Below are 121,896 nucleotides of genomic sequence, written 5' to 3'. Positions count from 1 at the left end.
TAAGGTACATATTCCGTCTCCAATCTGTTTATGCTGAAACAGTTTACGAATAAATAAAACAAACGCTTATAACCATGAGAAATAAATTACGTCACACATCTAGAAACGAGAAAGGAGTGGCGGCTTAGAGAGGAGAAACGGTGGACCGCACAAACAAGTGGTCTTCACCGGTGTTTGACAAGACGGTTCAGGATCGGAAATTGGTAAGCACCAGAATGTGATTAAAACGAAATAGGTTTCGTAAGAGCTGGTCGCACACCTATTTATTCTCAGCAAAAGGCATCTCTTTTGGAACAAGAGGGAAATGCCTTAGAACAGCCTTAACATTCTTGCTTAACATTCCTACGCTGCATACTAGGAAGGATGGGTTGTCTATGTTTTTCCAAGTTCTCCATAGAGCATCCCATGAGTGCAAATCCCTTGGGGTGGCCCCTTCCATTCTGGACCCACGGAAATCGGAGAACGCACTCGGTAACGCACTCTTTCTCAACCAGAACTGGGAAAAGGCATCTCTTTTTGGATTACATCTCCTGGAAAACCCTCCTTTGGGGAGTTGTTTTCCCAAAAAAGGGTGCCTTCTCCAAGCTTGCAGCGAAATATTGTATCAGTTTGGTCTTAGGCATTAACAACACATCGGGGGGGGGGGGGTGGGTGGGGGGGTAACACTTTTAGAAGGGTTGACATACAAAGGAGACTGACAGGCAAACAGTTACGGCTTATCCATTCCCATGTCTCTACACTGGGAACGTAGAATGGTTTTATAACAATCTAAGTTTGTGATGGAGTTATGCCCATATTGAACAGTTATTAAGGAACATGCTCCCGACCAAGGATAACCCTCTCTGCAACCCTCGGATGCTCGCATGGATAGAGAAATAAGGAAACTGTTTGTCTGTCTACAAACACTGGAAACAGAAGAGGCGGAAAAAAGGGACGAGAGAATACTGCGGACAACCATGGAGTTTTTCTTGGTGTCGTGGTCTGTTATTGTTTGCTCTGCTCTTTAGTGTTCCCACTCAGAATCGGCATGGCATCAAGCTCACACAAGGGCCTTTGCCGAGGCGATGAGGAGATCTTTAGTTTCTCAGCCGCTCTAGTCTTCTGTCGACTCGGTCTGGTGTTGAAACCAGTCGGCACGCTCTCGGGTGGCACGATGACAACATGGCCGACCCCCAAAATATATGAGGAAGGATTGAAGGAAGGAAGGGAAGGGGAATTGGAAGGATAAGCACCAGGCAGTTCTCGTGGTGGGTAAGGGAGAGGGGACGCCACCCACACCTACCACTTGAGGAACTCCCGCACTCGGCTCCAGAGCTTCGTGATCCACAGGTTAACTCCTAAGTCTGTCAGGTACTGGATCTCGGGGGTCAGCATCTTGCGGCACAGCTTCCGGTGCTTCTTGTGGATGCGCTTCTTGAGGTTGTAACCCAGGATGGACTTCTCACCCAGGGGCTGCCAGGGCTGCATGGCGGACTCCTGGATGGCGTTGGCGTCCACGGGGCGGCCCCCATCAATGCAGATGCGGGTCATCTTCTCGTTCTCCTCCTGCAGGCGAGCCACATCCTCGGCCATGCGTTCCCTTCCGTAGGCATCCACCTTGCGCCAGAATGTGGCGTTAAAGTGCCGGTAGAGCTTGGCGTCGATGAGGTTCCAGGCGGTGGCCTTCTGGTAGAGCTCGTCCGTCAAACGTGATACCGTGGAGTCCTTCCGGGCATTGAGTTTGAAGTAGAGGACATCTTCCAGATCCCAGCAAAGCAAGTCCTTGAGAAGCACCAGGGACTCGTCAAAGTACTCCAGCAGCATGACCAAGTGGAAGCGCTGGTCGATCTCTTGGATGGACTGCTCCACCCGAGGGCTGTTGGGGTTCAGGGTGTTATCGTAGCCCAGGTCAAAGAAGAGGAGGTTCTGCAGGTAGTGAGCGTTGAAGCCGTTGGGGTCATAGTAGCGCCAGGGGTCCCGCAGGAACTCGGCCAGCTTGTCCTCCCCAGAGAGTTTCCAGGTCAAGGGAATGACGCGCCCGAAGTAGTGGAAGGAGGACTCAAAGAGGTATGCTGGGTCCCGCAGTACTGTTACGAAGGTGGCGCCGGCTGGCAGCAGCTTGCGCACCTCATCATACTGGAAGCGCATGTGGTTGCAGATGATGTTGAAGCACATGCCCGGGCGGTAGTCCCGCACCTGGCTGCGCTCAAAGAAGGATGGGTAGTAGAAGTCGTTGCGGCCGTTTGGGAAAGCAAACTTGAGACGGTGCTTCTCCCCAAAGCGGAAGAGGATGTTGAGGATGGTGCTGCTGGCTGTCTTGTGCGTCTTCATGAACATGATGTCCCGCTTGGGGAGGCACCTGCGACCTGGCAGGCTGCGGCTCACATTGGATGAGGACAGCAGGCGGGCTGGGGCACGGAAGGAAGAGCAAGCGGAGGGGATGGGGGTCCTGGAAAAGAAAGGCCAAGGGTCAAGACTCCTCGCATCAGAACAAAAGAATGCTCCCGGTCCTTTCCCAAACTTTGCCTTCCAAGCATTGAATCATTGAGTGTTCACATGTGGGACTCTAAGACTATACTTTGGTCAAATTAGACAATTGTCGAGGTGAAATGGGCTCCTGCCTCCAGAGCAGAAGCAGCTCCATCCTAGACAAGTTGAAATTCAGTGACATCCATCTCCTAGGACGCAGGTTTAGGTGTTTCCTAGAATTCTCCAACCCAGTGCTCTCAGAAAGGGAATTGCAGGGTTAAAAGGGACTGCAAGGGGCATCTAGTCTAACCCTCCCTACTGTTTGAGGAATGCATTGAAGATGCCCTATTTTATATAATAAAATATTTCAACACATTTATACTACAGCAGACATCTAATATCCAAAGTGCATAATCTCATTATATCTACAGTAAATTCCATTCTTACATGTACATTTCTATCCTTCACTTTAGTGCCCTGCTCTCTCCCCTGAGCCACTTTTTATATTTTCTATCCAAAATTTCATTTCCTCTTGTGGAGGTAACTTTCCACCCTTCTTTTTGAATCCTCATTCAATAAATTTTCTCCAGATTTCATGAAAATCATTTTTCCATATTCCTCTTTTAACTTTTATTATTATTTTAACTTGCATGTCAACTTATCATTTATTGCCAGTTTCCATAATTCCTCGTATCACTCTTCAATTTTCCAGTTCTTTGCTATAAGCACCTTGCCACTGTTGATAGGTTGGATATTATGTCTTTTTCTTGTTTTTTCCACTGTTTATTTTTATACAATGATAACAAAGCAACACAAAGACCTCTTTCCATTTTCATATTTATGATACCTTCTATTTCTCTAAATACTTTCCCCCCCAAATTGCTTACATATTTACATTGTTACCACATATTATATATGTTCCCACTTCTTGACATCCTCTCTAGCAGGTTTTTGAGTATTTTTGTTAATATTAGATATTTTTACTGGTGTTAGATACCATTTCCATTTCAATTTTTAATACCGTATTTTCTGGCATATAAAACTACTTTTTAACCCAAGAAAATCTTCTCAAATGTCAGGCATTGTCTTATACGCTGGAGTCGTCTTATACGCTGGAGTAGCCTTATGCATGGGAGTCGTCTTATATGTGGGAATGGTCTTATACTCCAGGAGTCGTCTTATAGAGCGGGTGCTGAAACTTCCAATCGGATTGGAGAATCTGTGGTTGCTGCATATTGTGGGGGAGCTCAAAAATGGCAGTGGCCGCATCCCTGCCGTATGCAGCGACTGTATGAAAGCATTAAGGGCGACGCTGTACAAGTACGGTAGAAGAAAATCCATTCATCAGGATTTGTGGACTTAATGCGGTCCCAATGGTGAGGTGAAGGGGCACTTCACCGGGAAGGTGTAAGTGAAGGGTGGAAAGAGTTGCAGGTGTCCGGGGCGCCCGAGGTATGGAAAAAAGAGATAGAGTGGCTCTGTGCCCAGACAAACACACTTCTTTTACCTGTCTGGCCCACCCTTGTATCCTATTACCGTGCCTCCTCCTCTGCCTCTCAGATCTCACTCTTGAAGACTGCAGTGAAGTGGTGCAGGTGCGCATGTGCAAGATCTGAGAGGCAGAGAAGGAGGTACAGTAATAGGAAAATTACCATATTGAAATCAAATCGGATGCTTTTTAAATTTTTATTTGGTGTGTGTTGGAAGAGGGGTAGTCTTATACAGTGAGTATATTCCAAACTCTATATTTTAGCTGGAAAAGTTGGGGTTGTCTTATACGCCCAATCGTCTTATATGCCAGAAAATATGGTAGTTTACTTTAACCTGTATTAATAAGTTTTTAAAATGTCTTTGTTCCCATAATTGTTCCCGTAATTGAGGAGGCCCTTACTGTCTGAAGAACCATGTCTCCCATTACAAGCTGCCCAAGTTGCAATGGGGTTGCAATGAGGCAGTTCATGGGGCTCACGAATACCTTGAAGCAGGACACCAGCCCCTCAGGGAGACCCTTCCCCTCTCCTGTCCTGCGGCACTGCTGTTCTACTTGCGGGGAGTTTTCAGGCAAGGGTACATTAACCTCCCTCCCAAAGGGAGAGGTCGCCACTTCTTCCATCCCAAGTTTTAGTTCATGCCCAGCTCACTCACTCTGTCATGCTGACTTGCAAGGGCGAGATGGCGTAGGAGTAGAGCAGCAGCATGAAGCTGGTCAAGAGGGTGCCCAGCACCAGGCCCTTGCCCATGGAGCGCCAGTTCTTCCCCTGGGGCAGCATGGCCATCACCTGCAAGCAGAGTCGGAGGAAAAAGACAGTAAAAAATGCCTAGCCATAAGAGAAGCAATAAGGGACAGCAGCAGGAAGGGTGGAGAGTTGAGGGTGGGTCTTTAGGTATTAGGTGGGGATGCTTTTAATATATAATCATAAACTTCATTTGTACTCCACCCTGTCTCCCTAATCTCCCCAAGGAGACAGAGTGTTTTCTAGCAGAATGCGCAATTAGGAATGGCAGCAGGAAGGGTAGAGAGCTGAGACAGCTAATCACCTCTCAACAAAGGATTCCCCCAGGCAGTAAGAAACAACACCTTGAAACTGCTAGGCCATTAAATGCTATTCAAGGTGGCCAGTTGTAACAATCACACCAACCTCCAACAGACAAGAGTTCTTTCTCCCACCCTGGTCATTCCAGATATATAAACACCGTTTTGTAGTTTCCAACAGACCTCACAACCTCTGAGGTTGCCTGCCATAGTTGCAGGTGAAACATCAGGAGAAAATGCTTCTGGAACATGGCCATACAACCTGAAAAACTTATAATAACCCAGTGATTTTGGCCATGAAAGCCTTCGACAATACAATATAATAATACTTTGTTTATAACCTGCCCTATCTCCTCAAGGGGACTCAATGACCTCGGGGGTCATGGGGGAAGCATCCGAGAGGGTGTGGAGTAAGCATGGGAAAATTTGGGCCCTCCTTCCAGGTGTTTTGGACTTCAACTCCCACCATATCTAACAGCCTCGGGCCTTTACTTTCTCCTCTCTGCCGCTTAAGCAAAAAAGGAAAGGAAAAGGAAGGGGCTTGAGGCTGTTAGGAATTGTGGGAGTTGAAGTCCAAAACACTTGGAGGGAGGGCCCAAGTTGGCCCAAGCCTGGTGTGGAGGAACATGCAATTCCAAATAGTAGGGAAAACCCCACGGTAGGGATACTTTTGATAAATAGTAATACATAATAAATAATAAATAGTAATATTTTAATAAATAGTAATAATAGCAGTCACCAGCCAATCCCTCTCCAATGCCAGAAATACAGCTTAATGGTGTAACACTAGAAAATGCTGACCATTTCTGCTTCCTTGGAAGCCATCTCTCCACAAAAGTCAACATTGACACTGAAATACAACACTGCCTGAGCTCTGCGGGTGAAGCATTTTCCCCAAATGAAGCAGAGAGTGTTTGATGATCGGGACATCCATAGGGAGACCAAGGTGCTTGTTTATAAAGCGATTGTCCTCCCAATCCTGCTATACACCTGCGAGACGTGGACTATCTACAGATGTAACATGCAACTCCTAGAACGATTCCATCAGTGTTGCCTCTGAAAAATCCTGCAAATATATTGGGAAGACAAGCGGACAAGTGTCAGCGTGCTGGAAGAAACAAAGACCACCAGCATTGAAGCGATGGTCCTCCGCCATCAACGTTGTCCGGATGCCCGACCACTGTCTCCCATTGCAGTTGCTCTACTCCGAACTCAAGAATGGAAAACGGAATGTGGGTGGCCAGGAAAAGAGATTTAAAGATGGTCTCAAAGCCAACATTAAAAACTCTTGCATAGACACTGAGAACTGGGAAGCCCTGACCCTTGAGCGCTCCAGCTGGAGGTCAGCTGTGACTAACAGTGCTGTAGAATTTGAAGAGGCACGAATGGAGGGTGAAAGAGAGAAACGTGCCAAGAGGAAGGTGCCTCAAGCCAACCCTGACTGGGACCGCCTTCCACCTGGAAACCAATGCCCTCACTGCGGGAGAACATGTAAATCAAGAATAGGGCTATGGACCCACCGCCAGTACACTGACCTTGGGGGACAATCCTACTCGGACAACGAGGAATCGCCTCAGTAAGTAAGTAAATGCATTTTATATTTATTCCACCCTATCTCCCCAAGGGGACTCAGGGTGGATTCCAACAAAACACTCAATACCAGAATACATTCAGCAAAACAAACACAAATAACCAAACAATTGGTTCCCAAAATAAGCCAACATAAACAAACATCTAAGGCAAACTTAATTAAAAATGAAACAATAACAGAATGTAATAACCACAATTTAAAAAAGTTATTAAAATTGTTATGCAAGCAAAATGTCTTTGTTCCCAGCAGAGCCAACAAAGCCGACCAAACCAGAACCAACAGAGCCAGAGTATAATACGATTTCCAGTCGCTGGTATATTAACAATATGTAAATTTTGAATCTTCCTTCTATCAATATGCAAGCGTACAAAGGTAGTTTTTTCATTGTTTTTTAAAGGAGAGAAAAGAGGGGGTCGTTTTGATTTTTTTCAGGAAGGAGTTCCAGAGATAATGGGCTTGCATTCCCATCCATCTCGGAGAGGATGCCTCCTTGGAGTCCAGCGCACTTCTAACCTTCCCATGCATTCCAGGTCTGACTAAGCGGAGAGGTCATGCTGCATCTCTTGGTCTACCTAGAAGCAATGAGGACAGCCTTCCTGGGACCAGCCGTAGCCAGGAGTGCATGCAGAAAGCAAAGCCAGCTTTCCGGAGCACATGCAACCCTCCCCTGGAGCCAGGATGACTCTGACGGGCATACAATCTAGCATCTCTCCCCGCCAGCCGTCTTCCCCAATCAGCAACCAAAAAAGAGTCCGCCGAAGTCAAGTGCACCTGCCGGGAGCCTGCACTGCCGGAGCAGAAGCAGCGGAGCGCATGCTGGAGACTGCACTGCAGCGGTGGCACCGTCCTCTGCGGCTCAGGCCAAGGAGACAGGCTTCCCCAGGCCTGGCGGGAGAAGAGCAGATAGGCAAGCAAAGGTCCAGAGGAGCGCATGAAGCACTGGAGGCTTGGGCCAGGGCAAGTGCAAGGGAGCATCCCTTGGAAGCTGAAAAGCATGGATGCTCAAGAGCCCCCGTCTTTCACTCAGTTATCCCACCATTCAACAACAACAACACTAATAATAATAATAATAGGTAAATGTAAAGGTTTCCCCCTGACATTAAGTCCAGTCGTGTCCAACTCTGGAGGCTGGTGCTCATCTCCATTTCTAAGCCGAAGAGCCAGCGTTGTCCATAGACACCTCCAAGGTCGTGTTGCCGGCATGACTGCATGGAGTGCCATTACCTTACCGCTGGAGATTTACTCACATGATTTACTCACATTTGCATGTTTTCGAACTGCTAGGTTGGCGTCCTTTCAGTCAACAAGTTTAGCAGCTCAGCGGTTTAACCCACTGAATAAGCTTTATTTATATCCCTCCCCCTCCCAGAGGGACTCGGGGCGGCTTACAACAAAACAACAAATAGGTAAGGTTAGGTAAAGGCTTTCCCCTGACATTAAGTCCAGTCATGTCCAACTCTGCAGGTTGATGCTCATCTCCATTTCTAAGCCGAAGAACCAGCATTGTCCGTAGACACCTCCAAGGTCATGTGGCCGGCATGACTGCATGGAGTGCTGTTACCTTCCCGCTGGTGCTGTACCTATAGATCTACTCACATTTGCATGTTTTCGAACTGCTTGTTTGGCAGAAGCTGGGGCTGACAGCGGGAGCTCGCCCCACTCCCCGGATTCGAACTGGCGACGACCTTTCAGTCAGCAAGTTCAGCGCAGTTTAACCCACTGCACCACTGGGGGCAAATGAATACAGTCAATAATATAACGTATATAGCTCTGATAACCATTTACAATCCTGTCCAATACAGTGGCCAATACTTTTATCCATTATTAAAAGCCAGGTTTTCAACTACTTCCTGAATGTTATAAGAGTGGGTGCTTGTCTAATTTCCCTGAGGAAGGCGTTCCATAATCAGGAGGAGGGCCTCCCCGGCAGATCTTAGGGCTCGCACTGGTTCATAAGGAGAGATGTGGTCACGTAAATAGGCAGGACGTGAACCATATAGGGCTTTGTAGAGGATAACCTTTGCTTTGAATTGGGCCTGGAAGCAGATCAGCAACCAATGGGGTTCCTTTAAAAGGGGGATCGTATGTTCCCCACAATCTTGTCCGGTCAGCAGTCTGGCTGCGGATCTTTGTACTAATTGTAGCTTTCGTGCTGTCTTCAAAGGCAACCCTATGTAATAATAATAATAATAATAATAATAATAATAATAATAATAATCTTTATTTATATTGCACCCTATCTCCCCAGGGGGGCTCAGGGCAGATTCCAACAAACAAAAAGGCAAACATTCAATGCCTCAATAACAGTAAATACAAATATAATAACCCAAAATAACCCCACATAAAGATCAACATAAGTGTAGCAACTATAGTTTAAATACAACACAATCAATTGAAAAGTCTAACTAACATAGAACATGAATATACAACATCCAAATTAATATATCAAAACAACACGAAGGTTCAGAGATGTGTGCATAGATTATATGGCCAAAGTTGTTAAATGGGCGAATGTGATCTAACAAGGCCTGAGTGCATTTATACTATCTAATCAGCAGTCTGGTAGTAATTTCTCTTCATCTAATCTAACTGCAGTAATCCACACAAGATGTAATTTAAGGTATGGACCACCATGGCCAAGTCAGGCTTTTCGAGGTACGGTTGCAGCTGGCGCACACGTTTTAACTGTGTTAAAACCTCCCACCCACTGCTGACACCTGAGCTTCAAGTGTCGGCGCTGAGTCCAGGAGGACCCCCAGACTGCAGACCTGTGTTCTCAGGTGGAGTGTAACCCCATCGAGCACAGATTGCTACCCTATACACCGATCTGCCCCACAACTGACCAGGAGGACCTCTGTCTTGTCTGTCTTGTCAAACAGATATATCACAAAGACCCAGTATGCTCCCCCCCCCCCCCGAACATTTGAAAAACAATGTGAAAAGGAAGCATGGAGATGTCCTCCCAGTACTGCATGTGGAGTTCAAGAGGTCATAGGACAGCGTTTCTCAACCTGGGGGTCGGGACCCCAGGGGGAGGTCACAAAGGGATGCCTAAGGATGATGGTCCTCCAAGTGTATTATCTTGGCGGTGGGTCCATAGGTGGCTGCGGAGACCTATTCTTGATCCACATGTTTTCCTGCAGTGAGGACATCGGTTTCGAGGTGGAAGACGGTCCCGGTCAGGATTGGCTTGAGCCGTCTTTCTCTTGGAACATTTCTCCCTTTCACCCCTCTCCCCCCTCTCCCCCCAATTCGTGTCTCTTTGAATTCTGCAGCACTGCTGGTCACAGCTGACCTCTAGTGAGAGTGCTCAAGGGCTTCCCAGTTCTCGAAGTCTATGCCACAGTTTTTAAGGTTGGCTTTAAGCCCATCTTTAAATCTCTTTTCCTGTCCACCAACATTACGTTTCCCATTCTTGAGTTGGGAGTAGAGCAGCGTTTCTCAACCTGGGGGTTGGGACCCCTGGGGGGGTCACAAAGGGGTGACAGAGGGGTCACCAAAGACCATCAGAAAACACAGTATTTTCTGTTGGTCATGGGGGTTCTGTGTGGGAAGTTTGGTCCAGTTCTATCATTAGCAGGGTTCAGAATGCTCTTTGATTGTAGGTGAACTATAAATCCCAGCAACTACAACTCCCAAATGTCAAGGTCTATTTTCCCCCAACTCCACCAGTCTTTACATTTGGGCCAAGTTTGGCCCAGATCCATCATTGTTTGAGTCCACAGTGCTCTCTGGAGGTAGGTGAACTACAACTCCAAAATTCAAGTTCAATGCTCACCAAACCTTTCCAGTATTTTCTGTTGGTCATGGGAGTTCTGTGTGCCAACATTGTTTCATCATTGCTGGGAGTTCAGAATGCTCTTTGATTGTAGGTGAACTATAAATCCCAGCAACTAAAATTCCCAAATGACAAAACCAGTACAACCCACCAGTATTGAAATTTGGGCATATCGGGTTTTTATGCCAAATTTGGTCCAGTGAATGAAAATGCATCCTGCATATCAGATATTTACATTGTGATTCATATCATTAGCAAAATTATAGTTATGAAGTAGCAATGAGAATAATGTTATGGTTGGGGGTCACCACAACATGAGGTAGTGTATTAAGGGCTCGCGGCATTAGGAAGGTTGAGAAACACTGGTATAGAGGTTTGTCCTCAGGAAAGGAAGGGGGCTCTTCCCAGCAGGATCAAGCCAAAGCAAACCACTGTTACAAACCTCTGGTTTGGAACATGGTTCTTTGGCACCTGGGCCAGCAAAACCCAAGGCAATTCAGAACCAACACACAGCAAGAAATGCTTGGGGAAGGGTCTTCAAGGCTCCATGGGTGGCCAATGAGGGCCTGGCGCTTGCAGGCCACCTTCCCGCTGGCAAGGTTTGGATTTGCCTTTGCTCTCCTTCTGAGGCTGAGAGAGTGGGACTCGCCTACAGTCACCCAGAAGTTTTCCAGTCAGGATTCAAACCTGAGGCAAACCCTTTGTCAAGCTGGCACATCCCAGGGCATCTTGCAGCTCTGCTGAAGGAACGGAAAGTCCCCCCAAAGGCCTGATGTGGCCAACCAGGGCCGAGAGTGTCTACCTGGATACCTGCATCCTCTGGGGTACCGAGTGAGAGCAAGCCTCCCTTCCGCTGGGCCCCTCCCCATCACAGCTGACTGCGTCCTGCAGCTGAGATTACCATCGTCATGAATAATGAATGGAAAGGGTCAAGCAATCTCCGGCTGGGTAACAAGACGCCCTTCTCTCTGGCATTCAACGTGCCTGCCTCCAAAGGCCTCCTGAGCAGCAGAGAAAGCCAAGGAGAAGCTGGGGAGAAGTACTTGCCTCAGCCCACAGATGTCATCGATTATACTACGCTTTTAATGTCTGATGTTTTAATTGGTCTGATTCCTTGTGCTTATTATGTGTATTTAGTCTAACCCTTGCTTTCAGTTGTTTTATAAGTTATGGTGAGTTTATTTTATTCCTTGTTTTACTTTAATTGTTGTTTGATTGTTCTTGGGCATTGAATGTTCGACATTTCTGTTATCTTTTGGAAACCGCCCTTCAGGAAGAGAGGGCGGGTTATAAATAAAGTATTATTATTGCCGGTATATAGGCAATAATGCCTGGCACTGGGCATTTGGGGGCATCTCTTGCTCTGCCTGGTACCTGGGTAGGCACTGGCACAGGGGATGAAGAGAAGTCCAAGGGCATTCAGCGTGGGCCTTCAGCCCTGCTTCAAACGCTCCTCTCCTAGTCAATGTCCATATACTGTTCTTTGCCAACTCCAGGGCCCATCTAAGACCTTTGGCCATTTTGCCTGGTTTGTCTGAGAAGGAGAAACTGGACGTAAGGCCCTTGGCTTGGCATCAGAAGGGAAATGCCTCCTGGACCTCTGGCTGAAAGAGCTCCCCTAAAAAGGCTCTGCTCCCAGCCTTGGCACCCGTTGGGCCACAAAAACATTGCCCTAGCATCTGCTTGAAAACCTTCCTTGTCGGGATGGATGGAAGGATGGCACTGTTCCCCATTCTGGTGGAGATGTATGAGGACAGGAGGGTGAGGCCCCACTTGCCAATGAAATGAGCGAGGCCCACTGATGACAAACAGCCTGAGTTCCTGTTCATGCTCAATTAACTTGGAGAAGGCTTGGGCACTCCCAAGCAGGGTGTTTTGGCCTAGGAAATCTATAAATCTAACAATGCTAGGGCTGGGCTTTCCCTTTACTTTTGGCATGGCCCTCCTGAATATTGACTTTGCATTCAGCCTGTGGTTAATAATTACTGCACCTGGGGAGTAAGCAAGAAATGCTCCCACAGCACCAGGGGTCTCCAGGTTGTGACTTGCAAATGGAATGGTAGAGAAGCTGCCTTTGCCCAAGATGGCACAGAAAAAAACCAATGGGTACTTTTGGCCTACTTTTTTTTCGTGCCTCAAAAAGATCTGATCTCAGTTACGCTTAACAGACGGCAACCAATACTGTACAACGCTGAGACTATTCAGGCTGATACTTGGTACCTGGGCATTTTAACCAGGTGAAGAGCAGTTTCGCGCTTGCACAGTCTCCCTTGGAGGTTGGCACACTTTGCAAGAGAGAAAAGCAACTTGTCCAAAACTTTCTTCCATACCCGCTAGGCAAAATGTGTGGAGTTTTGCCTTTCAAGCCGTGCATGCATCGAATGTAATACAAGGGCATCCACGATGGCAGCACCGACCCAGAAACATGACAAATAATTGTAGTGGATTGGGTGCATCCCCCTGACTGTCATGCAGATTGGCATGCCTTCTGTTCCCACGTCGAATACAGTTCTGGCAACAGCGGCAGTACAGAGGGACCCCTTGGCATCGTACGTTACCTTTCCCGTGGTTCAAGTGCCGTCCTGCCCACCTCCTCTTGCCCTGCTGGTACCCAAGCCACGTTTGCCAGGAAACCTTGAGGATGCTCCTCCGACATGGAACAGACTCTTTCCGAGCAGTTTGACCCCTGCAGCCCCAAAAGCCTCAGCCACCTTGGAGGCCCCTTGCCACCCAGGTGCCCTCACCAGCTCTCTCCCCCCGGTGGAGAATACCCAGGGACTGGATTTCGGCCACTGCCAAGCGAGCCTCCAACTCGATTTCTCCTCCCACTTTCTACGACACAAAGCCTTCATTGACCAGGCTCCCAACTCAGCAGGAGAACAACGCCACTGTTTGTACCGATAGGGCAGCGCTGGCATCAACAAAAGACATTGTCCCAGGGGCAGAATCAAGTTTCCTGGCCTTGCTGCTCCTACTAGGAGCAGCAGAATCCAGCCAGACCTCAAAGAAAAGCTGCACCTTGGAAAAAAACCCTGGGAGCCAGCAAAGGCTTTGCAGGAGAAAGGCACCAGCTTCAGCCTTCCTCCTGCCAGGCAGGAGCAGTGGCACGGTGCGGGTGGCATGGGACCGGGCTTGGCATCCAAGGCGGCCTCTGCATAGGGGGAGCAGCCCTCACCTTGGGAGCCTTGGAGAATCATAGTCATAATAATAACAACTTGATTTGTATCCTGCCACCATCTCCCAGAAGGGACTCAGGGCGGGTTACAGAAGAGCACATAATCGTGTCATCAAAACACACAAAATACAAGTAAAATAACATCAACATTTAAACAGTAACAATATCAATTGACATAAAACAACACGTACAAAAGATAAAAAGCCCAACTCAATTTAAATAAAATACTCAATAAAATACAGCAATAGCTACTATTAAAATGGGCAATACAACCACGTTAAACATCCCAGTCACAGCCAAATTACAAGTAACATTAAGAGACCTCTCTACACATCTCTGCTCTCGGCGCCAAAAAAACCCACTTGCCTCCCAAGAAAATGGGGATGGAATGATCGATAGATAGGTAAGGAGGCAGGCTGGATCGACACTGGCCTCCATCCCAGAATATGATCCCAATTTATCTGGCAGTGCAGACTCATCCAATCCAGTTCAAAGCAGATAACCTGGTACTGGATCCTGGGATGGAGGCAAGTGCAGATCCAGCCCTAGATAGGAAAATAGATAGATCTCTAGGCAGAGAGGTGTGTGGACAGATAGATAGGTCTATAGATAGATAAAAAGATAGAAAGATCGGTCCGTAGATAGATAGGCCTTAGACAGAAAGACAGGAATCCAGATAGATAGACAGACAGATAGATCGACAGACAGACAGACAGACAGACAGATTGATCTCTAGATATAAAGATAGATATGACTCAGATAGATAGATAGGGCTCAGATAGACAAGAATCCAAATAGATGGATGGATGGATGGATGGATGGATAGAGCAGTCACTAGATATATAGATAGATATGACTCTAGATAGATAGATAGATAGATAGATAGATAGATAGATAGATAGATAGATAGATAGATAGGCAGGCAGGCAGGCAGGCAGGCAGGCAGGCAGGCAGGCAGGCAGGCAGGCAGGCAGGCAGGCAGGCAGGCAGGCAGGCAGGCCTCTAGATAGGTAGAAAAATAGGTAGGCCGGTCAATAGATAGAAAGATTGCTAGGTTTCAGATTAATAGACAGATAGACAGGCCTCTGGATATGTTGCAAGAGAGATGGCTAGATGGCTGGCAGGTTGGATCTGGGCCTGCCCTCCCCGCTTGGTTCAGCTGGGCACATGCTTCCTAATCAGATCGGCTGGTGCCCAGTGCCAACCCTCTGCCAGCCCAGGCTCTGTGGGACTGAAAGGAGCGGTTTGTGGCCAGCCAAGAATCCGGCCTGAGCCTGATGCGGTGGGTGCTGCCGGAGAGCAGAGCCCACCTCAGGGCAAGCGGGCACAGAACATGAACCCTGCTGCCGCCTAGCAATCTTTCACCAGCACCGGATCCCACCCAAGTCCAACTTTGGTCCCATTGAAACTCATTGGGAGGTTGATGGATCGAGCCAAAGCCTCACCACCTGTGCCAAAATGGGCGCTGAAATTCCAGCATTTCCTCCCAAATGTGCCATTACCTTGGATGTGGTCAGGGAACCATTGGCACAGGCCGGTCTGCCTTGCTGGAGGAAGTGTGTTGGGAGCTAGGAAGTAAAAAAGAACACAGATTGAACAAATGCAAGGTTGCCAATCCAATGGTAAACCCTTTCCATGCAGGCGTCTCAAAGCAGGCGCCATGTTTTCCTCTCAGGGCCGACCGGTAGTGCTGCTTCTGCCAGGGGAAGGAAGGAAAGACACTCTATAAAAATGGAGGGGGAAAGGACATTGAAGTGATCATAATTGGCACGCTGGCAGCACCTTTGGGAGCTTCACCTTGTGCCCTTGCCAACCCATCCTGGGGCCTTTGGTGCCCGATCCTCACGTGAAATCCAGGAACGGGATGCCAAAGATGGTGCCCTCGCCGTGGCAACGCTGGAAGTTACCTCAGAGTGGGCGTGCAGGGGCCTGCGGCCTAGCGGCACCAGCAGCAACAACGCCATCTCCCTGGCCGTGCCAGCTGGCGCCCAGTGGGCCCCAAGGAGTATGGCAGGGCTCACACCACCTTGACGGGTCACAGAGGGAAAGGGGGGCACCATTGTGAGGCACAAGGAGGCCCAATCAGGGTGCCATCGCTGAAAGCGCTTACACTCTGGATGGGTTCAGAGCCATTTGGAATACAAGATGAGCATTTCAGTGGTGGGGTCGAGACATTCATTGGAGCATGGCAGCAGATCTTGTAGTAATAATAATAATCTTGTTTATTCGTTCAGTTGCTTCCGACTCTTCATGACCTCATGGACCAGCCCATGTCAGAGCTCCCTGTCAGCAATCACCACCCCCAGCTCCTTCAGTCAAGCCAGTCACTTCAAGGATACATCCATCTTGCCCTTAGTTGGCCCCTCATCCTTTTTCCTTCCATTTCCCCCCGTATCGTCTAATAATAATAATAACAACAACAACAACTGCTGTCGTTCTCAAATGAATGGCAATCCCCCCTGCTTGGCCCAGCTATTACTATTATTAGTTAATAATTAATGAAAAAAACATAACAGATTCCATTCTACAATACATGTCTTATTATTATTTTAAATGATACCTGCTCCCATTCTCAAATGAATGGCAATCCCCCCGGCTCGGCCCAGCTATTATTATTAGTTAATAATGAATGAAAATCTATAATATTAGTAATAATAATAACGGATTCCATTCTCGACTGAGAGTACTGGTAGACAAGAAAGGATTTGGGGGGCTGCCCTTTTCAGCTTCATTTGGAGTCATTCTTATCACAATGCATGAGAGAGAGACCAAGACTAGAACAGTCATCATTCTAGGCCATTACCCTGAAAAGTCGTCTTCTGCCTTTCCTCCCCCAGAAACAAGGACTCCAAATCACTGCCAGAGGAGTTCAGATGTAGAAACCATCATCCTTGAAACAGTTCTGGTTTGAATGCTTGGCTCAGTGCAGCCCGCATAACGGATCCAACGGACCACAGAACTCTCGACAGTTCCGGAGCCTATTTGAATCGATGGGGTTTTCTTACTAGAGCTGTCCAGAGGCAGGTTCCGCTTCCCCAAGAGTGCAGATCAATCTTCAATAGGCTCCCCTTTCCCTTTCCTCCCAACTTTACCATTGCATGGCCTGATGTTACGTTTCACGACCATTGAGAGGATTTAAAGTTTGTTTCCCAAAATCCAAGCATGTGCTTCACTCACTTGGAAGCAACCAATACACTGGATTTTAAAAAAAATCCCATGGCTAATTCATTAACTTGCTTATTCATTAACTCGCCGTTATGCTCCCTGGAGTCCCATTAAGCCCAATGTTAAGGGGAAGATCGACCTTGAATGGACTTGCATGGCTTTGCAGCGGAGGGCAACCCAAAGATTGATGTTGGGCTTCTCCAGACATCTTCAAGCTGTTTTCTAGCCATTCTTATACAATATTGTACTCATCAGCTAACCCCATTAACACAGATATGAAAAAAAGAAAGCTTTTTGGTTTATATGGTAGGTTTTTTTGTGTGTCAGGAGCGACCTGAGAAATTGCAAGTTGCTTCTGGTGTGAGAGAATTGGCCATCTGCAAGGACGCTGCCCAGGGGATGTCCGGATGTTTTACCATCCTTGTGGGAGGCTTCTCTCATGTCCCTGCATGGGGAGCTGGAGCTGACAGAGGGAGCTCATCCACACTCTCCCCGGATTTGAACCTCTGACCTGTTGGGTCTTCAGTCCTGCACCACCAGAGGCTACCATATAGGAGTGAGATGTATATATGTATAATCTAGGTTGAGAAGAAAAAAATGAAACCATCTGATTTTCAAACTAATATCGGGTGGTATTGAGAATGTGGATTCTCGGTGAAAATATATATAAACATGTTATATAGTTAATTCTTGATTGAAATGTTATATATATTTACACACACACACACACATTTTCAATATTTCCATTAAGAATTAACTATGTAATATATATTTTATAATTCATCCTTGATGGAAATATTATTGGAAATGTGTATGTGTGTGCATATATACACACATTATTTCATAGTTCATTTTCAAATATTGCTGGAAATGTGTGTGTGCATGTATGTGTGTGTGTATATATATATATTTCATCCTTGATGGAAATATTGTGTGTGTGAGTGTATGAATGTATGTATGTGTGAGTATACACACACACACACACATACATATATTCATTCATTCTCAATGGAAATATTGTTGGAAATGTGCGTGTGTATATATATTTCATCCATGATGGAAATATTATTGTGTGTGTGTGTGTATACACACACACACACACACACATTCTCAGTGGAAATATTGTTGGAAATGTGTATGTATATCGTGAAAATATTGTTGGAAATGTATATACACAGCAAGTTGTAAAGGCCATAATCCATGAAAATATGAATTGTAAACACATTGCTGGAAGCCCTAAGTTTTGAGTTTAATAAAAGAGTAAACAATAATTGGAAGATGTATCGTCGAAGGCTTTCATGGCTGGAAACACTAGGTTCTTGTGGGTTTTTTCGGGCTATATGGCCATGTTCTAGAGGCATTTTTCCTGATGTTTCGCCTGCATCTATGGCAAGCATCCTCAGAGGTAGTGAGGTCTGTTGGAAATAGGAAAATGGGTTTATATATCTGTGGAATGACTGGGGTGGGGCAAAGAGCTCTTCTCTGCTGAAGCTAGGTGTGAATGTTTCAACTGACCACCTTCATTAGCATTTGAAGTCCTGGCTGAGCCTGGGAAAATGTTTTGTTGAGAGGTGTTAAGATGTGCCTGGTTGTTTCCTCTCTGCTGTTTTGCTGTTGTAATTTTAGAGTTTTTTTAATACTGGTAGCCAGATTTTGTTCATTTTCATGGTCTCCTCCTTTCTGTTGAAATTGTCCACATGCTTGTGGATTTCAATGGCTTCTCTGTGTAGTCTGGCATGGTGGTTGTTGGAGTGGTCCAGCATTTCTGTGTTCTCAAATAATATGCTGTGTCCAGGCCGGTTCATCAGGTGCTCGGCTATGGCTGACTTCTCTGGTTGAAGTAGTTTGCAGTGCCTTTCATGTTCCTTGATTCGTGTTTGGGCGCTGCGTTTGGTGGTCCCTATGTAGACTTGTCCACAGCTGCATGGTATATATGGACATGAAAGGCACTGCAGACTACTTCAACCAGAGAAGTCAGCCATAGCAGAGCACCTGATGAACCAGCCTGGACACAGCATATTATTTGAGAACACAGAAATGCTGGACCACTCCAACAACCACCATGTCAGACTACACAGAGAAGCCATTGAAATCCACAAGCATGTGGACAATTTCAACAGAAAGGAGGAGACCATGAAAATGAACAAAATCTGGCTACCATTATTAAAAAAAACTCTAAAATTACAACAGCAAAACAGCAGAGAGGAAACAACCAGGCACATCTTAACACCTCTCAACAAAACATTTTCCCAGGCTCAGCCAGGACTTCAAATGCTAATGAAGGTGGTCAGTTGAAACATTCACACCTAGCTTCAGCAGAGAAGAGCTCTGTGCCCCACCCCAGCCATTCCACAGATATATAAACCCATTTTCCTATTTCCAACAGACCTCACTACCTCTGAGGATGCTTGCCATAGATGCAGGCGAAACGTCAGGAAAAATGCCTCTAGAACATGGCCATATAGCCTGAAAAAACCCACAAGAACCTAATAATTGGAAGATTTACAGCTGCAATTCAAAGGCAACAATGGCTCAACGTCAAGGTGCTGTTCAGGGGGGAGGAATCAAAATGCAGGGAAGGAGGGGTGCAAACCAACGTAAACACCTTTCGTCTTCTCAAAATGACTGTTCTGTGGATCGGCTTGTCCAAGCAGAGGCCTTTGAACTAGAAGTATTTCCAAAGCAGGGCTCCCGTTTGGAGGCCGCGGAAGGGGTGGAAGATGAGGAGAGACCCACAGGTGCCAATGGGCCCTGCTCTAAGTCGCAAAGGTCCATCTGGCAGGGACAATCAGGGATGGACTCCTAGGGGAGGCCTGTGTTACTCCCGCCGCGCCTTCTTGCCCTTCTTCTTCTCCGATTTGATGGCCGCGTCGTGCGCTTTCCGCTTCTCAGACAGTTTTTTGACCTGATGGCAAGAGAGAGAGACATGAACTGATGCCATAAACCCCACCACAACCACCAAAAGAAAACTCTTTGGCACATATATGCTTTTCAGCTTGTGACTGGTCAAGTGGGTTCTGTGCTTCCCCTGGCTGTGGCCCTCCTACCTCTCGGATCTTGCGCTTCTTTCCAAACATGATCTTCTGGTAGAGGTACTTTTCCCGCTTCTTCATCATCATGATGGCCAAGCGCTTCTCTTCGCTCTGCTCCTCCTGGGCCAGGCGCTCCTTGTCCTCCTTCAACACCTTCCCGGCCGTCACCTTCACTGGGAGGCTCTGGGGAAGGAAAAAAGAGGGATCCCAGAATCCAAAGGCTTGGAAGGGACCCTCAGAGGCCATCCACTCTAACCCCCTTTCTGCTAGGCTGTTGAACTGCTTTTTTGCAGTCAGGAAGTTTTTCTAACGTTCAGGTGGAACCCATCAGCTCAAAAGGAAAAATGAAACCCCATTTGAAAAAATCTCTTGACGATGAACAGAAGAGGGCTGGGTTTCAATGCATGGAGGTCTCCGACACCATCTCACTGAGATGACACATTTTCCAACTTTCCCCCCATTACCTTGCTCTGGGACCTCTGTGCTTCCATCTTTTTCAGCCGGCCTTCATCTTCTTTCTCAGAATCATCCTCCTCCTCGCTCTCGGTGGCACCTTCTCCTTCCTCCTCTTCCTCTCCTGACTCGCTCTCTTCTCCTGCAAAGAGAAAAAAGCAGAACTGCCATCCCAGAGCAGCACAGCACTCTTGTAGAACTTGCCAGAGAAAAGCCCTCTCAGCTTAAGGATGGAAAAGGAGCAAATTACCTGGACCATTGCCCTGCTGCAAGGCCAAGAGCTTCAGCTTCTCAGGTGGGATGTAGTCACCCTCTTTCTCGGAGACGAACGGGGAGAGGTGAGGCGGCAGGGCCACGCCGGGGAAGTAGTTGCCCACTGGAAGACACAGTTTGGCGTTGACCGAGTCGAAGACCCATTGGGGCTGGAGGTAGCACCTGGAGGAGGGGGTGGGAGAGAAAGGCAGCCAATGGCAGCAAGGAAAACACCCTCGTCGCGCAAATGGACTCTTCTTCACTCAAAGCTTTTCACTGGATGCTGGAGGAAGGAGTTGGGAGGGATTCTAGCTGGCAAAGAATGGTCCCTACCTGCCAATCACTTGCTGCTCCAAACCAGGCCGGTCAACAATTTGGTGGGTGATCTTGGGATCAGTCACATCATAGGTGGCTCCAATGCAGACGGATCGATCCCAGGACACTTCTCCCCCAAAGCACCTGCCGAAGGAGACCATAAGGGACCCAAAAACACATTTCGGGGGGAAGGGGGGATTCAGAGAGGAGTAACACCAACGGAAGAAGGGAGCATTGACTTGAACAGAGACGCAAAAAGCAACAGAGCAGTCAACACTCCACCCCACCCCTTTGTCTCATAAGCGGAGCTTGGAAGGAGGAGTCTATCAGGATCCCACAAAGGAAGTCTTCCCATCTCAACGTACCGGATGATGAACGCCAGTGGCTCCCGGGGCACCTCCCGATTGAGGAAGAAGCGAAGCCCCTCAAAGAGTTTTCTCTGCTTCTCCAGGGCCTCCTGCTCCTTCTTCCGGGCATCTTCTTCTTCAGCGCTTTCCTGCAGTACGAGAAACGGATAGGAAGCAGGGGAAGGTGGCAGCGAGGGTCAGGAGCCCATCTCCCCCCTTGCAAGCCCTCAAGGAATTGCTTTCCTCTCAAAATGGCAACACATGGAGGTGACACTCACTCCTTCCACGGGGAATTCGTCCACTTCGGCCTCCTCCTCCTCTGGGCTAGGGGCGACCGTTCGAGCCAAGCTAGCACTCAAGGCAGACAGTTTCTGGAAAGGGAGAAAACAGGTCGGCAATGAACACAGATGTGAGGAGACTGGGCCTGGGAAGTCAAATAAAGATAGGCAGGCCTGTGAATTCCAAGATCCAACTGGGGATCCTGGGACTTGGCGGTCCCAGGTTTTGAGAGAGCACTGGTTTGAGAAAAGCTGGACTCCAGGGAAACAGAAGAAGGAGACCATTTGGGGCAGACTCAGGGGGGATCATTTTATGGAATTTATTTTATTTCATGTTTCATCTTGATTGTTGTTTGTTTGTTTTTGGCATTGAATGTTTGCCATTTTTGTTATTCTTTGGAAACCACCCTGAGTCACTTTGGAGAGAGAGGGCGGGTTTTTGTTGTTATTATTATCAATCTTGATCTGGGAAAAGGTCTTTTTTTGGGGGGGGGGGGGTTCTGCCCAGAATGCTATAGTCTAAGAAAGGTAACTCTCCCTAGCAGAATCCTGGCACACACACCTCCAAATAGCTCTCTGAGACCAAAGCATACAACTCCTCTTGCTCCGGCTTCTGTTCAACTAAAGGTGAGCCTTCAATCTGAAAGACAGATGATTATAAATTATTATTATTATTATTATTATTATTATTATTATTATTATTTCCCAACCCAGAAAAAGTTGGACTCCCCTAAAGCCCCCCTTCCTTCACTGACTTTTGGGGGGTAATGCAGGTTGAGGGACTGGTAGAGGCGGAAGTTGACAAAGCCCAGGAGGGTGGTGTAGAACTCTGTGAAGGTGGCCATCACTCGGTAATCCACGTCGGTTGGATGCTGCAACGAGGCAGGGAAAGCACAACTGTTTCATGAGCATTCAACACATTTGTATGATGGAACCCATCAATGCTGCCAACAATTCAAGAAGAGACACGTTCCCCATACTAAGGTAATGGTTTTCCCCTGACATTAAGTCCAGTCGTGTCCAACTCTGGGGGTTGGTGCTCATCTCCATTTCTAAGCCGAAGAGCTGGCGTTGTCAGTAGACACCTCCAATGTCACGTGGCCGGCATGACTGCATGGAGCGTCATTACTTTCCTGCTGGAGTGGTACCGATTGATCTACTCACATTTGCATGTTTTTAAACTGCTAGGTTGGCAGAAGCTGGGGCTAACAGCAGGAGCTTATGACACTTCCCGGATTTGAACCTATGAGCTTTTGGTTAACAAGTTCAGTAGCTCAGCAGTTTAACCCACTGAGCCAACGGGGGCTCCTTTCCCCATACTTGGGGCATAAGTCAGCCTCCTTTGTAAGTTGTTGCCGCAAAGCTCTGGACTTTTTTCAAACAAGCCACTCACCCATCTAGGTTTGGCGATTGAAGCCCACAAAGAATTGGGACAGTGGAGCTCAATCAAAGAAACCAATAACATTCTACATCCTGACACTTTTATGATTCTAGAATTAAGAGCAGAGTTGATAGGAACACTCTGGCCCTGGAGTCTCCATGACTATAATCAAAGCTCAGCAATGAGGGCCTTCCATGACTTCTTCAATGTGGATTTCTCCCCTGAAAGTGCATTATTACCACTCGTGTTCTGTGTTGAATCTTTTTGTACTGTGCATTGTAATACATATATTTCACAGAAGTACATTTTAATCTGTGCATTTTTGCACAATGTTTTAAGACGATGTATTGTGCCCAACATCGAGCCTTGAGGAGAGGCAAATAAGAAATAAAATGATTATTCTGATTATTTTCATGGCTCTGAATTGGAAGAGGGAGCAGGCACCAATTGCAGAGAGAAGGGCAGATGCTGCCCAATCCAAAGTGCAATATGAGGGCAGGAAACAGAGTTTGAAAAAAGTACATGAAACCCAAAGAGACTCACGTTGTGGGAAAAGGCATACGGAGTGATCCAGGTGACCAGCTGCCCCATTACCTCTGCCTGGTAGTAGATGCCCTTAATGGACAGGAAGACCTGGAAAAGAGCACACACAGTAAGGGAGACCCCCTCTGCGCCCGTTGGCCAGCGAGGCATGGCTCTCATGCCATCCAATCGGCAGGTCTCCTAAGAGCACGGATCAAGCTGTTGCTCACTTTGCGCAGGGCGCGGGAAGCGACCACGTAGTTGAGGAATTCCACGGTCAACCGGCGGCAGAGCTGGATGGTCTGGACATGACACTTGCCGGTGCGGGGAAAGGTGGCAAAGAGGAAGCACATGGAAAGGGCATCATCCAGGTCGCGCAGGGCGTCAATGAAGGTCGGGTACCTGATGCCACAAAGAGGAAAGGAAGCATGACAAAATCATAACAACAGCAGCAATAATATTTGATACCTGCCTCTCAAGATCTATACATCTAACTATCTATCTAAAGTGAAAATATGTTTGTATCTGTCGGCTTGTATGCATTTTCCAAGATGGCTTCCACATTCAGAGACCAACTTTAAGTAATGGCAGGGTTGTTTTGTTTTTTTTTGGGGGGGGGGGGGGTTGACCCAGGATGATGGGAGTGGTCGTTTCCCCCTGCATCTGAAGGCTACTCTGAACCCCACCAACAATGGATTTGGACCAAACCTGGCACACACATCTGTAAGGACCAACTGAAAATGCTGGCGAAGTTTGGGGGAAATGGACCAGATTTGACGGGAGATGTAGTCCATCCACCTCCACATCCACAGTCCCATGTGTCCAGAGAGCCATGTGCATTTCTAATGGGATCATTCATAAAATCCCAAACCAGACAGTGACTATTTATTTATTTGCGACATTTCTACCCTGCCTTTCTTACCCTGGAGGGGACTCAAGGCAGCTTTACATATAGGCAACAATTCGATGCCATAAAACACCATGTACGCTTAAATAAATGTTAAAATAGAATTTAAAAGTACATTAAAACAATTAGAACATTTAAAAACAATACATAAATTACTACTGCTAATTTTTGAAATGATGACCTTCTTCAAGCCTTCTCTAGTAATATGTTCAGCAGTTCAGCTGTTTAGCAGTTCAATGACTGAAAAGTTTTGTACCTGTATATGCTCAACACATGAAGGTTGTGAGTAAATCAAATATGTTATTTTTATCAAAGTCTGCTTCATTTTGTCTCTTGAGTGCATGATATAAACAAGTTGTTTTATGGGAGAATCCATATATATTTGGGCACCGAAAAACACTTCTAAAGCTCTGCTGTTTTTATGCACTGGCAAATCTCTGTTTTCCTAACAGATCAGAGATAACAGGTTATTCAGTCTGACAACTGAAACCATTGCTGTGCATAATTATATCTGCATACCGCAAGAGAAGATTCTACTCTAAAGGGTGTTTGGCTCTTCTCTGAAAGGTCATGCTTTTGCTAAAAAGTTATTATAGTCAAATGATGTTTTCCAAAAGGTTATGAATGCCATTTTCTAATAAATAGTGTTACAAAAGACCTAACCCAGGCATCGCCGGGTGGCTAAGCTAGCATATAGAAGACATAAGTTTCAACGACTCTTCTTGCCCTATTGCTACACTAAGAAAAGATCTACACATGAGTTCAGATCACACATGCCAACCATGACACCATGCTAGAGCTTCTAAACTCCAGGCCCTTGCTCTTTGGACCCTAACTGGCTCTGATGCGACATTTACCTCTCCTTGACAATGTGGTCCAACTTATAGCCAGGCTTGTTGTCTCTCAGCCGCTGAACGGCATTCCACTCGCTCTTCCCATAGGCTTTGCGCAGCTTCCGAACAAACACCTGCAGGAGGGAGAGGCATTGGAGACTCATCCTGCTTTCAGCAACTGCCTAACACCCATGTAGTATCCCCCAAAAGCAAGCATAGGACAAGGTCCCAAGAGCAAGGGTGTCTAAGAGAGGAGCGGGGGCACAGAGCAGACCTTATACTCCCGGAACTTGTGGACGATGGGCTCGTGGAGAAGGAACTTGATGTCCTTGATGAGGTAGAAGGTCCGGGGTGCCGTGGAGCCTTTGTTGACTTTCTTCTTGTGCTTGGGCTCGTGTGGGTAGATGCCCTTCAGGATGCAGAGGCGCCTGGGAAAGGAAAGGGCCACTATTCAAGAGGGCATCTCCACTGCTGAACAAATGCAGTTTGACACCACTTTAGCAGCTGCGGAACCCTAGGAGTTGTAGTCAGACAAGGCCTCGCACCTTCTCTCCCCAAAGGGGCCAAACGACAACAACTAGGATCCCATAACAGGAAGCCAGGGCAGTTCATGCACAGCTGTCCCTCCACATCAGTGCTTTGGACTTTGGTGGGTTTGATTACCAGTGTTCACTCGAGGTCCTCCAAAGAGCCCCTCTCTAGGGATCCCTGGGTACTCTAGAGTGACTCTATGGCCAGCTTCCTCCAGTCATGTGAGAGATTTCTAGTGATAACCCCCCCCTCCCCGGCTTTCTAGGTTCTTTAGTGAGATTCTATAGTTAGCTTCCTCCAATAATTGCTGGATAACCCATCTCTAGGAATCTATGGCTCCTCTAGTGTGATTCTATGGTCATCATTCTCATTTATTATTAATATATTAAAATAATAATAATAATGAATATTATTATCTGGCATGAACCCGAGGAAGATGGGTATAGAGTCATACTAGAGGACCAAGAAATTCCTAGGGAGGCATCCTCTATAGCAATCTAGATCCTCCTGCAATAATAATACATAAAACCCCTCTCTAGGAATCTCTAGGTCCTTTACTGTGACTCTATGTCCATCTTCCTCCAATAATTGCTGGAGGCCATAGATATCTACAGGGAACGCCTCTCGGGGGATCTCTGGGTCCTCTAGGGTCCTTGTATTATTTTATTACTTATTTATTTTTATCCTGCTTTTCTCCCATGGGTGGGATTCAAAGTGGCATACAATGGTTAAAATCAACAAAAAAGAACAGCATCATAAACTAAATTAAACAGAAACCAACTGCACATTACATAAACCATATAAAACAAGCTTAATAAATACGACATGTACCATTAAAACTTTCCTGGGCCTCAGGCCACTGAGGTTATCTATCAAAACATTATACTAAAGATCCTAAAAGCTCCGCTTCTTTAGACCATGTAAACATTGCTAAGTCAGAAATAGCATTCAGTGATATGTCTTACCTACAGCTGTCTGGTCATTTCCTGTTATAGGGTATTGGGAAAGGCCTGATTCCACAAAAAGGTTTTAACTTGTGAGTGAAAGGCCAGCAAGGAGGGGGCCAATTACACTTTTCTGGGAAGGGTCATCCAGAGCTGCGGGGCCACCACCAAAAAGGCCCTCTCTCTTGTTCCCACAAATCACACTTGTGACGGTGGTGGGACTGAGAGAAGAGCCTCTCCTGATGATGTCTGGGCTTGTGTGGGGTGGTAGGAGGAGATAAAGTCCCTCAAGTAGGCTGGGCCCAAACCGTTTAAGGCAGTGGTTCTCAACCTTCCTAATGTGGCGCCCCCCTTAATACAGTTCCTCATGTTGTGGTGACCCCTAACCATAACATTATTTTCATTGCCACTTCATAACTGTAATTTTGCTACAGTTATGAATCGCAACGTAAATATCTGATATGAGGGATGTATTTTCATTCACTGGACCAAATTGGGCACAAATACCCCATACGCCCAAATTTGAATACTGGTGGCATTGGAGAGGGGGATTGATTTTGTCATTTGGGAGTTGTAGTTGCTGGGATTTATAGTTCACAATATGATCAAAGAGCATTCTGGATCCCACCAACGATGGAATTGGGCCAAACTTGGCACACAGAACACCCACGACCAACAGAAAATACTGGAAGGGTTTGGTGGGCATTGACCTTGAGTTTCGGAGCTGTCGTTCACCTACATCCAGAGAGCACCGTCGACTCGGCAAAAGTATGATAGCTGGGACCCAATGCTGGTTGCACAACACAGGTCAGAATTAGAGAAGGGAAGATGTGGGCAATATGGCGGATTCATTCTCAGCTATTGGTAGCTGCCATTTTTAAAGCATTCTTCACTTTCACTCAAACTTAACTGAATTACATGCCCAAATGTAAATACCGGTGGAGTTTGGAGGGAAATAGACCTTGACATTTGGGAGTTGTGGTTTCTGGGATTTATAGTTCACCTACAATCAATGGGCATTCTGAACCTCACCGATGGTAGAATTGGGCCAAACTTTCCACACAGAACCCCCATGACCAACAGAAAATACTGTGTTTTATGATGGTCTTTGGTGACCCGTTTGACACCCCCTCCCGACCCCCCCAGGGGTCCCAACCCCCAGGTTGAGAAACACTGCTCTGCTCCCAACTTAAGAATGGGAAAAGTAATGTTGGTGGACAGGAAATGAGAACCATCAAAGTTATTAAGATCTTCCGGAGGGGCCCTGCTCTCGGTCCCACCTCCTTCGCAATCGCGTCTGGTGGGAACGAGAGACAGGGCCTTCTCGGTGGTGGTTCCCTGGCTTTGGAACTCCCTCCCACTAGAGATTAGATCTGCTCCCTCCCTCCTGACTTTCAGGAAACTAATAAAGACCTGGCTGTGGAACATGGCTTTCGAGGACTGATACCATAACCTTCATCCACATGGAAGGAGGAGGATGAACATACAATCACTATGACTGTGATTGTATGACGATTTGGCTTGGGTAGTGAGATGATGATGTTTTACTGTACTGTAATGTTGATGTACCTTGTTTTTGTATATTATTGTAATTTGCATATATGCTGCAAACCGGCCTGAGTCCCTCGTAGAGGTGAGAAGACCGATATAGAAAACTTCTAAATAAATAAATAATAATAATAATTTAAAGATGGGCTTAAAGCCAACCTTAAAACTGTGGCATAGACATCGAGAACTGAGAAGCCCTTGAGCACTCTCACTAGAGGTCAGCTGTGACCAGCAGTGCTGCTGGTGTAGGTCTTTATAGGCTAAAGCCCAGCACCTTGAGTTGCGCCCAGAAACAACCTGGAAGCCAGGGAGCCCCTCTTTGGCCTTTCTCGGTCCTCTTGTGCGCTTCTACGAGCACCGAGTGATGCCGGAGGTCCTCAAGATTGCCTAGAAAGGGCCTCCCCTTACCTGAAGTCCGGAAGACTGAGTTGGAGTTTCTTCCGGGCCTTGTTCCGCGTGATGTAGTTGGTGGCCGAGCCCCGCTCATACTTCCGAAGGGGGAGAAAAGAGGAAAGAGCAGGCATGACTCTGGTTGAGGAGAGCACCCACCTGAGGAAGCCAGAGCCGCCCCCAGTCTAGACATGCCCTCCCCCCCCCCCCCCGGAGTTAGGAACTGAGGGAATTAAAGTCCAAAACACCCCGAGGGCCCAAGCTGGCCCATGCCTGCCCCAGTCCCTCCGCGGCCCAGCCTTTTACCTTCTTCTTCTCTAGGCCGCCCATCTTGCCTCTGATTCCCACGTGCCACTCAGCCCAGCAAGCCCCGCCCACTCACCTCAGGCTCTCAGGACCCCTGGGTGTCTTCTGTGATGCCTGAATCAAACCCACTCCGACCCCTTCCCCAGAGACCTCGGAAGAAGGGAGAAGAGGCCTCTTAGCCCCCCCCCCCCTCCGCGATTGGAATTGGCCCGAAGAAATAAACAAAACAAAAATAGACGTTCGGAGCAGGCACCAGAATGGACGGCTTGAGATGGGCCTCAGAGGCAAGTGGGGGGGAGGGGGGGAGGGAGAGAGAAAGAGAGAGAGATTGGTTCTTGTGGGGTTTTTCGGGCTATATGGCCATGTTCTAGAGGCATTCTCTCCTGACGTTTCGCCTGCATCTATGGGAAGCATCCTCAGAGGTAGTGAGGTCTGTTGGAAATAGGACAGTGGGTTTATATATCTGTGGAATGACTGGGGTGGGGCAAAGAGCTCTTCTCTGCTGGAGCTAGGTGTGAATGTTTAAGCTGACCACCTTCATTAGCATTTGAAGGCCTGGCTGAGCCTCTCAACAAAACATTTTCCCAGGCTCAGCCAGGCCTTCAAATGCTAATGAAGGTGGTCAGCTGAAACATTCACACCTAGCTTCAGCAGAGAAGAGCTCTTTGCCCCACCCCAGCCATTCCACAAATATATAAACCCATTTTCCTATTTCCAACAGACCTCACTACCTCTGAGGATGCTTGCCATAGATGCAGGCGAAACGTCAGGAGAAAATGCCTCATGGCCATATAGCCCGAAAAAACCCACAAGAACTTAGTGATTCCAGCCATGAAAGCCTTCGACAATACAGAGAGAGATTGGCTTCTAGCTTCTACATTTTTATTTATATTGGCTTCTACATTTTTATTTATATTTTTATAAATATATTATTATTATTATTATTATTATTATTATAGAACAGCACAACAACAGAGAGGAAACAAACAAGGACATCTAATCACCTCTCAACAAAGGATTGCTCCAGGCACTGCCAGGCAATCAAATGTTAATCAAGGTGATCAGTTGAAACATTCACACCTGGCTCTAACAGACAAGAGTCCTTTGTCCCACTCTGGTCATTCCACAGATATACAAACCCTTTTTCCTAGTTCCAACAGACCTCACTACCTCTGAGGATGCTTGCCATTATTATTATTATTATTATTATTATTATTATGGATTCTATAGGATTGTAATCCCACGGCAGATGCACACCACTGAGGATGCTTGCCATTATTATTATTATTATTATTATTATTATTGATTCTATAGGATTGTAATCCCACAGCGGAAGCGTACCTCTGAGGATCCTTGCCATTATTATTATTATTATTATTATTATTATTACTATTATTATTATTATGGATTCTATAGGATTGTAATCCCACGGCGGAAGCACACCGCTTCTGCCGTGGGATTACAATCCTATAGAATCCATAATAATAATAATAATGTACTGTCGAAGGCTTTCATGGCCGGAATCACCGGGTTGTTGTAGGTTTTTTCGAGCTATATGGCCATGTTCTAGAGGCATTTTCTCTTGACGTTTCGCCTGCATCTATGGCAAGCATCCTCAGAGGTAGTGAGGTCTGTTGGAACTAGGAAAAGGTTCCTGGAATGACCAGAGTGGGACAAAGGACTCTTGTCTGTTAGAGCTAGGTGTGAATGTTTCAACTGACCACCTTGATTAGCATTTGATTGCCTGGCAGTGCCTGGAGCAATCCTTTGTTGAGAGGTGATTAGATGTCCTTGTTTGTTTCCTCTCTGTTGTTGTGCTGTTCTATAATAATAATAATAATAATAATAATAATAATAATAATAATAAATATATAATATAAAGAGAATATCTATATAAATAAAAATGTAATGTTCGTTTGTGGGATTAACAGAACTCAAAAACCACTGGACGAATTGACACCAAATTTGGACACAAGACACCTAACAACCCAATGTATGTCCTTCACTCAAAAAAATTGATTTTGTCATTTGGGAGTTGTAGTTGCTGGGATTTATAGTTCACCTACAATCAAAAAGCATTCTGAACCCCACCAACGATGGAATTGAACCAAACTTGGCACACAGTCCTCCCATGACCAACAGAAAATACTGGAAGGGTTTGGTGGGCAGTGTCCTTTGGTTTTGGAGTTGTAGTTCACCTACATCCAGAGATCACTGTGGACTCAAACAATGATGGATCTGGACCAAACTCAGTGAGTTAAAGCACTGAGCTGCTGAGCTTGTTGACCAAAAGGTCGCAGGTTCGATTCCAGGGAGCGGCGTGAGCTTCCACTGTTAGCCCTAGCTTCTGCCAACCTAGCAGTTCAAAAACATGCAAATGTGAGTAGATCAATAGGTACCGCTCCGGCGGGAAGGTAACGGCGCTCCATGCGGTCATGCTGGCCACATGACCTTGGAGGTGTCTATGGACAATGCCGGCTCTTCGGCTTGGAAATGGAGATGAGCACCACACCCCAGAGTCAGACATGACTGGACTTAATGTCAGGGGACAACCTTTACCTTGTTGCTGGGATATATAGTTCACCTACAATCACAGAGCATTCTAAACACCACCAACAATAGAATTGGGCCAAACGTCCCACACAGAACCCCCATGTGGGCCACAGCAACATGTGGCAAGGGACAGCTAGTATAATATAAATAAATATAAAAATATAAATATAAAAATAATAAATAAATAACAATATAGAAAAAGAAACAACTGGAAAATCTGACACAATATGAGGATTTAAAGATCGAACTGCAAAGACTCTGGCACACACCAGTCAAGGTGGTCCCAGTGGTGATCGGCACACAAGGTGCAGTGCCTAAAGACTGCGTATGTTTTTTGTATGTATTCTTAATTTTAATTTTTATATGCTTAAGTGAATTGTATTTTTTAACATTGTATATTTTAACATGTTGTAAACCGCAATGAGTCGCCGCACAGGCTGAGATATTAGCGGTATACAAGCATACCAAATAAATAAATAAATAAATAAATAAAGACCTTGGCCTGCACTTAAACACAATCGGCGCTGACAAAATTACCATCTGCCAGCTGCAGAAAGCCACCTTACTAGGATCTGCATGCTTTATTCACCGATACATCACACAGTCCTAGACACCTGGGAAGTGTCCGACGTGTGATCCAATACAACAGCCAGCAGAGTGTCTGCTGTGGACTCATCTTGTTGTGTTTCTAATAATAATAATAATAATAAGAAGAAGAACAAGAAGAAGTTGTCGAAGGCTTTTATGGCCGGAATCACCGGGTTGTAAGTTTTTCGGGCTGTGTGGCCATGTTCCAGAAGCATTCTCTCCTGACGTTTTGCCTGCATCTATGGCAGGCATCCTCAGAGGTTGTGAAGTCTACACAGAAAAACCATTGAAATCCATAAGCAGGTGGACAATTTTAAGAGAAAAGAGGAAACCATTAAAATGAACAAGATCTGGCTACTAGTATTAAAAAACTCTAAAATCATCATAACAGTAAATAAGACTCAAACACAGGGGAACTCCAGACAAGAAACAAGCAGGGACAGCTAATCACCTCTCAACAAAGGACTTCCCCAGGCAGTAAGAAGCAACACCTTGAAACTGCCATGCCATTAAATGCTAATCGAGGTGGCCAATTGAAACATTCACACCTAGCTCCAACAGACAAGAGTTCTCCCCCCCCCCCCCCGGACATTCCACAGATATATAAATCCCATTTTCCTAGTTTCCAACAGACACCACAACCACTGAGGATGCCTGCCATAGATGCAGACGAAATGTCAGGAGAGAATGCTTCTGGAACATGGCCATACAGCCTCAAAAACTTATAACAACCCAGTAATGGGTGAGTTTTCTGGCCTGCGTGGCCATTTTCCAGAAACATTCTCTCCTGACGTTTTGCTCACATCTATGGCAGGCGTCCTCAGAGGTTGTGAGATTTGTTGGAATCTAGACAAGTGGGGTTTATATATATGTGGAATAATGTTCAGGGTGGGAGAAAGGACTTGACAGTTGGAGGCAAGTGGGAATGTTGCCATTGGCCTACTTGATTAACACTGAGTAGCCTTGCAGCTTCAAAGCCTGGCGGCTTCCTGCCTGGGGGAATCCTTTGGGAGATGTTAGCTGGCCCTGGTTGTTTCCTGTCTGGAATTCAAGTGCTCTGCAATGGCTGACATCTCTGGTTGAATCAGCCTGCAGCGCCTTTCATGTTCCTTGATTCATCCCTAATGAAGAAACACAACCTCCAAACTATCTACAGACCCAGTCAGAAAATCCACCGAATGCTGCGTTCAGCAAAGGATAAGAGGGATCCTTTCACCTCTGCAGGAGTCTACTGTATACCAGGCAGCTGTGGACAAGACGTCTACATAGGGACCCCCAAACGCAGCAGTGCCCAGACACAAATCAAAGAACACGAAAGGCACTGCATCATTCTTTTTATCATTATCATTACTATCACATTATCCTGCCTTTGCCAACTACTGCCTGGCGAAGGCCATTCCCTGGCGTTGTCTGTCACTTGTGTATTCTGCCTCTCTGCCAGTTTCGCAACTTCCTTCCTTCTCTTTTGGCAGGAAAAAAAAACCCAAACAGCTGACTTCAGCAGCTGGAAGAGGCCTCCCACGTGACTCAAGTCAACAAGGGCCGGGAAGCAGACACTGGAAGGGGAATAGGCTCCTGATCCTGAGAGAGAGAGAAAGGAAGAAGCTGGGATTGTGAGTGAGTAGCTAAGGCTCTGGTGGGCTTGCTTGGAACCCCTTGATCTGCCCTGGCTCCATCCTCTACAATCCTAGGCATCTGGTCAGTCCCCTTCTCAGTCTCGCCAAGTGTCAACTCCCGGCCTTGAGCCAGGGCAGTTCCAGTGGGGTCAAACTGCACTCCTTTGACCCATCATGCCAGCCCCCAAAGTCTCTTCATTTGACCTTTCCAACCCGAGCTTTGAAGCCCAGGTGGGCAAAGGGCAGCTCCTTGGCTCAAAGTTGGATCTCAGGCTGTTCTTGGGAAGACAATAGGTCCTTTTTGACCCTCGGGACTGAGAAACAGTCAAAAAACCCCATTTGGACAAAGAATGGGACAATGATATGATCCCCAGACAAAGGCTGTATCTAAGGGTGCATCTACAGTGGTGAATGATTGCCATTTGACCCCACTTGGACTGCCCTGGTTCATAGAATCATAAAGTTGGAAGAGACCCCTTGGGCCATCTAGTCCAACCCCCTGCCATGCAGAAAAAGCATAATCAAGGTATCCTTGACAGATGGCCATTCGACCTCTTTTTAAAAGCTTCAAAGAAAGGAGCTTCCACTGAACTTTGAAGCAGAGAGTTCCACTGTTGAACAGCTCTTCGTACAGTCAGGAAGTTCTTCCTAATGTTCAAGTGGAAACTCCTTTCCTACTCCTAGTTTCAAGGGCAGCAGAAAACAAGCCAGTTTTCTCTTCCTAATGACACCTTTTCCCATATTATACATGGCTCTCATGCCTCCTCTCCACCTTTTCTTCTACTGGCTAAACGGAACCAGTTTTTTAAGACACTCTCAAAGGGATTATTCATGGTCTCCAGACCTTTGATCATTTTAGTCAACCTCTTCCTCTGGACACCTTCCAGCTTATCATACCTCTTTTGAACTGTGGGGCCCAGAATTGGATACAGTGTGATTCCAGGTAAAGAGGTCTGACCAAAGCTGAATAGAGAGGCACCACGACTTCCCTCGATCTCGAAACTAGACTCCTTTGGATGCACCCCAACATCCTATTGGGTTTTTGAGCTGCTGCATCACACTCTTGGTTCATGTTCAGTCTCTTGTCCACAAAGACTCCAAGATGTTTCTCACCTGGGCTGTTGTCAAGCCGGCGTCTCCCATTCTGTATCTTTGCATTTCATTTTTTTCTGCCTAAGTGTTGTATCTTACATTTGTCCTTGTTGAAATGCATTTTGTTAGTTTTGGCCATTTGTCTCTCTCATCTGTGAAGGTCATTTTGAAATTTGATCTTAATGTTCAATGCTAGAGAGTCCCAGGATCTGTTGCTTGGCAAATCCATTGTCTTCCCTGGGTACATCTACACAGTGGGCTTAATGCAGGCTCTGGTCTGCTTTGCCCTTAGGAAATGACCACTCCCAGGCTCCCAGAGTCTTGAGCCAAGGCGGTCCCAAAGTGGGGCTCGAAACAGCATTTGTCCCACAGTGCGGATGCAAGAATGAGAGGGACGTTTCCCTCAAGGTGCCAGCCAAGTTACTCATGCCCCCTCCTTGCTGATGTCACCAGGACTTTGACTCTCTCCTTCTTATCCCTCCTCGGCTTCTTTGTGAACCAAAGTCCTTCTTGTTTTGCCAGCTCAGCTCTGGCTTCCCGGGAAGCTTCCAATGCACTGAGATTTCTCCGCTTTGCCAGGCAACTGCACCCGGACGGGACAAAGAGCCCTGATCCTCACTGGGTTCACTTCCTCCACTATTCGATGGCAGGGATGGGGTCCAGGTGGCTGTGGTTCTTCCCCATCCTCCAGATCCTCATCTCCTCAGTGCAGCTTTGCGGTGAGTCCATGCCCTTTCTGGGTTCTGAGGTAAGCTTGATCTTGAGGCCAGGGGTGGCCTGTAGCATTCCGGCTTTTGGGCTGCCAGCATTACGGTCCCGTCGACCCGACAGAGCAGATCATGGCCCATGACCCTCTTTGGGGTTTCCCTTGCCATCACTGGGCACTGATAATGAAAACGAGGCAGTCCCCAGTTTTGCTCCTGAAGAATACGCTATTTATTCAAATCTAATGCTCACCTTTTTGGGCTAAAATACCTCACCAAAATCAGGGTGCGCATTAGATCCGCATCATACAGTCACCTTAGTTCTGAGCCAAAGCCAAAGGGGAAGCTGCTTCAGGACTTGTGTCTGGAGCTCCTGTTTGGGGGATGTCATCTCTAATTCAATGGCCAGGGCTCAATACTCTGCAGTCTTGGGCTTTATAGTTTGGTGAGGCATCTGCTTTTTTTTGGCAGATGGGCTCCTGTGATTCCATAGCATAGTGGATTCATATTGCAGCATAGACACACCCCAATGTTTTCTTTTCCGTCACTGGAAGCTTTGGTGTTCAAACATTTATTTTTAAAAAGGGAATTATAAGCCGGCAACAACTGTAACGTGTGCCTTTTTTGGCCCATCACAAAGAGTGTACTTTTTGCCATCCGCATGGCATTTGGCAGCAAATACTTTTTTGGGGTTTCAGGGTTTTGAAAATGGAGGTGTGCCTCAGATTCCATGGCACACAAGAGTTGAGTTAGTATAGCCTTTTCTGCCAGCTCCTGGTGAATTTGGGGCTTCTTGTCCTGCCTCTTGGTTTGTTTGAAAGGGACAGGAATGAGAATGGGGGGAAGCGGTGTTGGCGTTCAAGTGCCAGGAAGAGGGACGTGACATGACCCAATAGGGCCATGTCATTATTATCCTGGGCTGTGTCTTCTCTTCTTCCTCCTTGAAGAAATCCCATCAGGAAACGGGCACCGCGTGGCTTCCTTGAGCGCAGAGCTCTTGGCGCTGGCTCACGATGCCACCCGGGAGCCTGACCCCAACATCTACCTGGGACTCCGTCTTACCAAGCACCACAGCCTGGAGAAGGAGCGCCTCTACCTGGAGCGGCTCAAGGGGGTCTATCAGCCCAACAACAGCAGGTAGGAGCCCTGGGTCTCCTGCCTTGGTGGGGAAATCCACCTGAGCAAGGCCTAACCCTGATTTGGTTCGATTCTCTCTGGCTCAGTGATCAGGTGGCTGTCAAGTATCAGGAGCAGCCTGGCACGGGCCGCTTGGCACTTTACCTGTTGGCATTACGCGCAGCCTGCCACAACATGGAGACGCCTGAGGCCCACCGGCTGGTCACTCAGCTGAAGCTTCACCTGCACAAGGAGAAGGAGGAGATAGGTACAATGCTCCTCCCGCTGCCACCTTCCTCCTGAAAGGAAGGCACTATCAGGGTTGGGCTAGGGGCCAGGGCCAAAGTGGCATTTGGACCTTACTAAGGCATGGCCACATGGCCTTTTTTGGATTGGATTGTGTCCGCTCTGCATTGCCTCCCATGGCAAGGAGGGGCACCGCTGCGGAGGGCAAATGGGATCGGCCTTTTCTTCACCCAACCCAAGTCCCACGCCTGGCCTTCAAGCAGCACCACTCCCCAGGTGGGGTGGTTTTCCTTTTCCTTTTGGGCTGTGAGGCTGCCAAAATGGCCATATATGGCGCATGACCACTCTTCCCATTCTGGGTCTGGGATTCATGAGGGAATGGCTAACAGGGATTTGCTTCTGCCCCAGGTTCTGAGAACCTCGGCCAGCCCCTCACCAACTACTACCAGTATGGCTTGGGGCTGTTGGCCCTGTGCATCCACGGGAAGATGGCCGATGTGCACGTGATCCACAGGCTCTTGCACGCTGAGGAGCACAGCCGGCTTGGGATCCATGGCAAGCTTTCTGTGGGTAAGGGTTCTTCTGTGGGTAAGGGTTCCAGTTGTGTGCAGTTCTGCTGTTGCTGCTGGACCTCAGTCCGTGCCACACAATTGGCAGCACCCCCACTTCACTCTCCTTTTGGGCCTTTCTTCCTGCAGACACGGAGGCCATGGCAGGGCTGGCCTTTGCCTGCTTGCAGCGGGCCACCTTCTACCCACCAGAGCTGGGGGTCAAACTGCACCAGTCTGTGGAGCGAGTGAAGGCGAAAGTCTTGCAGGCCCAGACTCCCGAGGGGGCCTTTGGGAACATCTACAGCAGCCCTCTTGCAGCTCAGGTGAGCCAGGCACTGCCTCAGGTGCTGAAAAGTGTGGATTCTTCCTGGGTAGTGCCATAGCTTTTGCATGCCCTACAGACAGGGTGCTTCCCACTCCAGCCCTTCAGGCAGACCTGCACAACCCCAGAAGGAGTTGGTGTGGCCCGCAGAGATATGAAGCCCATCCTAATAGATCATTGATTACTTGACTTGGAAAGTGAGTTTTGAAAACCCTATCTTCGGCCCCAAGAGAGTTCACCCATTTAATTTGGCCCCCTTCTCCTGCCAAGTTGAGTAGGCCTGCCTTTCTCTGATGCTTGCCCTCCTTTTCCTGGCACAATGCAGTTCCTCCTTGCCGTGGGGCAGAGCCAGAAGGAGCCCAAGTGCCCCAAGGGCATGACCTCCCTCCTCCAGCACCTGGAGCAGGGAGACTCCCAGGACGTCCTTTTCAAGTCCCAACTCTTGCCTGTCCTGAATGGCAAGAGCTACCTGGACATTGCCAGCATGGAGTGCCACACAGAGAGAGGTAAGAAGGGAAGGCAGACGGGGGGATGGTGCCCAAAACTTCTGCCACCAACTCATTCAGTAATGACAGTTGGCTCCATTGGTGTTCAGTTTCATCCCTAATGGATCCTTTTCCCTCCTAATTGACCTGCTTCTTTGCAGATGGTTTGGCCCTTGGCACTCCCTCACCCACAGCACCACATGCCACCCGGCCAAGCAAACAAATAGCCGTCCAGCTGATTGTGAAGCAACCGCCTCGCAAGCTGCCCCTCTTCCGGCGGGTGCTGACGGTGGCCCAGGGCTCCTCTCTGCTGGATGTGCTGAATGTGGCCTCGAGGGAAGACAGGGCACCGCTCACGTGAGTCTCCCCTGAGACTCCCCTGGGTCCTGCCAGTCCCAGGATCTCCTCGGGGGCTCAGCCCCAGGGCTTAAATTCTTTGCTTTCAACCTCCCAAAGCTGACTCTGCAACCCCACGCTTCCGCTTTGCCCTGCTTTGCCCAGGTTTGAGACCAAGGAGACCTTTTCAGGCCCATTTCTGATGGCGCTGATGGGGGTGAAGGCCCAGGAAGGGGAGCGCAAGTACTGGAAGATCCTCCGGGCCCCCAGCAGCCTCCTGGAGCAAGGTCAGTATGGGAAACAACAAGAGTCGTAGTTCAAAAGAAATGCAAAGCACCCAAATCCTAGCATGGGTGCGCTTAGCTTTGGCTGGACTGACAACATTGAATTATATGACACAGAACCCCGTCCCCTCTCCAGAAAAAAACCAACCCTCCTTGGCTCTCTTCGTATGGCATCTCTCCCCCCAGCACCAATTTGGGAAGGGAAGCAGCCATTCTCGCCTATTTATTTGTTTGTTTGTTTATTTATCATGTCCAAAGTGAATTGAGGATAAAGTTATAATGTATAAAAAACCACAGAGTTTTTTTTTAAAAAGCAACACTTGGCATTATGTTAAATGTCCTTTGATAGAAGCTGGCCACTTGGAGTGCCTCTTGAGTAGCTATGAGAAGGTCCGCCATTGTGCATGTGGCAGAGCTCAGGTTGCATTGTAGTACGTAGTCTGTGGTTTGCTCTTCTCCACACTCTCATGTCGCGGACTCCAATTTGTAGCCCCATTTCTTAAGATCTCGTGGTAACAGAGCACAGTCTGTTCAGCTCCTTCCAAGTTGCCCAGTCTTCTGTGTGCCCAGGAGGGAGTCTCTCATTTGGTCTCAGCCACAGATTGAAGTGCTGGATTTTAGCCTGCCACTTTTGGAGTCTTGCTTGCTGAGGTGTTCCTGCAAGTACCTCTGTAGATCTTAGAAAGCAATTTCTTGATTTAAGGCGCTGGCATGCTGGCTGATATTCGAACAGAGGATGGGCTGGAGATGTCCATACCTTGGTCCTTTCATTGCTGGCTGCTACTTCCCAATGGATGTCAGGTGGTGCAATACCGGCTAAGCAGTGTAATTTCTCAGGCAGCGTAGGATGTAGACATCCTGTGATGATGGGCCAGGCCTCATTAAGAGCCACGTCCATTGTTTTAACATGGTGAGATGTATTCCATACAGGGCATGCATATTCAGCAGCAGAGTGGCAAAGTGCAAGGGCAGATGTCTTCACACTGTCTGGTTGTGATCCCCAGGTTGTGCCGGTCAGCTTTTGTATTATTATATTATTTCTAGCACCCACTTTTTGCTTGAAATTCAAACAGTGCTTCTTGTAAGTCAGAGCACAGTCCAGAGTAACTCCCAGGTATTTGGGAGGGCTGCAGTGCTCATCTTCAGAGCTTGAGATGCTTGTCTGTTCTTAAGCCGTTCCAAGTCCCCATTGGGGAGATAGTGGCGGGGTACAAAAAAAGTTTATTATTATTATTATGATTAAGGTGAAAAGCACATGCCTGCATTTTAGATGGATTAGGGATCAGTTGGTTTTCCCTGTAGTAAGCAGTAAGAGCAACTAAATCTTCGGAGAGCTTCTGTTCAACCATTTCAAAGTTCCCTGTTTGAGCGGTGATTGCACGATCATCAGCATAGATGAAATTCTCCACTGACTGCCTTTCATTTTGCTTTGCAGGCCTCGCCGACTACATCCCCCAGGATAAGGAAACCATCATCTTAAGGTTTAGCCCTTGGTAGGGGTTGGGTTGGCAGTGCCCTGTCTTTGTCAGCTCTCCTCCCCCACCACCCAAAAATGGACAATTTGGAGATGTGGTGCCGCCTTGGCAAATGCCAGGCATAGGATTTGGGTGGCGGAACTGACTTGCCTGCCTGGCAGGGCTCCCTCTTGCAGTGGGAAGTGTCCCAGGCCTGCCTTCCATGCATATGCCAGGTTTTGCACTTGGGATGACCCCACAGCTCTTGTGCCAAGCCTTTGAACCCATACTCACCAATGCAGTCTGGATCGTAAGGCTGACAAAATGTTTGAGATTTGGAAACTGATCAATAAAACGTCCTTTCTTTTCCCTTCTGTTTCTCCATTTGTTTTTTCAAGGTAGGGCCCTCAACCATTCACAGGAGTATATTAATAATATAGTATGACTATACGCATACAATAATAATAATAATAATAATAATAATAATAATAATAATAATGTAGTATTATGTAGCACTTGTTCTGAAGGGGAATTTCTGGCTTTCCTGCCACCAGGTTCCTTTCTGCCGACGGTTCCAGCTAGAGGTCCATTATATCCGTTGTGGGTTTGAGTCCCAACTTAGAGGCTTTGTTCCCTTCCTAGTGTGCATCTACATGAAGGAATGGATGCAGTTTGAAACCCCACTCGAACTGCCATGGCTCAGTGCTATGCAGGCCTGGGAGGTGTTTATTTTAGCCAGGTCTTTTTCATGGCCAAAGAGGGCAAGCTACAACTCAGAGGTCTCCATAGCATTAGTACAAAGCATTCATTTGTCACTGACGTAGGTTTGGCACAGAGTGGGTGGGGTGATTGGAGCTGAGTGCTGTTCCCCCAATGTTGACTGCGCCAGAGCTGCCACCTTCCCTCTGCAGCAACAGCTGGGAAAAGCTGCCCTCCGGAAAGACAAAGGTAAGCCTCACCCGAGGAGATCTGGCTCAGCAGAGATCAGCGTGTTCAGACATGATGCCATGGGCAACATGTATCTGCTAGGGATGGAGCCCAGTGGCAGGAGGGAATAGACCTCTTGGAGCCAATGGGTGGGGAAGGACCCTTTCAATGGGTCTCCCAGTTAGATCACCTTCTGAGGAGTTTTGCCAGAGGCATTCAGCACCTTGGAGAGGCCCAGAGAGTTTGGGCACCTTGCTCAAGCTCCCTGGTCTTTCCAAGGGTGCTTGGGTGGGCATGGGCCCCTTTGGGTTGTGTATCATTTCAGAACAGACTAGATGGCCTTTGAGAGCCCCTTCCGAATACAGGCGTCTTTGAAGGGTGGTCGTCCCAGCATCTTCGTAAGCTGATCAACACAGGCTGGAATGGCCTTCTTTTCAGGAGTGCTTTCGTCTTCTAGTCTAGACTAGATGGCCTCTGGGGGTCCCTTTCCAACTCTAGAGGGCTACCAACTGCCTTGGAAAGCGGCCAACTCTCCTCCTTCGAAGGCTTTCAAACAGGTTTGATGGGCTGCTTTCAGGAGTGCTGTTTTGGCTTCTTCCATGCGACAGAGATTGGGCTGGACTAGATGACCTTTGGGGTGCCCACTGATAATGCATGGACGGCTGCTGGGTGCCCACCTCTGCCTTGTGAGAAGCACCAGGCCCTTTGCATGGGCTCAAAAGCCCTCCTGCCCATCTCAAGGCCTTCCCACACAGCCATATCTATAACTCAGAATATCAAGGTAGAAAATACCACAATATCTGATTTGAACTGGGATATCTGAGTCCACACTGCCATATATTCCAGTTCAAATGTGGGATTTTATTCAGCTGTGTGGAAGTGGTCTCAGCTCCTCCTGGTCCAGGAAGGATGCTGTGCCTGTTGCTCGGCAGCTGATTCCCTGACGCTTCCCTCTTTTCCTCTTCTGCCAACAGCAGCAGCAGCAGCTCATGATAATCTCCTGGCAGGAAGCCTGGTCCAGGGCGGCCTCTCGCGGGCGGTCAGAGGATGCCGCTTGAAGGATGCTGACGCAGGACTCTGTTGTTGTTGTTGCTGCCCTGGCCGTTGCCATTGGGGAAGGAGGAGTCTCCTGCATCCCACTTTGGGCCGCCTCCCTTCCGCCCGGCATCAATTTGCACATGGCACTGGGCTCAAGCTGGCATCCTGTCCCAAAGAGCAGTCGGATTGGGAAGCCTGGGCCGGGATGGGTCACTTCTCTGTCGGAGCCGATGCCAAGGTGCCCTTTGGCCCCTTTGAAGAAAGGGAGGCCTTTTGCACTGGCAGAGTGAAAGCCACGAAAACAACCCTGGACCAGCTGGAAATTCTATACCGGTGAGTCACAAGCAGCAAAGGCAGGAGAAGGAGGAGCAGGAGCCAGGGCCGGCAGTCGCCACCCTCCCTGCTGTGAGCATCTTCATCCTTCAGGAGCTCTAGCCTCTGCCCAAGGACTTTGCCAGGCTGCCCTCCCCGATGTGCCTGCCCTCAGGGAGGAGAGATGCTGCCGGGATGAGCCCGCTGGCCCAGAGAGCAGGGCCACCGCCTCCCTGGAAGCCAGATCCAGGCCAGGATGGGAAGCTGAGAGCCTTGGACCGTGGGGCCGCGCCCGCCTTGCCCCTGGTGCCCACTGTCCTGGTCTGGCTGGCCACCGGCACCACCATGGCCAGCCTCAACAAGTGGATCTTTGCTGTCCACAACTTCCGCTTCCCGGTGCTGCTCTCCTCCCTGCACATGCTGACGGCTGTCCTGGTGGGCAAGCTGCGGGCAAGTGGGCCCCGGCCTCTGCTGGGCCCCGGCGCCCAGGCCCGGGTCCTGCTGCTGAGCATCACCTTCTGCGCCAGCGTGGCCTTTGGCAACCTGGGTCTCAACTATGTGCAGCTGGACTTTGCTCAGATGGTCTACACTACCACGCCGCTCTTCACCCTGGCGCTGTCCGAGGCTCTGCTCCGCAAGCGCCATCACCCGCTCCAGTACGCCGCCATGGGGCCCATCTGCCTGGGCGCTGCTCTCAGCATCGTGGGACAGGTTCACTTCGACCAGGCCGGCTGCTGCTGCCTGGTGGCCGCCACCTTCCTCCGGGGGCTCAAGTCCATCCAGCAAAGTAAGCGGGGTCCAGGGCTGGCAGGGATGCTAGGGGTGCCAGCGCAAGGGCAAGGGGCCTTTCACTTCCCCTCCAGTTGGTGCCCACTTGGTTTCAATAATAATAATAATAATAATAATAATAATAATAATAAATACATCACACAGTCCTAAACACTTGGGAAGTGTTTGACTTGGGATTTTGTGATATGAAATCCAGCTGTGTCATACTGTGTTTTGTGTCAGTAAAATAACAATAACAATAATTATTATACTTTATTTGTATCCCGCCCCCCCCCCCCCCCATCTGCGGGTGGGACTTGGAGCTGCTTACGGCAATGGAACAATATAAACAAGGTAAATTATAAACAAGGTAAATGAGAATAAACCTATAGACCATTTAAATTAAGTGAACGAATGATAACAAGAAAAGTACATACAAATTAAAAGAATAATAAGGTGCCCCCGGTGGCTCAGTGGGTTAAACCGCTGAGCTGCTGAATTTGCTGACTGAAAGGTCGCCGGTTCGAATCCGGGGAGTGGGGTGAGCTCCCGCTGTCAGCCCCAGCTTCTGCCAAACTAGCAGTTTGAAAACATGCAAATGTGAATAGATCAATAGGTACTGCTCCAGTGGGAAGGTAATGGCGCTCCATGCAGTCATGCCGGCCACATGACCTTGGAGGTGTCTATGGACAACGCCAGCTCTTCGGGTTAGAAATGGAGATGAGCACCAACCCTCAGACTTGGACACGACTGGACTTAATGTCAGGGGAAAACCTTTACTATTAAGTAGAACACAAGAGTTGATTTGGCAAGAAAGTCCTATTCTGAGCAAAATCAACATCATGCTAATGTTATGGTATGGTACAGAAAATGCTGAGACGCAGGAAGTTTCCTTGAGCAAGTATGACTGCAAGCCTTTCTGAATATGTTAGTCGTGTCCTGAGAGCAATATGACTCACAACCTTAGCATTCTTTTAAAAGCACAATCATGAAATGCACAGGAAAATCAATGTTTTTGTTTCTCCTTACAGTTCTTCGGGGTTAAGCAACCAGGAGCGTGGTGAATGCACAAACATTTCTATTTAGTGGAAATGGTGAATTTGGTATATTTTGTTATCTGATTTCACAGAGTCATATATCAAAGTTGATTTTTTCAAACTTGCTATCACAAGTTCTTCTGTGCATACATATTCACTGTATACATCTATCCGGGTGGGCAGGTGCCACTGGGAATGGACCTGATGCCACTTGAACTGCCATGGCTCCATATTAGGGAATCATGGGAATGTTGTCTTTTGCCTTCTCTGCCAAAGAGTGCTGGTTCCTCACTTCACTACAGATCCCATGATTCCATTGAGCCATGGAAGTCCAAGTTCTCTCAACCTGCATTCCTTCTACTGTAGATGCCCCCATCGCTGTGCCTAACACCATCCCCAGAGGGGAGGATGCCACCCATCTGCCACTTCTCTAGCATGTCTCTTATTTTGGGAAAAGATGACTATGTGGGTTCTTTTTGAAAGCCCCCCCCCCTTTGTGTTTCCATTTGTGGAATTTATGGATGCCGCTTTTGGAAACCTTGAGCGGAACAAAAGAGGCCCTCGCCTTCGGAAACCTACATCTCTGCGGGGAGATTGTCTGCAGGGCATGATTCATGTTTTGCCTGCCCCGTTGCCTTGGAAACATACCACCAAGGCAAGAGGAAAAAATGATTTTCCCAATTTGAAATGCAGACAGATTCAAACATGGAAACGCCTTTGTTTGGCATGACTACGGCAGTGGGTGGTTAGGAGCCCAAAGGCGGTGGGTGATATTTGGGTCCCCCCACCCCACCCCTTGGCATTGCGTCCCTGTTCTGGGTAGTTGCTTTGAGGTTTCCTATAACAACATCTGTCTGTCATTGACTCCATCTCAAGCTGGAACCAGAAATATATGGAACACCGATGTTTAACATTCTCTTGCAGAGGACATTACATGCCCAGCCTCAAACTACACATCCCAGGACTCCATGACAGTTAAGACAGAAACAAAGTTTTTTGGCTTTTTTTTGTCGTGTCAGGAGCGACTTGAGAAACTGCAAGTCGCTTCTGTTGTGAGAAAATTGACCGTCTGCAAGGACGTTGCTCAGGGGACGCCCGGATGTTTTGATGTTTTAACATCCTTGTAGGAGGCTTCTCTCATCTCCCTGCCTGAGGAGCTGGAGCTGATAGAGGGTCCTCATCCGCACTCTCCGCAGATTCGAACCTGTGACCTGTCAATCTTCAGTCCTTTCGGCACAGGGATTTAACCCACTGCACCACCAGGGGCTCCGATGATCAAAGTTCAATTGAGTCTTGGAAGCTAGAAGGCCATATAGTGGACTCATGGAAGCCATTGTAGTTTGGTTTCAGGACCCTCGTTGATACCCAAATCCAGTAATGCTCAAGCCCCATGACATACAATAGCATCGTAAAACAGTGCCACTACTAGAAAAAGGCCCAATGGGAGGGTTGAATCTGTGGATGTGGAAGGCCAGCTACAATACAATACAAAATTTTATTACGGTCACTGGAGGGCTGGCTGTATATAAATCAATCAATATGATATTGACAGAGACCCTAGTACAGTGTTTCCCCACCTAGGGGTAGGAACCCCTGAGGGGGTGTCAGAGGGGTCACCAAAAACCACCAGAAAACACAGTATTTTCTCTTGGTCGTGGGAGTTCTGTGTGCTAAGTTTGGTTCAATTCCATTTTTGGAGGAGTTCAGAATGCTTTTTGATTGTAGGTGAACTATAAATCCCAGCAACCACAACTCCCAAATGACAAAATCAATTCCACCAATATTCAAATTTGGGCATATCGGGTATTAGTGCCAAATTTGGTCCAGTGAGCAAAAATACATCCTGCATATGATTCATAACAGTAGCAACATTACAATTATGAAGTAGCAATAAAAATAACTTTATGGTTGGGGGTCACCTCAACATGAGGAACTGTATTAAGGGGGCTGCGACATTAGGAAGGTTGAGAAACCTGAATAGTAAAGGTAAAGGTTTCCCCTGACATTATGTCCAGTCATGTCCGACTCTGGGGGTTGGTGCTCATCTCTATTGTTAAACCTAAGAGTTGAAGTTGTCCGTAGACTCCTCCAAGGTCACGTGGCCGGCATGACTGCATGGAGCACCATTACCTTCCCACTGGAGCGGTACCTATTGATTTACTCACATTTGCATGTTTTTGAAACTGCTAGGTTGGCAGAAGCTGGGGCTAACAGCCGGAGCTCACGCCGCTCCCCAATTTGAACTGGCGACCTTTCAGTCACCAAGTCAGCAGCTCAGTGCTTTAACCCACTGCGCCACCAGGGGCCCTGAATACAGGGGGACAATGGCCCAGTTTGGATGTGGGATGGGCTTTTGGAATGCTAAACCGTACTCCATTTTGATCCATAAAGATTGGGGTGCGGAAGGGCTTGGTGGTAATTTCTTTGCCATCTGTTCAGATGATAGTTTAGGAGCCCCCTCCTGCCTCCAAGCTGGATGCCCACCTGGGGATTGGCGCCTGGGGAAATGGGCCTGGGTCTCCTTCTGCCGACGACTCACGCTGCATCTTTTGGTCTTCCCACAGGCACCCTGCTGCAGGAGGAGCGGCTGGACTCACTGAACCTGCTCTGCCTGACCTCACTGCCCAGCTTCTACATCCTCTTTGGGGCGGCCCTGCTGCTGGAGGTGGGCCCAGCCTGGGATGGCACCTTGACATATGGGGCCGGGCTCTGGGCCTGCCTGCTGGCCAGCTGCCTGGGCTCTGTGCTCTACAACCTGGCCAGTTTTGCCGTCCTCTCCCTCACCTCGGCTCTCACCATCCACGTCCTGGGCAACTTCAATGTGGTGGGCAATCTGCTCCTCTCCCGCTTGCTCTTTGGCAGCCGCCTGACGCTGCTGGGCTACGCAGGCATTGGGCTCACCCTCTCCGGGGTCTTCATGTACCACCACTGCCAGGGCATCGCCGACTGCTGGCGGGCCCGAACCCAGCGAGCCAAAGAGGAATGAGCCAGAGAGGGATTGCTGTCTCGCGCCAACTGGACTTTGGCATTAGTGGACGGAAGGCCTGGGCAAGGTTGCCTTCCCCAAACAATGCCAACTGCTCCCAAACCATTGCTCGTGGGTGGAAATGCTTTTGAGAAATGCTTTCCAGCATCCTGTTACAGGTGCCACTTCTGACCTGGGCACAAAAATACCCACCCATTGAAATCCAAGAGCTACTCCCTCCCTACAGTCATTGTGCCAGCTTTCAAGGCAGAGGGAGGCTCCCCCTGGCATCAGGACCATAGTATTTTCTTAAACAGGTCTTATTCATCCTGAATAGTATCGCCAATGTCTGCCAATTGCTTTCACATAGATGCCAACTCTTGTGTCAGCTCCAAGGGCGTCTTGTAGATCTGAGGCTTGTCAATAGATGTGGCAAAGTGTCCCTTTTTTCCTTTCTTGGGCTTCCCATGCAAAGCAGAGAACCAGTGTTACCGAGCAGCTCCAAAAACAGAGGCAGAGAAGAGATGGCACAATTGGGATAGCAATGCCCATTCATGACTGGGGTAGAGTCTTGGCAATTGTACAGTAAGGTCCCCTTATTCACAGGGGCATCTTCAAAGCCTGAAGCCTGTGCCAGTAACACTTCTGGAACTTGGTTGCCCACAGAGAACGGAAATCACTGGAAGCATAAGGGCATAAGGTGGACTGGGGCATATTTCCGAACTGAAACTGGACAATGCCCAGGGGGTCTTCCTGTATGTATTATTTTCCTTTTCTGACAGCCGTCCGCTGGGTGGATTAAAAGTGTGTGTGTGTGTGTATGAGAGAGAGAGAGAGAGATGGAGGGCACACGAGAACAGATTGGTACCCGGACCTGGCTGGATCATGGAGGAACTCACTAGGATGTTCTTCACTCTGCTGGACAGAGGAGAGCTGCCCCAGGGGTTCAGGACCATGGCACTGGTGAGATGGGCATTGTTTTCCTCTCCTGCAACCAATCCCTGCAGTGCCCGTTTGTGGATGGAGTCCCTCGTTTGATGGTTTGAAGCGGGGGGGGGGGGGGGGGAGGTCAGATGTGGTCAGTATTATCTCTGAATGCCTGCAGGGTGTTTGTGTACGTGTGTATGTATAGGGTATACAACCCATTTGGCAAGAGTAAGGACTGATTGGTATGCCTATTTCGCTCCCTCATCTTCATCCTTTTGGTGCCCAAGTGCCAGGAGCAACGCAGTGGCTGCTTTGACTATCATCTTCTTCTGCTAGACCAGACTTGGGCCAACTTGGCCCTCCCTCCAGGTGTTTTGGACTTCAACTCCCACCATTCGTAACAGCCTAGGCCCCTTCTTTTTCCCTTTCCTTTTCCGCTTAAGTGGCTGGGGGAAAAGGAAGGGGCCTGAGTCTGTTACGAATGGTGGGAGTTGAAGTCCAAAACACCCAGAGGGAGGGCTGAAGTTTGTCCATACCAGTTCTAGAATCAGGCTGAAGGGCTGTTTGCCAAGTGCCCTGATGCCTACCGTTGCCAGTGTAATGCCGGGCACAAGTGTTGTTCTTTTGGCCAGTGTCTAAAGTATGATTTGATGCACATATTCGGTGCCCACAGCCCCACCTTTGTCTCAACCAGAGCACAAGCGAAACAGGGCCGACCTCTTCGATTGCGTCTCCCTTGGCAATAAAGCTCTATTTTGGTCTTCCTAGCGCAGCGTGGTGTCCTTGAATGACCTCGGGAGGGAGGGAGGGCGGGCAGGCAGGCTCAAGGCGAGCCTGAGCTTCTGGAGCACATTTCAGCCATTATGAAAACAGTGTCATGATGTATGTGCTGTTCCCAAAGGTTTTGCTTTGTTTTTCGGATTGGTGCACCCAGGCAGGCAAAGCCGGCTATTTCTGCACATCCCAGCCAGTTACTATGGCAACCCCACTGCCCACGGCGCTGCAGCATCCCAAGCGAAGGGTGGTTGGTGTTTTTTTTGGGGCCTCCGCTGTATAAATAGGACATGCTTGCTGTTCTGGCCTTTTCTTTGTACCTTGCCACAACTGGGGGAAATCTTGGCAACCCTCAAGTCCTTCTTCAAGTCCAGAGAATCCCCACTGATTTTAATGAGTTTTCCAAATGGGAGTGGTGTGGTTTTGGATTCAAATTCTGCGAGGCCAGGGTTCGAATCCTAGTCTTCTCAGCTGTGGACCTCCATGCAAAGCTCCTCGGAAGAAATCTTGCCCACTTGAACAACACTATTGCTTTGAAAGGCTAGGGGTCGATGAAGTTGGACTCCAACTCCCAGTGTCCCTTGCTCTCAGGTCTGCAAGCTGCATCTAGACCACCGGAAGCCAAACTTTGGGACTCCAATTCCCAGTGTGCCCAATGGTCAGGGACTCTGGGAAGTGAAATCCAAAACATCTGGAAGGGCAAATGTGGGGCTTTTTTGGTTGGGGCTCCTATGTCTGTGTAGAGCCTTTGTCCATCCCTCTCCAGGCCACAAAAGTCCAAATAAGGGTTCCTTTAAGGTGCTGGAGCCAAGCCTAGAAGAAAGGGAGCAACTTCTTATTCGGGAGTCTTGAATCTCCCCCAGCTGTGTAAACTCTGGACTCTTCCGGAGCCCAAAAGGTTAACTTGTCTGGCCAACTTCCTGCCAAGGGAAGGCGGTTAGACCGGTCAGTGACCAACCCTTTTCCTGGAGGAGGAGGAGGAGGAGGAGGAGGAGTTTGTGCCTGCCCTTCCACGTCTTCCATCCCCAATGTCTCCTGCCACCTGGGACTGAAGCAGCTTTGTGTCCTGAGCAGCTGGCATTCTCTGCCTATGTAAGTGGACACCCTTTCATTGGGTTACTGGTCTGAGTGTTGGGCTAGGACTCAGGGTTCAAATCCTCGCTCAGCCATGAAACCCTCCTTGGATGGGTGAGCCACACTCTCTCAGCCTCAGAGGAAGGCCAATCAGAGCAAAGCTGCCCAAGAAGAGCTTTGGCACGTCAATGCCCAATGGAGCGCAGAGTGTGGGTTGTGGGCAAAGGGTGTCCAAGAAGTCTTCCTTGGCTCTAATTCCAGACTATTGACCCCGATGGCTGCGGAGATGGCCCACTTGATGCGATGCCTGAGGCAGATCCATCAGGTACTCTAACCCCCATCATCCCCACTTCTATCTTTTCCTTGCACTCCCTTTCACTCAAAGAATTGACAGCCCCATGATGCCATTTGCTTATGCAGGGGAACCATTGCAGGAAAATGGTGGTGCTCAAGCTGCATTTGTTTCACAGTCTAGATCAGCCCTCCCTCCAGGTGCTTTGGACTTCAACTCCCACAATTCCTAACAGCCTCAGGCTCCTTCTTTTTCTTCCTCAGCCGCTTAAGCAGAAAAGGAAAGGGGAAAGTAAAAGGAAAGGGCCTGAGGCAGTTAAGAATTGTGGGAGTAGACGTCCAAAACACCCGGAGTGCTGAAGTTGGCCCATGCCCGGTCTAGATGCCCCCTCTTTCTCTTTTGTAGGTCATCGGGAAGGCCAATGAAATCCTGGCCGGGATCAGCCAACCTTCTGTGTGCAGTGAGGTGCTGGGGTCGACCCCTGGGATGGCATATATTTTGGGTACTGCCTGGCATTACATGGGTAACATAAGCCCGGTGCCATCGCCTCTCTGGTGCTGGCATTTGGCTTCCATCCCAGTAGGGAGGGTTGTGACACAGCTTCTCCTGCTCCTTCCTTGGGATACCAGGAATGGGGGACTGTTGACACACCAAGCTGTGGCACGGGCACAGCTCCAAGCCCCTTTGTCTTGCTCGCAGGGCTGTCAGAGGTCTACCGGGTCTCCAAGCGCCTGGAAAGTGGAGCCAAGGCCCGGGCGCTTGTGGGTGAACGGCTGGAGCAGACCTTGCGTGAAGTGGACTTGGCCTGGAACAACCTCTTGGCCTTTGTTGCCTTTGGGCGTTCTGCCTTCCAAACGCTGGTAAGGGCATCCGGTTGGCAGAGAGAGTGGCACTGAAGGGGCACACAGTGGCATCAAACTGCCTGTATTGACTCACTGAGGTACATCTGGTCCAGGTAAGCTGTCCAAATTCACAGATGTGTGTGCTTCCTATGCTTCTATGTTCCTTTCTAAGGATGGCCAGCTTTTGGAGCCATCGGTCGGAAGTCCCCCTCCTTGCCCTCCTCCAGACCCCAAAGTCCTCTGCGGTGTTTGTCTAACTGAGGTGAAGCAGCAGCCACAGGTAAATTACCTTTGGCCAAAAACATGCCACTTTGCCATTCAACAATTGCCCTGGTCCATGACTTAAATGTGGGCAGAGTGAATGGCCTAATTGAGAAATGTCAGGGGGCATCCCTTCTTTGCCCGGCTTTTCACAACCTGCTCTTTTTCTCTTTCCTCCACCAGCTCCATTCGGGCAATGCTGATCCAGTGAGCTACCAGGGCAGCTGTTTTCATGCTGGCTGTGCCAACTTCTGGCTCAACTGTGTGGATGCCACTCTGCCGTCCCTCTTCTCCTCGGAGTCCTCCAGTGCAACACAATCGTCTCTTTGGCCGGATGGTGACAGCCCTCCAGATGTTTTGCGGAGCTCCAGAAGTTGATGAACTCTGTGTGTGTGTGTGTGTGTGTGTGTGTGTATAAAGAAAAGGCTTTTGATATGATGCTGCTATTTGTTTCAAATGACTTTCATGGGATTGATTATTTCAGTTTCATGCTTTTTCATGTCTTTACTTCAATGCCCATCAACCAAGATGACCAAGAATCAATGACGATGGGACTTACAGCTCAACAAGACCTGGAAGGCCAGAAGCTACCCACCTACCAGGGTGGGTAGGTGCATCTACAACTGCAGAATTAATGCAAGTTGACACCACTTTAACTGCTGTAGCTCAAGACAGTGGAGTCCCGGAAGTTGTACTTTGTGCACTCTTGGGCAGAGAAGGCTCAAGGCCTGGCAAAACAGCAACTCCCAGGATTCCATAGCACTGATAGTCCAAGTGGCATCAAACTGCATTAACTCTACAATGTAGATGTAAGCCACCCTGTTATCCTAAAGCTTTGGCGTTCAAGGAAGGAGAGGGTTTGTCACCTCAATAAGGAAGGAATTTGGGGTTCAACTGAGAGAAAAAAGCTATTATTCATAATAATAAGTAGATGTTCTCTGAAAGTCAGGAGAGAAGGAGACATGGCCTCGGCGGTCTCTTTTTCCCATTTTTCTTGTTTTTTATTTATAGAAAGCAACCCACCCCCACCCTTACCTACAAGTCCCCTTCTCCGGCCTAGCGGCAGGTTCAAATGGGACCCTGCCTCATTTCGAGTTCAGCAGAGATAGCATCGGTGCACGCATTCCTCCAATAGCGACTCCGCCGCTGCTGCCGTTACTAGGGCGGAGGTGCCAAGGGCAGTGCCTACTCCCTTTAGTTGTCACAAGGAGATCATGACGCGCACTTCATCTTGGTAGAGGTCGGGGACTGGACCCATTGGGGAGTGGACCATGCGGACGCTGGTCTTGCCAAAGAGCTTGTGCTCGTACTGGATGAGCTGCTGCCAGAAGCCATTGTTGGGTCGGATGATGGGGCGGCAGGCCTTGACCCAGGAATGAGCATCCGCCAGGTCCATGCCGTGGTACTTCATCAGGTAGGCAATGCAGAGGGCGGCTGAGCGGCTGATGCCGGCAGCACAGTGGACCAGGGTGCGCCCATGACCCTGTTCCACGGCGTGGATCTTATCGGCTACGGGGTCAAAGAAGTCGTAGATGCGAGCGGAGGGGCAGTCGGGGACCGGCACATGGATGTAGTAGATGTCTGGGAAGTAGGTGTTGACCACCTCTACCGAGACGTTGATGACCGTGGTGATGCGGTTGGCATAGAGGAAGTACTTGTTGTTGGCCACCTCGCCATTGCCCAGGAAGAGGCTGTCGGTCACCCGGGACATGCCATAGACGGAGGGGAACTGGAACAGGAAGGGGATGGTTCCCAACGAGGAACTCATGGAGGCGGGCTTCAGGCGGCAGCCAGGAAAGGAGGCAGCATGCTGGCCAGCTGAGATGGGATGCACAAAGAGAGCGGAGGGTGAGCCTTTTTGCAAAGGGTATCATAGCACAATGCCAGGAAAGCAACACTCTCTGAAGGAGGCATCCTCAAACTGCAGCCTTCCAGCTGTTTGGGCCTCCAATTCCCAGAAGCCCTAATGAGCTTGTTCAATTGTCAGAATTCTGGGAGTTGAAGGCCCAAACAGCTGGAGGGCCGCAGTTTGAGGATGCCTGCTCTGGAGGAACAACACTCTCATAGCATTGTGTGATAATCTCCTAAAACATTATCACATGGCGTTGTGAAACCGCTTCCACTCTACTTTAAATCCAATGTCTGCCTCTTGGGGAATGCTGGGTTTGTAGTTGAGTAAGGCCCAAGGCTTCTCTGGCTGAGGGCTCTAAAGAACCTTCCCTAAACTGCAAATCCTAGGATTCCACAGCTGTCAGAGCTCAAGCAGAACAACAGCGTTCTCATAGCATTGTGTGATAATCTCCTGAAAAGATTATCACTGGACATTGTGCAAGCAATGTCATTCCGCTTTAAATCCAAGGGCTGCATCTTGGGGAATGCTGGGGTTTGTAGTTTAGTGAGGCCCTGGAGCTCTCTCGTGGAGGATTTTAAAGCCCCCCTAAACTACAAATCCCAGGATTCGAATAGCAGGCAGCCATAGCAGTTAAAGTGGAATAACTGTGCTGTGATGATCTCACTTCACTCTAGCTGCCTCCTGTGTATTTCTGGGGTTTGCAGTTTAGTGAGGACCAGGGTGCTCTGTAGATTTTAAAGGTCCCTACCCAAACCACAAATCCCAGGATTGCTCAGCAGTCAGGCTACAGCAGTTAGTGGAATCACCATACTATTGCAACATTGTGTGATAATTCCCTGAAGAGATCATTGCATGACGCTGCGAAAGAGGTTCGGTTCCCAGAATCCCATAGCCTGGAGTCATGTCAGTTAAAATCAGGCCCAACTGCATTCACTGCAGAGTAGATCGCCCCTTGCCAACTGTGCTCCCTGCTCCCCCAGTAATACCTGTGCAAATTCTATGCCCCAAAGCCGTGGCATTGACTAGCGCCCTCCGTCCTTGCACTCCTTCAGGAAGATCAGCCCTTGGACATTGTTGGTGGAGTCTTTTGAGAACGTCTGGAAGGAGAAGACATGGATAACTTGGTGTTTGACTGTCCTGAGACATTTTGGTGCCCAAGGCAGGGTGGCAGATGCTAGTTCACCAACTTTGGGGGGTTATTTCAGCACATCAGGCAGAACATTCCATCATAGTCCCGGAAAAACAAAATATCTGGGGGGTGGGGGTTGTCTTAGAGATACATCCATAAACTGGGCTTACAATGTATGCTTTTATGGTTATAGTTAACTGTTGTTTGTTGCTTCTGATTGATGCCAACCCTACCATGGGGTTTTCTGGGGCAGAGAGAGTGTGACTCCCCCAAATTCAGGTTTCGGGGGCTGAGCAGAGATCCAAATCCAGGTATACCATGTCAACAGGGATATTTTTCCATCAGAAAAGGACAATTTTCCACCGCAGCACTGGTCAAATTTTGTAGAGACGGGCATTTGGGTGCCACCGCTTCTGAATTCTGCATCCTTGGCACTCTTCTGTGGGAAGCCACATAGGGCTTTGCATGTCCTTGCAAGGGCCTCAAACCCATGCCAGGTAGGCATTGGAGGGGCACACCTCCGTCCTTGCTACCGGGCAGAGATGGCCCCTGGCATGAGAGGGCAAAAGCTCACCTTTTTTTTTGGTTTTTTTTTTTTTTACTTGACACCAACAGAGCTTCACATCCCTCCACGGGTCCCTTCTGGGGCGAAATGGGACCTTCCTGTGCCAGGAGCAAAAGAGAGAACAACATCAGGGGGCAGCAACCCTTGGCACAACCATTCCCAAACCGTAACCCTCCAGGTGGACTCCCAAGTCCCAGAAGCTCCAGCCAAATGGAGAAGGGTTCCGGGATACGAGTCTGGGGAAGACCTCTGCTTACTAGAAGATGCCAAACTTGGGGCAGATGCCACCATGCCAACCCTGCCATCATCTCCCCCACCCTTTGCCCTGCCTCTCTCTATTGGAGACTCAAGCCTAAGGCATCCCAGTGCCAAGGGGTCCACAGGAAGCCAAAGCAACTGCCTCCTCCACCTGGCAGTGCCCCTTTGTGCCCATTTGATGCCCACCCACCCCACGGGGCTCCTGCCCTGGGCTGCCTCCTCCTGCTCTCTGGAATGGAAAGCTGAAGGGAGGAGGGAGTGGGTGTTCTGTGCCCATCGCCGGGGCAACCTCTGAGGGCCCCATCCATTGTGACCCAGGTGGTGCCATGATGAGGAGGAAGGAGGATGAGGAGGAGGAGAAAGGGGAGAAAGAGGAGAAGGAGGATGGGGGGCCCCTCCCTGGGAGGCACGTCCGCCCCACCGTCACCTCCTTCCAGCCCTCGGGACCCCAGGAGCTGGTGCTCTACAGGTGGGGGCCCCCACCAGCTCAGTTTAGGACTATTCAGCCACACCGCTGAGCATGTGCAGTGTCTTCCCCCCAACAGAGTACCCCCCATTCTCTAAATAACAATAACAACAACCAACTTTATTTATAACCCACCCTATCTCCCAGAGAGGACTCAGGGCAGTTTCCAACAGATATTGGCAAACATTCAATGCCGTGAGAAGCCGAACAAAGACAAAAAAACAACAACAACAAAAAAAACCCCAAAAACCCACCAGCATCCCAAATCCCAAAAACAAATCCACATCTACATCAAAAATAATAACACACTATACTGTAATATTACTCATAATATGATATGTAATATACAATATACAATACTCATATTGTTTTCTCCCCTTCTTTGTAGCTTGTTCCATAAAGGCGAGAGTGCCATCAAGCGCTTCTTGCCCAAGAGCCACCTCTCCAAGGTGATCATCCAGGACAACGCCAGTGTCCAGCGGGTGCAAGACATTAAGGTGAGGCCTCCCTTTCTGCCCTGGATCAGGGCAAAGGTCTCGCCAGCCTGCGAGCCGCTGACCTACGCTGCAAAAATAAAATGAAGCTCTCAGCTTTTCAAAGTATCAAATATGTTTGCTTTCACACTCGAATCCTAATTATGGAACCACCAAATTGCTTGTATGGTATTTTGATAATGTATTATTTACTTATTTGTCAATTGTACCATTTCATAGCTCTATTGTAAGGATAAACAATGTTGAAGAGCCCCCGGTGGCACAGTGGGTTAAACCACTGAACTGCTGAACTTGCTGACCGAAAGGTCGCAGGTTCGAATCCAGAGAGCAGTGTGAGCTCCTGTTAGCCCCAGCTTCTGCAGTTCAAAAACATGCAAATGTGAGTAGATCAATAGGTACTGCTCCGGCAGGAAGGCAACGGCGCTACATGCAGTCATGCCGGCCACATGGCCTTGGAGGTGTATACGGACAACTGACTTAAAAATGGAGATGAGCACCAATCCCCAGAGTCACACACAACTGGACTTAATGTCAGGGGTAAACCTTTACCTAAGCAATGCTGTGAAGGCCTCACACCCTACAACAAATAAAGCATGTTAAGAATAAATTACTTGGAGGTTTCCTGGGTATAGACTGTTTAGATGAGATTCTAATTTTTAAAAGAAGATGCAGTACAGTGAGGAATACAGGAAGATATAGGCAGATTCTTAAGCAATCATCATTTACTTTCATATAGTGTGTTAAAATGCTCCAGATGACATGTTTTGGAATGTGGCGCTGCTTAAAAACCATTCCAAAAAGCAGACAAATGCAAAGCCTAGTAGAAAATGTATTCATTCATACATATTTTTTCAGGAAAATGTGTTTTACAATATTAACATCTTATTATCATTGTTTGTTAATGATTAAAGGTGACAGTTTCCTTGTAATGATTAGAAAGAAAGAAAAACAACCTCAATTCTTGGTCCCAGTAAAAACTCGATTGTAATTCATGCAATAACTTCACAGTGGTCTTCAAATTAGTGGATTTTTCAGTCTTAGTTAAGTCATTGTCTATGCATTTGTTATACCGTTCCTGCTACCTTGTTCCAGAATGGTGAATTTTATGGTTTGCTTTATCATTAAAAAAGAACTAAACTAAACTAAATACAATAACAGAGTTTTGGAGCATAATACTCCTGACCTCACAATCGTGTTAAAAAACAAAGTATGGATCGTCAATGTCGCAATACCAGGTGACAGCAGGATTGAAGAGAAACAACTGGAAAAGCTGACACGATATGAGGATTTAAAGATCGAACTGCAAAGACTGGCACAAGCCAGTTAAAATGGTCCCAGTGGTGATCAACACACTGAGTGCAGTGCCTAAAGACCTTGGCCTGCACTTAAACACAAGCGGCGCTGACAAAATTACCATTTGCCAGCTGCAGAAGGCCACCTTACTGGGATCTGCATGCATTATTTGTTGATACATCACACAGTGCTAGACACCTCGGAAGTGTCGGACGTGTGATCCAATTCAACAGCCAGCAGAGTGTCTGCTGTGGACTCATCTTGTTGTGTTTCAAATAATAATAATAATAATAATAATAATAATAATAGACTAATAATAATAACAGACTCATCTTGTAGTAGTAGTAGTAGTAATAATAATAATAATAATAATAATAATAATAATAATAATAATGTTTCTGCAAAGACTCTGGCACAAGCTAATTAAGGTGGCCCCAGTGGAGATTGGCACACTGGGTACAGTACCTAAAGACCTTGGCCTGCACTTAAAAACAATCAGCGCTGACAAAATCGCCATCTGTCAGCTGCAAAAGGCCACCCCACTCAAATCTGCATACATTATTCACCGATACATCACATAGTCTTACACACTTGGGAAGTGTCCAACGTGTGATCCAATATAAAAGCCAGCACAGTTAAATTGTTTGCTGTATACTCATCCTGTTTATCAAATAATATTGCATCTATGTGTTGATGAAAGCAGAGCCCCTTTGTCATGAATGACTTTTCAATAACTTTGAAGCATAGTTTCTTTTTATTTCAATTTCCAGTGTGAGAAGGTACATCAGATTACAGAAAAACATTTGGACAAAGAATGACATTGGACATACAGACATGCAGATTCTATGTAACTACATTGGATTCACAATTACATTGGTTAACAAACAAACATAGGGGAATTACATTTTCACTCAGCATTCACACACATGTACATGCATTCATCCACATCCATCCAAATATTACCATATCCTTTTCTCCCTCCTTGGAGATGCACCTGTAAGGCCAGACCCTGCTTTCCTGCAGCCTGCCAATGCATAGTTCCAAAACTTCCATAACGCCATAACTTCAAAACGCCGAAATGCCAAAACTTCTTTCCCTAAGAACAGTGCCAAAGACCAGACCTCTGTTTTCCATACAGCAGAACCTGACTCCCTGCACAAAATCTAAGACTCCAAAAGTGCACTTCTTCCTCTTACCTTGAGAAAGAAGCCCCAAAGTGTCCAGAATCATGCTTTCCCATAGCATATCTGACACTCTCTGAATACACCACCTCTGTCCTTCCCATGGAGCAGAGCATGGCGGGTGGAACAGACTCCTCAGTCTGCCACGATTTGAGCATTATTAGCCTGAGTCTTTTATAGGAAAATTCTGTTGATGTAGTCCCAAAGTTGTAAATTAATGATAAGACATCTTCTATCCTGGATCCATCCCAGTTTCCTGGCCAGATGCTGATCTTCTTGATTGGTGTTGATCTTATGTTGACTTCCTTCTTAACATAAGGAAGGTTGAAAACATTTCCTTTATCACTGTCCCGTTCTTATCAGAGTTTACTCTTCAGATCTCATTAACGGGTTTTAATCACAAGGCAGCATGCAGGCCTTAATATTATACTGGTGGTTCCAAAATTATTAACTCCAACCATACATCCTTCCATTCTTCCATTCATTCACACACATCATTTTTAAATTCACATTTCTCAAATCTGCACATTGAATTTCTTATTATACCTTGGGATGCTTGGAGACTTCCTCCTCTGAGTTCTTTGGGTTGGCATTGCCTTTAAGGCTGAGGGCAAGGGGAATTGGGGGTGATGCACAGCCGGGAGTGAGTTCGAATCCTCATCCCTTCCATGCGCCTTTGCGTGATGCTGCTGTTCCTCCAACGTCTAGTGTGTCCTAATGATGTCTCTTTCTCCTTTGTGCCAAAGCTCCAGCATTTGGAGGACAGCAAACGCAAGGTGGGAAGCATGCTGGACCACATGAGGAAGACCTTCCTCCATGACCAGCAGAAGAAGATGGCACGTTGGCGCAAGGAGTACCAGCACTACCAGCGCATGCTAGAGAAGATTGACCAGCGGGCCCAGGCCACGGAAAATCTGCACAGTTTCCCCGCCCCAGAGCCTGCCAAGGCTTTGTTCGGTGAATGGGAGGAGAAGGCGGCCAAGGCGGAAGCCCCCAATGAGGCCCCACTGCCAAAAGAGGCCAGGGGGAAGCAAGCCTCTTCTTAGGGCTTTTGAGGCCATCAGAGAGTGGTTGGCCTCTTCCCTTGCTTTAGGTGCCATTCCTCCCCATTGATGGTTGCGGCTGAGAGAGTGTGGCTCCTCTGAAGCACCATGTTCTCCCACATTAAACCATGTGAGTCTAGTTTGCCACAATTGGAGTCGAGTGTCTCAGTGGAGGGAAGCAATCCCACCCCACCCCGTTCTCACTGGGGCTCGTATTCCTGTAATTTGGAGCCATAGCTCCGGGTGCGAATCTTCTGCGGCCCTGGAAACAAATAGAGACTTCATCCCACTGAACATGTCAGGTGTTCGGAAGAGTAGGTTATCATTCAGCTCAGGCATACTCTGTTTCAAAATTCAGCTCAGGCATACTCTGTTGTAGGGAGTTGTTCTCACCTACAGTCCCTTTGTGAAAAGAAACACCTCCTCTCCTGAAGTCTGATTTTAGTTTCTGGGTGATCAATGTCATTTCTTAATTGGCTCTGTCATAAACTCATGGAAAAAGTTGATTAAACTGCCAAAGCTTTGTCTTTGCAGGAGGGACATTATCCTGTTATAGCACATTTGGCTCTAGTTTCTCAATGAGTCTCTGCAAATTTAACATAGTTTGTGGGCAGAAAAACGAAGTTTCTGGCGCACAATAACTACTTTCAAAGTAAGGACTACACAAGAATTATACAAATAAAGTTATTATTTATTATTATTAAGACAGGAAATAATATTTGCAGACTAGGAACATACCTTATATTCTGGTGTATAAGACTACTTTTTGACCCAAGTAAATCTTCTCAAAAGTCAGGGGTTGTCTTATACATGAGAGTAGTCTTATACATAGGAGTAGCCTTATAAACGGGAGTAGTCTTATACGCTGGAGTAGTCATACGCTGGAGTAGTCTTATACACAGGAGTCGTCTTATAGAGCGGGTGCTGAAACTTCCAATCGGATTGGAGAATCTGTGGTTGCCGCATATGGTGGGGGGAGCTCAAAAATGGCAGTGGCCGTGTCCCTGCCGTATGCAGCAACTGTATGAAAGCATTAAAGGCGACGCTGCACAAGTACGGTAGAAGAAAATCCATTCATCAGGATTCGTGGTCCCGATGGTGAGGTGAAGGGGCGCCTCACCAGGAAGTTGTAAGTGAAGGGCGGAGCAAGCTGCAGGCATCTGGGGCACTCGGGGTATGGAAAAAAGAGAAAGAGTGGCTCTGGGCCTAGACAAACACACCTCTTTTACCTGTCTGACCTCCTCCTCTGCCTCTCAGATCTCACTCCGGAAGACTGCAGTGAAGTGGTGCAGGTGCACATGTCTTATACGGCGAACATATCCCAAACTCTATATTTTAACTGGAAAGGTTGGGGGTCGTCTTATATGCCCAGTCGTTTTATATGCCAGATTATATGGGTATTTTCATTATTATTATTATTATTATTATTATTATTAGTATTACTAGCTGTACCTGCCATGCGTTGCTATGGCCAACCTTCCCTCCCTCATTCTCTCCTCCTTTCTTTCTCTCCTTCCTTCCTTCTCTTTTTTTCTTTCCTTCTTCCTTCCTTCTCTTCCTCTTCCCTCCCTCCCTGCCTCCTTTTCTTTTCCTTCCTTTTTCTCCTCTTTCTTCCGTCTCTACCTATTCTTGGACTGCAACTCCCAGCAGTTCTTCTGATCCATCTATCTACCTGCCTATCTCTATCTAATCCATCTATATGGAGGATTGCTGGGAGTTGCAGTCCAGGAATAGGAAATTAGAAATATGCAGGGATTTGGATGGTCTCAAAGAAATCCAAGGATAAGCAGGCTTGCAGCTTGGAAGCAGTGCATTTAGATCATCCTCCTCTACTAAAGGGCCTGGTCTAGGGGATGCTGGGAGCTGTAGTCCAGAAGAGAGTGTGGATATGCTATTGTGTGTTTTGTTTGCCAGGGGGAGGCATTTTGTGCAGGTGCTGTAGCGTCTTTTTGCATTTTTGGCTTTTTAAGTCCCCTCTGCTGTGTTTTCTAGTATTTTATAAGTGATGGTCACTCGTTGACCTGATAAGTGTATTGTGTCCAAATTTGGTGTAATTTCATCCAGTGGGTTTTGAGTTATGTTAATTCCACAAACAAACATTACATTTTTATTTATATAGATTGTAAACCACCATGAGTCGCCCTCAGGCTGAGAACAGCGGTATAGAAATATAGTAAATAAATAAATAAAGTAAATATTATTCAGAGACAGGATGTACATCTGTCGGGGGTGCCTTGATTGTGCTTTTGCTATGTGGCAGAAAGAAGGGGGTTGGACTAGATGGTCCTTAGGGTCAACCAAAGGAGGACGACGTGGGGAAGAGGGGCCTGGAGGTTTCCCTTTGCTGGTGATCCTCTCCTCTCTCTCTCTCTCCTTCCCCATGTTAGAAGAAGGAAGGAGGAAAAGAAGGAGAGGAGGAGGTAACACATGACACACACAACACATAGAAGAAGGAAGGAAGGAAAGCCCCAGAAAGTGCATGAGATAAAAAGGAACACAACATAGTGCCGATCTTCCTTCCTCTGTGAGCAAAAGGTAATGGTGGAGCTTTTTCTCAAAGGGGCAATTTGGCTCCTCCCACAAACTGCATAACCATATCATTTTAAAGCTGAGAACGACGAATAGCATCACATGACAGAATTGGCCATTTTGCCCATCTCTATCAAGATAATTTGCAAAAAAAAAAAAAAAAAGCCACTTGCCAACCAGTTTGGAAAGCGTTGGAAAAGATAACCCTTTCGAAACACCAAGATTTCACTACCCGATACTTGAAGCCTTACTCGTTGTCCAAGTAGGATAGTCTTCCAAGATCGGTGTAATGCCGGTGGGTCCGTAGGTGACTGTGGAGCCCTATTTTTGACCTGCATGTTCTCTTGCAGTGAGGGCATTGGTTTCCAGGTGGAAGGCGATCCCGGTCGGGGTTGGCTTGATGCACCTTCCTCTTGGCACGTTTCTCTCTTTCGCCCTCCATTCGTGCCTCTTCAAATCAGGGTCGTAGCCAGAAAAAAATTTCGGGAGGGGTTGAAATTTGGGGGGGGGGGGGTTGAAAATTTCACAGGGGGGATTTGAAACCTGCTTCCTAGCTCACGCTGAAGCAAAGAGCACAGCAGGGGGCAGAGCAGCCTTCAATAGCCTGCAGCTCCGCCCTTGTCAACCACCTCCACAAAGTCTGGCCTCCTTAATGAGAGCATTCAACATTCCCCCCCCCCCCAACTTGGTTGCTTCACTACTGTTCTGTCGCACACTGGGCCTGTAAATAATTGTCTTTAGAACAGGATGTGCAACCTTTGCCCAGCGGGAAGCCAGGGGGCCTAAAGAGAAATTCTCAGAGGTTTCCACCACAAACAGTCTTTAGATGGTTTGAGAAGTACAACAAAGTCTTTTATTAATGAACAATCAAACAGAAACTTCTCTTGGCTTCAGTAAAGTTAAGCAAATGATTCCAAGCTTTTAGGCAACTGGTGAATTCCTAGTCTTGCCCACGAAGGACAGGCAACTGTCTTCTATAACTTCTTCTTTAAAGGAAAATCCCCATTTTAACTTCTCCCAGGCTGACTGTAATCTAACCCTTTCTGATGTGGGCTCCGCTACCGGGTCGAACTGCATCTCGAACGCCGAGTGGTCCTACCAGCAAGGCAGTAGATGTTCTCCAGCTGGAGTTCTTTGGTCTTTAGGGCTGTTTTCCTGGAAATTCTTTGGAGACTCTTAAGACCTTTCTCCCCCGGAAGGTCTTAAGGGTTGAAGCTTTTGTACAGGGGAAGCTTGCACACATCCTATACATAAGCTTACCTTGCTGAGACTAACTAAAAATGGCTCCCTTCCCTATTGCCCTGAGCAAGGGGCGGGACCAAAACTTAACAATGATGGACAGGTGACTTGCCCTATGACTGCAACCAAAGAAGCCAACTATCTGCAGAGTCCCTGAAACCTAGGACTGCAAGCAAACATTTAATACAAAGCAAATAAAGTTGGAGCTCCTGGTACAGCTGTACCAAAACAACTACATCGGCTATTGCTGCAAGTAATGACAGTGTGAATAAATTGCTAATATTTGCTTGAGATAGTGCTTGCAGTTTGGAGGGACTCTTGATTTTTTGCATCTCATAGACTTAGCAGGGGGATTTGGTTAACCAGTTAAAATTCATGAACCTGAATTTTTTAAAATTCAGGGGATTTGGTTAACCAGTTAAAATTCATGAACCTGAATTTTTAAAAAAATTCAGGTTTTTTAAAAAAAATCTGAAACATTTCGGGGGGGGGGTTGAACTTCAAATTCTACAGCACTGCTGGTCACAGCTGACCTCCAGCTGGAGCGCTCAAGGGCCAGGGCTTCCCAGTTCTCAGTGTCTATGCCACAGTTTTTAAGGTTGGCTTTGAGCCCATCTTTAAATCTCTTTTCCTGTCCTCCAACATTCTGTTTTCCGTTCTTGAGTTCGGAGTAGAGCAACTGCTTTGGGAGACGGTGGTCGGGGATCCGGACAATGTGGACGGTCCAGCGGAGTTGATGGCGGAGGAGCATCACTTCAGTGCTGGTGGTCTTTGCTTCTTTCAGCACACTGACATTGTCTCTTGGGCTTGTCTTCCCAAGAGATTTGCAGGATTTTTCGGAGGCAACGCTGATGGAATCGTTCTAGGAGTTGCATGTGACGTCTGTAAATAGTCCATGTCTGTGTCATGGGATGAATGCAGTAGATTACTGTTTCTTAAGTGGGTGGCCCAGTCGTATTTAATGCATGGAATGAAGTGGTATGTCTCTTCACTATAACCCCTCTCGATTCTCAATGTCCCCGTGAAAGAGATCTAGGGGATTTCAGTGGACAATGAGCCAAGAGTATGATGTAGCGGTGATAAAGGCCAATGTGATTCCATAGGAGTCATCATGCTATGCCACGCTGGTCGGGCCAGGTTTGAAATCAAGATTCAACTTCATTGTGCCCACAGAAGGTCTGGAAAGGCAACAAGGAGGCTTGAGAGCTCTGTTCCCATGTTTGCAAGATGTCACATTGAGGAAGGAGCCATCTTCTGAGGCTTCCTCAAGCCAGGCTTGAGTTTGAACCAATATGGCCGGACTCTGGTTTGGCTGAAAGAGGGCTGCTGAAGGGAACTCTCCGGGGTGCGGAAAGCTGAAATCCCTGTTAGGGGATTCTCCCCAAAATAGCAGAGCATCCAAAAAGACAAACAGGATACTTAACTGAGCAATCAGCTCACAGCAAGCAGAAGTGTTGTGGCTGCAAAAGAATTGTTGAGCTTATGAGGCAAAGATGCGGAGTTCAATCTTGAAAGATACCAAAAAGGTTTATTTAAAAAATATATAAGAACAACATTTTTAATGGAAAAGAATTAGGTCAAAGCTTCTCTCGAACTCCATTACTTCGAAGGTTCAAAAAGAGGAAAAAACCTCCAAGCACGACATTTCTTTAAACACACAAGAGTAGAGAGAGGTCTGCATGCAAAAAAAAAAAAAAAAAAAAAACAGAAGAAAACAGAAGAACACGAGGTTTCAGTTAGAAAATGGGAGGAGAAAGAGAGAACAAATATTGTATTGTCAAAGGCTTTCATGGCTGAAATCACTGGGTTGCTGTAAGTTTTTCCGGCTGTCTGGTCATGTTCCAGAAGCATTCTCTCCTGATGTTTTGCCTGCATCTATTGCAGCCCTCACTGTTGCACAGCAGCGGATTTTATCCAGCAGCCAAAAGTCCAAATGCAATAGACTCACAGACAAGAGGAAAAATGAACAGAAAAAAACGTTTACTCTTTACTCAGCAGAGATGAAACATAAACATGTTATGTTGCATACAAAAATCAAACAGCGCAAGAAATTGACACAGTCCTTGTAAGTAACACAAAATAAGGCATTTTCATCTTAAATCAAATGAGAGAGCAAAACAAAAAACTTGAGTAAATAGCTATTCCACCATAGCCTCCTTTAGAGTAGCTTCTCCATGCTGCTCCCCAGAGCAAAGCCTTTGAGCATAGATCTCCTCAGCGAAAAAGCTCTCCACCACACCCACCCACACTGTATTCTAAAAAAACCCCATACAGATACACCCCATTGGGTGTGGTCCAAGCTTGCTAGTTGACCTACATTACCAGCTGTACTTAATTAACCCCATAAGGTTTTTCTTCAACATGTGTACACTTGGTCCTGCTATGACTTACCGCAACACTCACTACCTCTGAGGATGCCTGCCATAAATGCAGGCAAAACGCCAGGAGAGAATGCTTCTGGAACATGGCCCGAAAAACTTACAGCAACCTACAAATAGATTTACTTATTTAATTATTTATTTAGAACATTTATATCCTGTCCTATTCTCAACCTCCAAAGAGGGCGGCTGATACATTAACATACATTCAGGAGTGGGGGGGGGGGTTCCCTCAGCCTAGTCTAATGCTAACTACTGTAATTGTTCCTTATTGAGGACTTCAGACTTGAGCAGTGTGGTGAGTAGTGTCTAGGCGGAGGCCCCTCCCCTTGATAGGTCTCTTGCTTTGACTCAGGCTGAGGAGGGGCGTGTCTTTATGGAGGCCCCTCCCCTTGACATAGCTGTATGCTGGGCTTAGGCTGAGGAGGGAGTGTCTTGGCGGTGGCCCCTCCCCTTGATTGGTCTTCTGCTTTGGCTCAGGCTGAGAAGGGGCGAGTCTTGGCGGTGGTCCCTTCTTTGGTAGACATCTCCGCTGGGCTCAGGCTGAGGAGGGGCCCCTCCGGTAACACACGTCCCTCCTCAGCCTGAGCCCGGCATAGAGTTCTATCAAGGGGTGGGGCCTCCGCCAAGACACGCCTCTCCTCAGCCCCAGCCAAAGCAAGAGACTAGGCTGGGCTCAGGCTGAGGAGAGGCTCGTTCTGGCGGAGGACCCTCCCTTTGATAGGTATCTTGGTTTGGCTCAGACAGAGAAGGGGCGTGTCTTGGCGGAGGCCCCTCCCCTTCATAGGTCTCTTGGTTTGGCTTGGAAATAGCGGGGCGTGTCTTTATGGAGGCCCCTCCCCTTGATAGAGTTTAATACTGGGCTCAGGCAGAGAAGGGGCGTGTCTTTATGGAGGCCACTCCCCTTCATAGAGCTCTATGCTGGGCTCAGGCAGAGAAGGGGCGTGTCTTGGCGGAGGCCCCTCCCCTTCTTAGAGCCCTATGCCAGGCTCAGGCTGAGGCAGGGCGTGTCTTGGCTGAGGCCCCGCCCCTTGATAGGTCTGCTTTGATTCAGGCTGAGGAGGGCGTGTCTTGGCGGAGGCCCCTCCCCTTGATAGAGCTCTGCTGGACTAAGGCTGAGGGGCGTGTCTTGGCTGAGGCCCCGCCCCTTGATAGGTCTGCTTTGACTCAGGCTGAGGAGGGCGTGTCTTGGCGGAGGCCCCTCCCCTTGATAGAGCTCTGCTGGACTAAGGCTGAGGGGCGTGTCTTGGCTAATGCCCCTCCCCTTAATAGGTCTGCTTTGACTCAGGCTGAGGAGGGGCGTGCCTTGGCGGAGGCCCCTCCCCTTAATAGGTCTGCTTTGATTCAGGCTGAGGAGGGCGTGTCTTGGCGGAGGCCCTCCCCCTTGATAGAGCTCTATGCTGGGCTCAGGCTGAGGAGGGGCGTGCCTTGGCGGAGGCCCCTCCCCTTGATGGAGCTTTATGTTTGGCTCAGGCTGGGGAGGGCGTGTCTTTACGGAGGCCCCTCCCCTTGATAGGTCTCTTTGGCTTGGGGAATGAAGGGGCGTGTCGTGGCAGAGGCCCGTCCCCTTGATAGAACTCTATGCTGGGCTCAGGCTGAGGAGGGGTGCGTCTTGGCGGAGGCCCCTCCCCGGCCCCGCCCCCTGGCTCCGGCCCCGCCCCCCGCCGCCGCGCTGAGGCACCCAGACGCGGGAGGGAGCCTTATGGGGAAGGCGGCCGCGCCGTTGTGTGGCGCCGTCCCCCGCGGGCTGCTCTCGCTGCTGGGCGCCGCCGCTTGCCTGTCGCGCAAGGCCAAGCCCCGCCTGGGCCCTCTCGCTTCCGCCATGAGCCTGGGGCCTCCTCCTCCTCCGCCCTGCGAGGGCCCGGCCTCCGCCGCCGACACCTACAAGGGCTGGCTCTTCAAGTGGACCAACTACTTGAAGGGTTACCAGCGCCGCTGGTTCGTCCTCAGCAACGGGCTGCTCAGCTACTACAGGTACTGCAGGGCCTATCCTCCTCTCCCATTGTCTTGGAGGAGAGGACGATGGGAGTTGTAGTCCGCCCGTTTTACAGGGGAAGGAGAGCAGGGCCCTTGCCCTTTTGATGCTGTGGCTTGGTGTCACCTTAATACCAATAATAATAATAATACATTGTACTTAATATTATTGTTGTTATTAATAAAATAGGTCATCGTTTTGATATGTTATACTTCATATTCAGGATAATGATAAAAATCTATTAATAATATGTCACCCTTATTAATATGTATTATTAATAATAACCATGATCATGATATATTGCTATGTTATTGGTAACGTATTGTATTCCTGATAAGGATAGTAAAATTTCATAATATTCACAATAATGAGAATCATATCTTACTATGCTATTAATAACATAATATTCCTGATAAGGATAGTAATATATTAATATGTTATTAATGTGGTTTATCAGTTTTTCGCTATGGTTTTATGTTCTATGCATTTTTTAAAAGATGTTGTGAGCCGCCTCGTTTCCGTTCTGGAGAAAGGCAGCATAGAAATCTTCCAAATACATACATAAATAAAAATTAATAATATATCATCCTTATTAACATGTGATTATTAATAATATTCATGATCAAGCGAATCATATATTATTATGTCATTAATAACATATAATATTCCTGATAATGATAGTAATATATTAATATGTTATGAATAATATATGACCCTTATTGATATGTGGTTATTAATCATATTCATGAACATGATAATAATATATTGCTATGTTGTTAAGAATATATGACCCTTATTAATACGTTATTCTTAATTTCATGGTAATGATAATAATATATTATGATGTTATTAATAACATGTTATGTACCTGATAATGGTAGTAACATATTGATATGTTAATAATACTAATAATAATAACAACAACAATAATAGTAATAATAATAATAACAACAACTTCATTCTTATACCCCACTACCATCTCCCCCAAGGGACTCGGGGCGGCCTAAAAACAAAACAGACACAATATAACATACAATAAGTAAAACACATATGTATATAAATCATATATCATTAATATGCTGTTAATAACATGTATGATAATGAGAATAATATATTACTATGTTATTAATAATATATCATAATATTCCTGATAATGATAGTAACATATTAATATGTTATCAATAATATATCATTATTAATATGTTATTAATATTCATTATAATGAGAATACTATCAGTATGTTATTAATAATATATTTTAATATTCATGATAAGGATATATTAATATGTTCTTATTAATAATCTTGATCATGATAACAATACATTACTATGTTATCAATAACATTTCATGATAGTAAGATATGTTATTAATAATATATCACCCTTATTGATACATTATTAATAATATTCATAATCATGAGAATAATAGAGTAATATGTTATTAGTTATATATCATAATATTCCTGATAATGATAATATAGATATGGTATCAATAATATAGCACAATATTCATGATGATGAGAATAATATATTAATATGTTAATAATAAATCATCATTAATATGTTATTAATATTAAATAATAAGAAATATGGGCCTTGGCACTCTCCAAATGCTGGCAGGGAACATCCAATGGGACAAGGGGTTCAAGCTGACTTGTCAGCATTTGCCTCAGTCCCCAAACCAGGTCTGGAGACTTTTTTAACCCCTCGAGGGACTGGGGATGGCAAGGGATGTCATGTGGATGGTGGGAACTGCATGAGGAGGGTGGCAGGGTCCATTTATTTCTTGGGTCTTTGCTCAGCACACTGCATCCATCTTAGCAACTGGCTGGCTAGGCATGACATGGTGCTTTGCTTTGCCCCCTGTTGAGTCCGGATTTGGACTTTTGGTGCCCTGTCAGCTGGGTCCCGATGCCACAAAGGAGCTTTGTTGGTGCCACAAAGGGGCATTGGAGGCCGAGGAGAGAGTCATCAGTTCAACGTCTTGTCTCCGGTGATGCATCTTCCTCTTGAAATCCCAAGTGTTTGCATTATTATTATTATTATTATTATTATTAGTAGTAGTAGTAGTAGTACCTTGCCTTTCTCCCAGGATTAAGACCCCAAAAGCTGTCAAAGCTATTCAGATAGCTTTGCCCCTATTTCCCCGTGTATATTTTCTCACAAGTACTCTTAACTCAAGAGCTTTTGGTGCCATGCAATCTTGGTGTGTCATTCAGAGCCTTCTTTTTCCTTAGCCAAAATGAGCGACGCTTCAGTTTGGAGTCTAAACCTAGAATCCCGTAAAAGCCCGAGTCACATCGGCATCAAATGCAAATGGGAAGCAGGACTTTTGTGACAAAGGAAGTGACAAGGTTGCACGGATGGGATCTGAAGGACAAGGCTCATATTATCATCTTTGGGTCTGAAGTGGGACAGGCTGGATTTGCAGAACCTTCTTACGAAGGGGGCCGCAACCCGAATATGCCTTGGCTTGGACTATTTGATATCTCCGCTGCGAGAATGGGATGATCCTGTTGGCTGCCTTTCAAACTTTCACTCACCTGTGGCTAAACCTTGACTTAACTTCATGCGTTTCAAGAAAGGCAACTATGGCTTCGGAGTATTGTCCTCCCTCCCTGCGAGCATCTCTCATTTGGGAAAACTCAATCAAGAAGAAACGACCGATTCCCCAGCCAGTCTGCCCAGTCTTTTCCCCACCAAGCCTGGACTGTTTCATGGGCAGGTTGTAACCTTTCTCGAATGCTTCCCCATGTTTTTTACTCTAATTGTGGCCTCTGGCTTGACAGCGAGGCGGGCGCTTCCTTGGAAGATACGCACGCTGCCATGGTGACAGGGATGGGGATGGTACACCCGGGATCCTCCTTCCTTCCCAGACGACGCTGGCTTATGTAACTAAGCCTCTAGTCAGCCAGACTTAACATGGCAAACAAACTTAGCCTACTTGGGTGCCAGGCTGGCCCTGTTTCCTTGCCTGCGTCGGCAGTTCTCATCGTGTTCATCCATTCAGGAAGATGGGAGTTCTTTCCCATCCTCTTTGCTCGGATGACATTGCTGCAGGAAATGCTGAGCCTTGAACCCGGGACCTTTCTCTCCCTGAAAATGCCATTAGTGTTTAGCTGAAATATAGAAATGGACTGTCATCATCTGGGGATGATGAGGCACGGATTGGGGCAATTTGGCCACGCTTTGCGAGAAATGTCAGCCTCTCACTTGTTCGGTTCATGCAAAGGTCAGGCAGGATTGGAATTTGTGTCGGCGGATGCCGGGGATGGAAATAGGCCCTGCTTAAGGAGTTGGCCGGCTGTTACCTTTCCAAATGGACTTTCAAATGCACTTCTGGTGGCCATCAAATCTCTCTTTAGGCCATGAAGGGCTCTGTAATCTTTCAGGATCTTTCTGCTTGCAGTTGGAACTCATCGCTCTGCATCCAAGGTTGCGCCCTCCCCACTGATGCCCAAACTCTCGTCCTTTGGGTGTTTAGGTCTCAAAGTGATGAGGGATTATGGGAGATGAAGTCCAAAACCCCCCTGGAAGACCAGAATTTGGGAAACACTGATCTCCACTACCCAATTAATGCCAGTTGATACTAGTTGAACCGCCATGGCCCAGGGCTAGGGACTCAAAGGAGAGAAGGCTTGAGACCTTGTCAAACTACATATCTTTGATATGTCTGCTTTGTCCCCAAGTCCATTTGTCTCTGGAGCTCATACTGTTTGTGGAGTTGGGAAGGGTGACAGTGTCCTAAATTGACCAGCAACCATCTTTTGAACCCTGGGGTCAATACTGTCAGGAAGATCCTTTTTTATGGTGAGGGTGAGGCGGATACGGACAAGAATGCCGCCTTTTCCCCCTGAAAAGAAAGCTCTGTTGTTTGGCTGCCCAGCAGACAAGACCAGCTCAGACTTTCTTGCAAACAGCTGGCGTTTTCCAACCTCATCCCCTTTGCATTGGGCTTCAGGGGTTACGTAAACACTTGCTTTTTGCAAACAAATGCATCCCAATGGTGCCTCGCAGTGACAGTTGCTTTCTAATTCCATCTCTCGCTATCGTCTTTAGCCTCAATCTCAGCAAAGAGGGCTGGGCTTTCTCCCACAAACTGAACCGCTCCCCCTTGGGATGCCTTTTTCTTCGGCAAAGCTGGGCCACTTTTCCATTCGTTGGTGGTTCTTATTCACTTGCCCTACTTGCAGGTTTGAAAACTGGGGCATCGTTCCCATGATAAACAGAACAGCCTTGGGGCTTTCTTCTCCAGGAGTGTTCAGTGCTTGAGCCTGTTCTGGCTGCCGCGAGAGGTCTTTCGGAAGCCAAAGGAGCCTTAAGCAAAGAGCCGGACCAAACTAGGCCTAGATGCCATTGGAAAGGACACAGGAGTCATTATCTCACCCCAACAGCTGGGTTTGAAACCCCAAAGCAGCCACAGAAGCCTTGGTTGAAAACTGCAAGTAATGCTCTGACCCAGTTATGGACAAACTTCGACCCTCCCTCCAGGTGTTTTGGACTTCAACCCCCACAATTCCTAACAGCCATGGCTAAGAGGGGAAAGGAAAGGGCTCGAGGCTGTTGGGAATTGTGGGAGTTGAAGTCCAAAACACCTGGAGGGGGAGCCGAAGTTTCCCATGCCTGCTCTAACACCTTCCTTTGGATCCTTTGCCTCCGCTAAGCTGCTTTCCAGTCGGCGGGTTGTGAGAAGAGATGGCAGTTTCTCCCTTTGCAAAGAGCAGGATCTTTCAGAAGGATCCGGAGTGGGCAAGCAGGGCTTGGTTTTTCAAAAGCCAAAAGTATGCAGCTTACTCTGTGACCTCTAGTTTGCTTCTTTGAGACACAAACCTTAGGTCCAGGCTGAGGGGTTTGGTTCTCTCCTGCAAGGTAACGGCTGATTTGGGTCTCTCCTGAGAGAGAAAAGGCAGAACATAAGGGGATAATAATAATAATAATAATAATAATAATAGATGCTGCTTTTCTCCCATAAGGTCACCAGATTCCATTTTCAGGACAGGTTAGCTCTCATCATGAAATAGCTTCTACTATGTGTTGGCCTTCTATGTATCCTGCAGATGCAAATCCTACACATGCTTTCCCTGGATCCAGTTGTGTCTGGTTTGAACATATCTCCCCCCAAATCCAAAAAGCAGATCTTGGTTTCATGCCATGTTATAGCACCATGATCTATAAGGACTTGGAGTGTTGTATGGATACGGATTGGGGAGTGGTTCCCCAAAGGCTCTGATGCCCTTTCCACCTTGCTTTGGCAGGACCCAGGCGGAGATGGCACACACCTGCCGGGGCACCATCAACCTCTCCACGGCCCACATTGACACAGAGGACGCCTGCAACATCGTGCTGTCGAATGGGGGCCGCACCTACCACCTAAAGGCCGCCTCGGAAGTGGAGCGCCAGCGCTGGGTGACCGCCTTGGAGCTGGCCAAGGCCAAGGCCATCCGCATGCGCCATGACCAGTCAGGTAGAGTCTGCAGGGGGTTCAAGGCCAGTGCCCAGCAGGACCTTTCCAGGGATCCACAGCACGAAAGACCCTTCTCAAATAGGCTGCTTCTTTGGCATGGGGTGGTTACTGGAGTTCTGAAAGCTCTCCCATGTGAGGGCTAGTGCAAAACACTTGGGTAGGTTTGCCTGACAATCTGAAAAGTGAGACCCTTTGTAGCATGGCTTCCCCTCTCACCTGGAAGCCCCCAAGGAACTCTTTTTTGGAATGTTCATTGCCTGGCAGACACTGTACCACCCTTGAGTAGCATAAAGGTCTCACTGGGATACTAGGGTTACATTTGACCCAGGTGGAATGAAGCCTTGGTCCCGATTTGAAAGACTCAGGGTATTAAGTTCTCCTTGGTGCCCAAGTTGGCGGGCATCAGCAGCCTTCGCCATCGATCCCTGGATCCTTGTCTTCTGAAGGGGATCCTTTTCCAACTAAACTTCCACCAGTTGGTCGTTCCCTTTCTCGATTCCCTTTGAATGGAGCAGTGTGTGCCTTTTATTTATTTATTTTGCAGAGGGTGCCCCATGCTCTCCTTGCATTTACTTTGGTGGAGCCTTGCCCTCCGTCAGTCAGCCCCACTGCTTCCTTTGCAGGCATTCACGTTCCTCCCGTTTTCAGCAGCGTGCAATGTCATAACACAGATTAAGGGGGCGGATAATCCTCAAGCCCATGTTTTGCCCACATCTGGCACTCAAAATGAGTCGCTTTGATGCATTCCTGCTGATTTCAGAGGGATACTATGTGGATTAATAAACCATCAGAGTGGGCAGCAGTGTCCAAATGCCAGGGAAGATGCACAGGGATGTGGCAGGGGGTGGGTCATGTCTTACAAATCCCCCTGGGCACCATTGACGTGGGCATTAGACAGCAAATGCCACTCATTCGGTGCCAGGGTTACATCAGGTTGCCATTTGCCTGCTTTGCCAGCCAGGTTGGGGATGATGGGAGTTGTAGTGCCAAGCTGGATTTGATGTCCCTTTGCTCTCAATCTCTTGATCTCGTTTTGCAGCCTTTTTCTAATATTGGATATATTTTTTCATAATGTTGTATATATTCTGCCTGTTTGGAAATGCTGTCACTTTTATACTCTGCATCCAAATCTCGCTGATGCTGTACTTCCGTTTCAATGTCAGGATTCATCCATTTCACTCTCTTTTCCTAATGCCATTAACCACGTTTGCCTTCACATTCAGCCTTGCCATCCTTCATAATAAATGTTGCATGCTGTCATCTTGGGTCGTTTCTTTGTTTTCCTTTTCCTTCAAGTCATCTGCTACCCAAGGATTGGGCATCCCATCCTCCACAGAGCTGGCAATCCTAAACTCTTAACATCTTGGGTTCTTTCGGGGCCTCATTTGTCCTCCGTTTCCTCCTTTAAGACAGATGGCTGCAGAAATAACCTCGCTTGAGCCACAACTTGGGGGCCACCTTTGCTAACTAACAAAAGTTATTATGGCATAACATTGTACACATCATCCATCATCCTCATTATCCTTAGCAAGCCCACTGCACAATGCCATTGGGGAGCTGTTGTCTTTTAGAAATCTCCTTTGCCAGGAGACGGTGCTGTTGGATTCGTGTTATATATACAGAACGGTGTTGTGTAAAGGCTTGGGTTGTGTTTTGCGAAATTCTCTTGGGAAGCTAAGCAGGGTCAGCACTGGTTCTTCTTTGGATGGGAGACCAACAAGGAATACTGGGCTCTATTTCAGAGGAAGGTGCCAGCAAAACCCATCTCTTGACTACATCTTGCCTAAGAAAACTCTAGGAAATCCACTAGTTTCCCATGAACCTGAAAGCATGCACACACACACAGGGGTTGGTTTAAGTGGGCTGCGTCCTCCTAGGCTGTCTAAGTGACCTGCTTGAGTTTTGGGTGAGATTCCAGGGGCATTAAGGCTCAATGACCCCCAATTGCAGGCTTAAACCTTTCAGCATAGGCTTATGAGCGGAGCCTGGGAAGTGAGGCAGCTCAGACGCACCCTTTGCCAGCTCCGGGACTCTCTCGCTGGAGGGCTTTGGGGGATTCTTGAACACATCTCCAGAGCCTGGCAGGTATGTCAGGGGGGCTTCAATAGCATTTGAAGCTGTGCCAGTGCTGCTGCTGCCAGGAAGCAGGTAAGAACCATTTGGCATAGGCGGCACCAAGAGAATATGAGGTACCAGTCAATGAATGGAAACCATCCTTGGCAGCATTCAAACACGTGTCCACTTAAGGATATGAACCAATAATAATAATACTTTTTCTTTAGTGTCAGGAGCAACTTGAGAAACTGTAAGTCACTTCTGGTGTGAGAGAATTGGCCGTCTGCAGGGACGTTGCCCAGGGGACACCCGGATGTTTGATGTTTACCATGCTTGCGGAAGGCTTCTTTCATGTCCCTGCATAGGGAGCTCATCCGCACTCTCCCCGGATTCGAACCTCCGACCTGTTGGTTTTCAGTCCTGCCGGCACAAGGGTTTAACCCATTGTGTGACCGGGGGCCCGTAATAATAATAATAATAATAATAATAATAATAATAATAATAATAATAAATAATGGCAGCAGTAGCAGCTTTGGCTGGAACAATTGTGATGTAGTGCCGACTTCTGGAGTCGGGAACAAATGGCTACCATTTGGAAAATGATATTATTATTATTATTATTATTATTATTATTATTATGAGCAGTAGCAGCTTTGGCTGGAACAGTGCTGACGTAGTGCCAGCTTCTTGAATCGGGAACAAATGGCTCCTATTTAGAAAATGATAACATTAATATTCATAGTATAATTAATAATTAATAATAATAATGACTGGAACAATGGTGACGTAGTTCCAACTTCTAGAATCAGGAACAAACACTCCCATTTGGAAAATAATAATAATAATGAATTAATGATAACATTAATGAAGGATGGCTAATGAAGAATCATGGTGTGGATGGAGCTCCTTCTGGTGGCTCTCTGTGGTACTGAAGTCAGCATCTCTCTGCCTCTCTGCCTCCCTCCCTCTCTGCCAGGATCGCTCTGCCAGCCAGGCGTGGCAGCGGCAGTGGAGGGTTGGAGGAAGCCTGGCGAGAGAGAAAGCCAGGCCAAAGGATGAGCAGAGCAGCCTAGAGGCAGAGGAAGGAGCCCCAGCAGCTTTCTGGAGGCAGCTCTGGCCTGGTGAGTGGGGCAAAGGGGCATCCTCCAGTGTCCAAGGCCCAGTTGGGGGAAACAGGAGATGGCCAGGACCAAGGGGAGGTGGGCAGGACTGGCTCTACTGCCCCTTTGCTCCCTTGCCACCCAAAGATTGGCCCGATCCAGTGCCAGGAAAGCCTCAGAGTTGCTTTCTCTCTCTAAGTAATTTCTTGCCATCAAAACTGACCCAGCAGTGACTCAGGAGAGGGAGCCCAGCCAACTCTTCGGAGGCTCAAGAAAACCTCCAGTGGCTGGGCAGCTCACTCCGATGCTGGGGAGCCAGTGGGTGGGATAGGGCTTGCTTGGGCTCTGGACACGCTTCTTAGCCAGGAGCCTTCTTCTCTCCCGAGTAAGTGCTGGCGTGCCAGTCTCTTTTTGAAGTTGGACCCTGCAGCAAGCCTTGGTGCCGCTTGCTCCTGCAGGCCTGCTCTCGCCTGCCGGTTCTCCATGGGGGAGATGTGCCTTAACCTGATGGGCCACCTCTGCCTGCGGCCCCATCAGAGCGACATCTCCGTCACGTGGCAAGGTCAGGGGGGCCTGTGGGGGAAGGCTTTGTTTGTGGGTGGGTAGGTGGGTGGGGTGGGGTGCAAATGGGAGAAAGGAAATAGGCCTTTCCTTCTCTTGGCTCAGGTTGCTTTTCCAGCTCTCCATAGAACCAGGTTCCATCTTTGCTTCTTGGGACAAACTGAAAGAAGAAACTACAACATGGAGTCCCTTTGGTTGGCCAGAATCACTGTGCTGAGCCCTTCTACAGGTCTTGGGACCAGATTTTATCACCTGGGCCTTCCCTTTTGCTTGGCATCGTGTATGGGATTGGCACGATTTTTGTGCCAGGTTTAACCATCTTCAGTGGTGGGCACTCTTCTTGGGTGCCCGAGGTCCTCTTGGGTTTTTGGGGTGTCTTTTTGCATTGACTGTTGACAAGGGGAAATAGCACAACAGAGCACTTAACATAACACTTTATTTATTTCTCGCCCTCTCTCCCCAAGGGGACTCAGGGCGATGAGTGGATGGGAAATGTTTAGGCCTTCTTCTCCCAAATGGTGCCCATCATTGGCACAAGAAGTGCCATTTGCAAAAGTTACAATCAAGTTTGACTTATTGGGGGGGGGGGGATCATTTTGCTTTTACTGCCAGCAAGGATGAATATTGTGTGGATGAGATTGGGCATGGAAACATTATAGGCCCTCCTATAGTTCACCTCCTTGCCCAAACTGTGCCCGTCATTGGCAGGAGAAGCGTCATTTGTACAAATATCATTATATTTGACTTAGGGAAAGGTGTTTTGTTTCTGGCATTTGTTGTTGGTGCTTTCTCAAAGCCTTTGTTTGAGGGTAGAGTGGCAAGGGAAAAAAACATGGTGCCATTGATGGGTGGCACAATTCACAACAAGTGTTTTGCAATTTCCAAGGGACTGGTTCTGAAATGGGAAGTTGGTGCTGGGCATTGCTCTTGGGTTGCTTTTGAGAAGGCATAGCAAAGGCAAGCCCTGCTTGCAATTTCACCCCTTTCTCCTCCTCACCGTGATAAATATTGATTTGCTGGAAGCATCCTTTCCAAAGCCAAGTGGCGCAGCATGACGGCTGAGTTCAGGGAATTATGTATATAAATATTGAGAGCTCTTCAATCGATTCCTTTTAAATCCAGCCGTGGTGATGATGGGAGTGGTAGTCCAAGGCCCCGGAAGATATAAGGAAGGGTGTCCATGATGGCGAACCATCTCAGGTTACACAGAGAGCTGTTGCAGCAGCAGAAAAGATGGGAAAAGGCTCATAGCAGGTGAATGGAAGAATTCGCTTTGAAGTTGGCACTGTGTTTGGGCACATTGGGCGCTGCCAGAAACAGCAACAAGTAGCTCCCAGATTGTACATCACCCGTTCTTTGTCAGGGCATCCAAGTGGTTGCATTCTTTGTAAAGGGCTACCCTGTAATAATGCTATTTTGTGCTGGGTGGCATTTTGTGGAATGGGGTGGCACTCGGAAACGCCCACCCTGGATAATATTTGCCAAGGCTCCATCTGGCTTGTTTCACATTGGCTTGCATGAATAATGCCATGGGTGTTATCAATGGCTTTCCAATTAGTTCCCAAATATACCCAAGACCCCGGAGCAGGATGGATTTCTGGTCGCACAGTTCGTTTCATCGGCCGCTTCGCTGGCAAAATCCAATTTTGTTGGGATCAACTGGACATCCCTAAGGGCAGGCTTCATTTCCCCTGGTCTTCTGATCCTGCTTAGCATCCAAGATCAGAGAAGATGTGGTGCCTTCAGGCTGCTGGTTGACTTTTGGTGTCCCCATGCATTTTGTAGGGTTTTCTTAGGGATTGTCAGAGGTGCTTTTGCCCCTCCCTTCTTCTAAAACACCACCTTCATCACTGGGTATTCCTTGTTGGTCTCCCATCTAAGGGCTGACCATGGTTGGGCTTGCTTGGCTTTCTAAGATGGATGACATATCAATGCCAAGCACTTCCAATTGTCACCATAACTGCATGGGCAGTGCTTACTTCCTTTGTTCCAGTGGTTCATTTTAAGCAGAGGCAGGTTGACCATCTGTCAGGAGGGCTTGGATGGTGTCTTCCTTTGTGGCAGAAAGGGTTGGGACTGGGTGGCTTGTGGAGTCCCCTTCTAACTGTATAGTTCTGTAATTCAGGTGTAGTGCAATGCCAAGCTTACCAATGGAGACAAGGCTCTGGCCTTGTTGGGTGATGCCCTTGGAGGTGAAGGAATCTCTTCCTGGAGCATCACTTCAGAATCAAACTATAGGGGAAGCCCTCCTCTCTTCTCCTTCCCTTTCCAGCTCTGAGGCCAGTGTCCTCCAAAGAACCTTTAGGTGGCTGGAAAGGGACACGGCTCCTTCCGAGTCACCTTCCTGAGTTGCTCGGGTTGTCTTTCGTGAGATGTTGCCTCCGTCGTCACGGGCTCGACGTCAGCCACTCACTGCAGCAGATGGCTCCACCGGGCCCCGCTGTGCTCCGTCCTTCCCTCCCCGGCACCAGCAGCGACAGAGTTAAACCTCTCTCCTCCAAGTTCATGCGGTGGTGCATTGTGGTCTCTTTCTCATCACGCGGCGGAGGAGGGTCGCCGGCCGAACCCACGGGCAGAATCGGTAATGTGGGAAGCGCCGACACGGTGGCTTGGCTCCGGGGCGGAACGAGGCGCTCCCTCCTTCCCGTAGTAGTGCCTTTCCCCGCATCCTCTGGCCGGCCGCCATGCCCAGTGCCTGTGCCAGGGCCAGCCGGCGGCGGGCATGAAGGGCCGGGGCTGCTGGGAGACGGGATCCGTGCGCTCCTTCTGCCACTCCGGCTGCCTGAATAAGCTCAAGAAGGGTTAGTTTGGCCTGCCTGGGATTCTGTTTTTTGTCTTTTCGCCAGAGGCCTTCCTGGGTTCCCTTCCTTTGGCCGGCTTTCACTCCTTGGTATTTCTTTTCACTGCATGATCAATTCAGTCTGGGGTCGGCGGAGGCGGTTGCGGGTCACGCTCAAGCAGGCAGGGGTCCTTTGTGTGCTGAAAGGCGCATGCTGAATGGTACTTGCCTTGCTGCCTGGAAGCATGTGTCAGAGCCACGGCAATGGAGGGATCCCCCAGCTGGGCTGAAAAGGCGTCCTCTAGGCACATCTTTGAGGTCTTTATGTGGGGCTCATGCGTCGCTTGCATGCCATGGTTGTTTTTACAATAAGGCTCTGAACTTGGATGTCGAAACATGGAGAATGTGGGCTGCAGTCACAGCGGCTTTATATCCACAGCATCACTTCATATTCCCTTGATGTTAACCTCTGGGTGCCCAACTTACAGCAGCGGTCGAACTTTAGCCCAATCCACATTTAGGAAGGCAAAATGTTCTCTAGGTTAGATATCAGATATGCAGTGGGGACATTTCCCTGTGAAAAGGGTTCCCTTCCCTTTAGGGTTTTTTCTTTTTTAAATAACAAACGGATACAAGCGGGGCTGAGGCTCCTTGACGGTTTCCCTCATTGCCTTCCATCGGCCTATCAATTTTTAGTGCTGATGTAGTGCTGGAAACGCGGGGCCACCTAGGGCTTTCCAGATGCATTTGGCAGTCCCTTGGAGGGCATGATGGGAGCTGCGGTTGAAAACAAGGTTATTGACTTAGCAGTGTGGGAGTCACTAGTTTGATGGAGGTGCAAAGGAGATAGGCCAGTGGAACTGGCTGCATTGGGCTCCTGAGGGAAGGAAATGCATTCCATAGGAGAGGGCATCCTTTCACCTCAAAGAGCAAGAAACAGCTGTTTCTCAGTGGACGAAGTGGCCTTCTTCCTTCTCTCAGATGGTGAGAAGGGACAAATTGGGTACGCACATGACAGGGACCTTGGCCTATGATTGGCACGCATTATGTGGTTGCCTCCTAAGGGCATCCCTTATATACTCATTGATAAAACTGGGATTTTTAGTCAAAAAAGGCATCTGAAAAACCTGGCTTGACTTCTCCATGGGTCAGTGTCAGTACTGTCCCTGAACTCTTCTCCAATAAGGAACCATTTCTGAGCCAAGCGGTGAAAGGCCAGAGCTCAGGTCATCTTGGGAGAAAACTCCAAGAAACACCGAGCCTTCAACTTTGTCCACTGTGACACCACCTCTGATCTTTTGGGATGCCTAGGTTGGAAAATTGGGGCAACCATTTTCCAACCCAGATGGCACCCTACATTGGTATTGCCGCCTTCCACTCTTTATAAAAGGATCCTCAACATATCCATACGTAATCTCAGAATCCATAATTTGGACCCCCAAACTTGTCCTTGACTTTTTCATGAGTAGATATGATGGTTGACTTCCACTCTTGCTTCCACGCCTTCCCTGAGACACTGCAGGAGGCAAGCAGGACTTCAATGTCTTAGTTTTGACCTGTCCAAGCAGATCTCCAATGGAATACCCCTGTCTCTGCTGTCTTCCTGAAGGTTTCCTCTGTCGCCATGTTAACTTCCAGTGGCATAAAACAGCGTTTCTCAACTTGGGGGTTGGGACCCTTGGGGGGGGGGGTTGCGAGGGAGTGTCAGAGGGTTTGCTAATGACCATTAGAAAACACATTATTTTCTGTTGGTCATGGGGGTTCTGTGTGAGAAGTTTGGTCCAATTCTATTGGTGGGGTTCAGAATGCTCTTTGATTGTAGGTGAACTATAAATTCCAGCAACTACAACCCCCAAATGTCAAGGTGTATTTCCCCCAAACTCCACCAGTGTTCACATTTGGACATATTGCGTATCCGTGCCAAGTTTGGTCCAGATCCATCATTGTTTGATCCCCCAGTGTTCTCTACATGTAGGTGAACTACAGTTCCAAAACTGTTTCAAAGGGTCCCACCAAACCCTTTCAGTATTTTCTGTTAGTTATGGGAGTTCTATGTGCTGAGTTTGGTTCAATTCCACCCCCCCCCCCCTCCGCAACCTCACCAGTATTCAAATTTGGGCAAATTGGGTATTTGGGGCAAATTTGGCCCAGTGAATGAAAATACATCCTGCATATCAGATATTTACATTACGATTCACAAGAGTAGCAAAATTACACTTATGAAATAACAACAAAAATGATTTTATGGTTGGGGGTTACCACAGCATGAGGAACTGTATTAAGGGGTTGCGGCATTAGGAAGCTTGAGAACCACTGTTATAGAAGGACCCATCTTTACCTCTCTTTGGACCCCTGGAAGAACAAGCCGGAGGGTCGATCCCTTCGCATTCACTCTCCTTCCTTGGGAATGCAGAAACCCTAGAAGCACCCAAGGCTGGAAAGTGTCTTTACACAATGATTAAAAGTGGATATTGGCTGACAGTTTTAGAAACGAGAGTCAGGTAGCTGTGTCTCTCTGTAAGCAATGACGCCATCTCCGCAGGTGAATGGAGTTGCCTTGGGGAATGAGATGCCCATGGTGCCAAATGCCATCCTAGAACTGACATTCCTTTGGAACCTCCATTCATCCCGGGGGGCAGTTGCAGTAGCCAACAAAGCCTTTGGGGACTTTCTAGAGACAGCTTCAAGCCTTTTCAGAAATACATCCCGCTTTTCCTTTCTCTGGCTTTTCCCAAACATAGACATCTTCGCCTAGTTGGCACGCAAGGAGCAGTTAGTGAGCCAGTGCTTCCTTTTGTTCCCCTGTTTTGCTCTTTGTACATGCTCAGTGAGAGATTCTGGGGGCAGCTGTGCTTTGCTTTGCCTCTTGTAAGTGAGCACATATGGCTAAGGCATGCCGTCGCTGTTGGGCAAGAGTTTTGTTTGCTTTGCACACAGACCCTGATACAGGGGGAGGATTCTGGGGGAAGGGATGTTGGGTGACTCCCTTTGCTTGGCGCGGTGGCCTACCCTTGCCCAAAAGATGCCCTGGGGAAGGGCTTTCCAGCATCACCATTGCAGCATCCTTGCTAATCTGCGCAAGCAGCGGAAGTCAACGTCAGTTGGTTGGCTGCAGATGCTTCCCGCTCTTGCTGCGGCCCAGCTCCAGCAAACAGCTGAGGCAGGCAAGCGTCCTCAGATGACCTTGCGAATCCCGAGACTCCATGGAGTTGCTTTTTCCCCAAAGGATGCTGCGAATGGCTCTTTTTTCAAAATCCTTCTCCTTGACTAGGATGGCGTATGTGGGTTCCCTTTGAGGACTTGCCCCTCTTGCCCACCCCTCTTTCTCCAAATTTCCCTGGCATGGCATAGGAGGACTTGCCCTTGGGTTTCATGCCATGCTTTGGTGACCTTCTGAAGCCTCAAGACTTCCTCCGGTTGACTTGGAACACCTTCCCAGACAATTTTCCAAGACTTTGAAGACCTGTGGTTTATTTTAAGCTGGTCTTAAACTTTAAACCAAACTTGTACCAGTCAAGAGTAACAAAGCGGTGGCCCTTGGATGCCATAAGAGGTTGCCCTGGACATCCCAGTGGAATTTATCCTCAGTGACTGTGTGGCCTGAAAGGGGCCCAAAGACAACTTGGAACTTGTGTGTATTCCTGACATTCATTCACACCTCCAGGGAGAAAAAGACAAAGTGGGCAAAATCTGTTGACCACTGGCTGGGGGATTTTGGGATTTGTAGTACAGATATTAAACATACTCCAGTCCAGTGACAGGAAGGTATAGAGCAGCGTTTCTCAACCTGGGGGTCAGGACACCTTGGGGGTGGGGGGTCATGAAGGGGTGTCAGAGGGGTCGCCAAAGACCATTAGAAAACACAATATTTTCTGTTGGTCATGGGGGTTCTGTGTGGGACGTTTGGCCCAATTCTATTTTTGGTGAGGTTCAGAATGCTTTTTGATTGTAGGTGAACTATAAATCCCAGCAACTACAACTCCCAAATGTCAAGGTTTGTTTTCTCCAAATTCCACCAGTGTTCACATTTGGACGTACTGAATATTCTTGCCAAGTTTTGTCCAGATCCATTATTGTTTGAGTCCACAGTGCTCTCTGGATGTAGGTGAACTACAACTACAAAACTCAAGGTCAATGCCCACCAAACACTTTCAGTATTTTCTGTTGGTCATGGGAGTTCTGTGTGCAAAGTTTGGTTCAATTCCATTGCTGGTGGAATATAGAACGCTCTTTGATTGTAGGTTAACTATAAATGACAGGAACTACATCTCCCAAATGACAAAATCAACCCCCCCCCCCCAGCCCCATCAGTATTCACATTTGGGCATATTGGGGATTTGTGTCAAATTTGGTCCAGTAAATGAAAATACATCCTACATATCAGATATTTATATTACAATTCATAACGGTAGCAAAATTACAGTTATGAAGTAGCAATGAAAAGAATGTTATGGTTGGGGGTCATCACAACATGAGGAATTGTATTAAGGGGCCGTGGCATTAGGAAGGTTGAAAAACACTGGTATAGAGGTTCCATCTGACAGTAAGCATTGGGAGGCATTTGTTGTTACGATCAGCTCCCAAATCAAAGCCTCTCCATGGCAGCGCAGCATTCGCAGGGTCTCCGTAGCTTTAGCACCGGTGTCCCGTGCGATTTGTGCTCCTCAAGCCTTTCCTTACCATCTTGGCTCAGCCGGAAGCCGTGTTCTCATTCCCTCTGCCATGTGCCCCCTGTGTGGGCATCAGAGCGCCAGAAACAGCGGGTCTCCTTTGCTGGAGGAATGTGTCAGCTTAATTGGGATGTTTCTCCAGCAGCCATGCCTTTGCTTGCCCCCCGCTTGGTGCCGTCTCTGTCTCCAGCAGTTCCTTTCATTTCCTTCTCATCTGGGCGTCTTTCCGTCATCAAGGCCTGCACATCCCGTGGGCGCGGGTCCCTGTGGATCTCAGCTTCTGTTTTTAACTTTGAAGTGCTTGGATTTCTACCGAGCTGAGGAGGCCCTTCAAGCTCGATTGCTCGTTAGAGTGAGAGGGGAATCGGCACAAAGGCTTCTCAAGAAGCTCAACTGATGGAACCATTTCCAGCTTCTCTGGCAGGTGATGACGCGCATACCAGGAGAGAAGGCACTGTGTGCCCCTTCTGGCACGCATGTCATAGGTTAGCCACCACTGATCTGGGACAAGGTTTAAAACCGTGAGTGAATGCAGCCATTTCAGTGTCAACTTAGGGTTGTCACCTCTTGCTATAAAGCTCCTGGCACTTTAAATTTGTCTGGTCTCAGATGGGAGCAATAAACCCACTCCTAAGTTTCGTTCTGGGTTTTCAAGGAGGTGTCCATTGTGTTGAACCTCCTGGGCCTGATATTAGGGTTTTTGAGGAGGTGTCCATTGTGCTGAAATTCCTGGGCCTGATATTTGGATTTTTGAGGTGTCCATTGTACTGAACCTTCTGGGCCTGATATTTGGGTTTTTGAGGTGTCCATTGTGCTGAACCTCCTGGGCCTGATATTTGGGTTTTTGAGATGTCCTTTGGGCTGAACCTCTGGGCCTGATATTTGGGTTTTCGAGGAGGTGTCCATTGGGCCGAACTTCCGGGCCTGATACTTGGGTTTTTGAGGTTTCCATTTTACTGAACCTCCTGGGCTTGATATTTGTGTTTTGAGGAGGTGTCCATTGGGCTGAACCTCTTGGGCTTGATATTTGTGTTTTTGAGGTGTCCATTGTACTGAACCTCCTGGGCTTGATATTTGTGTTTTTGAGGAGGTGTCCATTGTGCTGAACCTCCGGGCCTGATATTTGTGTTTTGAGGAGGTGTCTATTGGGCTGAACCTCCTTGGCCTGATATGTGGGTTTTCGAGGAGGTGTCCATTGTGCTGAACCTCCTGGGCCTGATATTTGTGTTTTTGAGGTGTCCGTTGTACTGAACCTTTGGGGCTTGATATTTGTGTTTTTGAGGAGATATCCATTGTGCTGAACCTCCTGGGCCTGATATTTGTGTTTTGAGGAGGTGTCCATTGGGCTGAACCTCCTTGACATGATATTTGTGTTTTTGAGGAGGTGTCCATTATGCTGAACCTCCTGGGCCTGATATTTGTGTTTTTGAGGTGTCCATTGTACTGAACTTCCTGGGCTTGATATTTGTGTTTGAGGAGGTGTCCATTGGGCTGAACCTCCGGGCCTGATATTTGGGTTTTCAAGGAGGTGTTCATTGGGCTGAACCTCCTGGGCCTGATATTTGGGTTTTACAGGATGTGTCCATTGGGCTGAACCTCCTGGGCCTGATATTTGGGTTCTCGAGGAGGTGTTCATTATGCTGAATCTCCTTGAGGGACAACCATAGTGCTAGTCCTCTGACCAAGGTGCCTATGGTGCTGAGCCCGTTCTCAAGCCACTCACCTTCCCAGATCTGCTGTCTACCGATCTCCTTGTTTTCAATGTTGGTATTTCCTTCCTCCCATTGCCCAGGATTCGGTGTCTCGCTTTCTTTCTCCAGCTGTGAGGCCCCTCACCTTGCAGCTGCAATTCCGTCTGAGCGGTGGCATATGCTGCGCTGACCGCTGGGCACGGGGGCAGACTTCCTGCTGCTTTGAATGCATGCGTTATGAAGTTATGAAGTCCTCCGGGCGCAAGCTGAGTCCTTGTTACTACGCGGGGAAGAAACTAAGTGATAAGAGAAAGGAGTTGGTAGGATCAGCTTTCTTAGACTTCAGTCTAGGTAATGAAGAAAAAAGTGTGTTGAACAAAGGAGTGTTTTCTGGTTTGGAGATCTCAGGACCCATCCTAAGTGCTGTATACTTGGAATCCCTGAATGGCCATTGAATTGGACTTAAAATGACTTTTATTGGAAAGTGCCCATCTTTTTTATTCTGTAACCCGCCACAAGCAGAGGCGGGTTACAGAATAATAATAATAATAATAATAATAATAACAACAACAACAACAACAACAACAACAACAACAATAATAATGGCTATGCTAAGTGATGAACAAAGGTAACTTTCTGCACAAAGGCATGGTAGGATAACAGTATTAAAGGGCAGTGAGCAGGTCTGGAAAGCCTCATCCAGGACAACCTTGCCCAACCTCCCTTGAACCCCAGTTCTCACAGTGTCCATACTGGGCCTTGCACCACTTCCCCACTTTTGCGCCGCCTGCCCGGCTGGTAACCATAGCAACCCTTTTGTCTCCCCTCCCTCCCTCCGCAGATGATTCGGGCGATGAGGAACCGGCCTCGCAGTCTGACAAGAGCGAGCTGCACGGCACGCTGAAGAACCTCTCCAATAAGCTGGAGGACCTCAGCACTTGCAACGACCTGCTGGCCAAACACGGGGCGGCCCTCCAGCGCTCCCTGAGTGAGCTGGAAAACCTCAAGCTGCCGGCTGAGAGTGGGGAGAAGATCAAGGCTGTCAATGAGCGCGCCACCCTCTTCCGCATCACCTCCAATGCTATGATCAATGTGAGTGGGGCTCTTCTGGGCCAGGGTCTGGTCTGTCTCTTGGTGGCCTTGTCTCCAGCGTGCATCTTGGGTGGTCTAGCATAGGGCTTGGGGTGGGTGAGCTCAACACCTGGTGGACTGAAGCCAGTGGGGCAGAGCATCTACTCTTGGTTTCAGGCTGGACTTGATATGAGGGATGGACTGAAAACCCAGAGGGCATGACCTAGAAGACACCCACTTCTGAGACATTGTTGTTCTGCTAGTCTGTGTATGCCAGGGCAACAATAACAGGACAAACAGGGCTAGGAGGGTCAGCTGTGGGCCAAGAAGACCATCCCTGAGCTGCCCAGGCTACCAGTGTTTCCTTGGGTTTGTCCTGCAAGCCAAAGCAACCTAGGAAGGGCACAGGTACTTTCCCATCATGCTTTGGCATTCAGGGCAAGGGCAGTTTGGAACTAAACAGGCCCTTTCCCCCCATTGCTGCCACTCTTGTTCTTGTGCAACCAAGAAGGTGGTCAGGTCACTTCTGAGGCATATGCCCCAAAAGATTCCTGGGTATGCTGGAAGAATTGGGACACTGGTGGATTTCAGGCCTGTGGTCCAATATAGACAGTCACCATTATTTCCCAGAGTTATAACCCCTTCTTTCTTTTTGGATCCCAAGCTTGGCACCATAGTTTCCCTCCTCCATTAGGTTAGAACCCACAGTTGGGAATTGGTGGCCCATCGTCCAGCAAATAGTGGCTCCTACCATGGTGGGCCATTGACAGGTATTGGCATCCCACCAGAATCCTGCTGGCCCTGATGCTGGGATACCAATCCTGCTTCTCTTCTTGTTGGTGCCCCTTCAGTCTGGGTAACTCATTGCAGCGGGGAAATGGCTAGGCCTCCCTGGCAGAGCTGGTATTGATAATTTCTCATGTGGGTTGCACTCATCTCTTACCTTTGCCCACCACTTGTCCCAATGTTCTTGCTCCCCGATTCCTGCTAATCGGGAGGTTTGGATTGGCACGAAGCTGGGTTCCTACGGGGCTGTGTTCAATTCTGCTCCGATTGGCCGAATTGGGAAGGCAGGTCGGAGCTAGGAGGGAGGGGGGCTGGCATTGAAATCGCCCATCGTCATTGGGATGGGCTTAGGTGGTTTCTGCTCCGTTGCCAGTGCGAGCCTGGGAGCCGTACAGCAGCACAGCAAAGCAGAGGCGTTGGCTGGAAGCATCCTCCGTGTAAGTCTGTGTGCCTGCTTGTGGGTGAGAGGAAGGCAGGGTGTTCTAGGTGTGGAGGTGCAGGTCCTGCCCGTCGCCTTGTTTCCCGAGGTCTTCATCTGCAGCAGAGTGGCAGAGCACCGCCTCCATTTTGCTCCCTGCTTTGGATCTGGCAGCTGCCACGGTTGCATGGGTTCGGCGTTTGGAGTGTTGCCTTTGCAGCCCAAAGTTCCCAGGTCTTCAGCGGGGTGTTTTGTGTGCTGCACCGATGATCCAATTATGCAAATCCTCCCCGGTAGAGATGGAGATAAAGAGGAGGGGGTGCCTGTATTGCTGGAGATAAAAATAGCTGCGCTGCCTGCCATTTCGGGACTGCATGGGCGAGGACCGGATGTGGGGAAGAGGGGGCCCAATGGAGGAAAAGAGCTGGGGAAGGTACGGGAAGGTGAGCCCCTTGGATCCCAAGAGGTTCGTAGTTGGGCTGAATGGCTGAAAGCTGCCCAGTTGCCTCTCTTCTGTTTTGCCAATACAAGGTTATTCCAGGTCACTGAAGTGCTGGAATGCTCTGCAGAAAAAACCAAAATAACCATTCTTATAGTTGTGATCCTCTGAATATCATTTTGATCCCTGCTTTGATGTCTGTACCTGCCTTTATAGGCAAAGGCCTTCTTTGTTTTGAATTTTCTTCTCTGAGAAAATTGGCTATGGCAATGTTTACCTTTCAGCGCAGTAGGCTTTTCCAGCTCTCATTGTTATGACTCCCAGTTGAATAATTTCCGCTCTGACGTTGCCGGGGTATCCATGTTTGTCCATGTTTTGTCTCTCTGGGGTTTGGCAAAATTATGCCTCGGCTTTTGGGCCCCTCGCAGTGCTTTTGTGTCCAGGTGTTGTTGAGACCTAAGCCGACCAGTGGGATCTTCCATGCTTTTTGTTCTTGCTTGCGGCTCCCGTGGGCGGAAGACCAAGGAATGGCATCGGTGGGATCTCTCAATCGGAAACCAAGCACAATGCCAGGTCAAGACATAGCCTTGCTCATAAGAGGAGGGAGAGATGTTGGTGTTTTGAGAATGATTTCAGACAGAAGGAATAGGGCTTTGGCATCTCACAATGTCAGAGAGAAGAGCAAAACACCTTGGCACCGAGGGCAGAAGGCAACTCTTCCCTGGAAATGAATGTGGATGTGCCATTGACAGCAGCACAAAAGCCTGTGCATTGAACGGCTGATGAAATCACGGCTGCTTCTTCCCTTCTTCTGTTCACCGATTTCCTGACAGACGTCCTGCTGAACATTTACTGAATGGCACTCCTTCCTAAGCATCTGCCAAGCTGTTTTGAAAGGGCACCCAGCCTTTCAGCTGGCCCTCTTCAAGAGGGAGGAGATAATGTGTTTTTGGAGACAACGTTCTAACTAGGCTCTCCATTGAGGCCTTCGGCTTGCCCTTCAAGTCCCTCTCTGACACTTTGGCATAAGTGGGCAGCCCTATGCCAACACCAATGGGTGCCAAGTCCCCTTGGCCTCCTATGCTGTGCCTGACCCCAAAGTCCACAGAGTGACTGTCTAGTGAGATTATCACGCGGCTCTGTGAAAGCCCTGCTATTCCATTTTCACTGCTGTGCCAACCTCCTGTGGAATTTTGGGATTTGTACTTTAATAGGGCCTGATTTCTATAGCCCCCTCCCCCCAACTGCACATCCCAGGATTCCACAGCTATCGGAAGTAAAGCAAAATAGCGGCACTTTCACAGTACTGGGTTATAATCTCCTCGAACGTCAATGTGTGCCCTTCCTCACATGCAACAAACTGTGCCCAATTGTTTTGCAGGGCCATAGATCTAGATCTAGATCTGCTCTCCAGGGAAGTGAGTGGGGCCCTGTGGAATTGGAGCTAATGGGAAAGAGGTTTTAAAAAATGCTGTGCTTGCCCTGTCGCATCTGTACAAACGCTGTTGCCATTTATTTTGTTCATTGGGTAGTCAGCAGTTTCTAAATGGAGATTAAGGAAGGTGAATGCTACGAATTGAGCTGCTGGCTGCTTTGACAACAAGGAATCCCAGGGGCCAAAGGCAACATTTCAGAGGAAGGGATTGCCTCAGAAAACCTTATGAAATGTATGGGGTTGTCATAAGTCAACCCCATTATGCCGATGTGACTTGAAGGCACGTCAGCACTAGATCTGACCTGGGTCCCTTTCCCCAAATGGTACTAGAACTCACAGAAACATGGGGAAGGAGGCATATGTATTATTATTATTATTATTATTATTATTATTATTCCGACTTGGCCAGCATGGTCCACGCTTTGGTTACATCCAGATTGGACTATTCCAATGCGCTCTATGTGGGGCTGCCCTTGAAGACAGCCCAGAAGCTCCAACTGGTGCAACGGGCAGCAGCCAGGCTCCTTACTGGAGCAAACTATAGGGAGCATACAGTGCCCCTTTTAAAACAGCTTCACTGGCTGCCGATAAGCTGCCAAGCCAAATTCAAGCAGCAGGGTATGACCTATAAAGCCCTAAACAGTTTGGGCCCTGCCTATCTTTGCAATCTCTATGAACCTCTATGAACCGGCGCGAACTTTAAGATCTTCCGGAGAGACCCTCCTTTTGCTCCCACAACCGTCACAAGCACGGTTGGTGGGGCGAGAGAGAGGGCCTTCTCGGTGGTAGCCCCCCACCTCTGGGACAGCCTTCCTGGAGAAATAAGACAGGCTCCATCCCTCCCCTCCTTTCATAAGAGCCTGAAGACCTAGTGGTTTAAACAAGCCTTTAAGAATGACTAGTTCTAGCTCAATCCCAGATACTGTTGAATATGGCCATATCTTTTTCTACCAATTTACCCAGGTTACTTCCTCCTATTAGGCCCCAGAAATAAACAGCCATAGACTCTACCTAATTTCCCAGGCCCTCTGCAAATTGCACTAGCCTCGGCCCGGCCTTTTAAATTGCCTTGAACAGGCAGGATTATTTTAAATATATATGTGCTATTGTGATTTTTAATGCTTATATTGTCTTATTAATTTTATGTTTATGTTGTTTACTTTTTATGTATTGATTATGTTACTTGGAAACCGCTCTGAGTCCCCTTGGGGAGATAGAGCGGTATATAAATAAAGTTTTGTTGTTGTATTCTTATCATCATCATCAGACTGTCTCTCCCCCATGCCCACCTCCTTGCCATCTTTCCCCCGTCCTCTCTGGCAGCATAATCCACCCCTTGCTAAGAAATGGATTCACAAAAGAGCACTCAGTTGATTGATTTTTTTTCAGGGGGAAAATGAAATCATCATTAAATATGGAGCAACAAGGAGATGACAGCAGCTGTGTTTGAACATAAGCTCTGCTGAAGGATTTGCCCTTGTTCTTTGGCTAATCTTCCAGCAAGTTGCATGGGTGGACTCACACCCGCTCCCCGGCTTCTCCCTGCTGGGTAGGATTTAGAGGAGCTGAAACTGGGATTTCCCTGTTCAGGAGCTAAAGGAGCAATGGCAGGATGGGAGGCACAAGGGTGGCTGGTTAAACGGCTCCTCATGGCTTCATTTGCCAGGTTTCAGAAATGTCACTCAGGGACGGCCATCTGAACATTACATAGCCTCCTGGTTTTTTAAACATTGGGATAATTGACATTGTGCAATGCACACATTTGTTCTTCCCGAGGCCAAGCTGCATGCGCCTTCACGTCTCCCGCCAGCTTACGGTGACCCAATGGAAGGTTATCTTAGGGCTGGGATCCTCAGAGGTTGTTTGGTCCCTTCTTTCCTCTGAAATCGGGCCGGGGATGTTTTGGTGGTCTCTCCTCCGAATCCCAACACAGGCCAGGCTGCTTTTTGTGTCAGGATTGACTAGAGAAACTGCAAGTTGCGTCTGGTGTGAGAGACTTGGCCGTCTGCAAGGACGTTGCCCAGGGGACACCCGGATGTTTTGATGTTTTACCATCCCTGTGGGAGGCTTCTCTCATGTCCCCACATGGAGAGCTGGAGCTGACAGAGGGAGCATCTGCCCTCTCCTCGGATTCGAACCTGCGACCTGTCGGTCTTCAGTCCTGCAGGCACAAGGGTTTAACCCATTGCGCCACCGGGGTCTCCAAGATCAGAGGCACCTTTGGGATCTTTTGACCTAAGAGAGAGATTGCCACCCGACCGTCTTGGGCCAGAAACACTGAGTCAGGTCCCACATATCCCCATCTGCCACATCCCTTGCTCTTGTGTCCTGAAGGCATTTTTAAGGGCAAGTCCCAACCCAAGCAACAGCAAGCCAACCCATTGATTCACCCTCTCAGCTTCAATTGGCATTAACAATTACATTTGAACTCAAGACCCCATTTGGAGCAAGATGTTTCTTGCCCCCCTCATCTCGTTCTCCCCCTAAACCCATGGACGCACTCATACGATCTGCTCCACACACCCCTCCCCGCATAAAATAATGTATTCGGATCATCCCCACCCAGAGAGAACAAATGTGAAGGCATGAAAGCGAACGGATGCTGGCCTTTTGTCGAGCCTCAAGAAAGCTCTCAGGTGCTTGTTCCTTCTTTCGTTTTTTTTGGTGCTCAGAGGCAAAACGTTTGGAAAGAGGCAAAATTGAAGTGGCACCAAGAGCAGCATGGAGGGCGAGGCTGAAAACCCTTTGGGAGGTGAAGTTCCTCTATCTACACTGTGGAATGACAGCACTTGAACCATCAATGGACTAGAACAGGTACAGAGGAAGGAGCGCAGATAAGGCCCTGGGCTTCCTGATAACCGCTGGGCTGTGACGGCAGAGCCATTTCCCCTTCGACGGATGCCTGGATGCTGCTCTGTTTCTCGGCGGCATTTCTGTGCCAGGGTTGGGAAGACAGCGAGGCTCTTATCGGCAGCAAACAGATGGTCTCGTACCGGGCTCGGCATGGTTATTTTTAAAAAGTCACATGGCTCTCCTTCTCTGTTTTGACCTGCTTTCCTGAAGACCTTTCTGCTTGTCTCTGGGCTGCAGGGAAAATCACAGAGAAGACCAGGACGATGGGTTTACAAAGAAGTGAAACCCCATGCGTCGGTTCCGCCGATACGGGAGTATTTCATCCGCTGTCTTTCTTTCCTGTTTCTGGGCAGCGCAGCTGCTTTCACTTGTTGAAAGATTCAGAGGGTTATCCATGCTTCTGAAGTCTAAGTAGCACTTTGGTTTGCTAACTCCTTTAAAGTTCAGACTAAAACCCGGCATGGGTTCATCATGGGTCACCAGCCTCTCTAGGGATGAGTGTATCCATCCCTTTCTGAGATGGGAAACCCAAGATGCTTGCCCAATGGTTGCCATGCCATTGCTAGGTGATGGTTTCTTGATACCACATGTTTTGCTCACTCTTCCTTGAGAATGAAAGATGATGGCCCCGAAGTCCCAGGGACTTCCCTTTTGGAGCAAGTGTCTTCATGGCTGGAAGCAACCACAAAGCAGTCCTCTTGAGGACAAGGTGCTGAAGGTGCAAGCATTCGGCTAATCCGATGCGATGAAGTTTCTGATCAAGGACTGGCAATCACAGACAACGAAATTGGATTATGATTTTGATTTAAGAGATGCATTGGTCTGTATTGGTGGCCCAATACTGTGTATTGTATATGTATGTGTTTTATATTTTTAATCGGAATTTTGTTGTTTTTAAATGCTGTAAACCGCAATGAGTCGCCGACTTAGGCTGAGATATTAGCGGTATACAAGTGTACTAAATAAATAAATAAATAAATAAATAAGGTCTTCCGGCTCTTCTGATATTCCTCAGTGACCAGATCCTCAAGCCCCATGGCTGTTTGGTGCTGATAACTGGAAACTTGAGGCTTCTCTTTCCCGCTTGCTGCTGTTGAATCTCTGGCACTACACCTTTGGGTCTGTTCGGTCAGCCACTTGTCTTAATCCTGCCAAAAACGTTCATTTGGGGAAGGAATTTGATGCCTTGGCCACGGAGACAGAAGCACAGTATTCTCTGACTTAAGAGAAGAGGCTTCTGGTCAATTTCCACAAGGAGGAAAGTGACATCCTGGCTGTATTTTCACTTGCTGAAGGGAGGATGTGGCACAGTGGGATTCCTGAATGGCTCCATGCTTGGATTGCCCAGTTGTCTCAGTCACCTTGAGTTTGGAGGCTGTCGTCTACAACCAGGGTAAGATCACATGTCCACGTTCCATGGTCCGTTCTGTGTCCTGCGACCCGGCCTAACCAAACTCCCGATGCGTCTGGATGTAGTGTCCCCCTTCAGGCTGGGCCCGGGGCTGGGCTTAGCCCACTGCCCACCCACTGATCCACTTCAAAAGGGCCTTGCTTCTCCAATCATTCCAGAGACGTCTCTCCACTGTCCTGGTTCACTACTTCGCTCTGGCCCATGAAGCCACACGAATGCCCGGGCAAGGAGGGAGAAAGGAAAAGAAGGCATTTGGAACGTGACGGAAGAAACAAGGTCATGGATATTTGTCCACAAATTACTCCGGAGTATAAATCTCGAATGATGAATAGGTGGCCTGCAAGTCATCGATTGTATTGCCTTGGAGATGGAGGGCAAGGTGGGTGGTAGCTTTGGGTTTAACAAAGTGCGTTCTTCAGCAGAAGACCTCTATGCAAGAATTACAATGCTGTTTTTTGGGGGGGGGGGGGCGCAGTAGATTAGATAGGGAAAAGAGACTCTCTCCCATTATGTCCCATTATTCCACATTTGTCTGCACCTTTAAGCCACCAATGATTGTGCGTTTGAGTCCCTAACCTTCCTGAGAAACAGATCAAACTTTTCTTGAATGGATCTGCCCTTTCTCCTGAATTATTAAAAAATGGTTTTGGAGCTGTGGGCATGGTGTCCAGAGGCAAGGAAAGGCTTTGCTGGTGCCAGGTTACGTGTCAGGCGGCACAGTTGGCAAGACTGGCTTTAGATCGCAGCCGCGTCTGTGTGCCCTAGAAAGACAGGCTGACAGTTCTTGGGGGCCCGTCTTTCTCCTCTGTGGATCCATTGAGGAGGCTGAAGACTGACTGTCAAACCCTATTAGCCTTAAAGGGTATGTGCGGCCCTCTAGCATCAGAGGCACGTCTTGGGAATGCTCCACTAACATGTTTCACACGGCAGAGAGCAAAACAGTCAGCGTCAGTTACCACCCTTAGTCAGTCGCCCAGTTATATCATTGTTGTTATTTTCTATCCCTCCCAACCATGATTTGCCTACCCATTTTACTGACTGCCATTCTCTCATAGCAGGTACTGAACCCAAGGGGAAGGGAGGGCTACTTGTATGGCAACTGTGCCGTGTCTCTCGGGGTTTTGGTGGCCTTTGCTGACCTCTAATCTCACCCCCTCCCCAGGCCTGTCGGGACTTCCTGGAGTTAGCCGACACCCACAGCCGGAAATGGCAGCGGGTGCTCCAGCATGAGCGCGAGCAGCGCATCCGGCTGGAGGAGACCATTGAGCAGCTGGCCAAACAGCACAACCACTTGGAGCGGGCCTGCCGGGGGGCCCCCTCCCACACCTCCAACACCAGCAGCCACGTCTCCAAAGGTGAGGTGCGCCTTTTGTCCCCAAATACCCCACATGGCCCACATGGCGGGAGATGTGGACATGGCTCACCTGGCCCTTTCTCTGTGTCAGGGGGGAGCGTGCAGAGTGTGAAAGGGGAAGCCAGCGACGAAGATGAGGAGACGGAGTACTTTGATGCCATGGAGGATGCCCAGGCTTTCATCACAGTAGCTGCGGATCCATTGAAACACCGGTGGGTTTACTCCCCCCCAGCACCTTTGTTGACAGTGGCCCAAACCTGGTGAAAATGGGCTAGGTTGGTGTTTGCTCCATTGAGTGTGTTGAAAGGTGTTCCTCCCTCCTGGCCCATTTGCTGGGCTCAAGGGTTACTTCCTGCAACTAGCCAAGTCTTCCGATGCTGCCGACGGCTGTCTAGGAAAACCCATGGTTGACTGTCCAGCCCCCTGACTCTAGGGATTGGGCTGGTAAGAATGCCACACTGGGAACTGGCACATTGGAGTGGCTTCCTATCTGTGATGCTCTCTGGGCCCAATGTCCTACTGGCCATGTGCCACTCACTTGCCACTGTGCCCTGTGTCTTCTCTGTAGGCGCACAGGCAGCAACCTCAGCCGGTCCAGTGAAGGTCGTGCTGATGACTGGAACCTGGAGGATAGCGTAAGTGTATTGGCAGTTCAGAAGGCTCAGTCGTGGACTGAATGGTCCTCAAATGCCTTGGGGTTTGACCATCCCTTTCCCTCCCTTTCCCTCTCCTCTTTCTCCAGGTGTTTGAGAGCTCCAGCCAAAGTACCCTCGACTCGATGGGCAGAGATGTGGCGCCCAAGAAGAAGCGGCGGACCCGCATCCCAGACAAGCCCAACTATAGCCTTAACCTCTGGAGCATCATGAAGAACTGCATTGGCAAAGAGCTCTCCAAGATCCCCATGCCTGTATGTGAGGTCACTTTGCTCCTTTTGGGGGACTGAGTGGGCCAAGCACTGTGGAAGGCACGACATTCCTTCCGTTTGAGTTCCATCCTTTCCGGTTTCTCCCTCACAGGTCAACTTCAACGAGCCGCTTTCCATGCTGCAGCGGCTGACGGAGGACTTGGAGTACCACGAGCTGCTGGACAAAGCTGCCAAGTGCGAGAGTTCCGCGGAGCAGATGTGCTTTGTGGCCGCCTTCTCCGTGTCTTCATATTCCACGACGGTCCACCGAACGGCCAAGCCCTTCAACCCACTCCTGGGGGAGACCTATGAACTGGATCGCCTGGATGAGATGGGCTTCCGGTCCCTCTGTGAGCAGGTAAGGCAGCTGGGTTGGCACGTGGGATACTGTGGGCAGTGCCAACAATTCCAAGCAGATTGCCAAGGCCCTTGGGGTCACTATTTGGTCTGTGGCTTGTGGTGGACCTGGTTTTCTTCCCTTTGCTCCTCTTCTGGAGGCCAAACCATCAGGGTCCCTTTCTTCTTGTCTCTCCCAGGTGAGTCACCATCCTCCAGCTGCTGCCCATCATGTCTATTCCAAGCGCGGTTGGACGCTATGGCAGGAAATCACCATTGCCAGCAAGTTCCGGGGCAAATACCTCTCCATCATGCCACTGGGTGAGTGACAGAGCCGTTGAGGCTCTTTGGGCGACTGCCAACAAACTTTTGCCAGTTGACCATCTTTTTGGAGAACTAGTGATGTCTCCTTTATGATCACAGCAGAAAACTGGATCCAGCAAAGGGGAGAGTATCCCATTCCCCTCCTTGGAGCTCTTTGTCCTGGAAGTGCCGAATTCTGCCATTCTTCCTCTCTTTGGTCTCGCAGGTGCCATCCACTTGGAATTCCACTCCAGTGGCAACCATTACGTGTGGCGCAAGGTGACCTCGACAGTTCACAACATCATTGTGGGCAAACTCTGGATTGACCAGGTCAGTAGAGGGGACCAAAAAGGCCAGGTCCAAGGCAAGAGTCCACCCTGACAGGCTATTGGGGGCACTGATCTTTATTGTTTATTTATTTATTTATTTGCCATATTTATACTCTGCCTTTCTCTACCCCTGCAGGGGGGCTCAACGCAGCTTACAGTGGCACATACACAGCACCTCAAAACAACAAATTCACCTTAAAATAGTTTAAAATTACAACATATTAGACACGTTTAAAATACATTCAAAGTTAAAAACATGCCTTCCAGAGTTCAAGCTCGAAGGCCATTCCAAGGTCAAATTGCACGTAATTCTATATTCGACATACTGCATTGCCCTAATTTTCAAAAGCCTGCTCCCAGAGCCAGGTTTTAACTCTCTTCCTGAAGCCTAGTAGGAAGGGGGCTCATCTGATGTTGCTAGGGAGGGAGTTCCACAACCGAGGAGCTACCACTGAGAAGGCCCTGTCTTTTGCCCCCGCCAGTCACACTTGTGAGGCAGGTGGGACTGACAGCAGGGCCTCCCCAGATGATCTTAGTCTCCGAGCTGGTTCGTAGGGGAAGGTACGTTCGGACAGGTAGCCTGGGCCAGAACCAAATTAACTTCCTTTCCCTCTTCTCTTCTTTGTCCCAGTCTGGGGATATCGAAATCATCAACCACAAATCAAAAGACAAATGCCAGCTGAAATTCACTCCTTACAGCTACTTCTCCAGAGATGTCCCTCGAAAGGTAAAACTTGTTTTGAAGGTCTCCATATACCCTTGGTTAGGGGAGGGAGGCGTGAATTACAAGTAATTTAATTACTCATCATTAGTTCCTCCACAAGGTTATTCACAGGTCCTTGGTGATTGACTGTATGTCTATCATGGAGGAAGCGGGTTTGGGTAAGCCCCCAGGATGGCATTGGGTAGGCCTTGCCCGGCTCTGCCCAGATGCCTTTTGTTCCTGGGTCCAATCAGTGGGGCTGTGTCTCCCCAGGTGTCAGGCGTGGTGAGCGACGCAGAGGGCCAGGCGCTCTATGTCATGTCCGGCACCTGGGACGAGAAGATGGAGTGCTCCAAGATTGTCCACAGCAGCCACGGCAGCACCAGCTCGGAAGGCAAGCTGTCAAAAACCGTCTATCAGACCCTATCTCCCAAGGTCCTGTGGAAGAGATACTCCCTTCCGTAAGTTTCTGCAATTGGGCATGGGGACTTAGCAGGCATTGCAGGGATGGAGGGCTTGAAGGTCTCTGCTGTGCCATGAGTTTAGGTCATATTGGTGGTCCTTCAGGTCCGGTGGGAGGAATTGGTACCTGGAATGTAATTCACATTAGCCCTGGCCAGTGCTTTCAGTGGTTCTGCATGCTTGGAGTCACCGTCCAATAACACTGACATGATTTTCCTTGTGCCCCATGCTTCGTATCGGGGATCTCAAATGCAGGCCCTTCCATGTCCAAAGCACACACTTGATAAACTCCCCTGTTACGCCAGCTCCACTGGATGCCAATTTGCTACTGAACAAAATTCAAAGTGCTGGCGTTAGCCTATAAAGCCCTAAACTGTTATGGCCCAGCTTACCTATCTGAATGTATCTCTCCCTATTTATTTATTTACCATATTTATATACCGCCCCTCTCAACCCGGAGGCGACTCGAGGTGGTTTACAGTCGGCAGTCAATGCCTCCAAACAACATAAATAAAGTTAAAAACATTACATATAATATAAACCATATAAAAGCAATATAACAATAAAAACCATAAAACACAAGTCCTCAGCGTCTCATCACTAAAATCATTTTTCTGTTACATCGTCCAATTGTTCCGTGGATCTCAATTAGTCTGTTACACTGCGTCTGCAAATGCCTGCTCAAACAGCCAGGTTTTGACTCTCTTTCGAAATGTTAGGAGGGATGGAGCCAATCTAATATCCCTAGGAAGGGCGTTCCATAGCCAAGGGGCCACCACTGAGAAGGCCCTGTCTCTCGTTCCTGCCAATCGCATCTGCGAAGGGGGCGGGACCGAGAGCAGGGCCATACCAGATGATCTTAAGTGCCTAGGTGGTTCATAGGGAGAGATGAGTTCGGACAGGTAAACTGGGCCGGAACCATTTAGGGCTTTAAAGGCTAAAGCCAGCACTTTGAATTGTGCCCGGTAGCAAACTAGCAACCAGTGGACCTGGCGCAACAGAGGAGTTGTATGCTCCCTGAGCGCCGCTCCTGTTAACAACCTGGCTGCTGCCTGTTGGACCATTTGAAGCTTCCTAACAGCCTTCAAAGGCAGCCCCACGTAGAGCGTGTTGCAGTAGTCTATACGGGATGTAACCAGAGCATGGACTACTGTGGCCAAGCCAGACTTCCCAAGGTATGGGCGCAGCTGGCGCACAAGTTTTAACTGTGCAAATGCTCCCCTGGTCACCGCCGAAACCTGGGGTTCCAGGCTCAGCGATGAGTCCAGGATCACACCCAAGCTGCAAACCTGCGTCTTCAGGGGGAGTGTAACCCCGTCCAACACAGGCTGTAACCCTATGTCCCTTTCGGCCTTTCGACTGACCAGGAGTACCTCTGTCTTATCTGGATTCAGTTTCAATATGTTCACCCTCATCCAGTCCAACACAGTGGCCAAGCACCGGTTCAGGACCTGAAGAGCCTCCTTAGTAGCAGGTGGGAAGGAATGACAGAGTTGGACATCATCTGCGTACAGGTGACACTGCACCCCGAAACTCCGGTTGATCTTCCCCAGCGGCTTCATGTAGATGTTAAACAACATGGGGGACAGTATTGAGCCTTGAGGAACCCTACAAGACAGTGGTTGTGAGGTTGAATAGGCGTCTCCCAGTAACACCATCTGGGAGAGACCCTCTAGGAAGGACCGGAGCCACTGCAAAACAGTACCTCCAAGGCCCATTCCCGCGAGACATCCCAGAAGGATACTGTGGTCAACGGTATCGAAGGCTGCTGAGAGGTCCAGCAGAACCAACAGGGACACACTACCCCTGTCTAGCTCCCAGCGTACATCATCCACTAAGGTGACCTAGGCTGTCTCTGTATCATGCCCTGGCCTAAAGCCAGACTGTGCCAGATCCAGCTAATCCATGTCTTCCAAGAATACCTGGAGTTGTGAGGCCACCACACGTTCCAGGACTTTGCCCAAGAAGGGGAGATTGGAAACAAGCCGATAGTTGACGAATTGAGTGGGGTCCAGTGCTGGTTTTTTCAACAGCGGTTTTATCACAGCTTGTTTTAAGCTCGCTGGAATATTGCCTTCCTGGAGGGAGGCATTAACCACCACCTTTACCCACTTGGCCAATCCCCCTCTTGCTTCCTTTAAAAGCCAGGATGGGCAGGGGTCTAGGATGCATGTGATTGCTCTCATCCCTCCAAGTATCTTGTTCACATCCTCAGGTTTCACCAATTGAAATGAATCAGACAAGCAGGTACTCGTGTTACATTCTCAGAGACTGCCGTTAACATGGTGTCCAGACCAGAACGGATCAAACTGAGCAAACACTTCACAGCGGGCTGTCGAGTTGTCAGGTCTCCCATCCTGAACGGTGGGATTTAATAGGCCTCTGACAACTCGGAACAGCTCTGCCAGACGTTTCCTTGCGGACGCAATATTAGCTGCCAGAAAAGATATCTTTTCAGCTTTTATTGCCACGGCATATGCCTTTAAGAGGGCATCAAGCTGTGCTTAATTTGACTCGCTTGGATCCAGATGCCACACGCCCTCTAGTCTCCTCTTCCTTCGCTTCATCGCTGCCAACTCCTCATTGAACCAAGGAGCTGCTTTAGCTCAGCTGGTTGAGAGGGGACGTTCCGGAGCAATCGTGTCTATTGCCCTAGTCATCTCCTCATTCCAGAGAGTGACCAGGGCATCAACAGGATCACCAGCCGAGGTGGCGGGAAATTCGCCAAGAGCCGTCAGGAATCCATCAGGATCCATAAACCTCCTGGGGCGGACCATCTTAATGGGTCCATCCCTGTGGAGGTTAGGGGATGCAGTGAGTCTAAACCTGAGTAGGTGATGGTCGGTCCATGGCAACGGAGCGATAGTCAGCTCTTCCACACCGCCACCTTCCTCCCATGCCTGACAGAAAACCAAGTCCCATGCCTGATAGAAAACCAAGGTGTGGCCAGCACTGTGGGTAGGGTCAGATACCTGTTGGGACAGCTCCATGGTCCCCTTGGCAGAGGTCCCTAGGGCAGCTCCTTATGAAACATCAATTGGAAATAAACATCGAATCAGTAACATGGTTGAACAGGGACTATAACACAAAGATCCAAAAGTTGCTACTCACCAAGGAGCTGCTTTAGAAAACCAAGTCTAAGGTGTTAACTCCCCCAGGGATATTTTGTTGCGTAGATCGTCTTTCCAGGGTTGGGGGATTCAAGTAAAAAGGGTGTTCCAAGACTTAGTCACCTGCCCACTACTAGAGGGACTTGTAGTAGGGAGCCAATTCGGGAAACCCCCAGACAGTCCCCAGGGGCCTCTTGTTTTTGATCTATAGACCCACAATAGTGAAGTAGACCTCCACTTAAGGTCCCTCACTCCATCAAAATTTAGTGAAACAGAGCTCCAAATCCTGCCCCTAGAGCAGCCCACTCCATCAAAATTTAGTCAAATACAGCCCCTAACCTTGCCCCCGGACCAGTCCACTCCATTAAAATCTAGCCAATTAGAGCTCTTAACCGTTTCCCTAGACCAGTCACCTCCATTAAAATTTAGCCAATTAGAGCCCCAATCCCTGTCCCTAGCCCAATCATCCCCATCGGAATTCAATCAAATAGAGCCCCAAACACTGTCCCTAGATTATCCCTCCCTGGTCTCAAGAGTTTCCACCAGTCTGTCCATACAGGAAGCTGCTCTTGAGAGTTCCCTGTGGATAACGCCCTCCACCCAATTGAATGCTGACAGCTGACTGCCTACCCCTCTAAGTCCATCGAATAATGTCCTTGTGGGAGGGTTGTCCCGGGAGCGGGGGTCCACTATTGAAGTCGTGCTGGGGGGACGTAGATGCTTTCGCAAATGCCATTCCAGGGAGAAGTGCAACAGAACAACTGCGACCCTGGGGCGAGATAGAATGGAGTGCCACCATGACTCAACAACTGCGACCTTCGGGCTCAAGGTCCTGTTGCTAAACGCTAGGTCCGTAAATGGTAAAACAGTGGCCATTCAGGATTTGATCCTGGATGAACAAGCGGACCTAGCATGCATCACTGAGACCTGGTTGGATGAGTTGGGGGGGGGGGGCAACCTCGCCATGCTCTGTCCTCCAGGTTTTGGGGTGCATCAGCAGGCCAGACCAGGGGGGCAGGAAGGAGGGGTTGCGGTGCTCTTTCGTGAATCCATCTCTCTGGTCAGGTGCCCCTTGACGCAATGTTCTGGGTTTGAGAGTGTTCACCTAAAAGTGGGTAACCGGGACAGGTTGGGGATTCTGCTGGTGTACCATCCACCCCGCTGCACAGCAGTCTCTCTGCCTGAGCTCGCAGGGGTGGTCTCTGATTTGGCATTGGAGTCCCAGCGGCTAATAGTGCTGGGGGACTTCAATGTCCAGGTAGAATCCACCCTGTCTGGTGCGACTCAGGGCTTCATGGTTGCCATGACAACCATGGGGCTGTCCCAAGTGGTATCAGGTCCCACTCACATAGGTGGTCACACTCTGGATCTGGTCTTTATTGCGGACGGGGGTAATGTTGGTGTGGAAGAGCTAAAAATTCTTCCATTGTCATGGACCGACCATTACCTGATCAGCCTTAGGCTTACCGCAATCTCGAACCTCTGCAGGGGTGGTGGACCCATTAAGATGGTCCGCCCCAGGAGGCTTATGGATCCAGAAGGATTCCTGATGTCTCTTGGGGATTTTCCTGCCATGGTGGCTGGCGGTTCTGTCAAAACCCTGGTTGACCTCTATAACCAGGAGGTAGCCAGGGCGGTGGACGCGATTGCCCCTGAACGTCCTCTCTCGCTACGTAGAGTCAATCCAGCCCCCTGGTTTACTGGGGAGCTGGCAACGATGAAGCAGGCAAGACGGAGGCTAGAGCGCCACTGGCGGAAAACTCGAAAGGCAGCTGACCGAACACGGGCTAGAGCCTCTTTTAAGGCCTACTCCACGGCAATAAAGGCAGCCAGAAAGACTTTCTCAACTGTCCGCATTGCGTCTGCATCTACTAGACCTGCAGAGTTGTTTCGGGTGGTTAGGGAGCTCCTTCACCCCCACCAGGGTGGGGAGAACCTTGACCACCTGGCAACTCGATGTGGCGAGTTCGCACATCATTATGCAGATAAAGTCGCTCAACTGCGTTCCAAATTAGACGCCAGTTTTGATGCAGTGTCCATGGATGTAACTGAGATATCTGTCTGTCCAGTTTTGATGGATTTGTTTCAACCTGTTCAGCCTGATGACGTGGACAAGATTCTTGGAGCGGTGAGAACAACCACCTGTGCCCTGGACCCTTGCCCTTCCTGGCTAATCAAGCTTGCCGGTGGGGGGTTGGCCGAGTGGATCTCAAAGATTATAAATGCCTCATTGGAACAGGGACATATTCTATCTAGCCTGAAAAGTGCAGTTGTGAGACCGTTACTCAAAAAGGCGTCCCTAGATTCCTCGGTCCTAAATAACTACCGGCCAATTTCTAACCTCCCTTTCTTGGACAAGGTTCTAGAGCGGGTGGTTGCCTCCCAACTCCAGGGATTTCTGGATGACACCGACTATCTAGATCCATCACAGTCTGGTTTTAGACCTGGCCATGGTACTGAGACGGCTTTGGTTGCCTTGGTGGATGACCTCCAAGAGAGCTTGACAGGGGGAGTGTGTCCCTGTTGGTTCTCCTGGATATCTCAGCGGCATTCGATACCCTCGACCATGGTATCCTTCTGGGGAGGCTCTCTGAAATGTGTCTTGGGAGCATTGCACTGCAGTGGCTCCGCTCCTTTCTGGACGGTCACTCCCAGTTGGTGAAGCTGGGGGATACCTGCTCGGACCCGTGGCCTTTGACCTGTGGGGTCCCGCAAGGTTCCATTCTATCCCCCATGGTTTTCAATATCTACATGAAACCGCTGGGTGAGGTTATTCGGAGTTTTGGAGTTGGGTGCCATCTGTACGCAGATGACACCCAACTCTACTACTCATTTCCACCGAATTCCAAGGAAGCCTCCCAGACCTTGAACCAGTGTCTGACTGCTGTGATGGACTGGATGAGGGCTAACAGGTTGAAGCTTAATTCAGACAAGACAGAGGTCCTCCTGGTCAGTTGCCGGGCCGACCGGGCTATTGGGTGGCAACCTGTGCTCGACGGGGTTACACTCCCCCTGAAGGCGCAGAACCGTAGCTTGGGGGTACTCCTGGACTCAACGCTGTCGCTTGATGCTCGGGTGTCAGCGGTGGCCGGGAGGGCCTTTGCACAACTCAAACTTGTGTGCCAGCTGCGACCATACCTCGTGAAGTCTGACTTGACCACGCCTTGGCTACTTCCAAACTGGACTATTGCAATGCGCTCTACGTGGGGCTGCCCTTGAAGACGGCCTGGAAGTTTGAACTGGTACAATGGGCGGCAGCCAGGTTCCTTACTGGAGTAAACTATAGGGAGCATACAACATGCCTATTAAAACAGCTTCATTGGCTGCCGATAAGTTGCCGAGCCAGATTCAAGGTGCAGGTCATGACCTATAAAGCCATAAACGGTTCGGGCCCCACCTATCTCCGTGATCGCATCTCCTTCTATGAACTGGCACGAGCTCTAAGATCTTCTGGGGAGGCCCTCCTCTCGGTCCCACTACCGTCTCAAGTGGGGATGAGAGAGAGGGCCTTCTCGGTGGTGGCCCCCCGCCTCTGGAATGCCCTTCCAAGGGAAATAAGACAGGGCCCATCCCTCCCCTCCTTGAAGACCTAGTGGTTTCAACAAGCCTTTGAAAATGACCAGTTCTAACTCAGCCCTACACATTGTCGAATATGGCCTTATTCTTCCTACCAACTATCCAGATTCTTTCCTCTAATCGGCCCCGGAATGAACAGCCACAGACCCGTACCTAATATTATTGTTGTCTGCCATGGCATTGCACTTAATTCCCGGGTCCCCTAGAATTTTTGAGCTTGCACAAATCTTGGCCCGGTCTGTTAAAATTTAAATTGCCTTGAACAGGCAGGATTACTTTTAATATATGTGTGTTATGTTGACAATTTTTATGCTTATATTGTTTTGTTAATCTTATGGTTATGTTGTTTTTACTTTATATGTTTTGTGATGTTACCTGGGAACCGCTCTGAGTCCCCTCAGGGAGATGGAGCGGTATATAAATAAAGTTTTATATTATTATTATTATTATTATTAGTAGTAGTAGTAGTAGTATTATTATGGCAGACATGAAGTCCGGAGCCGCTCCTGAAAGGGTGGTCTCTGCCTGAACATTGAAGTCCTCAGCACTAAAAGTCATTGGGACTCCAATGACAGGCTCGAGACCACCCTGGCTAGCTCAGGTAGGAAGACTGTAGTGCAGTGGAGTGGATGGTACACTAACAGAATCCCTATTCTGTCCCAGTCACCTACCCTCAGGTGGACACATTCAAAATTGGTTGACTGAGGAATGGGGCACCTGGTCAGGGGGATGGAATCCTTATAGACCACCGCAACCCCACCTCCCCGCCCTCCGGATCTCGGCTGGTGCTGCACAGAAGAACCTGGTGGACAAAGCTGGGTCAGATTTACACCTCCAGCCTCAACCAACCAGGTCTCCATTATGCACACCAGATCTGCCCATTCATCCAGAATTAAGTCTTGGATGAAAGCTGTCTTACCGTTGATAGATCTGGCATTCAACAGCACCATCCTTAATCCAGAGGGACCACCATCCTGGGTACTCAGAATTGCCTTGTCAGGAGACCGTTTTGGAGCGACTAATATTCTATGTCCCTATGAACCTTCTAGGAGCTCTCGCAATTGGCGTGGGCGAGAGACAGGGCCTTCTCAGTGGTGGGCCCTTGGCCTAGGGATATTAGATCACCCCCCTTGACCTACCATAAAAAAATGAAACCGTGGCTATTTGAACAAGCCTTTGAAATTTACACAATAGACAAACATGGAATTATGTGAAATTGAATATTGGAATGGCTCAGACGATAATTTTGGACAACGAGGCTAACAGTGAAGGTACTGGTTTTATATATTGGTTTTATATGTTTTTAAAGGTCTTATTGTATGTACTTTGTAATTCTGTTTTAAATGTGGTTTTAAATGTATATTGTCAAGGCATCAAATGGCTTCCTGGTTGTAAGCCACCTTGAGTCACTTTCAGGTTTGAGAAAGGCGGGATAGAAATATAGTAAATAAATAAATTGACTACTGCAACGCTCTCTACGTGGGGCTGCCCTTGAAGACGGCCCGGAAGCTTCAGCTAGTCCAGCGCGCGGCAGCCATGTTGTTAACGGGAGCTGGACGCAGAGAGCATACAACGCCTCTGCTGTCCCAACTCCACTGGCTGCCGATCTGCTACCGGGCCCAATTTAAGGTGCTGGTGCTTTCCTACAAAGCCCTAAACGGTTCCGGCCCAAAATACCTTGCAGACCGCATCTCGGCCTACGAGCCCACGAGGGCCTTGAGATCATCCGGGGAGGCCCTTCTCTCGGTCCCGCCCGCCTCACAGGCACGCCTGGCGGGGACGAGGGAGCGGGCCTTCTCGGTGGTGGCCCCCCGGCTGTGGAACACTCTCCCGGTAGAAGTTAGACAGGCGCCCTCCTTGATGGCCTTCCGTAGGGGCCTAAAAACATGGCTCTTTGAGCAGGCCTTCAACTAAGTATAGTTAATTGACACTGGAATGAATTAGGACTGCGAATTTTGGCTATGACCCCAGGACTTGACGAAGCGGATTTTTAGTATAAGTATATGTTGTGTTGTATTTGTCTGTTTTGTATGTCTAGACCCGCTGTACACTGTCTTCTTTGTTGTTGTTCACCGCCCCGAGTCGCCTCCGGGCTGAGAGGGGCGGTCAATAAATGCAATAAATAAATAAATAATAAATATGACAGAAAGGGATGCAGCCACCTTCAACAGTGGAGGCCAAAAGATCCAAAGCTTTGCAACCCCTATCTCATTTTAACATGGGTCCTGGCCTCTTGGCAAAGAGGCTGCTGTGAGTCGGAAAAACAAGGGCCTGTCCCCCAGCATTACTACTGTCCTGTCGCTCACCTGCTCTTTCCTCTGCAGGGAGAACGCTGAGAACATGTACTACTTCTCCGGCCTGGCCTTGACCCTCAACGAGCCAGAAGATGGGACGGCGCCTACTGACAGCCGCCTGCGTCCCGACCAGCGGCTGATGGAGAATGGCAAGTGGGACGAGGCCAATGTGGAGAAGCAGCGGCTGGAGGAGAAGCAGCGGGCCGTGAGGCGGAGGCGAGAGGCAGAGGCAGCCGAGGCCCTGGAGGAAGGTGGGTTGAAGGGGACTGGTGAGGAAGGCACCATGGTCCTCCCAACATGTGAGAACAAAGGGAAACTCGACCCAAAGCCTAGTAAACATCTTGGCTTTCAAAATAATATCCTTCATTTGTATACTGCTATATCTCTCCAAGAGGACTCAGGGCAGTTTCCATCATGGTAAAGCATTGCAATTACCGACATAGGATCATACAGAAATCATCATAAAAATAAACAGTACTGTATAACAGTCATACATATTTAAAAAATTAAAAACCAGTTTGGTACTAATTACATCAAACAGCTCAGATCCCAATGGCCAAGATTTCAAAGTGGGCCTCAATGACTACAAAAGGGCTGGGCTAGTATGATGAGGTGGACTAGGGCCCGGGGAGTGGATAAAGTGCAAGCATGGCCTATCTGATGGTCAGGGTGGGACCTGGAGCTATTTATCTCCAAGGCCTGCTTCATAAACACAAGAGGACTGGGCCAATGAGGAAACAGGACTGGGGAAATGGGTAAAGTACATAACAAGGTCCTAACTAATGGCCGGGGTGGAGCTTAGGGCTCTTCATTTCCAGGGCCTGCTGAATAACTATAGTAGGGCTAGAACAGGGTTAGTAGCAAAGGGCTGGGAAAGTATGTAGGGTGCTGAGCGAGGACCTAACTAGTGGCCAGGGTAGGGCTTGGAGCTAATAATTTCCAAAAGCCTGCTGGAACCACCAGGTTTTCAGGTCCTTGTGGAAGGAGGCTAGTGACTGGGCTTTTCTTAATCTCTCTGGGGGGGGGGGGGCATTTCAGAGATGGGGGGCCACCACCGAGAAGGCCCTCTCCTTCACTCCCATGACTTGAGACCATGGTGGGAGTGAGAGAAGGGCCTCCCTGATAGATCTAAGAGCCAGCTCGTAGGGGGAGATGTGATCGTGGAAATAGGTGGGGCCTGAACCGTTTAGGGCTTTATAGGTCATGACCTGCACCTTAAATTGGGCCCAGCAGCTTATCGGCAACCAGTGGAGCTGCTTTAACAGGAGTGTTGTATGCTTCCTATAATTGGCTCCAGTAAGAAGCCTGGCTGCCGACCTTTGCACTAGTTGGAATTTCCAGACCGTCTTCAAAGGCAGCTCCACATAGAGTGTGTTACAATAGTCTAGTCTGGATGTAACCAAGGCATGGACCACCGTGGCAAAGTCAGACTTCACAAGGTATGGTCGCAGCTGGTGCACAAGCCTTAACTGTGCAAAGGCCCTCCCGGCTACCGCTGACACCCGAGCATCAAGCGTCGGCGCTGAATCCAAGAGGACCCCAGGACTGTGGACCTAGGCCTTCCCGGGGGGGCGGGGGATGTAACCCTGTCGAGCACAGGTTGCTACCTATACCCCAATCGGCCCCACGACTGACCAGGAGGACCTCTGTCTTGTGTGGATTAAGCTATTCTAGACACAGTTTAGAATAAATTCAGAGGCTCTGCACTAAGGGGTGGTGGCTATTCCAGGACGGTATCCATGGGGCTGGTACCTTATTCGACAAACCAACATTTTCAACCGAGGGCCGGTTCATGGTCTCTCAGACTATTGTGGGGCTGGATTATAGTTTGAAAAAAAGAAAGAAAAAGGAATGCATTCCAATGCAAACTGCACATATCTTCTTTCTATTGCAAAAAAAAAAAAAAAAAAATGAAAGAGCAATACAATATTTAAAGGGAAGAACAATTTTAACCAAACTTACCAGTATTTCAATGGGAAATGTGGGCCTGCTTTGGGTTGATGGAGAGTCGAGATAATAACAATAATAATAATAATAATAATAATAATAATAATTTTCATTTATACCCTGCCACCATCTCCCCAAGGGTACTCGGGGCGGCTAACATGAGTCCAAGCCCAAAGATTACAATAAAGCAAAATAAAATACATACAGAAGATAATAACATCAAATAAAGTGCAAACAATAACAAAATAATACAATGGAATAAACATAAGATATAAAATGATAAAAGAATTCAAATTAGGAGTGTTGTTTTCTGCCTTCAAATTGTTTCAGACTTAGGGCAACCCTAAGTCTAAAATTTAGGGCCAGGTAAAGGACTTGGAGGGCCACATTTGGCCCGTGGGCCTTGGTTTGGGGACCCCTGCTCTAGGCACTTTCCAGGTCCTCTACTGCGACTACGGTATCCCGACACAGGATGTCCTTCATTTTAATTGAGTTGGGTATTCTCTAAAATGTTCTTTCTTGTCTCGCAGGCAAAGACTACGAAGGCTACGTGCCACTGTGGTTTGAGCGCAAGGTGGACCCAGCCACGGGAGAGCTCATCTGCCTGTACAAAGGGGGATATTGGGAGGCCAAGGAGCAACAGGACTGGCGCACCTGCCCTGACATCTTCTGAGTCTTGCTGGGCCGGGAGAAGGCATCCTCAGAATCCCTCTGCGGGACGGAGGAGCTGGCAGCCAAAGCCCTCGGGGCCGTGGCCGTGGCCACACTCCTCTCCGAGACACAGCCAAGCTGAAATCTACACAGAATTTTTTAAAAAGGCAAAACCATGCAGGGATTCCCAACATATTTTTATGCACTCACAAAATGGGATTTGATTTTTTTTAAAGTGGCGTTTTTAAACCTACAAGTTAGGATGAAGAAATCATTGATCTTGTTCTTTCCCCCCTTTTTTTCCCCAAACCTGGTTGCATCAAGACTTGTGGCTTCCCACAACTCCCAGGCCTTGGTTTTCCAAAGATGGACATATTTGTGGGGCAACAGCGTGTGTTGGATTGTTCCCCCGCCTTTTCTCCCCCTGTTATACATATATATTTTTTAAAGTCTATAGATCAGGATTTTTTCCCCAAGGTGCCCCCTTTTCTGAATGGCCTCTAAATCCGAGGCGGAAACAGAAACCGCCTGGCGATAAACCCATTGGTACTCCTAACCATTTAGAGACTGTGCCTTTGGAGGACACTGGGTTTGCACTTGTTGGAAGGGAACAGTCCATGGGAAAGAGCTCTTTCTTTGGACTTGTGTTTGGAACCCGCTCAGATGAGACGGTGCCACGTTTTGGGGAATTGCGATGGCCTTTTAAGCCAGGTTCAGTGTCCAGATTGTGTCCCTTTGGGAAAGGACCTCTGAACTAGTAGCATCTTGGCAAATGAACCTTGGCATACCTCAAACCTTTCTTTGTAGAGATCTCCATGGAAGAGGAGTCGAGCCAGACAGAGGACTCTCTGTAAGCACTCCGTCACAAACCGGCTTCCTCCTTTGTCTAGTTGGGCCGGTCCCTTTCCACTGCCACTGCCCAGATTCACCCAGGGCATCCAATCTGAGCTCCGGTGGGTACAGCAAGATCCAGCTGTGATACAGTATGGCTGCTGCGGCTGCTGATGGCCGACACGACCTGGAAACACCCCCTAGTGCCATCTCTGTAGAAAGCACACATACCCCAAGACACACAGATGCACACGGCCTCAGTGTCATCATCACCCAGGGATGGGCAGAGACCGGGCAAACTGGGGAGGAGGTATTCCAGATGAGATCAGGCAGGTGCAGGTAGCTGGGGGAATCTGTGCCAGGCGTTATGCTAAGGAGCTCTCCATGGTACTGAATGTGTTTAGGAGCAATAGGGTTCGGCACCACTGAGAGCTCCTTTGCAACCCAGGCTGTACCCTGGCACACATCCACTGCTGCACTGGCATGGGAGGCACCTGCCTATGCCATTCCTTTTGGATGGGATGCCGGCATGGCTGCAACCAAGGCTGCCAGCCTGAATGCCACATTGCACACCACTCTCTCAACCCCAGTCCTGTGGTTTTGGTGCCACCACCTTGCCAACACGATGCTGTGGAGGCATTGCTACCTGATTACCAGCTGATTTGGATATCTTACTCCTTTGGGAAAGGTGGGCATCCAGGGCATCCTGGCATGGTCTTTTTCAGGCCCTTTGTGCCCTTGGAAACTCTAGAGCTGCCTATCTCACACTGTCTTTTGGCTTGAGAGCACATGGCGGCCCAACCGACGGCCATCCGCCACCTTGCCCTGGGCTTGCAAATGAGCAATAAGGAAATTCAGGGTTTTCCCTCATGCCACCATGCTGCCCACCACCAGGTCCAATCCGGAGATCACTGAGGAATCCCCCACAGATCCCCTCTTTCCCTAGCAGCGCCTCTTCCCACCCTTCCTGGCACCCCTTTCTGTACAATGTGTTCTATTTCTATAGTATAGACATACATACATATATATTTATACACATGCAGACGGAGTCTGTACAAATATCCACCAAACTCTGTGGTCCTTTCACTCCTCCATTATTTATTTGCTTCTTATTTATTTATATATATTTGTGTATATATATATATATGAGATACATATATAAGGATATATATATATACAATTATTTTTGTTGGGATTTCTATGGTGTGTAAAGAGGAGGTGAACACAAAAAGGTCATGAAGACGAGTCTAGCTCTGTCTGAATTTTTTTCCACAAAATAATAGTGTGATTGTAGCAGCATTTATCCTGTTATTTTTTACTTGAAAAGTTTACTTTTTCGGGATGTCCTCTGCAGCGGAGGGCATCCGGAATGGAATCCTGGAATGAATCATGTCGATGGAGGGTTTGAGCTGGTCTTAAAGGATGGATCTTTTCCTAGCAGCAGTTTGCCAAAGCCCACAAAATCCCGCTGCTATTTTAAAAGGAGTCGCAGAGTTTTATACATGTCTGAGTTTTCCGAAAAATAGAGCAGAGCAGGGAGTGGACGGCGTCAAAGGAGATCAAGGCCGAGAAGGGGGTTGAATTTTAAAATGTCATTTGAAAAAGATTTTGTAAAAAGTGATGGGAATGGAAAGAGCTGAACGGAGGGGGTCTGGGACGCAGAAAGGATTGGCTGGTGGGGCCATTGCAAAGGAGCCCGAAACAGGCTACATTTTGCCCCTCTTTTGTCCTTTTAGACCCCTCTGCATATAAAACCAAAATACAGAACCCACGTGACCCCGAAAGATGCCAGGGTCCCTCTTTTGTTTTTGTCTTCTCTTTCGAGGCCATATATCTCAATATATGGATTGGGAAACTCGACTCGATTGAATGCCTTATTTTCTGTGCTTTACTTGATGTCGTGGAGCAGGTTTTTCCTTCCTTTTCTTCAAGAAACAGAAGACCTGAGGTGGCAGTGCCCATCTGGGATATGTCCCTGGGCATAAGGCTCTGGAGAGGGGCACCCTCACAGAACGGATAGCATCCGAGAATATAGAAGCCTTCCAATGATGTTCTTGTATTTGAAGGAGTACGAAGGGCCAGCAGATGTAGGCAAAGGGTGATGGAGTGTCAATTGGTTGGCCCATTGTCATTGGAATGCCACTCTGTCCTTTCCTTTCTTGCCCAAAAAGCTCCTTTTCACCCAAAGGTGGTATTGGCAAGTGCCACGCTTCACTGGCTTCTTTCCTTCATTCCTTCCCTTTTCTCTTCCAGAGGGTTTTCACGTCGTCCAACTTGTCAATGCTGTGGAATGTAAACTCCCCCTCCCCCTTGTGAGTGCTCCCTCTTGACTGGCACCCTTAATAAAATGTGAATAAAAATGTGGATTTGGGCGTTTTCAACCCGCCTTGGACTCCAATTCATCACTCGGGGATCCGGTGGGGATTTGTTGCCGTTGGGGCATTTCTTGGCATTTTGGCACAGAGCTCAGAGACATTGACTTAGCTTAGCATCTCCCAGCCAAAGTGCAGGATGCTGGGAGTTGTAGTCTGGAAAGTAAACTTCCCAAGAATGTATGCAGTTTGTGCACACTCAGAGGCACACTGGATCACAGCTTCTGACATCCCATGAAGACCCATCAGTCCACACACAAGTCTCGTGCCAGGGGAATTGTTGTCCAAGCAGGTAGGTGTTACTGTGAGGGAAAGCAAGACCTTGCCCTCCATGTGAAGGGATGCCAAAGTAGACAAACTATAGTTTAAAAAATAATACTATATTTTTTAACCAGAGGGAAGACACCTCTCTAGAGGCTCCATCCCACTGAACATGTCAAGTGTTTGCAAGAGTAGGTTTACCATACAGCTCTGGCATACTCTGTTTTGAAATTAAATGGGTTTTCCTACCGCCATCACACACTATCAAATTATCCATTTTATTCAGGAGGTCTCAGTTGATTCGCCATCACATTGTTGAGAGTTGCTCCCACCCATGGTCCCTTTGTGAAAAAAAAGAACTCCTCTCCTGGACTATGATTTTGTTCCTGGTTTATTTCCTAATTGGTACTATCGTAAACAAAACTTTGCAGGAGGGACATCTGGCTATAGCACATTTGGCTCTAGTTTCTCAATGACTGGATATCTTGTAGAGCAGTGATTCTCAACCTTCCTACTGCCGCAACCCCTTAATACAGTTCCTCATGTTGTGGGGACCCCCAACTATAACATTTTTGTTGCTACTTCACAACTAATTTTTCTACTGTTATGAACTGTAATGTAAATATCTGATATGCAGGATGTATTTTCATTCAATGTACCATATTTGGCACAAATACCCCATATGCCCAAATTTGAATACTGGTGGGATGGGGGGGGGGGGGGGGTTGATTTTGTCATTTGGGAGTTGTAGTTGCTGGGATTTATAGTTCACCTACAATCAAAGAACATTTTGAACTCCACCTATGATGAGATTGAACCAAACTTGGCACACAGAACCCCTGTGACCAACAGAAAATACTGGGAGGGTTTGGTAGGCATTGACCTTGAGTTTGGCAGTTCACCTACATCCAGAGAGCACTGTGGACTCAAACAATGATGGATCTGGGCCAAACTTGGCCCAAATGTGAAGACTGGTGGAGTTTGGGGAAAATAGACCATACCATTTGGGAGTTGTAGTTGCTGGGATTTATAGTTCATCTGCAATCAAAGAGCATTCTGGACCCCACCAATGATAGAATTGGGCCAAACTTCCCACACAGAACCCCCATAACCAACAGAATATACTGTTTTCTGATGGTCTTTTGTGAACCCTCTGACACCCCCTCATGATCTCCCTAGGAGTCCTCCTTCCCATCGTCACTTCTCTTCCTCTTCCTCCCTCCTTCCTTCCCACCCACCCTTTCGTCCTTCCTTCCTTCCCTCTCTCTCTTACTCCTTTCTTCTTTCCTTCCTTCCTTCCTTCCCTCCTTCCCTCCCCTTTGTCTTTCCTTCCTTCCCTCCTTCCTTCCCCTTTGTCTTTCCTTCCTTCCCACTTTCCTCTTTCCCCTCCATCTTTCTCTCTACCACCATTCCCTTCCATCCTTTTGTCCTTCCTTCCTTCTCTCTTTCCTTCCTCCTGTCCTCCCTTCCTCCCTTTTGTCTTTCCTTTCTTCTCTTTTCTTCCTCCTTACCTCCCTCTTTCTCCTTCCATTCTTCCCTTGCACCCTTTTCGTCCTTCCTTCCATCCTTCTTTCCTCCCTCTCTATTTTTTGTCTTTCCTTCTCTCCTCCCTCTTTCCCTCTCTCCCTTTCTCCTTCCTTCCCTCTTTCCTCCCTCCCCTCTGTCTTTCTCTCTCCTACCATTCTCTTCCACTCTTTCATCCTTCCTTCCTTCTCTCTTTCCTTCCTCCTACACTTTCTTCCTTCCAACCCACACACCCACCCTTTCACCCTCTCTTTCCTTCCTTCCCTTTTGTCTTTCTTTCTTTCCTTCTCTTTCCTTCCTCCTTACCTCCCTCTTTCTCCTTCCATCCGTTTCCTTTCACCCTTTTTGTCCTTCCTTCCTTCCTTCTTTTCTTCCTCCTCCTCTCTTTCTCCCTCCCTCCTTCCTTGCCATCCACCCTTTCATCCTTCCTTCCTTCCTTCTCTCTCTCTCTCCCTCTTTCTTTCTTTCTTTCTTTCTTTCCTCCCTTCCTTCCTTCCTTTTTGTCTTTCCTTCCTTCCCACTTTCCTCCCTCCCCTCCATCTTTCTCTCTCCCTCCATTCCCTTCCATTCTTTTGTCCTTCCTTCCTTCCCTTTTGTCTTTCCTATCTTCTCTTTTCCTTCCTCCTTACCTCCCTCTTTCTCCTTCCCTCCTTCCCTTCCACCCTTTTCGTCCTTCCTTGCATCCCTCTTTCCTCCCTCTCTCCCATTTGTCTTTCCTTCCTTCCCTCTTTCCTCCCCTCTGTCTTTTTCTCTCCCTCCATTCTCTTCTGTCCTTTCATCCTTTCTTCTTTCTCTCTTTCCTTCCTCCTGCCCTTCCTCCCACTCACCCACCCTTTCATCCTTCTCTCTTACCTCCCTCTTTCTCCTTCCATCCTTCCCTTCCACCCTTTTCGTGCTTCCTTCCATCCCTCTTTCCTCCCTCTCTCCCTTTTGTCTTTCCTTCCTTCCCTCTTTCCTCCCTCCCCTCCGTCTTTCTCTCTCCCTCCATTCTCTTCCACCCTTTCATCCTTCCTTCCTTCTCTTTCCTACCTCCTGCCCTTCCTTTCAACCCATACACCCACCCTTTCATCTTTCTCTCTTTCCTTCCTCCTGTCCTCCCTTCTTTCCTCGCTTCCCTTTTGTCTTTCCTTCCTTCTCTTTCTCCTTCCTCCTTACCTCCCTCTTTCTCCTTCCGTCCTTCCCTTCCACCCTTTTTTTCCTTCCTTCCCCCTTTCCTCCCTCCTCTCTTTCTCCCTTCCTCCTTCCTTCCTTCCCATCCACCCTTTCATCCCTCCTTCCTTCCCTCTCCTCCTCTTTCTCCTTCCTTCCTTCCTTCCTTCCTTCCTTCCTTCCTTCCTTCCTTTCCCCTTTCCTCCCTCCCCTCCATCTTTCTCTCTCCCTCCATTCCCTTCTATCCTTTTGTCCTTCCTTCCTTCTCTCTTTCCTTCCTCCTGTCCTCCCTCCCTCCCTCCCTCCCTCCTTCCCTTTTGTCTTTCCTTTCTTCTCTTTTCTCCCTCCTTACCTCCCTCTTTCTCCTTCCATTCCTCCCTTGCACCCTTTTTGTCCTTCCTTCCTTCCTTCCCTTTTGTCTTTCCTATCTTCTCTTTTCTTCCTCCTTACCTCCCTCTTTCTCCTTCCCTCCTTCCCTTCCACCCTTTTCGTTCTTCCTTGCATCCCTCTTTCCTCCCTCTCTCCCATTTGTCTTTCCTTCCTTCCCTCTTTCCTCCCCTCCGTCTTTTTCTCTCCCTCCATTCTCTTCTGCCCTTTCATCCTTTCTTCCTTCCTCCTGCCCTTCCTCCCACTCACCCACCCTTTCATCCTTCTCTCTTACCTCCCTCTTTCTCCTTCCATCCTTCCCTTCCACCCTTTTCGTCCTTCCTTCCATCCCTCTTTCCTCCCTCTCTCCCTTTTGTCTTTCCTTCCTTCCCTCTTTCCTCCCTCCCCTCCGTCTTTCTCTCTCCCTCCATTCTCTTCCACCCTTTCATCCTTCCTTCCTTCTCTTTCCTACCTCCTGCCCTTCCTTTCAACCCATACACCCACCCTTTCATCTTTCTCTCTTTCCTTCCTCCTGTCCTCCCTTCTTTCCTCGCTTCCCTTTTGTCTTTCCTTCCTTCTCTTTCTCCTTCCTCCTTACCTCCCTCTTTCTCCTTCCGTCCTTCCCTTCCACCCTTTTTTTCCTTCCTTCCCCCTTTCCTCCCTCCTCTCTTTCTCCCTTCCTCCTTCCTTCCTTCCCATCCACCCTTTCATCCCTCCTTCCTTCCCTCTCCTCCTCTTTCTCCTTCCTTCCTTCCTTCCTTCCTTCCTTTCTTCCTTCCTTCCTTTCCCCTTTCCTCCCTCCCCTCCATCTTTCTCTCTCCCTCCATTCCCTTCTATCCTTTTGTCCTTCCTTCCTTCTCTCTTTCCTTCCTCCTGTCCTCCCTCCCTCCCTCCCTCCTTCCCTTTTGTCTTTCCTTTCTTCTCTTTTCTCCCTCCTTACCTCCCTCTTTCTCCTTCCATTCCTCCCTTGCACCCTTTTTGTCCTTCCTTCCTTCCTTCCCTTTTGTCTTTCCTATCTTCTCTTTTCTTCCTCCTTACCTCCCTCTTTCTCCTTCCCTCCTTCCCTTCCACCCTTTTCGTTCTTCCTTGCATCCCTCTTTCCTCCCTCTCTCCCATTTGTCTTTCCTTCCTTCCCTCTTTCCTCCCCTCCGTCTTTTTCTCTCCCTCCATTCTCTTCTGCCCTTTCATCCTTTCTTCCTTCCTCCTGCCCTTCCTCCCACTCACCCACCCTTTCATCCTTCTCTCTTACCTCCCTCTTTCTCCTTCCATCCTTCCCTTCCACCCTTTTCGTCCTTCCTTCCATCCCTCTTTCCTCCCTCTCTCCCTTTTGTCTTTCCTTCCTTCCCTCTTTCCTCCCCTCCGTCTTTCTCTCTCCCTCCATTCTCTTCCACCCTTTCATCCTTCCTTCCTTTTCTTTCCTACCTCCTGCCCTTCCTTTCAACCCATACACCCACCCTTTCATCTTTCTCTCTTTCCTTCCTCCTGTCCTCCCTTCTTTCCTCCCTTCCCTTTTGTCTTTCCTTCTCTTTCTCCTTCCTCCTTACCTCCCTCTTTCTCCTTCCATCCTTCCCTTCCACCCTTTTCGTCCTTCCTTCCGTCCCCCTTTCCTCCCTCCTCTCTTTCTCCCTCCCTCCTTCCTTCCTTCCCATCCACCCTTTCATCCCTCCTTCCTTCCCTCTCCTCCTCTTTCTCCTTCCTTCCTTCCTTCCTTTCTTCCTTCCTTCCTTTCCCCTTTCCTCCCTCCCCTCATCTTTCTCTCTCCCTCCATTCCCTTCTATCCTTTTGTCCTTCCTTCCTTCTCTCTTTCCTTCCTCCTGTCCTCCCTCCCTTCCTCCCTCCTTCCCTTTTGTCTTTCCTTTCTTCTCTTTTCTCCCTCCTTACCTCCCTCTTTCTCCTTCCATTCCTCCCTTGCACCCTTTTTGTCCTTCCTTCCATCCCTCTTTCCTCCCTCTCTCCCTTTTGTCTTTCTTTTCTTCTCTTTTCTCCCTCCTTACCTCCCTCTTTCTCCTTCCATCCTTCCCTTCCACCCTTTTTGTCCTTCCTTCCATCCCTCTTTCCTCCCTCTCTCCCTTTTCTCTTTCCTTCCTCCCCTCTTTCCTCCCTCCCTTCTGTCTTTCTCTCTCCCTCCATTCTCTTCTGCCCTTTCATCCTTCCTTCCATCTCTCTTTCCTTCCTCCTGCCCTTCCTTCCTTCCTTCCTTCCTTCCTTCCTTCCTTCCTTCCTTCCTTCCTTCCTTCCAACCCACACACCCACCCTTTCATCCTTCTCATTCCTTCCTCCTGTCCTCCCTCCCTCCCCTTTTGTTTTTCCTTCCTTTTCTTTCCTTTCTCCTTCCATCCTTCCCTTCCTCCCTTTTGTCCTTCCTTCTCTCTTTCCTTTCTCCTTCCCTTCCTTCCTTCCATCACGGGGCAACCAGTCCTCCTAGCAAGGAGTGCTAGCATGTGGCCACCAAGTTAGAAAGTTTGCCCCTGCCTGATTTAATGCATGGGATGGTGGGCTTTCCTTTCTAGGTCAATGGAGCAGCGCTCTGCACGCGCACAGAGGCCCTCCTCTCCCGCCGGCTCCTCGACATTTCCGCCTCTCGGCGTTGCTGGGCAACGTGGGAAAGCGGTCCACCAATGAAGAAACTACACCAGTCCAGCGTCTCGCGGTCGCTAGGCAACCCCGCCCGGGGAACGTTCCATGATCGCTAGGCAACCAGGGGACCTGTGTAGGGAAAGCGGATGGAGGAGGGAGAATGCAAGGCTGTCCCCAAGTGAGTTTGGAACTCAGATCTTCCGGATTTGGGGCAGGAAAGGGCCCTGGTTCTTAACTGCAGTTGGGCCCCACTGCAATGCCATGGGGCTCTGGCAACGGGAGTGCTGGACGTTGCAGCCCAGCCTCTGCAAGGTTGCAGCTCCATAGGAGGCCCTGATGCTGAGCGAAGGCAGACCTGTGGAGACCTTGGAGTCCTTTTCTTGCAAAGGCAGGAGGATGTCCAGTGCTGTGCCTTGCCTCCAACCAAAAGGAAAAGTGGGTGCTTAATAAGACTAATAATACCACTTTTTGTCGTGTATTATCAGAATAAATGTCATTCTGTATTTTAATATAATATTCTTATATTCCAATCAGCTATAATAATACTTTAATAGAATAATACATATTCTTTAGTATAATATAATATTCTTCTATCATAACAAATTACAATAATACTTTAATATTGTTAAGTTATTGCAGGTCTGAGTCCCTTTGGGGAGAGAGAACGAGTGAAAAATAAATTATTATTATTATTATTATTATTATTATTATTATATATAATACATGTTATTTCCTATAATATAATATTCTTATATTACAATAAATTACAGTACCTTATTATAAGAGTAAATATGATTTAGTTTAATATACCATTATATTACAATTCATTACCATAATACTTTATTCTAATAATTAGTCTAATATAATATTATTAAATTGGAATAAATTGCTATACAGTATTTTTGCCATTTGATTTAACTTTTCATTATTGGCATTCCTTTTCCTTGTTGTAAGCTGCTCCGATTCCTATTGGGGACAGAGGGTGGGATATAAATAAAGTGTTTTATTATTATTATTATTATAAATTGTGTATTGCTATTCATAACTTATTATAAATATTATAATATTTATGTATTAATTTGTCATAATAATAATAATCTGCCCTTTCCAAAGCTTGGACCCAGGATAGCTCCACTGCAGGTTTTAAAAGGCCTTCCTTGAAGTTCGGACTGAAGGCCAAAGCAGATCTCCCCAGCGACCCTCCATGGAAGCCGCTGCAAGGGGCCCATGGCCTGTTGTACCTTCCTCTGGTGCAACGGCCAATCGATCGGGATGCTGGGCTAAGGGCCACTGTGACTTCCTCTTGGATACCATCGATGCTCAGCTCCACCACTTGCAAGTGAGTCCCACTGGAGGGGAGGGAGGCTGGGACCCTTGCACTCCCTTGAACCTCTCCCTCTTGCCCACAGGCTCAAGGACCCCCCACGAAAATCAACAGCAGCGATGGGACTGTTCAGGGAATGGTGGTTGTCTGTGATCCAACCGGTGAGTCACTGGGATGAGGAACAATTCCTACTAGATTCAGTTGCGGAGCTGGTTGACCCGAGAACCATAGAATAATAGAGTTGGAAGACCATCCAGTCCAATTCCCTTCTGCCATGCAGGAAAAGCACAATCAAAGTATCCCAGACAGATGGCCGTTTGGCCTCTGTTTAAAAGTTTCCAAGGAAGGAGCTTCCACCAGACTCTGAGGCAGAGAGTTCCCCTGTTGAAGAGCTCTCCTTACAGTCAGGATGTTCTTCCTAATGTTCAAGTGGAATCTCCTTTCCTGTCAATTGAACCCATGGCTCCGAGTCCTAGTTTCAAGGGCAGCAGAAAACAGGCCTGCTCCCTCCTCCTTAGGACATCCTTTCACATATTGATTTATGGCTCTCATGTCTCCCCTCAATCTTCTATTCTGCAGGCTAAGCAGGCCCAGTTCTATGTACTGTCAAAAGCTTTCATGGCTGGAATCACTGGGTTGTTGTGAGTTTTCCCGGCTGTATGGCCATGTTCCAGAAGCATTCTCTCCTGATGTTTCATCCGTATCTATGTCAGACATTCTCAGAAGTTGTGAGGTCACTCCTTTGGATGCAGCCCAAAATCCCATTGGTTTTTTGAGCTGCTGCATCACATTCTTGGCTCATGTTCAACTTGTTGTCCATGAAGACACCAAGATCTTTTTCACACAGACTGTTGTGGAACCAGGTGTCACCCATCCTGTATCTTTGCATTTCATTTTTTTCTGCCTAAGTGTTGTATTTTACATTTGTCATTGTTGAAATTCATGTTGTTAGTTTTGAATCCTGATGCTGTCCTCTGGGTTAATAGCTATCCCCCCTAATTTGGTCCCATCTGCACATTTGATCAGTCTGCCCACTAAACCTTTATTTATTTATTTATTTATTTATTTCCTATATTTATACCCCGCCCTTCTCCCC

The 121,896-nt window shown here is 48.3% G+C and overlaps 9 protein-coding genes across 17 annotated transcripts in view; 6 read left to right on the top strand and 3 right to left on the bottom strand.

The window, feature by feature from the left end:
- Window positions 1-648: 648 nt before the first annotated feature.
- On the bottom strand, window positions 649-15,647 carry LOC132781230 (galactosylceramide sulfotransferase-like). Its single transcript, XM_067473329.1, is given in 6 exon segments — window positions 649-2,428; window positions 4,594-4,727; window positions 15,028-15,093; window positions 15,433-15,510; window positions 15,512-15,544; window positions 15,547-15,647. Coding segments are annotated over 6 exon segments (1,500 nt in total). The 5' UTR covers window positions 15,586-15,647; the 3' UTR covers window positions 649-1,278.
- A 3,770-nt stretch (window positions 15,648-19,417) lies between these two features.
- On the bottom strand, window positions 19,418-28,830 carry PES1 (pescadillo ribosomal biogenesis factor 1). Its single transcript, XM_060785316.2, has 15 exons — window positions 28,730-28,830; window positions 28,442-28,521; window positions 25,285-25,438; window positions 25,035-25,144; window positions 23,501-23,672; window positions 23,292-23,381; window positions 22,123-22,239; window positions 21,930-22,007; window positions 21,368-21,460; window positions 21,108-21,238; window positions 20,761-20,886; window positions 20,426-20,610; window positions 20,187-20,317; window positions 19,738-19,905; window positions 19,418-19,595 (listed from the first exon to the last, which is right to left on the bottom strand). Exons 1-15 carry the CDS (start codon window positions 28,751-28,753, stop codon window positions 19,509-19,511), a joined length of 1,746 nt encoding a protein of 581 aa, XP_060641299.2. The 5' UTR covers window positions 28,754-28,830; the 3' UTR covers window positions 19,418-19,508.
- Window positions 28,831-28,898: 68 nt separating this feature from the next.
- On the top strand, window positions 28,899-40,445 carry TCN2 (transcobalamin 2). Of its 4 annotated transcripts, none has more exons than XM_060785320.2 (11): window positions 28,899-29,013; window positions 33,343-33,483; window positions 35,158-35,297; window positions 36,230-36,419; window positions 36,506-36,666; window positions 37,053-37,214; window positions 37,343-37,518; window positions 37,843-38,023; window positions 38,164-38,359; window positions 38,504-38,625; window positions 40,058-40,445. In XM_060785320.2, the coding sequence occupies exons 3-11, from the start codon at window positions 35,222-35,224 to the stop codon at window positions 40,117-40,119; spliced, it is 1,326 nt and encodes a 441-aa protein (XP_060641303.2). In that variant the 5' UTR covers window positions 28,899-29,013; window positions 33,343-33,483; window positions 35,158-35,221; the 3' UTR covers window positions 40,120-40,445. The 4 variants fall into 4 exon arrangements, with proteins under 4 accessions (XP_060641303.2, XP_060641304.2, XP_060641301.2 ...); XM_060785321.2 differs by having other exon boundaries at window positions 35,101-35,297; XM_060785318.2 differs by having other exon boundaries at window positions 33,343-33,487; window positions 35,101-35,297.
- An 80-nt stretch (window positions 40,446-40,525) lies between these two features.
- On the top strand, window positions 40,526-48,817 carry SLC35E4 (solute carrier family 35 member E4). The gene is made up of 2 exons (XM_060785322.2): window positions 40,526-43,140; window positions 46,723-48,817. The coding sequence occupies exons 1-2, from the start codon at window positions 42,513-42,515 to the stop codon at window positions 47,142-47,144; spliced, it is 1,050 nt and encodes a 349-aa protein (XP_060641305.1). The 5' UTR covers window positions 40,526-42,512; the 3' UTR covers window positions 47,145-48,817.
- A 54-nt stretch (window positions 48,818-48,871) lies between these two features.
- On the top strand, window positions 48,872-51,697 carry LOC132781234 (synergin gamma-like). The gene is made up of 6 exons (XM_060785323.2): window positions 48,872-49,916; window positions 50,160-50,223; window positions 50,596-50,692; window positions 50,890-51,050; window positions 51,205-51,312; window positions 51,477-51,697. The coding sequence occupies exons 2-6, from the start codon at window positions 50,173-50,175 to the stop codon at window positions 51,669-51,671; spliced, it is 612 nt and encodes a 203-aa protein (XP_060641306.2). The 5' UTR covers window positions 48,872-49,916; window positions 50,160-50,172; the 3' UTR covers window positions 51,672-51,697.
- Window positions 51,698-51,785: 88 nt separating this feature from the next.
- CXH5orf52 (chromosome X C5orf52 homolog) lies at window positions 51,786-59,724 on the top strand. The gene is made up of 3 exons (XM_060785324.2): window positions 51,786-55,566; window positions 55,952-56,060; window positions 59,278-59,724. The coding sequence occupies exons 1-3, from the start codon at window positions 55,424-55,426 to the stop codon at window positions 59,575-59,577; spliced, it is 552 nt and encodes a 183-aa protein (XP_060641307.2). The 5' UTR covers window positions 51,786-55,423; the 3' UTR covers window positions 59,578-59,724.
- Window positions 52,488-53,070, bottom strand: DUSP18 (dual specificity phosphatase 18). Its single transcript, XM_060785325.2, has one exon. It carries the CDS (start codon window positions 53,059-53,061, stop codon window positions 52,495-52,497), a length of 567 nt encoding a protein of 188 aa, XP_060641308.2. The 5' UTR covers window positions 53,062-53,070; the 3' UTR covers window positions 52,488-52,494.
- A 7,632-nt stretch (window positions 59,725-67,356) lies between the features above and the next one.
- Window positions 67,357-113,608, top strand: OSBP2 (oxysterol binding protein 2). Of its 6 annotated transcripts, XM_060785326.2 has the most exons (14): window positions 67,357-67,694; window positions 72,950-73,158; window positions 86,856-87,106; window positions 95,590-95,782; window positions 95,873-95,993; window positions 96,350-96,416; window positions 96,524-96,688; window positions 96,798-97,043; window positions 97,222-97,342; window positions 97,551-97,654; window positions 98,285-98,380; window positions 98,630-98,817; window positions 107,829-108,049; window positions 110,276-113,608. In XM_060785326.2, exons 1-14 carry the CDS (start codon window positions 67,423-67,425, stop codon window positions 110,416-110,418), a joined length of 2,397 nt encoding a protein of 798 aa, XP_060641309.1. In that variant the 5' UTR covers window positions 67,357-67,422; the 3' UTR covers window positions 110,419-113,608. The 6 variants fall into 6 exon arrangements, with proteins under 6 accessions (XP_060641309.1, XP_060641315.1, XP_060641311.1 ...); XM_060785332.2 differs by lacking the exons at window positions 67,357-67,694; window positions 72,950-73,158 and adding an exon at window positions 76,193-76,334; XM_060785328.2 differs by lacking the exons at window positions 67,357-67,694; window positions 72,950-73,158 and adding an exon at window positions 79,348-79,455.
- Window positions 113,609-119,391: 5,783 nt separating this feature from the next.
- LOC132781493 (uncharacterized) overlaps window positions 119,392-121,896 on the top strand; it is a 26,487-nt gene continuing 23,982 nt past the window's right edge. The window contains exons 1-3 of the mRNA XM_067473323.1: window positions 119,392-119,911; window positions 120,590-120,815; window positions 120,886-120,961. Coding sequence (XP_067329424.1) covers window positions 120,681-120,815; window positions 120,886-120,961 — 211 coding nt within the window. The 5' untranslated portion in view covers window positions 119,392-119,911; window positions 120,590-120,680. The remainder of the gene's footprint in view (window positions 119,912-120,589; window positions 120,816-120,885; window positions 120,962-121,896) is intronic.

The sequence above is a fragment of the Anolis sagrei genome, chromosome X (assembly GCF_037176765.1).
Source record: "Anolis sagrei isolate rAnoSag1 chromosome X, rAnoSag1.mat, whole genome shotgun sequence".
Classification (NCBI taxonomy): domain Eukaryota; kingdom Metazoa; phylum Chordata; class Lepidosauria; order Squamata; family Dactyloidae; genus Anolis; species Anolis sagrei.
This window is presented reverse-complemented; position numbering and strand designations above follow the sequence as displayed.

Bases quoted from the DNA above. Each gene is read 5' to 3' on its own strand.
- PES1 (XM_060785316.2), bottom strand. From the start codon at position 28,753: ATGGGCGGCCTAGAGAAGAAGAAG. The intron at 25,439-28,441 runs GTAAGGGGAGGC...TTCCTTTCCCAG, and splicing joins CTCAGTCTTCCGGACTTCAG to GCGCCTCTGCATCCTGAAGG. The intron at 20,611-20,760 runs GTAGGGACCATT...CCCCTCCTCCAG, and splicing joins GAGCAGCAAGTGATTGGCAG to GTGCTACCTCCAGCCCCAAT.
- TCN2 (XM_060785320.2), top strand. From the start codon at position 35,222: ATGGCAGGGATGGGGTCCAGGTGGCTGTGGTTCTTCCCCATCCTCCAG. The intron at 38,024-38,163 runs GTAAGAAGGGAA...GCTTCTTTGCAG, and splicing joins GGAGTGCCACACAGAGAGAG to ATGGTTTGGCCCTTGGCACT. The intron at 38,360-38,503 runs GTGAGTCTCCCC...TGCTTTGCCCAG, and splicing joins GAAGACAGGGCACCGCTCAC to GTTTGAGACCAAGGAGACCT.
- SLC35E4 (XM_060785322.2), top strand. From the start codon at position 42,513: ATGTGCCTGCCCTCAGGGAGGAGAGATGCTGCCGGGATGAGCCCGCTG. The intron at 43,141-46,722 runs GTAAGCGGGGTC...GTCTTCCCACAG, and splicing joins GCTCAAGTCCATCCAGCAAA to GCACCCTGCTGCAGGAGGAG.
- LOC132781234 (XM_060785323.2), top strand. From the start codon at position 50,173: ATGGCTGCGGAGATGGCCCACTTGATGCGATGCCTGAGGCAGATCCAT. The intron at 50,224-50,595 runs GTACTCTAACCC...TCTCTTTTGTAG, and splicing joins GCCTGAGGCAGATCCATCAG to GTCATCGGGAAGGCCAATGA. The intron at 50,693-50,889 runs GTACTGCCTGGC...TCTTGCTCGCAG, and splicing joins TGGGATGGCATATATTTTGG to GGCTGTCAGAGGTCTACCGG.
- DUSP18 (XM_060785325.2), bottom strand. From the start codon at position 53,061: ATGAGTTCCTCGTTGGGAACCATCCCCTTCCTGTTCCAGTTCCCCTCC.
- CXH5orf52 (XM_060785324.2), top strand. From the start codon at position 55,424: ATGATGAGGAGGAAGGAGGATGAGGAGGAGGAGAAAGGGGAGAAAGAG. The intron at 55,567-55,951 runs GTGGGGGCCCCC...CCTTCTTTGTAG, and splicing joins CAGGAGCTGGTGCTCTACAG to CTTGTTCCATAAAGGCGAGA. The intron at 56,061-59,277 runs GTGAGGCCTCCC...TTTGTGCCAAAG, and splicing joins AGCGGGTGCAAGACATTAAG to CTCCAGCATTTGGAGGACAG.
- OSBP2 (XM_060785326.2), top strand. From the start codon at position 67,423: ATGGGGAAGGCGGCCGCGCCGTTGTGTGGCGCCGTCCCCCGCGGGCTG. The intron at 96,417-96,523 runs GTAAGTGTATTG...CTCTTTCTCCAG, and splicing joins ACTGGAACCTGGAGGATAGC to GTGTTTGAGAGCTCCAGCCA. The intron at 97,044-97,221 runs GTAAGGCAGCTG...TGTCTCTCCCAG, and splicing joins TCCGGTCCCTCTGTGAGCAG to GTGAGTCACCATCCTCCAGC.